This window comes from Mustela lutreola, chromosome 10 (assembly GCF_030435805.1).
Source record: "Mustela lutreola isolate mMusLut2 chromosome 10, mMusLut2.pri, whole genome shotgun sequence".
NCBI lineage: Eukaryota > Metazoa > Chordata > Mammalia > Carnivora > Mustelidae > Mustela > Mustela lutreola.
The window spans coordinates 109,878,274-110,022,452 of record NC_081299.1 but is presented as its reverse complement, the minus strand read 5'-3'; the positions used below and the strand labels follow the sequence as shown (position 1 = coordinate 110,022,452).

The 144,179-nt window shown below is 40.5% G+C and overlaps 2 protein-coding genes, 1 long non-coding RNA gene and 2 pseudogenes across 5 annotated transcripts; 3 read left to right on the top strand and 2 right to left on the bottom strand.

Annotated features, from left to right (window-relative positions):
* Window positions 1–50,160: 50,160 nt before the first annotated feature.
* Window positions 50,161–119,267, top strand: VPS45 (vacuolar protein sorting 45 homolog). 2 transcript variants are annotated; one of them, XM_059138134.1, is made up of 15 exons: window positions 50,161–50,372; window positions 51,021–51,155; window positions 54,280–54,340; window positions 58,112–58,191; window positions 59,289–59,357; window positions 59,479–59,616; window positions 60,914–61,024; window positions 64,320–64,454; window positions 64,901–65,014; window positions 65,418–65,585; window positions 74,341–74,499; window positions 74,887–74,994; window positions 75,787–75,908; window positions 89,039–89,170; window positions 118,626–119,267. In XM_059138134.1, the coding sequence occupies exons 1-15, from the start codon at window positions 50,280–50,282 to the stop codon at window positions 118,711–118,713; spliced, it is 1,713 nt and encodes a 570-aa protein (XP_058994117.1). In that variant the 5' UTR covers window positions 50,161–50,279; the 3' UTR covers window positions 118,714–119,267. The 2 variants fall into 2 exon arrangements, with proteins under 2 accessions (XP_058994117.1, XP_058994118.1); XM_059138135.1 differs by lacking the exon at window positions 74,887–74,994.
* Window positions 61,607–61,995, bottom strand: LOC131809850 (large ribosomal subunit protein eL33-like; annotated as a pseudogene).
* On the bottom strand, window positions 108,502–125,945 carry LOC131810336 (uncharacterized). Of its 2 annotated transcripts, XR_009345544.1 has the most exons (3): window positions 125,294–125,945; window positions 122,471–122,607; window positions 108,502–116,653 (listed from the first exon to the last, which is right to left on the bottom strand). It is a non-coding gene; the product is annotated as an uncharacterized LOC131810336 (long non-coding RNA). The 2 variants fall into 2 exon arrangements; XR_009345543.1 differs by lacking the exon at window positions 108,502–116,653 and having other exon boundaries at window positions 121,731–122,607.
* A 162-nt stretch (window positions 125,946–126,107) lies between these two features.
* PLEKHO1 (pleckstrin homology domain containing O1) lies at window positions 126,108–134,634 on the top strand. Its single transcript, XM_059138136.1, has 6 exons — window positions 126,108–126,238; window positions 126,812–126,958; window positions 131,333–131,473; window positions 132,136–132,240; window positions 132,613–132,714; window positions 133,813–134,634. Exons 1-6 carry the CDS (start codon window positions 126,209–126,211, stop codon window positions 134,512–134,514), a joined length of 1,227 nt encoding a protein of 408 aa, XP_058994119.1. The 5' UTR covers window positions 126,108–126,208; the 3' UTR covers window positions 134,515–134,634.
* Window positions 134,635–134,783: 149 nt separating this feature from the next.
* On the top strand, window positions 134,784–143,361 carry LOC131810335 (translocon-associated protein subunit gamma-like; annotated as a pseudogene).
* The last annotated feature ends 818 nt before the right edge of the window (window positions 143,362–144,179 follow it).

Here is a 144,179-nt window from a genome sequence, read left to right as displayed (position 1 = left end):
AAAAAAAAAAAAAAAAAAAAAAAAAAAAATAAGGGACGCCTGGTGACTCAGTTGGTTGGGTGTCTGCCTTCGGGTCAGGTTTGATCCCAGGGTTCTGGGATCCAGCTCCCTGCTCAGTGGGGAGTCTGCTACTCCCTCTCCTTCTCCTGCTTCCTGTGTTTGTGCTCTCTCTCTCTTGCTAATAGATAAATGAAAATCTTAAAAATAATAAATAAATAAATAAAACCAAGGTCTAGTCAATCATTCCCCTGCTCAAAAGCCTTCAATTGTCCTTGAAGAGAAATTGATCTACTGCCAATAGTAATAATTATTGTAATAATGATTCCTATTTTAAGTATCTGATCATATAAAAAATATTGCAATTAAAATTACACTTATTATAATACACTTATAATAGTATTGTTATTATTTTAAATGTAGTTGGTACTAAACATAACTGAGGAACTAAAAGAATTTAGAGAGATTATAGATTTCTTTGGGACCACTGTGTAAACTGAGAAAGAAAACATTGTCATTTAAAACCAAAACTGACTATAGATGCTGCCTTTTAAAGGAGATGATATAATTCATAGGACAAAGAAAACATTTCTCTCACTGCCTCCTTTCCCTCACAGAACTGGAAAAAGGGAGTGGTGGCCATTGCAAGCCTCTGTCATTTCTTCTGAGTCTCAGGATGGGAACTGAAACAGATAATCCATAATTCAGAAGGACACATTAATGCACTCTGGGCTGTAATAAAATAAGGAAAATCAAATTATAAAAGGGAAGCACCATGGTCAGGAAAATGAGGGGTCTAACGGAAAACAAAGGACCAAGCAATACGAAATTATAAAACTTCCCCATTGCCTCCAAGTCTTCAGCAAGCCGAACACATAAGCTAATAACCTATGTGAAGAGTATTTTCTGGGGAAAATGAAAAGAAGTTGTTCTGCATCTTGGAGCCATGTGATGCAAAACAGCAATCGCACGGTAGGGACCATGAAACGATAGACCCATTGAACCAATCAGGAACAAGGAAAAGCACAAGGCCCGCCCCCCAGCCCCAGAATCCCTGGTGGGGGATGGGGTGGGGGGTAGGGGTGGGGGGTGGTGGAGCTTAACCCTGCAGAAGGACGGGCTTTGGGCAGTTTCCTTTTAATCTCTCCGGAACCTTCACACCGTCATGGGTTACAGTTTACTGAGAGGTGTGTATTCCCTTTTTAGTCTCTCTCCCTCTGAGTTTGACAGGGGCCCTCTGTGGTGCTCTGTGCCCACCAAATACATACTCATGTGACGATGGTCTTTTTCCTTTTATTTAAAATGGTTTGCTCAGAGGCCCGGTCCATCGTCCATTTTCTGGTTCCCCAGCTGTGGCCAGCAAGCAGTGGGAATGCTGCTGGGGCCACAGCCTTCCCTCCCCCAACCCGCGACCCAAGGGGTGGAACCTGCCACAAATCCTGGGAACAGTTCCAAAGGCCTTCACCTCAGTTAAAGGAAAACACAGTCTCTTCCCAAATACTTACTGCCACCCACGTTCTTTCTTCCGTGACAGGCCTCCCATGGGTAAACTTTGCTCATAAAAAAGGTCCCAGATAATTAGTAGAGGGAATTGGAATCAAAGACAGAACTAATGGAAGACACCATCTTTGTGTCCTATTTAGTAAAACTAGTATCTGAGCAGAACAATAGGAAGCTTCTGTGTGTTCTGAGGGGAGACAATAGACCAGAAAAGACAAGGACAGGGAATTAGTAGTAGAAATTATAAACAGTGATTCCCAGGTGACAAATCATACCACCCTGAGGCTAGTACAAGGGGCTGCTCTACTCTGAGACCTGAACTTGAAAAGGCACCATTCTGACCTTCTTCTGGCCATATCTCTCTAGAATGAAAAGTCTATAGAATCTGGAGACAGGCGTATCCAGAAGCCAGGTACTTTTTTCTAGAGCACCCTCTGGGTACCTGGAAGTCTGGAATTCCCGGTCCAAATATTCTGAGCCAGCTTCCAGAGCCTGCATAGGACTCTTCCCTGGGTCTGGACTCCCTAGGGTGAACACTATCAACAATAGGCCAGCTCACCAGGCTCTGCCATATTCCAGGAAACAACCCCAGGAGTCCAGTTATTCTAAATTTGAACCTGGCCTTCCAAGTTATTATGAAAATGAATTTGTCAAGGTGGGAATAAAACGTTTTTATCTAACAACTTGCTAGCTTTTATTTTTAAAGATTTTAAGGATTTTATTTTTAAAGATTTTATTTATTTATTTGAGAGAGAGAGAGCATAAGAAGGGGGAGGGTCAGAGGGAGAAGCAGACTTCCTGCCAAGCAGGGAGCCCAATGTGGGATTCGATCCCGAGACTCCAGGATCACGACCTGAGCCAAAGGCAGTTGCTTAACCAACTGAGCTACCCAAGCACCTCTAACTTGCTAGCTTTTAAATATTTAGACATACAGTATATAGGGTCTCTATTTGTACTCTTGCTCAGGCCCCACAAATGTCAGCGGTGGGCCTCTTTAAAATAAAAAGTGCTTGGAATGAGACAACTATATATATATTATTTTATTTTATTTTATTAATTTAATTTATATATATATATATAATTTATTTATTTGTTAGAGTGAGAGAGAGAGAGCAGTCAGGCAGAGTGGCAGGCAGAGGCAGAGGGAGAAGCAGGCTCCCTGTGGAGCAAGGAGCCTGGTGCGGGACTCGATCTGAGGATACTGGGATCATGACCTGAGCCAAAGTCAGCCGCTCAACTGACTAAGCCAACCAGACATCCGGAGACAACTATATATTTAAGAGAAAATATGTGGGAGCTCCCCTCTACTTGCTCTATGGGATGCTGTCTGACTTGTGAATCACTTAATAAAATCAATTCAACCATCAAATTAAAAAAAAAAAAGAAAAATATTCTTCTCTGCTATTGATTAAAAGCCTTGACTACAAACCTAGATTTTTATTGCAGCTACTGATTTACCTGGAAATTTTTCTCTAAAACCAAGTAGACCCCTATCCAATAATTATCTGTATCTAAAGATTACACTTTTCCTAAAAATGCTTAGTGTAACAAAATAATTATTGGCACTTGGTTTCCTAGATTCCAAGCAACGGTGTGGATCCAGGCCTCTAGGTGCCTTATCTCCCAAGGCTTTGGGGTCTGCTGGGGCTGCTCCTCCCACCTCTTCTCCCCAGCTTGGCCTCAGTCTCCCTCATCCCACTTCCATTAGCCAGCCTTCTAATAAATCAAAATTAATATAGTTTTTAAGTACATAATTCATTTTTTTAAAGATTGATTTACTTGAGAGAGAGAAAACATTTGCCCAGGCGCACAATGGGAGGAGCAGAAGGAAAGAGACTCTCAAGCAGACTCTTAGCTGCTGATAGGCTCTGTCAAGCCTATCTGGGTCTCAATCCCAGGGCCCAGAGATCATGACTAGAGCTGCAATCAAGAGTCGGATGCTTCACCTGGCATCAGGGGAAATGCAAATCAAAACCACAATGAGATACCACCTCATACCAGTCAGAATGGCTAAAATTAACAAGTCAGGAAATGACAGATGCTGGTGAGGATGCAGAGAAAGGGGCACCTTCCTACACTGTTGTACGTATGCAAGCTAGTACAACCACTCTGGAAAACAGCATGGAGCTTCCTCAAAAAGTTGAAAATAGAGCTACCCTACGACCCAGCAATTGCACTACTGGGTATTTATCCTAAAGATACAAACGTAGTGACCCGTAGGGGCACGTGCACCCGAATGTTTATAGCAGCAATGTCCACAATAGCCAAACTATGGAAAGAACCTAGATGTCGGAGCGCCTGAGTGGCTCAGTGGGTTAAAGCCTCTGCCTTCAGCTCAGGTCATGATTCCAGGGTCCTGGGATCGAGCCCCACGTCAGGCTCTCTGCTCAGCAGGGAGCCTGCTTCCTTCCTCTCTCTCTGCCTCTCTGCCTACTGTGATCTCTGTTTGGCAAATAAATAAATAAATAAAATCTTAAAAAAAAACAAAAAAAAGAACCTAGATATCCATCAACAGATGAATGGATAAAGAAGAGGTGGTATATATATACTATGGAATACTATGCAGCCATCAAAAGAAATGAAATCTTGCCATTTATGATGACATGGATGAAACTAGAGGGTATTATGCTTAGCGTAATAAGTTAATCAGAGAAAGATAACTATCATATGATCTCCCTGATAAGAGGAAGTGGAGATGCAACGTGGGGGGTTTGGGGGGTAGGAAAAGAATAAATGAAACAAGATGGGATGGGGAGGGAGACAAACCATAAGAGACTCTTAATGTCACAAAACAAACTGAGGGTGGCCAGGGGGAGGGGAGTAGGGAGAGGGTTGTGGGGTTATGACATTGGGAGGGTATGTGATATGGTGAGTGCTGTGAAGTGTGTAAACCTGGCGATTCACAGACCTATACCCCTGGGGCTAATAATACATTATGTGTTTATTAAAAAAAAAAAAAAAAAAAGTCGGATGCTTAACCGACTGAGCTACCCAGGCACCCCAAGTACATAGTTCAAAAGATTTTTTATTCAGTGGCAAAAGAAATGACTCTTATGTTCCTTTCTCTCAAAAGAAAAAAAAAAAAAGAAGAAAAAAACCCTAACAATTTTTTTTTTAAGATTTTATTTATTTATTTGACAGACAGAGATCACAAACAGGCAGAGAGGCAGGCAGAGAGAGAGGAGGAAGCAGGTTCCCCGCCGAGCAGAGAGCCCGATGCAGGGCTCGATCCCAGGACCCTGCGATCATGACCTGAGCCGAAGGCAGAGGCTTTAACCCACTGAGCCACCCAGGAGCCCCCTAACAATTTTTTTTTTAAGTGACTCAGATTCTTTTCCCCCCTTCGGGTCATATACTTTAATAGGAAACATGTTCCATTTTGCTATATTAAATAGTGTATTGTGGGAGCACCTGGGTGGCTCAGTGGGTTAAAGCCTCTGCCTTCAGCTCAGGTCATGATCCCAGGGTCCTGGGATCGAGCCCCACATCGGGCTCTCTGCTTAGCAGGGAGCCTGCTTCCTCCTCTCTCTCTCTCTCTGCCTGCCTCTCTGCCTACTTGTGTTCTCTGTCAAATAAATAAATAAAATTTAAAAAAAAAAAATAAATAGTGTATTGTGAAGGCTTTCAGTGTCTGATTTTTCTTTTCCCAGGGGGTTAAGGAGGAAGGCAGGCCAGGCTCGGGCAGGAGTCTAGGGGCAGGGACCCGAGTATTTACTCACAGGCAGCTGGCAGGGAATGAAGCCAGAGGGTGAGTGTAAAACTATATTGGGAGGTGTGGCAGGGGTTAAGTATTAATCTAGAGAAGTAAACTCTTGTCATCAAGTCCCAGGGTCAAATTCAGAGTCAAAAATAGAAGATGATATCAGAGGTCCGGAACTCAGTCTACTTCATTCTGTAGCACTGGACCCTTTCACCTCATACCTGCTTTAATCGTTGTACTGAGTTTACTGAGTTCCAGGGCTCCCTTTTATGGGATGAGCAAACATGGGCTGAGCCCAGGTCAGGTTTAGTGAAAGAGCACATGACGGCACCAGCCCGATGGAATTCAGACTCTGGTGCTCAATGAATACTTTTCAGATGATGAACTCAATCTATTAATTTGTCGACAATATTTATGAAAAATACGCAAGATTTATTAATATGGGCATATTGCCAGCAACCTCAGCTTCTCTCATGAGAAGGAGAAGGGAGAGAAAGGTGTGAATGTAGACATTTAAAATTCACCAACATTACAGACACAGTCATTTCTCTAGACCTTTCTCTTGCCACCAAATACACCATCTAACCCAGTCATTTAGCAGCAACAACAGTTTCTTATTCAGGAATAAAGAAAAATCTAGTCTCTCTCTCTGTCTCCCCTACTTCCACCCCACTCCCCGGCCTTTTTATTACTCTTTCTGCCTCCCAGCCTGAGTGGAACTCAGAATGGAAGTAATGAGTCAGGGTTAGTCCACAGTCTTCACCTGGGACAAATGCTATAAAATTGTATGCCTGAGTCTGAAAAGCAACTGACTGATCTAGCTGAGGGTACAACTCCAGCCCTTGGTAACTAGGACTGTCTAGAAGAGCTGCATCCTCATGGGCTCCCGTGAGCAGACCATGTACATCACATGGTTCTCAGACGAGCAACAGTCCATCACCTTGAAGCTCACTGGAAATGCAGACAGTAGACTTATGGGCATAAAGAGATACCACAGGCCATATAATGACGTCTTATCACCCAGGGTTCTAAAACAGACGCTGCAAACCACTAAGGACAGATGGGGGAGTCCATCCTCTGGGCAGGTCAGTCAGAAGTCACTCTCCATTTACCCTCACTTTTATTCAGCTCTCTGAAATCTCACTAGACTCATCTTATGTCCAGTAGTATATATTTTTAGGAACCCAGAAGGAAAAAGAGACACCTCAAGGAGCCTATTACTAAAAAGTCTGAGGAGTCTCTTCGCTGAAAGACCAGAACCTTCTCATCAGTAGCAATAGCTGTGGGAACTGCAGCCACAGCTTAGAACATTAACACCTAAAAAGTTTTTGTCGTTCACCATTGTTGTGGCACTAGTTTTATCACAAATGATAGCTGGCAGTGGGGAACTAGAAAAGACAGAGAAACTCCTCTTTCCTGGTCTCTGTTCTGAAAACAGAATCAGGAAGTGTTGTCTTTAAACAGGAAAGGGTATAGTAACCTGACTGAGTGACATCAACATTTTCTGTTTTTTCTTACACGTGTTAGTAATTGAAGACAGAATTTAACTTCTTTAGCTGAGAGCAATACTATTCCTTCCTAATTTTTTTAAATTGAGGTATAGTTGACACACAGTGTTTTATTAGTTTCTATTCCTTCCTAGTTTTGACATATCAGGGTTCAGTGCCAGAGATTTGAAAGGCAATTATTTCTCAATGGAACACCATTAGGTAGCATATTAACAAAAGCACTTTTAGAGCAATGGAATAAATATTCCATTCTACAAGTTAAATGTAGTCCCTGGTTAACTTTTCTAAGCACCCGAGCCCCTTCAGATAGAGTAATTTTCACTTTTGTTGTTAAGGATGAGAGCGGGGCAAATTATAATGCCTGAGGTAACAGTCTTTCTGGCAGGAGTTTGTCCCTGATTATTGCCTCTGCACTTCGGGGAATAAGGGATCTCATAGGCTTATGAGGGGACATTAGCTTAAATAGGAAGAGAACAATAAAGAGGATAAGGGATTTGAGTACAAGGTGATAAAGCCTAAGAACAGATGGCTTGATGAAGAACACTAAAGAAATTTAAGACATTGATCTATAGGCTATTTTCCACGCTCTTCACAAAAGCTAGAAAAATTATTCGTGACTTTTTAGGAGTTAGCCTGAATGACATTATATGACAAGAATTGTAAAAACATAAATATAGTTATTTGAGAACAAATTTCTGTAATTGTGGGAAATCTCTACATATGAGTGACCTCAGGAAGAAGCAACTGACTGAAACCAAGGACTGAAATATTTCCAGAATTCTCTCCAGGCTTCATCATGACTTCTTCCTACATTTAAGCTTTATTCTCACCCAATACAAACTGGCTTCTTTCACACAAGAAGTAGTAACAACTCCGGAGCCTCACATCTCACAGTGCTCTTCACCAGAGAGCACCTGAGACCAGCTTTCCAGGTCCAAGTTAAAAATCTGGAGGAAGGGCTCTGATTGGACCATACTGGGTCAATGACCATTGCCAGACCAATGAATTATGTCTAGTATGGGGAACAGAGAATTATTATGTTTAGGTCAGGGGTCTAGCCCTAGACCAACAACTGTGGTCAGAGAAATAAAGTTATACAAGAACATGGAAGCCTCTGTAAAAATTATGTGGTTGGACAGGGCGCCTGGGTATCAGTCAGTTAAGTGTTCAACTCTTAATTTCGGCTCAGGTCATGGTCTCAGTGTCCTGAGATCGAGCCCCAAGTTGGGCTCTATACCAGTTTAAGATCTTCTCTCCTTCTCTCCTTCTGTCCCTCCCCCACCACTTGTGCCCTTGCCCTTGAGCATTCATGCTCTTTCTCTCTCTCTCTCTCTCTCTCTCAAAAAAAAAAAAAAAAAAAAATTATATGGTTGGAGAAGGAGATGTGGTCAAGAGCTTGTGTTCATATTTGGGGCAAAACAGTATAGGGGATGCAAAGCTGGGAGAGTCTATTTATAGGGTTGCAAAGGGATCTGGAGAACCCTCTGAGGCAAGAGTGGCTTTGAATGAGAACAGCTACTGCTTCCAGTGTTCTTCAAAGGGAGGTGGAGGGAATGAAGAAGTACATGTTCCCTCCTTTTAGAACATCTCCTTGAAGTTGCACACAACATTTCTGTTTTGTTTTGTTTTTGTTTTGTTTTAAAGATTTTATTTATTTATTTGACAGACAGAGATCACAAGTAGGCAGAGAGGCAGGCAGAGAGAGAGAGAGAGAGAGAGAGAGAGGGAAGCAGGCTTCCTGCGGAGCAGGGAGCCTGATGCGGGGCTCGATCCCAGGACCCTGAGATCATGACCCGAGCCGAAGGCAGCAGCCCAAACCACTGAGCCACCCAGGCGCCCCAACATTTCTGTTTTTCATCATTGGTCAGAATTTGGTAGCATGACCACATCCAGCTGCAAAGAAAGCTTATAAATGTATGATTTATTCTGGGTGACCATTTGACAAATTAAAATGAGAGATTATTTTACTAAGGAAGAGGGCAGAAGGAATAGTAGAAAGAAACGAGTGATATGGATTATTGGCCATGCAATGAATATTTATCATTTTGTCTGACTACCACAGTACTTGTTTTCTTTGGAGACATTTCTCTTTCCTACTGCAACCCTGTGATTTTGGAGGGACATGCCACTAACAGTATTCCACTTCCCTGGTCACAGAGATGAGCTCCTGACCCAGATGGTTTCAAACATAACATCTCATCCACCTTGACCTCAGTGATTAGTGCAAAGATGACACATAACCCAAATTTGACCCATCAGAGCTCCTCCCTGGGATTTTTTAACTGGATTTTTCTCAGGTTATGAGGTCCTAAGGGCATAAGCTCAGGGCTACTGAAGACTATGGTTGAAATATGTTGACAGCAACTTAAAAGATTAAAGCCAACACAGAGAGAGAAGCAGAGGTGAGATGTGACAAGAAAGAAACGAGGAGATTCCAGATGATACCAAAGCTCTTGGAACAGGTCATCTATGAGAACACTCTACTCCCACCCTTTCTGGAGTTTGACACTAAGAGCCAATACCTCCCCCTTTTTTGCTTAAGTTCATTCCATTGGGATTTATGTAATTTGTAATCAAAAGTATATTAATATTTGAAATTTAAAGTTAAGATATTAATTTTTTAAAATTTCTAGACAAAGCTACTCTAGGTGCATAACCAGTTTATGTCATTTAATCATGTGATGTTCTCCTGCTTTAAATAATCTTTAACTTCCAGGCTTCAGATAAGCAAACCAAATATACTGTGTTGTAAATTGAATGTATTGTATCGTATCGAGTGCCTTTGTATTGAGTGCCTATCGTATTGCATGCACCCCATTAGCTAGATTCTGGGGGAACAAGATTAGGTCATTATCTCTAACTTTAAGGTGCTCATCCTTTGAAGGGTAGGTAGAGTGGAAATAAATAATTACAATAGATACATGTAATAGGTAAGCTATGACACGAAAGTAAAGTGATCAGCTCAACTACCACAGAAGATTCCTTATAATATTTAATTGGCTACTCTACTATATCCTTTAGTGTTAAAATGATAAGTGCCAAGAAAATGTGCATTCTCTTAAAATTCCAAATTGGAGGAGCACCTGGGTGGCTTAGATGGTTAAGTGTCTGCCTTCGGCTCAGGTCATGATCTCCAGGTCCTGCGATCGAGCCCCACATCAGGCTCTCAGCTCAGTGGGGAGTCTGTTTTTCCCTTTTCTTCTACCTCTCCCCCTGCTTGTGTGCTCACTCTCTCTCTCTAAAAAGAATAAATAAAATATTTTTTTTTAAATTCCTAATTGGAAATACTTCCCTTCTTTATTACTTCCTTATGAAATATGTTGGTTCTATGCTATTCTATTCTATCATAGGAAGTTTCAAGTGTAAAAGTAAAAAAACTTCTTCAACTATTTTGATGAGTTCAAACTAAAATGTTTAATTAACTAAAACCAAAAGAATTTCTCAGACATGTTTCCATACAATTTCCTGTATGGAAAGAAAAAGGCAGGGTGTCTGGGTGGCTCAGTTGGTTAAGCGTCTGCCTTCAGTTCAGGTCATGATCCCAGGGTCCTGGGATGGAGACCCACACTGAGCTTCCAGCTCAGTGGGGAACCTGCTTCTCCCTCTGCCCGCTGCTCCTTCTGTTTGTGCTCTCTCTCTCTGACAAATAAATAAAATCTTTAAAAAAAAAAAAGAAAGAAAGAAACGCTTTCTGAAGTAGCCAAAATGATAGTCAATACCCAAATCACAAAACCATAGCTTGATATTGAATTCCTTAAGATAGGAAAATCTATTAATTTACTAGATAGCAGGTAATATTCAATAATATTCATGTTTTCACTAAATCAGCTATATATAACCATTTTGCCCCAACGAGTTTTTTTTTTAAGATTTTATTTAGGGGTGCCTGGGTGGCTCAGCAGGTTAAAGCCTTTGTCTTCAGCTCAGGTCATGATCCCAGGGTCCTGGGATCGAGCTCCGCATCAGGCTCTCTGCTCAGCAGGGAGTCTGCTTCCCCCCCCACCCTGCCTGCCTGCCTCTCTGCCTACTTGTGATCTCTGTCAAATAAATAAATAATAAATAAATAAATAAATATTTTACTTATTCATCCAGCAGAAAAAGAGCACCCAAGCAGGGGCAAGGGCAGGCAGAGGGAGAAGCAGACTCCCTGCTGAGCAGGAAGCCCTATGTGGGACTTGACCTAGGACCCTGGGATCATGACCTGAGCCGAAGGCAAATGTTTAACCAACTGAGCTACCCAGGTGCCCTGAGTTAATTGTTTTAAGTCAAACAGATTTGGGAAGGCTCTAGGATGCTGTTGTCAATGGTATCCTTAATACAACAGACACCATAAAGCAAAGCACGTGGAACCAAGCAGGCATACAGCAGGAACCAAGCTGTATAGAGCTCTGCTTGGACTGTAGTAACCACCAGATTAAATTCCATCAAGATCATTTAGTCTAATATAAGATCTTGTGATTCCCAGGAGAACCTGGGCAAAACCAAATCAGGAGAAAAGACCAGGTAAAAGAAAAATTAAGGACTGTACTGTTTTGTGAATTAAAATTATATATTAATAATCTTTAGTATCAGTTTTATTCAATGAATAAATAAGGATGAGTAAGGAAACTCAACTTGCTTCCCCAGGCTCGTAAAGATATGAAGGACTGTGTCCGTTCACGCATATCATTAAATCATTCATTTTTATCAAAATTGTAACAAGAAGTTTTCCTTGATAAAACAAATTCTAGGGCATACTGAGTGGGTGACCATCCACTCACAAAATGTTGACTGATTAAACCCATTGCCCAGAGTTGACACTGGCAGGCTCTGGAGTGCTAACGATTATATCTATATTTGCATTGTGACTCAAGTGAGATTATTCTCAATATTCTCAAGACTTATTTCCAGCAGATAAGTAACAAATGACTATATGTCATGCAACAAATGACTACAGATACAATCCTATAACTCAAGGTTGCTTTATTTAAAAAAATTTTTTTTAAATTCTTCAACTATTTTGATGAGTTCAAACTAAAATGTTTTAGTTATATAAAAAATAAAAAAAATTTTAAATAAAGCAACAATAAAGATTTATTTATTTGAGAAAGAGAATGTGCATGCACATTCGGGGGGGTGGGGCAGAGGGCAAGGGAGAAACAGACTTCCCGCTGAGCAGGGAGCCCAACATGGGCCTCATCCCGGGACCCCGGGATCATGACCTGAGCCACAGGCAAACGCTTAACTGACTGAGCCACCCAGGCACCCCCTCAAGGTTACTTTAGATTTGTACTACCAATAGCTTAAAAATGAACTTACTGGGGGCGCCTGGGTGGCTCAGTGGGTTAAGCATCTGCCTTCGGCTCAGGTCATGATCTCAGGTTCCTGGGATCAAGTCCCACATGGGGCTCTCTGCGCAACAGAGAGCCTCTGTCCCCCCATCTCTCTGCCTGCCTCTCTGCCTACTTGTGATTTCTCTCTGTGTGTCAAATAAGTAAATAAAATACTTTTAAAAAAAAATGAACTTATTGAAGATTCCAGAAGCTTCGGTAGTTGAACCCACAGCAAATCTAGGAACGTATTTATTTGTAGCTGCCTGAAACAGAACCTTTTCATTCTTTCAGGCTCCATAGTCTCTGGGGATAAACAGTTTGGTGGTAGCATTCTCCTGACTTCCCATTTTTCATATAATGAAACAGAGGATCAGAGAGATTTAAGTAACTTAACCTCAATCATATAGGACACCACAATGGGTTCTCCAAAGCCAATGCTCCTTTTACATGGTCATCTCTGAAGTCTTAAAGTCTAGTAATCCACACCCTGTAGCATTCTCCTACCCCTCCAGCTGTCTCACCCCTGTACTCTCCATACATGTCCTTGGCCATCAGAACCATCTCATGTTCTACACGTCTTTGTTTCCTCTGAGTCCATCTGACCTTTCTTGGCAACACTTTCTTTCCAGGGAGCCTGGGTCCCATAATGAAACTATTGGTGCACTGTCTCCTTCTTACCCTTACTTTGTACATAATCCCTAAAAGTTAGTTTCCCTGCTACTACATTCTAAGCACAGTGGGTAAAAATTACACCTGTGGATCAACACCAACATAAAAATTTAATAATCAGCTTAAAGTTATAAAGCTTCTCTGATTCCTTCAGTCACTATGCCCAACACTCATCACCATCTTCCCTTTAAAACCATCACCTTGTTCCTTCTCAGATGACCGAAGAGCCCACTTCACAGAGAGAGCTGAGGCCTTGGTGGGAGTGGAAGCCCTAACCCCCAGGCTCTGCACTTACAAACCTACAAAACTACAAACCTACGTACAGCTGAATGCATCCATCTTCATCCTCCATAAGTTTCTGGTTAAAAGCCTTTCCCTCTGGGTTTAGGGGAAATGCACCTTCTATTCAAGCTTAATCCCCCTAATCCCTGGCCCTGTTTTGTACAAATTTCCATCCCCTGCTGACTCCTCAGGGAACTTTCACTATTAGTATTCCGTTTCACTTCTGTCTTCTATACTTTTCATTTCTCTGTCTTTCCCGGATCCTTCCATGCAGCCCATCTCACCCTCATCTAAAAGCAAACACCACCAAAACCAGCCTCACAAAATATTCATTGGACCCTGCCTGTCCTTCACAGCCAAGACTCTCAAAGTGCACACCCCATCTCTTGTCTCCACTTCCTCAACTTCCATTCATCCTGCAACCCACTTAAATTTGGCTTCTGTTCCCACCCAGTCATGGGAACTGCTCTAGCAAAAGGCCACCAATATTTGCAGCATCTGTAACCATCACCCTTGTAATTCTTGCTATTGTTAGTTTATGTAACTTTTTTTTTTTTTTTTACTGAACATCATCGTTACTGCTATTTAATTATTAGATTATATAGATTTAGACTACTAGGTTAGATTATTCTATTATGCTTTTTTATGTCTGGTGGGAAAGGAATTTTTTTTACTATTCTGTTTTCAAAGTGATTATTACTGGTGTAGAGAAACATTATTTTTGTACATTGATCTTGTCAGTCTGCTGTGATGGGTTTCAATAGTTTGCCTGCTTGTTTTCTTTTCTGCGTCGATCATCATGTTATCTTCAGATAAAGACAATTCTCTTTTTCTAGTCAATATATCTCTTATAGTTCTCACATTACTGCATCGGTTTAACTTCTAATAAATGTTAAATAGTGGTGATGAACTCCCCTGTCTGGAAATTCTTCTAAAGATGTACCATTAAGTATAATGTCTGCTTCTACATTAAGAACTCTTTATCGAGTTAAGAAATTTTCTCTCTGTTCCTTTTTTTGCTAAGGATTTTTATTATTTATTCAAGAACAACATTGTGTTTTATCAAATCCTTTTTATCCATCTCTTAAAATGATCTTACCCTCTTTAATATGTTAATCTATTGAATTCTAAGTATAGACTTTCTAATATCGAACCATTTTATAAACCTAGAATAAATCTCATTGGTCATGATGGATTAGCCTTTGAAAACTACTGATTTTATTTGCTAATATTTCCGATTTTACACATATGTTCATAAGTTAAGAATGACCTATAATGTTCTTTTATGGGGCTAATTAGTATGGGTGTTTTTAAGATTTTATTTATTTATTTGTCAGAATGAGAGAGGGAGAGCGCATACAAGCAGAGGTAGAAGGAGAAGGAGAAGCAGGCTCCCTGCTGAACAGTCCCTGATGTGGGACTTGATCTGGGGGACCCTGCAATCATGACCTAAGGTGAAGGCAGACACTCAATTGACTGAGCCACCCAGGAGTCCCTAATAGGTTTTTTGTATCCTGGCTTTGCCAGGGTATAATGTGAACTGGGGCATTTTCTTTCTTTTTCTGTGCCTTTACTCGAGGCTACATTATAATTACTTCTCTATCTTCAGTGTTGGATTGTAAATGCTCTGAGGGCAGGGACCATGTTTATCTCACCATTTCCTCTCTTCCCAGTACCTAGAATAGTGGCAAAAGGTCAAAGACTTTTGGGATAAATGAAGCTCCCCCTGGGAATCTAAGGTGTAGCATGGTGACTCTAGTCAATAATACTGTATTATATTGGGACACCTGGCTGGCTCAGTAAGTTAAGCATCTACCTTTGACTCAGGTCATGCTCCTGGAGTCCCAGGATGGAGCCCCACAATTGGGCTTCCCTGCTCAGCAGGGAGTCTGCTTCTCCCTCTGACCACTGCTCCACTCCCCCAATCCCTGCTCTGTGTGTGTGTCTCTCTTTCTCAAATAAATAAATAAATAAAATCTTAAAAAAAAAATACTGTATCATATAGTTGAAAGTCATCAGGATTCAATGTTCTTAACATATGCACAAATGTTGATTGTGTGAGATGAGGGAACTGTTAACTAACCTTATTGTGGTAAACATTTTGCAACATAAATATATACCAAATCATCACCTCATACACTTAAACTTGCACAATGTTATATATCAATTATAGCCCAATAAAGCTGGAAAAAATGATTAAGTTCTCCCCACTTTGACTTCTCAAGGTACACAGAATCTTTTTAGTGGTAATGATCATATTCTAGTAGTCCCATATCTCCGTTACTAAGTTACAGGTTCCTTTTTTTTCTTTTAAGATTTAATTAATTAATTAATTAATTAATTTGACAGAGATCACATGCAGGCAGAGAGGCAGGCAGAGAGAGACGGGGAAGCAGGCTATCCACTGAGCAGAGTCCTATGCGGGGCTCGATCCCAGGACCCTGAGGCCATGACCCGAACCGAAGGCAGAGGCTTAACCCACTGAGCCACCCAGGTGCCCCAAGTTACAGGTTCCTTATATGACTTTTCATTGCACATTTGTGCCTAGCAAGGAGGAATCTAATGAATATTTGTTAATAAATTTTTAAAAAATCTACATGACATGAAAGTGATATATTAAATAATATTATCATATTTTAAATGAGGTATAGGGTCAGTTCCAAATAATACTTGTCGGTGGTAACAGCCACCCGCATTGCACTCATTAACCTAGTCTTACCGTTTCTGGCTCAATGCTCTTGGCTGTCCCACAGAGCCTGTTATTGACATACTCTTCCTTCCACCTTCATAAAATGTATCTGTCCTATTTTTTATTTCCTCAGGGCCTAAGGATTCAGGTAACAAATCAGACAAACTAATTTTCATTAATTGGGAACAGTAATTGGAGAAGCCAAAGGGAGCACAAGCCTAGGCAATAAATGTGCACTTTTCATAAAACATGGTACTTTTTCTGATTATAAAATACATGCACCTTATAGAAAAATTTTAACCACGAAAAAATAAAGAAAATAAAAATTACACCACAAAAACCTCATACAAGTCAAATCTTTTTGGTTTTAATATACTATGACTCGACTGCCTCAGTTTGAATCCCACTTCGGCTACATTTGAGCTGTGCAACCTTGGACAGATTACTTCACTCTCTGTGCCTCAGTTTTAGCATCTGCAAAATGGGGGTAGTGATAGTATCGATTATTGCTCTGAGGATTAAATGAGTCAACATGTGGGGGCACCTGGGTGGCTCAGATGGTTAAGTGTCTGCCTTTGGCTTGATCCCAGGGTCCTGGGATGGAGCTCCAATCAGGCTCCGCACTCAGCAGGAGGCCTGCTTCTCCCTCTCCCACTCTCCTGCTTGTGTTCCTTCTCTCATTCTGTCTCTCTCTGTCAGATAAATAAAATCTTTTTAAAAAATAAAAATTTAAAATTTAAAAATAAATGAGTCAACATGTGTAAGTGCTTAAAACAATCACTGGCACATAGTAAAGTCTATGTAAGCAAACACTTACATAGTGTTTACATAGTAAACACTTACTACTATTGTTTTGACAAATATACTCCCAGACAGATCAGACAGACCAACCAACAGACAGGAAAGGGGTATTTGTATAAACACACATATGTTAAAAAAAAAAAATACTGAAATCATCTTTTACCTGTACTTTTCTTATTTGTTTTTGTCACTTAAAAGGATAGCATGTATGGGCACCTGGGTGGCTCAGTTGGTTAAGTGTCCTACTTTTGATCTCAGCTCAGGTCTTGATCTCAGGGTTGTGAGTTCAAGCACTGCTGAGCATGGAGACTACTTAATAAAAAATAGATAGATAGATTAAAGGTAAAAAGGATGCCATGTATATTTTCCTACATTTTTTTTTTAAGATTTTATTTATTTATTTGACAGAGAGAGATCACAAGTAGGCAGAGAGGCAGGCAGAGAGAGAGAGGAGGAAGCAGGCTCCCCGCTGTGCAGAGAGCCGATGCGGGACTCGATCCCAGGACCCCGAGATCATGACCTGAGCCAAAGGCAGCGGCTTAACCCACTGAGCCACCCAGGCGCCCCTATTTTCCTACATTTTAATATTCTCCGTCAGTAGCTGTTTCAAGCTTTTAAACCTGTGGGCAGAATTCAGACTTTGCCTTTTGTCAACCAGAATAGCATTATTTTATAATTTGAATGTTAGTGCCTTCAAGCGGAACACGAACACTCCAGTTTAACACAGACCATTCACTAGCGTTTTACGATCAGGTACATCGCATATTTGGTCTGCTGGCTAAGCACTTGAAGAAGACATTTGAGATTTTACCCCCCAAGATGACTTTCATTCTATGACTAGGCTACACTTTACTTAAGCAATCTCTATTATTACACATTTGACTTGTTGTTGTTTTTTAAGATTTTATTTATTTATTTATTTATTTGTCTGAGAGAGAGAGAGAGACAGAGAGAGAGAGCGCACGCACAAGCAGAGGGAGCAACAGGCAGGGGGAGAAGCAGGTTCCCCACTGAGCTGGGAGCTCAGTGTGGGATTCAGTCCCAGGACCTTGGGATCATGACCTGAGTTGGAGGCAGCCACTAATGAATGAGCCACCCAGGTGCCCCTGACTTCTTGTTTCTCTCTCACTATCATAAATAATGCTGTGAAGAACATCCCCAAATACAAATCTTTCTTATACATCTTGGTCTTTTTTTCTTAGAAAAATTTCCCAAAGATAGACATGCTGGGTCAAAGTTTGAATCTGTTTAAGAGATTCAATACATATTATTGAGTTGTCTGACAAAATATTGTACTACTTTACATTTCCACCAGCTCATTTCCTTGTCCAGTTATGGATACCTTTTGCCCAGAAAAGGTCTACTAATCAATAATATGCATCTTTCAAATATGGCCTTTTTGAGGACGAAATATTTTTTCCTCTGGCCATCAAACTTCATTCTTTTCCCTGCTGTCTGGCCAAGTAAGCGAAATAGTTGGGGGAAGATAGGAATCTGAGCTATGTCCTCAAATGATATCCAATATTACCCAAGTGACTCTATGCCTCAAAGAACTTGCTCGTTGTAAATAACAGGCTAAGATACGAGACAGCTTCAGCCTCTGCTAACCGCTATGACTAAGGCATAACACTAACATTAGTGTAATTATTATTGTAGGTGATGATAACTGCAGGAGCTATCATCGCTGCACACTTTATTACAGTTAGGCACGATTACTATGTAATAAACACTTCATTAATCCTCACAGTAACGGATGAAATAAATAGTATTACAAGTATTATAATGGACAAAACTGAGGGTCACATAGGTTAAAGAAACTTGTTTCAAGTTGCACGATCAGCAGCAGCAAAGCCAGAATTTAAGGTTTGACTAGTCTTAAGTCCAAAAACCATAATACTAAAATGTCTTTAAGCATATTATTATCATTAATAATAAATCCTTCATTTAACACTTTTCTTTTCTCAAAAGGCTTTCATATACATAATTTGGTGCTGACGATGATGTGTCTGTGGAATTTGATGAAAAGGAATCATGATAAATTCATTGATTAAGTAACTGAAACAGTGCATTGAAGTATAATAATAAACACAAAATCTTCCAGGTCCCTTGCTGTCCATTAAAGTCATAACGCATACCATACCTGCAGTTAGAACTTAAAAAGTACTCACGTAAGCACTTCTAGTTTGATGTAGATGACAGCACTATAGATCTCCCACACACTTAGGCTTCTCCTAGCTGCAGCCGGAATGCCACTTACAGAATTAAGATGGGAGTTCTGGTCTACTCCAACCCATCCTTGTTCAGCGAGTTTGTTCTTTTTGTGTTCTCCAGCTGACAGAGCTACTTTAAAAAAAGAAATCATTTCTGCAAACATTTGAAGTGGCTCATCCCTCTAGCTTTTAGCATAATTGGCCTCTGTCAGAATCTTCTAGAAATCTGTTTTCTTTTTTTTTTTTTTTTAAGATTTTATTTATTTGTTTGACAGAGATTACAAGTAGGCAGAGAGGCAGTCAGAGTGAGGAGGAAGCAGGCTCCCTGCTGAGCAGAGAGCCGAATGTGGGGCTCAATCCCAGGACTCTGGGATCATGACCTGAGCTGAAGGCAGAGGCTTTAACCCACTGAGCCACCCAGGCACCCCTAGAAATCTGTTTTCTAATGCTTGAATGCAAGTTCTTGAGTCAGTATGTAAGTTTTATGGGGTTGTTATGGCATTAGATCAGGCCAAAAATATAAGCATGAATGTAGGCTTTGACCTATCAGAAATAATATATATTAAATATTGCAGTTTTAGTGTTTTATATTTACTTAACTACCTTTTAAAAATGTCAACCTGATTTAAAGTACATGTAAGATTCGTAGCATAATTTATTTTAGCAACTTTCACCATAAGATCAACTGCAGTAAAAGCCTCTGTTCTAGGATGCCTGAGTGGCTCAGTCAGTTAAATGTCTGCCCTCAACTCAGGTAATGACCACAGGATCCTGGGATCGAGTCCCGCATGGGGCTCCCTGCTCAGCCTGCTGCTCCCTCAGCCTCTGCCTGCTGTTACCCCTGCTTGTGCGCTCGCTCGCTCTCTCTCTCTGACAAATAGTCTTCTAAAAAAATAAAATAAAATTTTTTTCAAAAAAAGCCTCTGTTCTGGTAGCTCTCAATCTTTTTGGTCTCAGGACCCCTTTACATTGAAAACCCCAAGGAGTTTTTTATTATGGGGGTTATACCTATTGATATTTACCATGTTAAAAATTAAAACTGGGACTTTTTTTTAAAGATTAATTTATTTACTCGAGAGAGAGCACAAGTGTGAGCGGGCAGAGCGGCAAATGGAGAGAAAGAGAATTCTTAAGCAAACTCCCCACTGAGCACCCCAAAACTGAGATATTTTAAAAACTATATATTAATTCATTTAAAAATAAATTCATTATATGTTAACATAGATAACATTTTAAGAAAAATAATTATATTTACAAAATAAAAAGTTTATAAGAGGATGGTATTATTTTATATATTTTTAATTATTTTACATTTTTGCAAATCTCTTTAATATATGGCTTAACAGAAGATATCTGGATTCTCTCTCCTATCTGCTTCTACAATCAATTTGTTATGATACGATATGTTGTTTGAAAAGACTGAAATATTTGAAGAAGATCTAGCCTCACAAAGATATGTAGTCAGAAAGAGGAGGAATATTTTAATGGCCTTTTCAAATAATTGTGAATATTCTTCTTTGATACTACCCCAAAACTTAACAAGTAGTAGGGGTTTTTTTGTTTTTGTTTTTAATATTTTGTTTGTTTACTTGAGAGAGAAAGCTTAAGGGGGATTATGGAGAAGCAGGCTCTCCACTGAGTAGGGAGCCTGATCCCAGGACTCTGGGATAATTAGCTGATTTGAAGGCAGACACTTAACCAACTGAGCCACCCAGGTGTCCCAACAAGTGGTAGTGGACTCCGGCAAACAAACTGAGGTTTACAGAAGGGCGGGGCGGTGGGAATATGGGGTGACCAGTTGATGGACATTAAGGAGGGTGTGTGTTGTGATGAGCACTGGGTGTTATATGCAACTAATGAATCGCTGAACACTACATCAAAAACTAATTATGTACTATATGTTGGCTAATTGAACATAATAATAAAAGAGAGAAAAAAAATAAAGTTATGGTATAAAAAAATAAATAAAAAGTAAAATGTTAGTTGCAATGTGGAATCTGAAAGCATATCCGTGAACTTTTCATACTGTTACATTAAAACCTGTTAGTCCAGGGGCACCTGGACGCTCAGTTAGTTAAGCGTACAACTCTTGATTTCAGCTCCAGTGATGATCTCAGGGTCCTGGGATCAAGCCCTGTCTTGGGCTTCCTGCTTATCAGAAAGTCAGATCAAGGATTCTCCCCCTTTCCCTCTGTTCCTCCCCCTGATTTCTCTCTCTTTCAAATAAACAAATCTTAAAAAAAAAAAAAATTAGCCCACTTTGTTCTTTGTATAGATCTTTTACTCATGCTTATTTTGTAACATCATGCATTGATCTTTTCAAAAATATTGGGTCACTGAATTATGCAGCTCTTCCAAATAAATGTTAACACATTTCATTGTACAACATCAAGATATTGTGTTTGTGAAAATGATCTGATTAGAAAATCTGTAAGTATTAGGAACCTATTAAGTTCACAATGACAGCATAATTTTTCTAAAATTGCTACATTTGTTCGAAAGCCCAGATTTTATCATTGACAACAGATTTGGTCAGTTGTTTACCTTGAAGTGGCAGGCTCAGTTTGTTAATTTTCAAGAAACTGTCCACCATATACTTGTCTCAACCATAGACTCATCAGTCATTCTTTCAAGTAAAAATGGCATCCATGGCCAAAAAAGTAGCTAGTTCAGCCCACAATTCAAGCAACTGCACAAGTGTTTTTCCACAAGACAACCATCGCACTTTGGTATACAGCAGAAATGTTTATGTGTTCTTATTTCATCCCCCAAAATATCAAAAATAAACCTACTCAGGGATCAACATTTAATAAAATAATTTCTTCTGCTTCATCAAGATCAGTCTCAAGTGAAACTTGTCTTTCGGTTTTTTATTCTTCTTCCTTTCTTCCCTTCCTTCCTTCCTTCCTTCTTCCCTTCTTTCTTTCTCTCCTCCTTTCTCCTCTTTTCTTCTTTCTTTCCCTCCTTCCTCCTTTCTTTCTCCTTCCCTTTCTTTCTACAAGTGACTAGCACTAAAGAGTACAATGACCACTGAGTCGTATAGTTTGGGGCCACTGTTAATATGTGTTAAGGGACTAGCAGTTTTACCTACCATTGCTATTGCATCATCAAGTAATATCAACAGGAGTTGCCGGGGAGACCTAGCATGTCTAAAAATTTTTTGAAAATAATTTTTCACCTTGTAACTCCCCTTTAAGGGTCTCAGGGACCATCACTCTATTTATTGCTTAGTTCAAAAGTGTTTTGCTTAAGAAATTACACACTAACTCAGCACATACTAACTATTTGGTTATTTCATCAGAAATATTCCATCAGAATCATTCCTACAATCTTTTCCAATTACTGAAAACTTTTCTTTAAAAAGCCACTTTTTAAAAAATACCAGAATATTGTTTTCGGCAACTCTCTGATGCTACTTACATTGTCCTATCATTCTCTGATCCTCTCTTCTACTTCCTTCATCTACCTTTAAGGACCCTTGTAATTACATTGGGCCCACCTAGATAGATAGTATTCCTTTTTTTTTTAAGATTTATTTATTTATTTATTTATTTGACAGACAGAGATCACAAGTAGGCAGAGAGGCAGGCAGAGACAGAGAGAGGAGGAAGCAGGCTCCCTGATGAGCAGAGAGCCCTATGCGGGGCTTGATCCCAGGACCCTGAAATCATGACCTGAGTCGAAGGCAGAGGCTTAACCCACTGAGCCACCCAGGTGCCCCCTAGATAGCATTCTTGCTATCTCTTTTTAACTATAAAAATTTTATTTTTACTTTTTCCTATTTTATTGAGATATGGTTGACATATAACAATGTATTAGTTTTAAGGTGTAAAAAACAATGATTAGATATACATATACATTGTAAAATGATTACACAATATAAGTCAACTAATAAGTTTAGTTAACATTCATCACCTCACATAGTTACATTTTTCTTTCTTGTAATAAGAACGTTAAAGATCTACTCTCTTAGGAACTTTCAAATATATAATACGGTATTATTAACTACAGCCTCACGTACTCTTTTATATTGAGAGTCAGCTGATTAACAGCCTTAATTTCACCTGCAAACTTCATCTCGAACACGACATATTCACAGGTTCTAAGGATTCAAATCCTAATGCGACCTCTTTTGGGAGGGGCACACTCACTTGCAAAATACAGTGACATTTAGAATATCTATTATCCTCTAACACAGATCACTCAGCTGCCAGGGTTGCAGTTCCCAGAAAAGTGAAAAAAAACCAGCATGCCAACTATACCCTTAGCACTGGGGCTGTTGTATATATATGTATATTTTTACTGTCTTCCTTTAAGGCTTAAGTCTGGTTTGTGGTAGGTACTCTATTAATATTACCACTGTGTGCCAAGGGGTTCAAGTCACATCTTCACAACAAACTTGCAGAGCAACTAACAATATACCCATTGGACAGATGGGGTCACTGAAGTCTTGGGGGTCAAGAGACACAATTGGTGTAGTTGTAAACCCAAGATTGAGACCTCAGCTGCTTTGGATTCAACGTTGGTGTCTTTCTGTGACATCACACTGCCTCCCTCATGAAATATCTTTGCCTGATATTGCTCATCCATTGTTCTCTTTCGAGACTTCACCATTTAACTATGTTCATCACTATAACTTTTGTGACTGTTCAATATTCAGAGGGATAAAGCCATCATTATGTAATCAATCACTTTTGTGTTGATCATAAATAAAGCTGTGGTGAATATGAGAAAAATTGTTTTAATGGAATGATTCACAAGGGAATGAATCCAGAAAGAAAAAGTAATGAAATTAAGATAAGCTTTGGCGATTTTCATATGGATTAAAGTCATTAACTCATCTAACTTAACAAACATTTGTCCCACAACAATTTAACAATACCCACAAAACTGAAGAATTTGAGCTCAGATGTCTTTAATTCCTTCCTAGAGTTGAATTATTCATCAGGTTTTAATGGAAGAAACATAAACACTGCTGTCTGGGCCTTTAAAAATAAGAGCAAACCACTTTTCTATTGTTCATAGACATCCTATAGACACAAAATACAGTAATTTTTTTTTAAGATTTTTTATTTGTTTATTTGACAGACAGAGATTACAAGTAGCCAGAAAGGCAGGCAGAGAGAGAGAGAGGGAAGCAGGCTCCCTGCTGAGCAGAGAGCCCGATTCGGGACTCAATCCCAGGACCCTGGGATCATGACCTGAGCCAAAGGCATCGGCTTAACCCACTGAGCCACCCAGGCGCCCTACAGTAATTTTTAAATAAAAGATTTTCTTTACTTATGGCTATTTTCAAGCATATATGAGAAAATAAGGGCTAGCAAAAATTACATCAGATACGGCCCATTCAGCTCAACATTTTGTTTATTTATTTATTTATTTATTTATAGATTTTATTTATTTATTTGACAGAGAGAGAGCGCAAGTAGGCAGAGCAGCAGGCAGAGGGAGAGGGAGAAACAGGCTCTCCATTGAGCAGGGAGCCCGATATGGACTAGATCCCAGGACCCTGGGATCATGACCTGAGCCTAAGGCAGCCACTTAACTGACTGAGCCACCCAGGCACCCTCAGCTCAACATTTTATGTAATGAAAATAATACTGCCGATCAGTTCCCAAGAAAGCAGGCTAGCTGTCCCTGATTGATCTCAAAATATTCAAGAAGTAGCGCAAAATGTCATTCCCTTGGTTTTTTTTTTTTTTTTTTTAATAAAAGTTGTTTATCTTATTGCTCATTTCTTAATCTGAAGAAAAGGACCGTTTATGGATTGTGGATTGAACACAAGAGTTAACCTTGTGTAAATGCCACTAAAGGAACAATAAAGATATATACCTACAAGAACAAATAGAATGGGAGAAAAGATAATAGCAACTAAAACTTGAAGGTTGGATAATAAATATCTATTTTAGCAGACTTGACACCTTAATACATCAGTTTCAAACCTCATCAAATATTTTCATTTTTTTTAGTTAAAAAATTACATGACTATTCCCTAATTATGAAAAACTCAGTATGCTGGGTATAATCAGGACAGAATAGAGTTCTAGACCATGTTCTTCTCACACTATGATTGAAGTTGGCATCTGCTTCTCTTTTATAAACCAGATCAAATTATTGCCTCGTAGTTAAGCCCACGGTCTTTACCTAAGTATTGCTCTAAATCGGATATTTCCCCATCCTGAACCAAATAAACAAAACAGGATTCTACACATTCATCCATTTTCAATTTTACCTGTTTTACAAGGTGTTTTAGGTATCCTGGATACTAACCCTTTCAGATGTAAACTCATACACACAACCCCCAAACACACCCTTTGCAAGTGTCTTCTAGTATGTGGCCGTTTTTCCTCTGTTTATGAGGCTTTTGTTGGAGATGGGGTTTTACCTTAATGTAGTAAAATTAATCTTTCTTTTTCTTTAAAGTTTGTGCTTTTGGTGTTTGGCTTAAGAACACATCTTTGGTTTAAGAACAGAGCTTCCTCGTCTTGAACTCAAAATTTTACGTTTTACTTCTTATTTTTCACATTGATGTCTTAATTCTTTTTGCCTCAACATGTGTTGTATAGCTTTTAATTTGGTTAGTGTTTGCCTGCTCTAGCTTTTCCTATAGTTTTAGTTTGAAACATTCTTTGTTATTTTTTAAAATAAAATCTTTATATTTTACATGTATTGTAAATATCATATAGCTCTTTTAAAAAATCTAATGTTATTATTTTTAAACATTTTTTATAATATAAATATAATATGAAAATAATATGTTCTTAGGTATGCCTGTTAAGTGTCTGCCCTTGGTTCAGTTCACAATCCCAGGGTCCTGGGATCGAGTCCTGCATGGGGCTCCTTGCTTGGCGAGGAAGCTGCTTCTCCCTCTGCTTCTGTCCCTCTCCCTTCTTGTGTTTTCTTTCTCTCTAACAAATAAATAAATTAAATCTTTTTTTTAAAAGAAGATAATATGTTTTTAAACATAGGAGCTTAATTTATTTATTTTGATTTTTGTGATCATTGATATATTTTGGTTATTTTCCACCACCTTATATTTTTGCTCTTTAGACTTTTTTCCATATCATTTTCCCCTCACTTCCTATTCTCTATTGTATTGAATGGGTTTTCCTTATTTCTTCTTTCTCCTGGCTTAGTTTCTAAACTATACATTCTATTTCCATTTTTGAAAGTTGTTATACTTAATTTTTCATGCATACTTTTAAAAATGATTTTATTTATTTATTAGACAGAAATCATAAGTAGATAGAGAGGCAGGCAGGGTGTGGGGGGGGGGGAGGCAGGCTCCCTGCTAAGCAGAGAGCCCCATATGGGGCTGGATGTGGGGCTGGATTTGGGGCTCCATGCTGGGCTTGATCCCAGGACCCTGGGATCATGACCTGAGCCAAAGGCAGAGGCTTTAACCCACTGAACCACCCAGGGCCCCCTCCTCATGCTTACTTAACTGACAAAGTCTAAAATCATGATGCTTTATGGGTTTTGATTTTTAAGTTTTGCTTAGGGAGGTTATTACCAGTACAAGAATAAAAATATTCTTTATTTCCTTGTAGTACCTTAATGATTTTTATACATTTTGATTGTTAATTCATCTATAGTTCTTTCTATATAGGGTTTCAAGTAGGGACTCTACCTTTATTTTCCAAATGGATAGCTAATGGTCTCAACACCTCTTATACTGTCCGTTTTCCCCCATTGATTTAAAGATTTTTTTTTTTTTTTTTTTTGACAGAACACAAGTAGGCAGAGAGGCAGGCAGAGAGAGAGGAGGAAGCAGGCTCCCTGCTGAGCAGAGAGCCCGATGTGGGACTCGATCCCAGGACCCTGAGATCATGACCTGAGCCGAAGGCAGCGGCTTAACCCACTGAGCCACCCAGGCGCCCTCCCCCATTGATTTAAAATATAACTTTTATCATAGAGCACATTTCCATTTATACATGGGTCTCTTTCTGTACCTTCTACTCTGTTCCAATCTATTTGTCTTTCTTTGTCATCACGAAAGTATCTTAATTACCCTTCAAAGTCTAATATTTGAGACAGCAAGTCCTTGCAGCTTTATCTGCTACCCACTGTTCTCTTAAACAACAACAAAAACCCGTTCTTTATTGTCTCTTCTTGTCTACATTCTCTCTTCATATGTCAAGTCCTTACCCTCCCAAAAGGTCCCATCAAGTTTGATTGTGATCACATCAAATTTAGAGATTAATAGGAGAGATTGACATCGTTATAATATTGAATTTTCCCATCCAAGATTATATCATCCCTTCATTTATTCAAAATGTCTTAAATTGTCTTTCATGAAATATTTACAGTATTTTTAATGTAAGTCATGTATTTCTTGTTGGGTTTATACTCTTGTTATTCTTATCAATGGAATTTTTCCCCACTACATTTTTTCATTAGTTATTGCTGGAAAGATGTTGATTTGTTTACCTTATATAGAGCCATTTTGTTGCACTCTCTTGTTAATTCTAGTTAATGTTTCATTTGTTGCCTTACATTATCTAAATAGACAATCATGTTGCCTGCATATAATGATTTTTGTCTCCTCTGTTCTAGTACTTATTTATTTTTGTTTACATTGGCTGGGGGGAGCAGGAGAGAGAGAAGCAGACTCTCCAAGGAGTAAGGAGAGCCCGATGCGGGACTCGATCCCAGGACTCTGCGATCATGACCTAAGCCAAAGGAAGCCACTTAACCGAATGAGCCACCAAGGTGGCCCTTAACTAAATTTTTTAACAGATGGCTCTCAGTTGAGGCAAGTTGAAATTTATCAAAAAAATTTTGAGCATCTTAGAAAATCATCTTTTTATTCTTTATTCTTCCAACATAATGAACATATTCCCTAATGTCAACCACACATTCTACATTGCCTCCCTGGAATTAAACCTATTTGGTTAATTCGACTCATTCAATTCGACAAAAATGTTATGTACCTAATATATGCCCAAGCACTTGGCATGTTTTAGGGAACCGGCAATGATTTCTCATTGAGCTTATGGTCTAGCAGATGTCTATGATCTATTTTCCTTTTAATCCACTGCTGAATTTAAATTGCTAATATTTGATTTAATGTTTTTATATTTATATTCATAAATGAGACTGATGTGAGTTTTTCTTTTTTGTGCTGTGCTTTTTCCTTTCCTTGTCTTGGTTAAGTTAACCTTATAGAAATATACTGCAAGTGTTTCCTTATTTTCTATGCTATAGGGATGTATAAGTAACAAATGAATTACTCTCTCTTTTTTTAAAGATTTTATTTATTTATTTGACACAGAGAGAGCGAGTACAAGTAGGCAGAGAGGCAGGCAGAGAGTGGGGGCGGGGGGAGCAGGCTCCCTGCTGAGCACAGAGCCAGAAGTAGGGCTGGAAGTAGGATGGATCCCAGGACCCTGACACCATGACCATGACCATGATCATGACCTGAGCTGAAGGCAGAGGCTTAACCTCTGAGCCACCCAGGCCCCCCTGAATTACCCTCTTTCTTAAAGCTTTTCTATAACTTGCCCATAAAATCACTGAGACATGGGGTCTTTTCTTCTCCCTTAAAATTTTTTTTTCATTTGTGGTAAAAAATACATAAATAAAATTTACTATCTTAAACCATCTTTAAGCATACAGTTCGATAAAGTATATTCACATCAATTGTGTAAGTCTTTACTATTTCCATGACTATGTCCCCTTTTCATCACCAATGCTATTTTTTTTTTAATTTTTCTCTCCTTCTTCATCTGTTTTTCTCTTTTCATCAGACTTGCCCAAGGTTTGTCTATTCTCTTGGTCTTTCCAAGAATCAGTTTGGATACTCAAATCAAGTATACGCTTAATTGCTTTCGACTTCACTATCTCTTTTCATTCCATCACTCTGCTTTTTTAGGTTTGTTGTTGATGTTCTTTGCTTATTGAGTTCAATATTTGGTTCATTGATTAACATTGATATTTCATGTTTTCTAAGTGCATTTCTAAAACTGTATGTTTTCTTTTTAATACTACTTTCTGTATGCTGTAGGCTTTGCTATGTAATATTCTGCGTGTTGTCTTTAATTTCAATTTTTATTTACTCCAAAAGTTAACCCAAAAGTTATTTATCATAAGAGTTCTGTTTATCTTACAAGCAGATAATATTGTGAGGTTTTTTTTAGCTACTTCTTTTTGGAGATATATATCTAGATATATATCTACATATATAGATATATATATCTACATATATATCTCCTTCCACCCCTCATACTCATTTCCACCCAGAGAACCATCCCGCAACTTTGGGGCAAACTACTCCTAAGACCTGCCCCATCTGTTGGCCTAAAGATCAGCATGTCCTCTCCAGCCCGTGGACTTCACATTCATTTTCACCCTGCTCTGTCTTCTAAGAGTCAATTTACACATTTGTCTTTCTCACCAGCTAAGGTCTGTGGGGAAGGAATCCAGAGATCTGTTAGTACTACATTTTGAAACAATATTTCTCAACGGGAGGTCCAGAGACCTTTTGCATCAAAATTACCTTGAGATACTAATTAAAAGTATAGTTTCCAAAGCCCATCTCAGATCTATGAAGTCAGAATCTCCATTTTTAACAAGCATCTCAAGTACATCTATTCTAGCACAGTAAAGCTGAACAACGATTGGTCTACATGATACCCTGGTAAGCTTTAGTAAGTTCAGAGCATGTCGCTCAACGTTCAGTAAGTTCAGAACCATGTCATACAAAGAATATCGAACAAACCTAGGATGTTTAAAGCTAGAAAAAAGACCTGGTGGGAAGAACACAAGAGATGCCACTCCTATGAAAGATACTTTAAATGTATTTCATATAGCTTTTATTTTTTTTTTAAAGATTTATTTATTTTAGAGAGAGAGTAGGGGGAAGAGGCAGAGAGGGTGGGAGAGACAGAATCCTCAAGAAGGCTCCCCCACACTGAGCATAGAGCCCGTCGAGGGGCTCTATCCCCTGAGATCATGACCCAAGCTGAAATCAAGAATCCACCAGTGGCCACTTAACTGACTGAGGCACCCCTCCATATAGCTTTCAAAGGGTAAGTCCAACGGTAAAAATTAGATGGAAACAGTTCTTGGCTCTAAAATAAAGAACAGGGGACACCTGGGTGGCTAAGCTGGTTAAGCGGCTGCCTTCGGCTCCGATCATGATCCCAGCGTCCTGGGATCTAGTCCCGCATCGGGCTCCTTGCTCAGCTGGGAGCCTGCTTCTCCCTCTGCCTCTGCCTACCACTCTGTCGGCTTGTGCTCACTCTCGCTCCTCTCTCTGACAAATAAATAAATAAAATCTTAAAATAAAATAAAATAAAGAATAGATTTTTAACAATTTGAACTCCTCAAAAATGGCATAGCCTTCTTATGGATTAGTGAGTTCACTCCTATTTGATTATCTAAGATAATAAATGACTTTGTGCCAGAGATTAAGAGAGACTCTTACATCAGACCAGAGTCTGATTTCTACATTCTCTTCCACCTCTTAGGATTCATCAAATTCTCTAATTTTAGGTTCATGAGCTCAGTAATAGTTACAATCATTATAACATTTCCAGATAATACAGGAGGTCTGTTTCTTCATAGGGAAGGATCCAGATGTACTTGGTGATTTAATACAACATATACAAAAATTGGTCTAAAAACATTAGTTTCCCACAATTATATTTTATCAAATTTGAGAGTTGTTAAAGGTTTAATTTGGATCATATTTCTGCACCTATATGCAATGGCTAATTCTAAGAGTTAAAAACACAAAACTTATCAAAATCAGGTGTGCAGTGACCAAATAAAACTCATTCATTGCTTACCTGAAAGTCAAGGATATGTGGCAAAGAAAACTACTTATAACAACCCAATATTACAATCTGTCTACAAGATAACTCATCTACTCCATCCATCATCATAAAGGTGAAAAAATGCGATTTTTAAAAATCTGAAGCAGACCAGGCACCTGACTGACTCAGTCAGAAGAACTTTCTACTCTTAATAACGGAGTGGCAAGTTTGAGCCCCATGTTGGGTGTAGAGGTTACATAAATAAAAGTTTATGTATATCTATTTTTAAAATATTTTATTTACTTATTTATTTGACACATAGAGAGACAGTTAGAGAGGGAACACAAGCAGGGGGAATGGGAGGGAGAGAAGCAGGCTCCCCACTGAGCAGGAAACCCAGTGTGGGGCTTGGTCCTAGGACCCTGGGATCATGACCTGAGCAGAAGGCAGACACTTAATGACTGAGCCACTCACATGTCCCACATAAATAAAATTTTAAATAAGTAAATAAATAAATTCTGAAGCAGAGACAAGATGTTTTAACCTGTGAAAATGGTTCTTCTATTGGGTGCCTTTAACCTGATTTAAAGAAAGAAAGAAACTCAGTATCAACATAGATAAATTATATATCACTATATATATGTAGTGGTTGTAGTCAAGATTCCTAAACTGAAAATTATCCAGCATTGCCAAGAGGGATCAGTAATAACATCAAGGATTTTTAGATTCAGATTTTAAATTCTCATTGAAAAAAAAAGTTATTACTTGTTTTTTAAACTAACTTCTCAAAATTAGAAATATTATTCAACAGACACATACCAAAGTTGAGAGAAATTTTTGGGAAAAGGAGACAGAAAAGCATTGTAATTTTCTAAAGAATTCTGCTAATATTAGAATTAAAACTTTTTATTCAATTAACTAACATATAATGTATTACTGATTTCAGAAGTAGAAGTAAGTCCTCTTTACATCATGTGCCCTCCTTAATGCTCATCACCCAGTTACCCCATTCCCCATCCCCCTCCCCTCCAGCAACCCTGTTTGTTTCCTATGATTAAGAATCTCTTATGGTTTCCCTCCCTCTCTGATTTTGTCTTTATTTTTTTCCTCTCTTCCCCTATGATCCTGTTTTGTTTCTTAAATTCCATTTATGAGTGAGATCATATAACTGTCTTTCTGATTGACTTATTTCACATAGCATAATACTCTCTAGTTCCATCCACGTCATTGCAAGTGGCAAGATTTCTTTCTTTCTTTCTTTCTTTCTTTCTTTCTTTCTTTCTTTTTTTTTTTTTTTTTTTGATGGCTGAATAGTATGCCATTGTGTATATATACCACATCTTCTTTATCCATTCATCTGTTGATGAACATCTGGGTCATAGGGTAGCTCTATTTTCAACTTTTTGAGGAATCTCCATACTGCTTTTCAGAATGACTGCACCAGCTTGCATCCCCATCAACAGTGTAGGATGGTTCCCTTTTCTCCACATCTTCGCCAACATCTGTCATTTCCCGACTTGTTCATTTTAGCCATTCTGACTGGTGTAAGGTGGTATCTCACAGTGATTTTGATTTGTATTTCCTGATGCCAAGTGATTTTGAACATTTTTTCATGTGTCTGTTGGCCATTTGTATGTCTTCTTTGCAGAAATGTCTGTTCATGTCTTCTGCCCTTTTCTTGATTGGAATATCTGTTCTTTAGGGGTTGAGTTGATTATGTTCTTTATCGATTTTTGGATCCTAGCCCTCTATCTAATAAGACATTTGCAAATATCTTCTCCCATTCTGTCAGTTGTCTTTTGGTTTTGTGGACTGTTTCCTTTCCTGTGCAAAAGCTCTTTCTCTTGATAAAGTCCCAATAGTTCATTTTTGCCTTTGTTTCCTTTACCTTTGAAGACATAGAATTAAATGTTTTAATCAGATAGTAATTTAAGTACTTTCTTCTTGTATCTTATATCATCTCCAGTTTGTGTTGTTACAGCCCTCCATATGTTCAATAACAAAAGCAAACTAATTATATATCTTGCATAATCAGTATGTTGCAACATTAAGATCAGACTAATAATATAAATCCACTCCAGTGCCAATTTTTAAACTTCCTGCAATCCTACAGCAAGTCCTTAAGAATATAAAAATGTGAACAAAAAGGCTTTATAGTTATCTTACAGAAGGTATAAAAATCAATTACAAAGAGATATAAGGTAGTATAATTGACATGATTACAAAAGCATTTCTAATAAAGCAGAGGCAATAATTATATTGCTTGTAGTTCTACTCTGAGTTCATTGAACCATTAAAAACAACTTCAAAAACAATCCAATACAAAGGCAAATCCCTATTATGGAAAAACAATAAATGTAAAGTATGTTTACCTTTTGAATATTGATCTGGCCTTCACTTTTCCCCAGCCTGAACAGCCTGGTCTTAATTCCTATAGCACACAGGATGCATTGGAAAAGAAAGAAGCTAAAAGAAGCTATTGCAGTGTTTTAGGTTAGCGGCTCATGTGTGATGTGGTAGCAGAGGAAGTGAAGGGGCAAAGGCTGCTTTTCCTCAGTTCATGGCAGCTTCGTCCTTCTATTCAGGCTAAAAACCTGGCATCTTGCTGGGACTCCTCTCTCACATATCCTTTATCTAAACCATCAGCTAAAAAACAGTCCCAGTCCCCGGGATCCATCCTCCCTCACTACCTCCATCTCCCTGGCTAAGACCTCCCATGGCTCACCTGGATTATTGTAAATGCTCCTAACTAGTCTCCCTGCTTTATACCTTTGCCCTCTGCACTTTAGTCTCAACCCAATGGCCAAATTGATCCTGTCCTCAAAGCTCTTGCATCTCATTCAAAATTTTTAAGTCAATGCACTGACAACAGGGTCTACACACAGTTCCCCATTATCTATCTTTGCCCCTCACGCTCGCAAGTCCAGCTATACTGACCACTTTCTGCTTCCAGGAACAGGCCACTCCCACCTCGGGTTTTGCAATTGTTCTTCCTTTTAATTGGGAGGTTCTTTACTTAGAGAGCACTGAGGTTATTCCTTTCATCTCCTTCAGGTTTTTGCTCAATGACTACTGTTCAGTGAATAATTCCCTAGACATCCTATTTATAACTGCAAATCTTATTCATCCCTATCCCACCATGTCCCTTTTTAAAACCTGTTTTGTTTTTCTCTGTAGAATGTATCATCATCTAACCACCATAAATTTTAGTTATTTTCTTTGTCTGATTATCCTAAATTGTAAACTTCATGAGCTTTTTTGTCCGTTTTGTTCACTGCTCTATTTCCACAGCTAGCACATAGTAGGTGTTCAGTATATGCTGGTTGAAAGAACAAATATCCTCCACAAATCCTCTAGTAATGAGTGTTGAGAACTAGGTGCTTCCACTGATGCACCTATGGCAGGTGGGGTGGGGGGACTTCATACCAGTGCTAAAGTAGATGTATGACATTATTAGATTTATATGAATATACTGCTCCCAGAAATTGAACAAGACATGTACAGTATGCAGATACAAAATGAAGAGAATGATTTCCATATGCAAAATCTAAAACTCACAGATTTACCAACTAAGTTTTCTAGTCCATTCCCTTCATTTGAAAGACAGAGGTCTCGTGAGCTTAAATCATTTCTGAAGCTCACTCAGATAGTAGTAAAATATACTATAAATCAGATTATCTGGCTCTCAATTCAGTGTTCTTTTCACTCTATCATGGCAAATTTGAGTGCTCCTCTGACTGGGAGTTGAAGCAGTCTATAGCATCTGAATTTAAATTACTACATTACCAGGAAATAAAGAGCTTAATTTCCCAAAATTACTCCTAAATTAAGCCATGGTGAGTCTGAATGTTGCTGTATTCCTTCAATGATAATTGGAAATTTAAGAGGGGAAAAAATCAATTTCACCGTTAATTGTATATTTTGTGCCATAAATAGAGGAAACTCTCATTTGTAGTCTAGTATTCCTGCTAGAAGTATGGATTCTGGTGTTCACACCTCCAGATTCAAATCCCAGTTTTAACACTTATTAGTAGAAATCTTCTTAATCTCCCTAGACTTCAATCTTCTCCTTTTTTAAAAAGAGGGTAACAGCACTACTTACATCATTGAGTTGTTTGTAGGAATAAGGCACAGAAAGTACTCAGTACATAGCCTAACACATATATATTCACATTGACAGACCTATTGTCAATGGCAATCAGACATGAATAGAAGTTATAATCATATTCCACCCTTTGAATTTTCAATGTGATATATTTATCAAACAAATCTCCCAAACTGAGTGCTTTTTGATTTGAAACTTACAGCTTTTGTCTTGCCTTAAGAAATGAAAAAACTGGAAAGCAGTCAGTTTATGCAACAATTTAATAAGATTTAAAGCCAAAACCAGATTAAACTCAACATTACAGCATCTTCTAATCTATTCTGACCAAAACAATACATTTTTCCTCAATCAGGTAACCATTACTCAGTGGGCCAGCATCAAATGTTGAAAAGCCTCTGTGGTTATTGATACCTTCATTGTGGTCCAAGGGCGTCCTCTGTCGGATACTGAAGACATTCAAAACTAAATTACATGCTTTTTGAAAGCTAATGCTTTCCTCCAGTAAATAATTAACCAACAATTTTACGACTCTAATTCTCTCTAATCACAGCTAGCGCGTAAAAAAAAAACAAAAGTCATGTCATTTGTTACGAAAGCACCAGATCAGTAAAGTCGACGTCCCTGTAATTTACTTAGGAATTTGGAAAGAAAACCCATTATACTTTTCTCAGAATTTATCCCGTATCATTCAATAAAAATTATTGGCGTACATTATCTGGATCTGTATTTTGATCTCTTTGTACTGTTCATGTAAAACTTTCTACACTTTACTTAACATGCCACTGTAGAAGTTAACCCAGTAATGAGTATCACCAACATTAAATATTCAGTGGGTATCTTCTGTGTACAGAACTGTACTGGATAAAAAAGGATAGAAAAAAATCTATCCTCAAAGAAATGACAATCCATTTTCTAAAGCAGGGTGTACAGAAAGGATATGTACAAAGAAACGTGGTAAAATGCCCTCTGAAAAAGATATGCTTCTGTAGAGGTTTCAGACTGGCTCAGTCAGAATAGCATGTGACGCTTAATCTCAGGGTCTTGCATTCGAGCCCCACATGGGATGTAGAGATTACCGGAATTAAAAAACTTAAAAGAAAAAAGGGGGGGGAGCACCTGGGTGGTTCAGTGGGTTAAGCCTCTGCCTTCAGCTCAGGCATGATCTCAGGGTCTTGGATCAAGCCCTGCACTGGGCTGAGTTATCTGCCTACTTGTGATTTCTCTCTCTGTCAAATAAATAAATAAATCTTTAAAAAAGAGAGAGAGAGAGAAGAAGAAAGAAAGAAAAAAGAAAAAAAAAAGGTAAGCTTCTTTCAACTTGCTCCTATGTCACCTTAGAGAAGTTACTCAACTCAACTTCTCTGAACCTGTTTCTCTGCAACATGGAGACAATACCTCAAAGGAAAGTTGCAAGAGCTGAGATATTTGTAAAGGCCTCAGCACATAGTAAAAGCTCAGTAAAAGATGAATGCTTTTATTTATTAATATTATTATGAGATAGGGTGCCTGGGTGGCTCAGTTGAGCACTGGGCTCTTGATTTTGGCTCAGGTCATGATCTCAGGGTGCTAGGACAGGGCCCCGATTTGGGCTCTGGGCTTAGCATGAAGTCAGATTGTCCCTCTGTCTCTCTCAGTCTCTCACTGTCAAATAAATAAACAAAATTTTTAAAAATATATTAAGGGAAATCCTGAATAACCTCTACATTAAATTTGTTTCAAACAGATTTTTGTTTTTAAGATTTTATTTATTTATTTGACAGAGATTACAAGTAGGCAGAGAGGCAGGCAGAGAGAGAGAGGAGGAAGCAGGCTCCCTGCTGAGCAGAGAGCCCTATGCTGAGCTCGATCCCACGACCCTGGGATCATGACTTGAGCCGAAGGCAGAGGCTTTAACCCACTGAGCCACCGAGGCAGCCTCAAACAGATTTTTAAACAAAGTATTTTGTGTCTTATTTTTCAACACTAAATATTCTTTCTAGTGCAGAAAAACAAGTAATCCTGATCAAATGCTTGATCAAGTCAATAATGAACCATTGCTGAAGGAATTATTTCAATATAAAAATATAATTAAAATTCCTTTACCACTAATGAAATTTAATGATTTATAAGAACATGTATTTTCTGGTACTTACTTCACATGGCTTGAAACATCTAAAATCTTAAAAAATAATTTCATCACATTTCACAGTCATTTATGTTTCTAACACAGAGAGAAACTCAAGAACACAATTATGATCATAAAGGAGATCTTAGCAAAATTCTAGTTCAATCTTTTTTTTTTTTTTTGAAATAAGACTTTACTATGCATCTCAGTAACACTACACTTCTAAGCTCACTTTGTGAATTTTAATAATTTCTCAGGGAGGCAAGCTCCTGAAAATGTGTCTGTTTATTGCTATTTTACCTTCATTACCTCCCTCTCTAATGTTCTTCCTTTTAAAATTTTTTTTATTTTTTTAAGATTTTATTTATTTATTTGACAGAGAGAGAGCACAAGCAGGGGGAGTGGCAGAGAGAGGGTAAGGGAGAGGGTGGCTCCCAGTTGAGCAAGGAGCCTGATGTGGGGCTTGATGTCAGGCCCCTGAGGTCATGACCTGAGCCAAAGGCAGATGCTTAACCAACTGAGCCACCCAGGCACCCCCCCTTTTTTTTCTTTTTTTAATTGAAGTATCGCTGACACATGTTCCATTGGTTTCAGGTGTGTAACATAGTGACTTAACATGTCTATACCTTATGCTATGATCACCACAAGCACAGCTCTCATGTGTCAAGTATTTTTATATTCAGTTTGTAGGTGGGGAAGTTGTAAACAGTAAAACTTAACACCATTCAAAATACTTGTGAAGAGGGGTGTGGGTGGCTCGGTGGGTTAAATCCTCTGCTTTCAGCTCAGGTCACATAGTTCCAGGGTCCTGGGATCAAGCCCCGCATCGCATCGGGCTTTCTGCTCAGCGGGGAGCCTGCTTCTCTTCCTCTCTCTCTGCCTGCCTCTCTGCCTACTTGTGATCTGTCTGTCAAATAAATAAATAAAATCTTAAAAAAAAAAATACTTGCGAAGAAAAAGTAACTAAATCTAGGCTAACAACTGCATGTATTATCTCACTTAATGCTCCTCCTCAGCCTGAGGTAGGTGTTATTTTCTCCTTCTACAAATGAGAAAACTGAGGCAAGGAGTGGTTATGTAACTTGCCAAAGTCCCATAGCTGGGATTCAGTAGAATCCAGTCCAGTCTGCCTGATTCCAGAGCCTGCACTCTTAACCTCTACATATCTTTCTGATTAGTTAAAAGTCGTTTTCTTAAATATCCCTGAATCTAACAAATAAATCATTGAATAAATTTTTAAAAATGGGGGGGAGAGTATAGCTCTTTTTTACAGAGGAATTCCAAACAATAACTGCAGAAGAAATGAAGAAAATAATTACCATCAGGTAAATATCAATGGTTGCAGGCAAGAACCATTAATGAATTCCAGTTAAAATTATGATGAATAGGATATCCACAACACGTCAAGGAATCTCTCCGTACATTTTTTTTTTTTTTGAAATTTGAAGTATTTAGTAGCAAATTTAATAGCAAATCTTCAAAGAGTCCCCCTTTGTGTAATAAATGTTTGACTCAGGTGGGAAGCCTGGCAGTGCCTTTCAGCATGCTAGATTTTCCAGCGTCTCTGCAGCCAGGTAAGAGGAGAACTGTGTGGTCCATGTATAGGACAGTGGCATCCTCCTAGGTTGCAGGCTGGGTGAGCTCGGAGCTTGGCCGGAGGCCAGGGAGACGGGAGTGATTGGGCGCTATTCTCTGAGGGCACACTGAGGAGCGGGGCCCCGAGCCCTCGGCTCCTCGGGCCGGAGACTGGGAGGCCACCATTTTCATTCCTGTCCTCTGGAACCTCTCCGTACATTTTTATTGATTTTTTCTTTAGGTATATATTTTTTAATTGAAGTATAATTAACATACCACATTACATTAGTTCCAGATGTACAACATATTGATTCAAGTCTATACATTCCTCAGCGCTCATAATGGCAGGAGTCACCATCTGTCACCATACAACATTATTACAATATAGTTGACTATATTCTTTATGCTGTACTTTTCATCTCCATGACTTGTTTATTTTATAACTGGAAGTTTTTACCTCTTAATCCCCTTTATCTATTTTCATATATTAATTACAAGGAGAAAGATAGTTTTAGTGGAGAAACCCAGCAGACACCACCTAACGAAGTGATTGAAGTTGATATCATCATCAGAAAGATGAAATCACCCAAACTAGTGAATGTGCAGACCGAGCCCTTCATGCAAATAAATTTTTATTTTTTTAAAAGATTTTATTTATTTATTTGACAGGCAGAGATCACAATTAGGCAGAGAGGCAGGCAGAGAGAGAGGAAGGGAACCAGGCTCCCTGCTGAGCAGAGAGCCTGATGTGGGCTCTATGCGGGGCTTGATGCGGGGCTCGATCCCAGGACCCTGGGATCATGCCCTGAGCCGAAGGCAGAAGCTTAACCCACTGAGCCACCCAGGCCCCCTTACTTAATGATTTAAAGTGATTCATTGTTTTTGCTACTATAAAGTTCAGTACTAGACCACCATCTGTGACGAAAGCTTAACAAATTGTTTGATTTGAGGATGGGCAATCACTAAGCCTCTGAAGGAACTTGAAGTATATTTTTCCCCAGTTTTATCTCCATGTAAATTGTATGCTTTACAAATTATGAAGCAGTCCAATTCTTCCCATTGACACTTCTGTTATTGTATAGTAATGCAAGATAAAATGATTATGGAAATTATATTCAGAAACCATAGTTTACAGATTCTGAAATTGATTATATTTTAACATTTTCTTGTCAAAGGGGAATAAAATATGTCTTGTGTAAAAAATATGCCAAAGGTATATCTTGTGATTTTTTTAAAAAAAGACTTTATTTATTTATCTGCCAGAGAGAGAAAGCAAGCACAAGCAGGGGGAGCAGCAGGCAGAGGGAGAAGCAGGTTCCCTGCTGAGCAAGCTGGACATGGGACTCGATCCCATGACTCCAGGATCATGATCTAAACCAAAGGTGGACTCTTACCTGACTGAGCCACCGAGGCTTCCGTACCTTTTTAATTTTAAATAATCAAAGCTGGGGATACTGGGTGGCTCAGTTGGTTAAGATCTGCCTTTGGCTAAGGTCATGATCCCAGGATCCTGGGGCAGAGCCCTACATCCTGGGCTCCCTGCTCAGCTGGGAGCCTGCTTCTTCCTCTCCCTCTGCTCCTCTTCCCATTTGTGCTCTCTCTCAAATAAATAAAATCTCTAAAAATAAATAAAGTTGCTATTTTTAAAAAAATATTTTACTTATTTATTTGTCAGAGAGAGAGAGAAAGCACAAGCTGGGGGAGCGGCAGGCAGAGCAGGCAGAGGGAGAAGCAGGCTCCCCACTGAGCAAGGAACCCCACCCAGAATTCTGGGATCATGACTTTAGACAAAGGCAGCAGCTTAACAAACTGAGCAACCCAGGCGTCCCTAAAGTTGCTATTTACTGAGCATTTAGCATGTTCCAGGCACAATTTTTCTGCATATTATTTCATTTAATTCTCATAATAGGCTCACAAACTTTAGGACTATCACAACTTTTTTTTTTTTTAAGATTTTATTTATTTATTTCACACACAGAGCAAGATCACAAGTAGGCAGAGAGGCAGGTGCGGGGTGCAGGGGGGCAAGCTCCCTGCTGAGCAGAGAGCCCCATGTGGGGCTCGATCCCAGGACCCTGAGATCATGACCTGAGCCGAAGACAGAGGCTTCACCCACTGAGCCACCCAGGTGCCCCTATCACAGCATTCTATAAATATATAACTATTTTAGGGGCGCCTGGGTGGCTCAGTGGGTTAAGCCGCTGCCTTCGGCTCAGGTCATGATCTCAGGGTCCTGGGATCGAGTCCCGCATCGGGCTCTCTGCTCAGCAGGGAGCCTGCTTCCTTCTCTCTCTCTCTGCCTGCCTCTCAGTGTACTTGTGATTTCTCTCTGTCAAATAAATAAATAAAATCTTAATATATATATATATATATATATATATATATAACTATTTTATACAGAATGTTTACATTCTGCATCTTAACAATGTACAAAATATCACTACCACTGACTTCAATGGAACTTCAAGGGCAATGGAATGAATTACTAACCTGAAGTAGGCACCTTCCTTCTCATCTAAAATGTTATAATTGTCCAACTATAGATATAGAAGAATGCAGTTTCTTGCCACATATTATTTAGATTGATTACTGTCTAAAAAAGCACAAATTTCATGGGCAAGATTTTCTCTCGTCTTTTCTAAAAAAATGCACAAAATGGAAAACAATCTTATACAGAAGTCTAAATTATAGGTAAAGAAAACAACCAAGTGTCACAGGAGAGTGACAGTGAATTTTCAAATATTAATAACTTACAGGATTTTCAGGTGTTTCACCGGTTCACTGTTTTCTGTATTCTAAATTGTAATGTATTTTAAATATATTTAATATACTTAAATTAACATTTTAAGTTAATAGAATCTTACATAGATTTTTCTCATATGTATCCATTTAACGTTCACATTTTAATATAATGTAACTGTCCCTCACAACAACATATTATTTAAAATATAACTTCTAAGAAATTGTACCAGTCACACAAGCATGCTTAAATACAGCCTTAAGAAAAACATGCATTAGCAACAGGCCTCTGAGGGAGATGATTTATGCACTGGAAGCCGAGCAGCTGGGAACTCTGGCCAGCTCAGAATGGAACGCCGCCTGCTTCATGTTTTCCTTGTCTCCCTCGCCTCAGAAGCAGCCTGCAGTTAATCAAGATAATCCCTTTAAATGTGCTTGCCTCAACTCTAAATTCTATACTGCTTGACCGGGCATATCCTACTTTTCTTGCTTATCTATAAGACTTATAATTGGCATATAACTCATATTCCTTCTTGTTTATCTATAAGACATATGGTTAATATCTAACCTACTTCTTCTTTGTCGGTTGTTATCTTGTATCTAATAAGTAGGGGACTGAGGAGTTGTTCTAGGTGGCAGTGCTTTTAGTGGTCGTTACCTGCTTGCTTTCTCTGGCAGCCGAGTTGTCTGTGCCTCATTCTCCTCTGTGCTGTGAGGAAGCAGCAAGCGGCACCTGACCAGGGACCAGAAACCGAACAGGAGAAGCAGCCCCAACGTGATGTCTGCACGGGCGGTGCCTTTTTCCCTGCTGGTGAGTAGGGGTACTCACCAGTGGGTGAGTACTTGGTGGTAGGGAATGGGTAATCTAGAGAGCACAGACCAATATCACCCTGAAGTACGCTTGCTGAGACAGCTCCTAAAGGCGGGAGGAGCAAAAGTCAGCAAGGGCCAACTTTTGGAGCTTTTAAAAGTAATCAAAGAACATTGCTCCTGGTTCCTGACATTAGGGACTTTAGGCTTATAGACTTGGGAGAAAGTAGGTCATGAGTTAAAACTTCTGCATGCTAAAAGGAAAGCCAGTTCTGATTACTGTATGGCCTATTTGGACCCTCATTCGCTCCGTTCTGGATCCTTTACAATCCTCTGATTCGGAGAGCAACAATGAATGTTCAGGAGAAACTAAGAAAAAGGAACCTGAACATGCCATCCTGGAGGGAAAAGAAATTACTAACATCATCATGAAGGAGGAATTTCTTCCCCCTCCTCTTCCAATAACAGAAAAAAAGGAGGGACCAGTTGTTGCTGTGCTACCACCATGGGCTCTGCCATCCTGCCAGAAGGTGCCATTTAGTAAAAAGAATGAAAAAAATCCATGCTATCAGCCATTCAGAAAGGCCTCCTTGAAGTAAAGCGAGCAGGAGACCTGGATGCCTTACATATTAATGTCCCAGTTGCTATTAGAGAACATGTCGCTCCAGAACATGATCCTAACAACCCTAAAGGTATCTTATGAGGCCGTACATGAGTCATTTCCCTTCAAATTACTGAAAGAACTAAAACAGGTTATGCAAAACTATGGAATTAATTCCTCATTTAAAACGGGAATCATCCAAGACATCACAGAAGGCAATCAGTTTATTCCGATTGATTGGTCATTACTAGTAAAAACAGTCTTATCCTCAAGTGAGTTTTTAAAATTTAAAACATGAGCACCTGGGTGGCTCAGTGGGTTAAGCCTCTGCCTTCAGCTCAGGTCATGATCCCAGGGTCCTGGGATCGAGCCCCGCATCAAGCCCCGCATAGAGCCCACATCAGGCTCTCTGCTCAGCAGGGAGCCTGGTTCCCTTCCTCTCTCTCTGCTTGCCTCTCTGCCTACTTGTGATCTCTGTCAGATAAAAAAAATAAAAATAAAAAATAAAATAAAATTTAAAACATGGTGGCAAGACCATGCAGAAACAGTGGCTGCCCCTAACAGCTAATAATGTTCCCATTTCCATTGAATAGCTCATGGGTGTTGGGCCATGGGCCCAGGTGCAAGATCAGGTACAAATGAATGATCAACTTGTTGAGCAGCTCCAGCATTGTTGTTTGAGAGCCTGTGAGAGAACAGAAGCCCGGGGAGAGCACTGCTCTTCTTTTCAAAAAGTGGTACCGGGGGGCGCCTGGGTGGCTCAGTGGGTTAAGCTGCTGCCTTCGGCTCGGGTCGTGATCTCAGGGTCCTGGGATCGAGTCCCACATCGGGCTCTCTGCTCCGCGGGGAGCCTGCTTCCCTCTCTCTCTCTCTCTGCAGCCTCTCTGCCTACCTGTGATCTTTCTCTGTCAAATAAATAAATAAAATATTAAAAAAAAAAAAGTGGTACCGGGTCCAAAAGAACCCTATACTGATTTTATTGTGAGATTACAAGAAGCTGTTAAAAGACAAGTAAATAATTTCAAAGCTGCTGATACTATTCTTCAGCTGCTGTCATAGGAAAATGCCAACGCTGATTGTAAGAAATTGATAGCACCCTTTAAAGGCAAGGGAACATTGACAGATTATATTAAGCTGTGCCAGTTGGGAACAGAGACCTATAAAGCTGATTGGTTAGCTCAGCCAATGGCTGCTCTGACCACAGGAAAATTTAAAGGACAATGTTTCAATTGTAGGCAGACAAGGCATACTAAAGCTCAGTGTAGACAAAAAGGAAAATTCCCTCCACAAAATGTAAGAAACAAACCACCAGGTCTCTGTCCTAAATGTAAAAAAGAAAACCACTGGACAAATCAGTGTCATTCCAAATTTCATAAAAGGATGGCTCCCCTCTTTCGGGAAACTTCCTTTGGGGCAACCCCTCAGCCTCAAAAGAAAAGGGGGCCAATTCTCCCTTAACACCCAGCTTCCAGATAAATGTACCATTTTAAATTTATTACATGCTATGCCTGGTAGTGCTGGATTAGGTATTCCTATTCCCAAAGATCATCTCTTAATGCCTGCCAAGCTTCCCACTAAAATTCCAACCAATATTTTTGGCCCTTTACCAAAGGGAACCACTGGGTTACTTTTGGGGAAATCTAGCCTTACTTCAAAGGGAGTACTAGTTCACACTGGCGTTACTGATTCAGATTATACAGGTGAAATTTCAGTGATGTTAACTACTGTGGCTCCACACAGTTTTCAAAAAAAGGAGATTGCACTGCCCAGTTGCTACTTTACCCTATTTCCAGGGTCAATTTTAAAAAACAAGCAAAGCAGGGCGCCTGGTGGCTCTGCCCCACATCGAGCCCCCACATCCGGTTCTCTGCTCAGCAGGGAGTCTGCTTCCACCTCTCTCTCTCTCTCTCTCTCTCTGCCTGCCTTTCTGCCTACTTGTGATCTCTGCCTGTCAAAAAAAAAAAAATCTTTAAAAAAGCAAAGAAACTCCAACAGGTTTGGGAGCACTAGAAAAACTGGGGCATATTTAACTGAGAAAATCTATCTAGATACACTGATTTGTCTTTTTAAATACAATTTGTCTTTTAAAATACAAGGAAATGAACTTTCAGGTCTAATTGATACCAGAGCTGATGTCTCTATTACAAGCTTGTTACATTGGCCTAACATTGGCCTAAAAAATGGCCATCTAACACAACTCGTCTGCTGTAAATATCATGGGATTAGGACAGGCTAGCAATGTATGTCACAGCTTCAATATTCTTTTCTGTGAAGGACCAGAGGGTCAAAAGGGCTATGTGCAGCCATATATTGCAGACTTGCCCATTAACCTTTGGGGGTGAGATTTACTAAGTCATTGTGGAGTCTCTCTGGTTTGACCTTCCCCTAAGGAGGATTCCCAGATTTTTCACGAAGGGCCACTGATGCTGAACCCATTAAGTTAAGAGTGACAAACCTATTTAGGTGGAGCAGTGGCCCTTAACACAAGAGAAATTACCTGCTTTACAAGCCCTAGTTGAGGAAGTGATATGAAAGGGGCATACTGAAGTATCTCATAGTCCTTGGAATTCGCCTGTCTTTGTTATTTAAAACAAAACAAAACAAACAAACAAAAGAACCCAGGAAAATGGAGACTTCTAACAGACAAGCATATGGTTAATGTTGTTATAAACCCATGGGGTCTCTCCAAACCTGTATTGCCTTTGCCTAATACAGTTCCACTCAAATAGACAGTGATTCTCATAGATTTACAGGGTTGCGTTTATACTATACCACTTGCTAGGGAAGATTGTACCCATTTTGCTTTCACAATTCCCAGTGTAAATTTAAAAGAACCAGCCAAATGATACCAATGGAAAATTTTACCACAGAGAATGTTAAATAGCAGGAATCTGTGGCCAAAGTTACACCGCTGGTCAGAGGTCAGTTTCCACAAATTTTATCTTACCCATTACATGGATGATATATTATGTGAAGCCTCTGATAACGTACAATTGCAGGACACATTTAATATGCTTCAATTACAACTGGAAAAATAAAAACTAATTATAGCTCCAGAAAGAAATACAAACCACCTCACCTTTCTCATATTTGGGGTTCATTATGAACAGGACCTCAATTAACCACAAAAAGTTCAAATGTGTAGAGATAAAATTACAACCTGAAATGATCTGCAAAAATTATTGGGAGATTGGATAAGACCTAAAATTGGAATTCCCACTTAACGCTTTGCAGCATCTGTTTGCCTCTCTGAAGGGAGATCCTAATTTAAACAGCCTTAGGACCCTATGAAAAGAGGCCTTAAAAGAATTACGGTTTGTCGAAACCCAAATTCAGTCAATGCAGACGGATAAAGTCCAACCTAAAATACCCTTATATCTTACTTTTCATACCCCACATACACCCACCAGATTAATTATACAGGAAGAACTAATCATAGAATGGATTTTTCTTCTAAATAATACTGTTAACACATTCACTATTTACATAGACCATATTGGTAGCATTATTCAATTAGGAAGAAAAAGAACTTGCCAAATACAGGGATATACGATCCAAAGGTTATTGTTCCACCTTTAAATAAGACACAAATTGAAACAGAATTCCAGAATAATTTAAATTGGCAAATTGCCCTCAGTGGCTTTACTGGAAACACTTCTTCTCATTATCGCTCTTTACTTATTGTTTCTTTTTTAAAACGTAATGCTTTTCTCCTTCCTAAAACTGCTTCTAAAAATCCAATAACTGATGCCCCTACTTATTTTTCTGATGGCTCTGTCAAAGGCAAAGCCTGTTAACTATGATCCTACCTCAAAAATCATATTTACTACAAGTCTTTCAGCACAGAAGTCAGAATTAATGACAGTTACTGCATTATTTCATGTTTCTTCTGCATTTAATCTGTTACCTGATGCTTTATACACAGTGTATGTTTTATAGCATATAGAAACTGCTACTGTTTCTACATCTGATGTACTATGATGGCTCATCACAGTAGCTGTAAGTCTTCGGGGATGTTACACACAAATAACTTCACTTACTGGGCTCATATCCCTAATCCTCTCCTGCTCTGTCCAGTAAAATGGGGAGACGATATAATACCAATTTATTTGAATGCCTCAAAATGGGTACCTGGAATTTTGGATCCTAGATTGCCATTATTGCCCCAAGAGGAGAGCACAAACATTAAACTTACCTTGGGATACTGAAGCAGACCAATATGTATGGCAATCATTCCAGTTGCCTTATCCTTGATGATCAAAGATGGTTGTGACCTCTCCTACTAACAGTGGTCCAATTACATTTACTCTTCATTAAAGGATTCTAAGGTCCTAGCTATAGCATAGCAGCAACCACCCCCTCCCCTGGACCCAATGCAGACTGACACAGATGTGGTCTGATGAGGGAATCTTTACCAGAGGATTGTCGAGCTTCTTACCCCAGGGTCCTTATTAATAACCTGCGGAATTGTATGGGACTGGTCCCCTTAAGGGATGGCAGTCACCAAATGCAGACCCTATTTCTCTCAACAGAATTTAAAATGACAAGTTTTTGAACACCTCATCTTACCACAAACCTTAACTTGGGGGGATGCACCTCTGGTCTGGCATGGGCAAGGACTTTTGGCGCCATCCCGTTTTGCTGATTATCATAAAAGACAATAATTTATGGAAGGTCATCACCACTTTAAGTCACCTTAGAGTCTGGAACGGCTCTTATATTTATCAGTCCAGTAGCTACGCATTCATCTTTTTTCTGGTGAGAAGAATGGGTAAGAGCATGTGTTAGAGATCCCTATGTTTTTTGTCATTGAAAAATTACTTTCGAGCATAACAAAAGAGAAATAAACTGTCCCAAATGTAAAATGTTCACCTGTGTGAATAAGAATGTTTACACAGACAATTCCATTATTCTCTAAGGTAGAAGAATAAGCATCCAGTTACCAGTGAAACCCCTGTGTTTGGGAAAGCTCTCCAGGTAGGCATGTACTTTTAACAGTTTTGAAGGCCTGGGTGTGTAGAACAAAAACGTATCTCGGGCTGTTTATAGCAGCTATTTTAGGAATTAGAGACATTACTGCTATGGCTACCACTGCAGGAATGGCCTTGCATCAGACTGTACAAACCACACAGTTTGTACAAAAGTGGCATGAGAATGCTAGCAAAGCTTGGAATCAACAATCATTGATCAAGGATTAGATGTAAGAATCTCTGATTTAGAATCAGCCATAATGTATATGGGGGGATGGTTTTCAAAATACAAAGCTTAAGGGCACCTGGGTGGCTCAGTGGGTTAAAGCCTCTGCTTTCGGCTCAGGTCATGATCCCAGAGTCCTGGGATCCAGCCCAGCATCAGGCTCTCTGCTCAATAGGGAGCCTGCTTCCCTTCCTCTCTCTCTGCTTGCTTCTCATCTCCGTCTGTCAAATAAATAAATAAAATCTTAAAAAAAAAAAAAACAACACTTAGGCTCCACCTTTCCTGTGACTGGAGTATTTATTTCTTCCTTCTGTGTTACTCCCTATGCCTAAAACGAATCAGAAATATCAGGGAACAAGATCTGCTGTCATATTACCCATCATTATGCCAGTAATTTAACTTTAGATTTAAAACAGCTTCAAGATACTATTCAAGGCATTACTCACTCATCTTTACAATCAGTTCCAGGCATGAGTTTTGCACAAAGTATTGATGATAATCTGTCTCATCTAAACCCTTTGGATCAGACCAACTGTGGTCTTGGCCTTATAGGTGGAATGATTATTCTGTTTATTGCTTTAATCTTTTTATGTTTAGTCCTCAGAAGTGCACAAAAATCCTTCCAACGACCAATGGATCGGGAGGTTGAAAAACCGACTCTTCAGCTTCTGCACAAGCTAAAAGGGAGAAATGTAACTATCCCTCAGGACAGTGTATAACTTAAAATATAAGAAATTGTGCCAGTCACGCAAGCATGCTTAAGTATAACCTTAAGAAAAACACGCACTAGCAACAGGCCTCTGGGGGAGAGGATGATTTATGGCTTGGAAGCCAAGCAGCCCTGGGGAACCCTGGCCCCCTCAGGGTGGAAGGCCGCCTGCTGCTTCCTGTGCTCGTCGTCTCCTCTGCCTCAGAAGTAGCCTGCAGTTAATCAAGATAATCCCTTTAAATGTGCTTGCTCAACTCTCTTCTATACTGTTTGACCAGGCATAGCTTGCTTTTCTTGCTTATCTATAAGACAAATCAACATAACACATTCCTTGTTTATCTACAAGACAAGGTTAATGTATAACCTTCAGCTCCTTTGCTGTTTATCTTCTATAGAATAAATACAGGACTGCAGAGGAGTTCAGGTGGTGGACCCCTGCTCCCTTTCTCTTGTAGCTGACTTGTTCGTGCCTCATTCTTTTGTGTGGTTGGGAAGCCAAAATAAGACTTCTTTTTCAAAATATAATTCAAAAATTGATAAAAAAGACCAGTGCATCCCTTTCTCACTGTCTCTTCAAAAATCTTTTTAAAAGCCCAATGGGAAGTTTTATTTACACGGTAGAAAAATTGAAAACATTTTTCACAATTTCAGAGGTGATGAAATGACAATATTTTATTTGGCTTCTGAGCTCCCTTAAAGGATTTGATACCTGCATAAAACATTTTATAATCTTGATAGCCAGACTAATGTTAACGTGCTCTCGGTTTAGTTTTAACTGTATACTTCTTAAAACATAATAGAACGACTGATTGGTAATGTTGAATCTATTGATATAAGTGACCCCAACAAACACTGGTCATTATTTAGTGGAAACATTTACAAGCAATTAACAGTTGCTAATGCCCTGCAGTTGTCTCTTTCTCTGATTTTTCAATTCCCTAATATTTTCCCCCCTTTTCGAGAAATGGCATAATGGAGAGAAGACGCTCGGGGTACGAAACACAAATGCAGACATTTAAACATTGATGGCTTTAAGATTCATTTTGTGGTCAGGTTTTTGTTTCTTAAAATTTGTGAGTTTTCCCTTAAAATCCTCACGCTACATTGCTTTAGCCCCACCGGATACGTGCCCCCTACCCATTTCCGACTTAACTGGGCTCCTGCCCCCAGTTTCAGGGCCCCGGGTCCCTCGCACCAGCTCAGCAGGACCCCGCAGAGTCCAGTAGCCCAGAGCGCCAAACCCGGGGTCCCTCGCGCGCCCCGCGAGTACCCGCAGCGGACTCTGCTCCCGGCCCTCGGGGTGGGAGGTAGGGGTGGATCAGAGGCCGCTCCCAAAACATCCTTAAGGGCATTCCCTTTGTTCGTTCATTCAACAAATACTCGGATTCGCCTGCCCCTCAGTCTTCAAAAAACCAATTCGGGCCTCGGTTTGCAGGAGTACCGTCTTCGCCTTGTTAACGACACGATGAAGCCGGGGAGGACGAATCTCGGCCATTACTTAGCAAATACCTTCCCAAGCGGCCGGGAGCATTGCGCCAGCTCTTCTCCCTTAATCCTTCACTTAATAGCAAACAGTGACCACCGCTGCACTCTGCGGTTTTTGCCTCCAAGTCGGCCTTACGCCAAATTCCTCCACGACGCGAGCGGTTACCCTCTCTCCAAGCCAGCAGGAGAGACTTCCGGGGGCAGCCGGGGCACCCCGGACTCACGGCCCGCCGTGGTCTGGATCCAGGCCTCAAACAGCTCCAGGCTGGAGGTGGGGAGAGAATCACTTCCGAGAGCGGCGACCCAGGGGTTCTCAGCGGGATTTTTCCATTCAGGCGGGAGGCTCCGTCTACCGCCTAGCGCAGCGGAACTACAACTCCCAGCATCGTAGTAGCTGCCCGGACTTCCGGAAGCCAAGGCCCGGCGGGGAGGAAGCAGCCGAGACCCGGCCAAAGGGGCCGGGTGTTAATTTAGCACGAAAAAAGGGGGCGGGAAGGGCTGTAGGGGTTAGCCTGTCAGTTCGCGGCCATGAACGTGGTTTTTGCTGTGAAGCAGTACGTTTCCAAAATGATAGAGGACAGCGGACCGGGTATGAAAGTACTTCTCATGGATAAAGAAACGGTGAGTTTGCTTTTGCTCAGTATTTGTGAGGGAGCTCGCTCGCTCTCTTGTAACAGCTACTCCCACTCCGCTGTAGGATTTAGTGTTTAAAGGTTTTGAAGCGAGGGTCAGTTCTGTGTGGAACTAAAAGGTGGTAATAAAGCTTGTCTGGTGGTTTGAAGTGTAAATAGCTGTAACTACCACCAGAGATTTCTTCATCTACCCGAAACAATTTATTGGAATCAGAAGTCCTTTCCTAAATGTCTCTGCCAAGGAATAATATGTGAGACAGGACACTTGGAAGAATTTTATTTCCAAGTGTCTGTTTTATTTCCGTTCTGTTTTTAAAATAAAGCTGTTAATGCTCAAGCCGAGATGACAGGTTATTATTTGTTGGTCACAGAATTATTATTATTATTTTTTAAATCACACTCTAAGGTGATGGGAAAAAATTTTTTTTAATTTATGGATTGTCTGTGTTGAGAGAGAACATGTTTTTCATTCTGGTACATTACCTACATGTTTTGGGTGTTCAGTAAATGTTCCTACATGTTAGTATTTGCCTTATCCAGCCAATTATTAATGGGAAAAAAATTAAGTCTTAGGTGTTGCTGCTTGTTTATATTATTTTGACTAGCATAATGATTAGTTAATTCTTCTTCTTTACAGACTGGCATAGTGAGTATGGTATACACACAATCAGAGATTCTTCAGAAGGAAGTGTACCTTTTTGAACGCATTGATTCTCAAAATCGAGAGGTCATGAAACACCTGAAAGCAATTTGTTTTCTTCGCCCTACGAAGGTACTGAGCTGTCATTTGCCCAGGCAAACACAGAGCACCCTGATATGATAGCATTAAGAAAGCAAAATAAATTTGTATTATCGTTTGTGGCATCGTAATTAACCTGGTTCATCAGAGTTATAATCTTGACTCTCCTGCTTTCCACATCTCCGTTTACTCCTTAAAATCAGTTTTTCCTCCAAGATGCCTTTTGGGTTCCCAGCTACTTCCTAGACCACTAACTAGCCTAGCAGAGACCCACTTCACTTATTTCTGGATTAACCTCCATACCCATCACACAGAACACCATTGCCACTTAATCTTATATACTTATGTACCTACACCAATATCTCGAGTCTGTATCATTTTATTCATGTCTATGCACAGGAAGATATATATAATGGCTCAATTTTACTTCCATGATTAAATCAATATTTAGTAGCCCAGCCCTCAGATCCCTCCTTTAGCTGGTTTGGCCTGCTCTTATGTATCCAGCCTCCTGTGTCCAATCTCTGCTCCTCCACTCTTGCCAACTAGGCCTTTTTATCATCCTTCTATATGCTCATTCCTCTTCTCTATTTGTTCTCTTCCCCTAATTAAAGGTTCTTTAGCCTTCTGTCCATTTTCATCCATCATCTTCTAAATCTAGATTGAGTCCTCCTATAAAACTCCTATAGTATTTCAACCTTATTTTGTATATTACCTTTATATACATGATCTTTAACTCCAGTGCACTCTTTTACCATGCTTGTATATTATGTACTTTCTGAAATATAAATGCCATGTCCTGTCATGTCAACCCCACTTGAAATCCTTGAATGACTTGTATTTATGCTAAAGGCAAAACTCTTTAATTATGGTTCTGTGTGGTCTGGTTCCTGTCATTCCTACAGCCTCATTTCAAACCACTGCCCCTTTTGCTCTTGGACACATTAATCTTTCAGTTCACTTGATTCCATCATGCCACAGGACCTTTGCACAGGCTTTTCCCTCTGCTTGGAACTTCTTTACTTCCTCTAGCAGATCTTCCCTGGTTTTGCTGACCAAGTCAAACCCTCCTATTGGTAGCACTTTACAGCACCATCTTCTTCTCCCTTTTGCTTGTCGTAGTTGAAATTGTATATGGTTTGATCAATATTGGTCTCACTTACCAGCAGTAAGCTCCATGAGAATAGAAATGGTATCTGGTTGGTTTGGGGTTTTTTTCCACACTATTATGTCTCCAGTGCCTGCTACATGGTGGACCTTGATAAATAGTTCCTAAATTAATGAATATGTTAATACTGTGTTATAGTCATTTCCAGTTGTTTCATATTTGTAGCTCATGAAATTTTGGTGCTGAGAGGGATCTTAGAGATCATCTGGTCCATCATTTCCTAAGATTTTTAATTAGAGAACCTCTTTATACATATATAGATAGATAACACTCTCTGAAAATAAAAATGTCAGGTTTGTTTTTAAAGATTTTATTTGTTTATTTGAGAGAGAACACAAGCAGAAGCAGGGTAAGGCGCAGAGAGAGAGGGAGAAGGCTCCCTGCTGAGCAGGGAGTCCAATGCAGGGCTTGATCCCAGGCCGCTGGCCCCTGGGATCCTAACCTGAGCCAAAGGTAGACACTTAACCAGCTGAGCCACCCAGGTGCCCTACTAAAACTGTGTTCTTAAAAATGACTTTTCTTTGGGGTGCCTGAGTGGCTCAGTTGGTTAAGCAACTGCCTTTAGCTCAGGTCCTGATCCCAGGGTCCTGGGATCACGTCCTGCATTAGGCTCCCTGCTCAGCAAGGAGCAGGCCCCCCTGTTTGTGTTCTCTTTCTCTGTGTCAAATAAATAAATACTAAAGAAATAAAAATGACTTTTCTTTAATATTATGTTGTAAAGTTCATTTTAATGTATTTTTAAATGTGAATGAGTTTTCAAAACCTTTTCCCATTTAATAGGCATTAATAGGCAATGTGCATTTCTTATATTACTTTTAGTTCTTTAAGTAAATGTATGATTTTTTAAATATTCAAAACTGTATTGCATATCATGTTTAGACTAGGGACCAAATTCATGTTGAAGTTTAACTGTGTTAATAGTATCAAAAATAGATAAAACCTGCATTATGATCTTGTGTAATTGGAATTCTTATGTTTTGGCCATATAAAAATCAACTTTTTACTTCTAAATTTCATATTTTACCTTTTTTTTAAGATATATTCATTTTATTTGCAAGAGAGAGAGAAAAACTCTTTCTGGGGGGAAGGGGCAAAGGGAGAGGGAGAAAAAGAATCCCAGGCAGACTCCTCGCTGAGTGTAGAGCCTGACACCAGGCTTGATCTCATGACCCATGAGATTGACCTGAGCCAAAATCACAAGTCAGTTGTTTAACTGAATGAGCCACCCAGGTGCCCCCACATTTTGTTTTTAAATCTTAGCCTACTGTTGAAAATACTTCACAAACATTACAGTTGTGCAGTCTTAGGTCCCAGTAAGTTAAAAGTCAAAGTGAATGCAATTAAGTGTATTTTCTCTCTCTCTTTTTTTTAATATATTTTTTAATTTATTTGACAGACAGAGATCACAAGTAGGCAGAGAGGCAGGCAGAAAGAGAGAGGAGGAGGAAGGCTCCCTGCTGAGCAGAGAGCCCAACGTGGGGCTCAATCCCAGGACCCTGAGATCATAACCTGAGCTGAAGGCAGAGGCTTTAACCCACTGAGCCACCCAGGCGCCCCAAGTGTATTTTCTCTTGAATGCTGGTTTTTAAAGAACTAGATACGTTTTGATATTCTATCTAAGAACTTTGATTAGATGAATAATTTATAGACATAATTTATAATTTATAATTTATTATAAGCAGCCTGAGGCAAATATACAGAATTATTATTAGTTTTATGTTATACTTCAACATTTGTATTTTTAATACTTTGAAATCTTAATTTGGCCACGATGATGCAGTTCATTAATATTACAGATGATTACAGATCATTATTTAACATAACTCTGTTTCACTTCCAGCCCTTATCCCTGCAACATACACTGAAATCTAGACTTCACACTCAGTAGATTCTCAGTAAATACTTAAATTAATCAATGAACAATATTTATTATTTTTTCAGTTAAACAGTTCTCACATATTATTTGTTTATTTGTTGTTTCCTTTCTAGGAGAATGTGGGTTATCTGATTCAAGAGCTCCGGAGACCAAAATACAGTATATATTTTATTTGTAAGTATATTATTTCACTTATTCCATCATGTAACTGTATCCTAGCTAATTTGTTCTGTTGGACACTTCATATCGTTAATAAAGTAACTGAATCAGTCACTATATGAGTCTGATTTTTTTATATCCTTTCCAAGTACTAAAAGTCCTGTAACCAACCAATATGCTGTTTTAGAGAGCTAAGTGGGATTTTTTTCATCATTGACTGATTAGGTAAAAATTACTTCTTAAGTTTTACTTTGCCTATCAGTATTCTTTATGAGTCAAAATTACAAGTAGCCAAATTTCACATCCCACCTCTGCAAATACAAAACAAAGCAAAAAGTGTATACTTATTCCTGTTTTATACTTTTATGAACTGAGGCATAGAAGCTGATTTCTTTATGTGGAGGAGGATATGCTTGAGTTTGTTGGAAAAGCAGAGATTTACTTTACATTATACCAGATGAAAACATACCACTTCTCTTTGCTACTTTATGTAATACTTAAAAGTACAAGTCATCCAGTAGGTATCTCTTATGTACATAACTTTTGGTTGGGGGGGGGGAGACAGAGTCCTGGAAATAAATTAGGTTTGTGGTTACTGTACATTTTATATGATTTTTTTTTCGATGTAACACATTCTGCTTTGGAAGTTACATCCATTCTCCTCTAGATGTCATTATTGATCTTCATGGATGAGTAAGTCTAGTTTATTTGGTGCCATTTCCAAAACCAAGGATAAACCTTAACTCTCAGTATGTAGGACATTGTAAAATTTTAAAGCTTACTTGAAGGCTTTGGAGTTTTAGGGTTTAGATTATACTCTAAAATGTACTTACTTTCTACACTATATGCTACAATTAAATAATAGTTCCAAAAATTAACCTTTGTGATAAGACAGTATTTTATAAAGAACTTTCTCATATAATTATTTCATTCAGCCCTTACAACAACCTCAAGAGGTAAAAATTGGCAATTTAATTATTTTCTGCCACCCTGGTGGTGGTGTTATTGTTTTTCTTTTGGCTAATAGTCACAGGCTTAGTTTTATAATTTAACTTTTTATTTTGAGGCAATTTGTAGATTCATATATAGTTGCAAGAAATAATACAGAGATCCCATTTATTCTTAAACCCATTTCCCCCACTGTAGCATCTCACATAACTATAGTACAATACCACATCCAGGATATTGACATTGATACAGTTAGGATACAAAACATTTCCATCTCCATAAAGATCTCTCACATTGCCCTTTTATACCAGATGCACTTCCCTCCCTCCCAACCTCATTATGAGCCCCTAGCAACCACTACTCTGTTCTCTATTTCTATAATTTTGTCATTTCAAGAATATTACATAAATGGAATTATATAGTATATAACCTGTTGGGATTGGCTTTTTTCACTTAGCATTCTTGAGTTTCATCGAGGTTGTGACATATATCAATAGTTCATTACTTTTTATAACAGAGCGGTATTCCGTGGTTATATGTGGTTATACCAAAATTTGTTTAGCTACCCATTGGAGGATATCTGAGTTGTTTTCAGGTTTGGTTACTACAGATAAAGCTTCTATAAACATTTGTGTATAGGTTTTTGTGTGAACATGAGTCTTCATTTCTTTGTAGTACATAATGTCCAGGAGAGCAAGAGAGCAGTTGCTGGGTCATATGGTAGTTCCGTGTTTTAAGAAGCTGCTAAATGTTTTCCAGAGTGACCATACCATTTTACTTTCCACTAGCAATGTACAGGTGATCCAGTTTCTTTGTATCCTTATGATCACTTGGTGTTGCACTTATTTTTTATTTTAGCCTTTCTATTAAGTGTGTAGTCATTACAGTATTTTTAGTTGGTCACAAGCTAGATACTTAGGAAAGTGTAGAAACTTCTACTTAGAGATGTGTGTGTATGTGTATGTACACACACATATGAATATATGAGAGATTCCCTGTACTGTCAAATTTAAGTAGACATACAATGGAATCACTTCTTGTACTGAGTCTCTCAGTTTAAAATTGAGTAGGTCATGAAATGAAAGTCTCCTTCTTTGAGGCAGCAGTTAAAATTAGTAACCAATAACATGATGTCTTTTCTTCTGGTTCTAAAGGTTGTTTGATTTGCACTGTGAATCTGTGAAGTAGAAGAAATAAAGTAGCACTAAAGCCTAGGAAAAACAGGCTCTTGGGACTTGGGTAAAGCAATCAATTTCACAATTTTATTTGATTAAAATAAACTAAATGAGTTTTTATGTAGTGATTACATTCATTACAAACTTTCAACACAATTTATATCAACACTGAATTGGCCTTCTCACCTAACTTTTTTATAATTTCATTTTTATATTTCTGTGTCTACTAAATATGTTGTTTAATCGGTTCCTCCCTTCCTTTATTTAAAAAACAAAAACAAAAACAAAAAACCTCTCTTATGGAAGTCTTCAAATATATACAAATGGTGTAATAAATCCCAGTGTACCCACCACCCAGTTTGAAAAGTTGCTTTGCCCATGGTCTGTCTTGTTATACTACTGCCTATTCCCCTACCAGTGTTATTTTGAAGGACATCTAAGGCATCATATGAGTTCATCCCTAAATATTTCAGTATGCATCTCTAAAAGATAAGGACTTATTTTACAAAATACCATTATTAATAAAAAATAAAATCCATTATTATACTTATCAAAATAATGAAAAATAATTCCTATTTTCAAATACTCAGTGTTCAAATTTCAGATTCTCTTACAGTTTTTTTTCCCACTGTTTTTGTATTCGAATTATGATCATAAGATCCACACATTGCTGTTAATTGATACGTTGTTTAAGTTTCTTTAATCGTCTATAGGTGTTTTCTCTCTCTCTTTCTCTCTCTCTCTCTCCAGTGCTACATTGTACTGTTATAGTATCTCACAGTCTGGGTTTTGCTAATTGCATCCTGATAGGGTACTTAAACGTATTCTTTGCATTTTAAAATATTCCTGGGTCACCTGGTTGGTGCAATTAGTTAAGCATTGACTCTTGGTTTCAGCTTAGGTCACAGTCTCAGGGTCATGGGACCAGGCCCCATATCGGGCTTTGTGCTCAGTGTGAAGTCTGCTTCAGATTCTCTATCCTTCTCCCTCTGTCCCTCCCACCTGTGCATCCTCCCTCTCTCCCTAAATAAATAAATCTTATAAATAAATACACAAATAAATAAATAAAATATTCCTCTGCACTTTAGTTCTGTAGATTGGTACTTGGATATAGAAGCTTAATTAGATTTAGATTTTAGTTCTTGGCAAGAATATTTCATAGTCAGTGCTGTGTGCTTTCACTGATTGTCTCTTATTGTGATATTAGTATCAGTTGATGCTCAATACCTAGGTCCATCCATTGATCCATTAGTGGTTGATAAAAATGAAGATGTTTTAATTCTGTCATGATCATTCCTTCTTTGTTTTTTAGCTGGAATATTTCCATAAGGAGAAATTTCTCCTCATCTACTATTTGGTTACCTGTGGTATAGTTTGTATTTAAAAGAATAAAAACTCACTTCTTTTCCCTTTATTTGCTATTTTCAGTAAAATTACTTGGTTTCCTGGCATCCTCCAATGCCTCCATGGTGGTCTTCTTTTGAAGTATTATGAATTTATGGATTTGAATATATTTGTGCTACTCATTTCAGTTCAAAGGTGTTCGACTGTGACATATACCACAATGTATACCAAACTTCACTTAATCATTAGGCTCTTTTATGTCTAATTGGAGCAAAAGTGATCTCCTTTGAGTCAGACATAACTCATATGTCTGCTTCAGATTTCAGTAATGTGATCAGCAAGAGTGATGTGAAGTCATTAGCTGAAGCTGATGAACAGGAAGTTGTGGCTGAGGTTCAGGTAAATGTATTGATCCTCTAACACATCTCTTATATTGGCCCTTTTTAAAGATTTGACTCTAACATAAGAAAGGTGCTGTCTCAAAAGAAGGGAGATTATTGATCAGACATTATAAATGTGCATTGCACCGAACTATACTCAGAAAGTTTGTAAGAGGTATCAAATTAAGGGGGAACAAAATTAAAGGAGTCAGTGGGAGTAAGGTGATTGGACTGGTACTGGATCCTACTGAATGGGTAGAGAGAGTTTCACAGGGTTGGAAACAGAGTCAGATATATTCTGTGCTAGCTTTTTTTTTTTCCCCCCATGCGAGTTTTTGAACCACATTATAAGAATGTTCATCTTCAGGGCTATGTCTGATTGGAAAAGAACAGGAAGTAAAGGATGTGAATGAGGTTTGTTAAAGTTCTGTTTGTGATTATCTTGCTCTGGGAAGTAAAAAGTAGACTTTTGTTGTTAGGTTAAAACTTGGTAACTCCTAAATATTCTGCATGCTATATAATATATCACATCAGAACATGTCATGTTACCTTTTACTTTAATGCTTTAATGTTCTTGAATACATTTATCACCTCATAAATGATAGAAGAATAGAATAGGACAGCAAATAAACAAGATTTGGATTTTCAAAAGGATGTACTAAGTCATAAATGAATAATAATAATAATAAAAGGAATGACCTATTTTAAAACATATTTTCCCTCATGTTAATACACTGTACAAAAAAAAGAATAGACTGAACAATGAAGTTCTTTTTCATCTATGTGTAACATTGTATATCCTATAGCAGTGTCTTATTTTTACTAATTGGTAAGTGTACACAGAGGTCTCCAGAAATGTAGTGTACACACTTCTACAACTTTTTTTTTAGAAGATTTATTATTATTATTATTGCTGCCCTTTTATAATTATTTTATTCCCCCACATTGACTATTACTAGACAGTTACTAATTGATCAGTTTTTTTTATCTCTTTTATACCTGCATTTCCTCAAATTTGATTATACGACATAGTATCATATCACATATGAAAATATTGCTGTATGATACAGTTGGAATATATGAAATAACTGACTAATCTTGGTGCTTTGTTTGCAGGAATTTTATGGTGATTATATTGCTGTGAATCCACATTTGTTTTCCCTCAATATCTTGGGTTGCTGCCAGGTATGGAAGAAAAGGATAAAAAAATAAGTTTATTTATCAGGTGGGAGTTAATTCAGCAAGTAATTGGACTTGTAAGAAAAAATTCAAATATTTTCTCTGAATATGCATTTTTAACAAAAAGGGTCGAAATTGGGATCCAGCCCAGCTATCCAGAACAACTCAAGGACTGACAGCTCTCCTTTTATCTCTGAAGAAATGTCCCATGATTCGTTACCAACTTTCATCAGAGGCAGCAAAGAGACTTGCAGAATGTGTTAAGGTATGGCTTTCCCTATCCCCAGTTCCAAAGCATCAAGACCATTCACTTCCTTATATTTCAGAAACTACAGCAATATTTTTTCTACAACCAAGGAGGTGATGTGTTAAGTTTACTGGCAAAGAGGTAGATCTTTGTAATAAAAAAAGCAACAGACTAGGGCTAAAATTTTTGGACTTAACTCAAGAAACATTTGCAAGCTAAATAAGCTAAATAGTTACTTTGATCCAGTTAAGCCATTTGTAAAGTAGAGTTTTAAATCCTAACCTCTTAAACAACATGATGCCAAACTTTTTTAAGCCTTTGAATCCTTTTTGGAAGGTGTAAAGAACTATTGTTAAATGTGTTTTTTATGTATTAATTTTCTGTCTATCAGTATGGAGTTTTCTCAAAAAGTTGAAAATAGAGCTACTCTATGATCCAGCAATTGCACTACTGGGTATTTACCCCAAAGGTACAAATGTAGTGATCTAAAGGGGCACATGCACCCCAATGTTTATAACAGCAATGCCCACAAAAGCCAAACTATGGAAAGAGCCCAGTTGCCCACAAACAGATGAATGGATAAAGAAGATGTGGTATATGTATATTATTTGTATATTTTTTATATATATATATATATATAAAATACATACAGGGGCGCCTAGGTGGCTCAGTGGGTTAAAGCCTCTGCCTTCGGCTTGGGTCATGACCCCAGGTTCTGGGATCGAGCCCCACATCAGGCTCTCTGCTCAGCGGGGAGCCTGCTTCCTTCCTTCCTCTCTGCCTGCCTCTCTGCCTATTTGTGATCTCTTGTCTGTCAAATAAATAAATAAAATCTTAAAAAAGAAAAAGATACATACATACACATAATGGAGTATTATGCAGCCATCAAAATGAAATCTTGCCATTTGCAATAACATGGATGGCACCAGAAGGTATTATGTTAAGTGAAATTAGAGAAAGACAGTTATCATATGATCTCACTGATATGTAGAATTTGAGAAATAAGGCAGAGGATCATAGGGGAAGAGTTAAAAATGAAACAAAATGAAACCAGAGAGGGAGGTAAACCATAAAAGACTCTTAATCTCAGGCACACTGAGGGTTGCTGGAGTGGAGGGGGGTGGGAGGGGGTGGCTGGGTGATGGACATTGGGGAGAGTATGTGCTATGATGAGTGTTGTGAATTGTGTAAGACTGATGAATCACAGACCTGTACCTCTGGGGCAAATAATACATTATATGTTAATTTTAAAAAAAGATTTCTGTTTATATTACCAACTAATTGGTTGACAAAACCGTCTTTCTCTCATCCACAGCAAGTGATAACTAAAGAATATGAACTGTTTGAATTCCGGCGGACAGAGGTTCCTCCATTGCTGCTTATTTTAGATCGTTGTGATGATGCCATCACCCCGTTGCTAAACCAGGTGCAGAACCCTTTATTAGCATAATAGAAGCATGATTTCAAGTGGTATTCATCAAAATGCAGATGTGGAAGTAAACAGAATGGTCCATGTACTTGCCTCTTTATTTTCAGTTTTGTGGGGTTTTTTTGCCTTGTGTTTCCTGGTCGTTTGGTATCCCTATTCTTCCAGCCACAGTCATCTTTGGTTCTTTCTTCTGCCTCATCTTTCCCGTCTCCTTCTGCCACCACCTTCACCCCAATCAAGACAACTTCTAGATTCTGTAGCTTCTCCTTTTACAGTGTTTATCTGTAGTTTTCCATTCTTACTGCCAGTACCTTTGTATAGACCCTAATCTCTTAAAAGAATACTGAAATAGTCATTTACCCATTCCTCACTTTTAATTTTTATTTTATTTTATTTTTAAAGTTTTGTTTGTTTGTTTGTTTGACAGAGCACAAGCAGGGGGAGCAGCAAGCAGAGGGAGAGGGAGAAGCAGGCTCCCCACCGAGCAAAAAGCCTGATGCAGGGTTTGATTCCAGTACCCTGGGATAATGACCCGAGCCGAAAGCAGACACTTAACCAACTGAGCCACCCAGGCACCCCTTATTTTATTTTTTTATACAAGATCAAATCTACACTTTTATTTATTGACTTTTCAATAAGTTTAAATCCTTGAGAGTATAGCATTGTATGGATTCTATGTCCAGTGGCCTTAGCATGAAGGTTGCTTAAGAATTTGACGTGAGTCATGCCACTGTTCCCATGATTATGAGTCACCTTCTCCATATTACTCTGGTTTTGCTCAGTTTGCCACCAGGAGTCACTGTGTTATTCTTTGCTTTGTACACATAAGCACATCTCTTGCCTAGATAGAACTTAGTTTCATCTTGAGCATGAACACCTTCAATTTTAAAAGTTGTATGCTCCCTGTGGTTCTGGAGATCCTGCTTATACCCAGCAAAAATGGCCTTATACCATAGCCGTCCAGGCATATTTATTATTTTAGGAGTCCTGTTCCCAGCAGACCTCTACAGGCTCCAAGATGGCTGAAACAGGCCTTGATTCCCCTCTTTTAATTTCTTTCTATTCTAATAGATTTCATAGACACAATGCTGTTAAATCATTTTTCCTAAAGAACAGTTCTGATCTTACTACTCCTGGCTTAAAAATCTTCATTGGTTCCCATTTGCCTACTAGCTTAAATACAGATTCCTGAACTTGGCATCCAGGAGCCTTTACAATATGAGCCCAGCCTTAACCTACAGCTCACTACTGTGCAGATATGTTGTGTGGTTTCTGGTCATCATTTTATTCATGTTGTGACTTATGCCTATTAGCTAGAATGTTTCAAATATCTTCTCTCCCTATCTTCACCTATCAGTATTCTTCTTTAAAACCACTCAAAACATCTCCTTAAAGCCTTTTATTCTTTTAGTCAGACATGTTCTTTTTCCATAAAATTACTGCAGAACTTTATCTTTCTTTTGTCCTTTGCTTTATTTACCATGTTGTACCTTTGGTTGTTTTCACACAGTCCTTCACAGCAGACTCTGTCTTACTGTGTTTGTTCTTCTGCAAGTATAAGAATAGTACTTCATACAAAGTAGAGGCTTTATTAATAGTGACTTTGAATTTGTAGGGAAAGACATAGTTAATATTTCAGTTTCTTCCCAGCTTATCTTCATTTTAATGCTAGGAGAACTCTGTAGCTGTGGAGTGCAGCTTCTCTATAATAGGACAGCCTTATAGTCCTAAAATACAAAGTAATAAATGTTCACTCAAGAAGTTTTGAAAATATAAAAAAGTGGAAAGTTAAACAAATGCCTATAAATCTATTTTCTAAAGAAAAACAACCATTTATTCAACCAATTTCACTGAAGACCTATTATGTGCCAGATATTGTGTTAAGTATTGGAGGTAATGGGGTACCTGGAGGCTCAGTCAATTCAATGATTCATGATCTCTGCTCAGATCTTGACCTCAGGGTCATGAGCTCAAGCCCTGTGCTGGGCTTCATGCTGGGTGTGCAGCCTACTTAAAAAAAAAAAAAAAAAAAAGTATTGGAGGTAAAAGATTAAAAGATGCAGTCTCTATTCTCAAAGAGCTCATGATGGGGAGAGAAGTAACTGATCATTTTAATAATAGAATAAGTACTAATGGTAGAAGCATGAACAGGATGCTGTGTGGAAGCATATTTTGTTATACATACATTTTGTGTGCTCCCACAAAATTGCTTTTTTCTGAAGATATTATTTACTATTTGAGAGAAAAAGAGAGAGTGCATGTGCACACGTGCACAGCAGGGAGATTGGTCAAGACAGAGAATCTCAAGCAGACACATCGCTGAGCACCAGGGCCCTACTCTGGGCTTGATCTCACAACCCATGAGATCATGAACTGAGCGAAAACCAAGAGTCAGACACTTAACTAATGAGCCACCCAGGCGCCCCTGAAACTTGCCTTTTAAAGGATTCATTTGGCAAGTATTTTAGGAAATGAAGCACCTTCTCTTATAAGCTTAAGTTCTTTCTTAATAAATCTAGTTTGCTTAAGATGAAGTAAAAGTATATAAATATTTCTAGCATTTAGATTCTAGATTTAGAAGCTAATTTGCTGGAGAATACTTAGTTTTGTATAATGGACCTATGACTAAAAAGAACCCATTCTCCATAAATGATGAGAAGGCAAAATTTGGGGTTTCCCCATTCCATTTTCACCAAATATGTTCACATTTTGTAAAAAGGAAACCAATCTTTCTTCACAATTCATATTAAGTAAAAATATGAAATAAAATGGATTCAGAGGCGAAGCTTCCGAATATGTGTGTTTTGATCAACTCACAAGGTTGGTTTCTGATAATATTAGTGTTCCCAGGATAAATATAGCACCACTCAGATCTGCAAGAACACACTTCTCATGCTGCAGAAAACCACAGAAGCGTACAGGAAATGGTACAGCTTGTAACTGCAGTACCAATATAGCCCTATCTGTGAAGCCAAAAATATACTCTTAATTCACAGGCAAAAACTGAAGCTAATGATAGATCTAATTTGTTTTCTTTCTATGGGGAATATTAATCTTGTTGCCCTTCTTCCGAAAGTGTAAAATCTACAAGTATTTTGACTTTTAGTTTAACTAAATTATGAGTCTTAATGCTTAGTAGAACACAAAATATTAATAAAAGTTGAACTAAATAAAGAAACTCTGTGTAAGGAAGACTAGTTGCTAAGAATGTTATCCATTTTTGTTTTCCTGAACATTTACTATTTGCATGTTTTGTCAGTTACCAATTTTTTTGTCATAATTCTTCATTTAGTGGACATATCAGGCCATGGTCCATGAACTACTGGGCATAAACAACAATCGGATTGATCTTTCCAGAGTGCCGGGGATCAGTAAAGACTTAAGAGAGGTGGTCCTATCTGCTGAAAACGATGAATTCTATGCTAACGTAGGTGGTTAAAAATTTTTTAAATTGTTTTTAGTTGTTTTTATGTAAGAAGGCCAGTATTGACTTGTTCGAATGAGAACAGATAAGGGATTTTATGTGGAAGGATGATAGGCGCATCCTGTAGATAAACTATCTCAAGAGAAGCCGGAAGACTTGGATTCCGACCCTTTAACAGTGTTTTTTTTCTTCATAGAAATCACATATTTAGCTTTGTTTTTTTAAAAATTAGAACCCAATTTATTTAATTCCTTCCCTTCTATAGCCCTTTGTGAGAATAGTAATGGTATTCATCACCAGTGTCCTGGCCAATATCCAGATTTGGTCATTATAATGGAATTTTCTTGCCCTTTGATTCTGCCTTCGGGATTCTTTTTCTCTTCTTCTTTTAAATGGCCTGAAAATCAGACTCATTGATAGAATTGTGTTTCCAACTTCTTTTTTCACAGAATATGTACCTGAACTTTGCTGAGATTGGTAGCAATATAAAGAATCTCATGGAAGACTTTCAGAAGAAGAAACCAAAAGAACAGCAAAAACTAGAATCAATAGCAGACATGAAGGTAAATTGAACATGTTCATGGATGACTAACATGCAAGACTTTGGAACTATTCATGTAAGCAACATTTCTGGAATATTCTCAGTCTGATTTCTGACTTGATTCATTTTGTTTGGTTTGAGACAATTTTCTATACTATTTCTCTTTAGGAAACAGTATAATGGAAACTTCATCACAAGCCATGTACTTCTTTCCATTCTTCATTAGCATTTGGACTACTTAAAGGGTCAGTCTACTGACATGTACCAGTTCTTCTCTCTTAAAGCAGAAACAAAATGCCATGGGATTGAAAGTCGTAGATGCCTTAGTCTCGGCAGAACAATTCCTGCTTATTTTTTCCCTTCATGTAAGTCTGTCCTCAGTCAAGAAATAACAGAACCCCCAATTGCTCTTTTTCCCATGGCAGGCCTTTGTTGAAAATTACCCACAGTTTAAGAAGATGTCTGGGACTGTGTCAAAGCATGTGACAGTGGTTGGAGAGCTGTCCCGGTTGGTCAGTGAGCGGAATCTGCTGGAGGTTTCAGAAGTTGAGCAAGAACTGGCCTGTCAAAATGACCATTCTAGTGCTCTCCAGGTATCTATTCAGTCCAATTTGATGAGCACCTACTATGTGTAAGGCACTGTGCCAGGCAGAGCAAGAGATACAAAGGCAAGTAATCCTTCTTCACCAACATGGAATTTATAATCTAACAAGGAGTTGAGCCAAGAACACAGATTAGTTTTATTTAAGATAGATACAGGAACCACAGGAGAAGAATAATGTGCAATAGCAAAGGTTTCAGGCGGTTAACTGGGTATTTAGGAGGGCATCCTAATCTATTAGGAAGAATACTAGACTAAAATCAGAAGATCTGGATTTTAGCCACTTGCCACCTTCTGGCTTTGTGACCTGGAGCTGTTGGCTTAATTTCTGAGCCAGTTTCTTCATCTGTAAAGTAGGTGTAATGATACTTATCTCACAGTGTTTTAAGGAGGATTTTAAAGATACAATATATGTTAAAATGCACTAAGTCTTTTATTATTGTGCACCTGCTCTTCATTCCATGAACATGTAAATGCCTGCTACATGTACATTGTGCTATAAGGATCCAGAAGTATGAAGAAGAAAAAGATACCATCCTTTTCCTCAAAGAGCTCACACTATATAGTAGGGAAGAAAGAAATTTAAACCAGGAATTACCATGCTGTAAGTGCTATGATACTAGAGGTATTTACAAAGGGATATGGAAATACAGAGGAAGGAAAACTGTTTCCCCTAAGGATGATGCTTCTTGAAGAAAATGACAGTAGATTTGGGTCTGGACAAATAAGGAGGAGGGTACCAAACAGAGTAAAAGTGCACCAGCCAGAGAGAAGAGGGGAAATTCTTGGCAGAGAGAATGCAAGCATGGATATGTGAGGGGAGAAAAGTAAGGGAACAGAGAACAGTGCAGTGTAGCTAGTGCAGGGTACAAGATGAGGAATGGTCTTAGATAAGCCAGAAAGATAGCCTGGGGCCTGATTATGGCCATTGAAAGGACTTTGGGCTTTAATCTTAAAATGTTGAGAGCTATCAGAGCATTTTAGAAGAAAAGGAACATAATCAGAACCTTGCCGCAAGAAATTTACAGCATTGTTGAAGGAAAAAAACAAACACGAGAAACATTTATGAGGTGTTTCAAGGTAATAGTTAATTAAGTCAAAATTGTGATGCTGACTATAATTAGATTTGAGGTTATCAGGGACAATTCCGTAGAGAGGTAATATATTAAGATGGACCATCAAGAATGAATAGAATCTGGGGGAGGATTTCATTCAGGGATAAGAGCAAAAGCAAAGAGGCTGAAGTATGCAGAAAATAATAAACTGTGACCTGTTGGAGAGTGGGTGTGGAAGAGAAATAGGAGATAAATTGAATCGGTAAACAGGAACCAGTTTATGAAGAGGCTTGTAAAAGGAATTTGCACTTGCTGAGATAAGCAGAGAGATCCATTGTAGGGCCATATGTAGAAAGTCGATATGATGAAAGCAGTATGTAAGGAAATTTAATAAGGATGCTTTGGAGGTGAAAAAACTGAAGTTAGGGTAGTAGACTCACAGTGATAGTACTAAAAATGTTCCATAAGGGCAAATCTGAGAGACAGTTCAAAGGGAGAAAACAATTTAGCAACAGATTGGATACAAGGGTAACTAGACAGAACAAATCTAATAATTCCAAGGTTCCTGAGAAATGACATTGTGGTATCACTCGCAATAAGTCACTTGGGAATGAGATTCCCTTGGGAGGTAGCCATTTCTAAAGCACTCACCGTTAAGACCATAAGAAGTGCATTTTCTTATTAATAGGACCCAGTATTCTACAACTTAGTCTTTTTCTTTCCCTCCTGCAATTCGATTTGACTTTATAAAATAAAACCAGCCTGATATAATGGAAACAACACAGGCTTTGGAGCCAAACTGTCCTGGCTTTTATCCTGTCTCTACATACCAAAGTTTTTGGGGAAAAAAAAAAAAAAAAAAATTTACTTATTTTGCCCAAGCCTCAAAGATAAAGATTTCAAACTAATAGACTCTTACCAGGATTCAGTGAGATCTGTAAAATGCTTCACATGCTGTAGGTGCTTGGTAAATGTTGATTCCCTTCCTCTAAGCATAATGCTTTAAATATATCATGTAGCTAAAATAAAGAAATCTACCCACCTGTGGTTGCTTTAGTTATAGTGAGGTCTTTACTGGGATTTAGAATTCGTTACTTTTTTATGTTTATTAAGATTTCCTCTGAAAACACCATCAGTTTGAAAATTTTAAAGATTCTACTTGCTTATCTTTATGAAAAGTACTTTTGTCAACACTTTGAATATTATCCCTGTGTTCTTAAATCCTTTCAAAGAACTTTTAGGCCGATTTTATTATTTTTTAAATTGTATTGAGTTCTAATTCTTAGATAGATGATATAAGTACTTGGTGAAAGAGTATGTAGTAAAAACTCAGTCTGTAAAAAAAAAAACAAAAAACCTCAGTCTGTTAGTGGTCTCACCTGCATCCTTACAGTTATTCTGTATATGCGCAAATCTGGGGGAGTGGATCTTCCTCTCTTTTAAATTCAAATAACAGCATACTTTACACATAGTTCTGTATTTTGCTTTTTCACTTAACCATGTATCTCAGAGACTGTTCCAGATCAGAACGCAAACATTCATTCTTTTTAATCACTAAAGTAGTATTCCTTTATAAAGATGGCAGTCTGTTTAACTTGACCAACTTACTTGAAACAGTACTTACTAATAACAGTTTGCAGTTTTGTGGGCCTCATAGAAGTATTCCTATGAAAACTTTTTTTTTATTTTTAAGATTTTATTTATTTATTTGACAGAGAGAGAGTTCACAAGTAGGCAGAGAGGCAGGTAGAGAGAGAGGGGAAGCAGGCTCCCTGCCAAGCAGAGAGCCTGATGTGGGGCTGAACCCCAGGATGCTGGGATCATGACCTGAGCCGAATGCAGAGGCTTTAACCCACTGAGCCACCCAGGTGCCCCCTATGAAAACTTATTTATTTTTTCCAAGAAAAAAAATTTTTTTTCTAATTTATTAAATAAAGCAAAATGTTGTCCTATAATTATATATAATATATATTATACATATTAAATATAATTACAATTAAATATAAATTTCCTTCTGTTTCATCATCTTTTATTTTTCCCTTTCAAACAATAGAACCAAACTTAACCACCTGCCAGTTTTAGTATCTTTATTTGTGTCTCTCTACCATACAAAAAGCAGTTAGACAAGGTTACTATAATTCCTTGCCTGGGTACTTGAACTCTAACTCATAAGAAATATGAATATTTCTTATTCACTTTAAAAGAAAAAAAATACTTTTAAAATATGAATTCCATTTGTAATCCACTTTATATTTTAAAAAGTTATCCTTTGAAGGTTTTCTTGCCCATGTTACTAGGGTTTTACAGTGAGCAGTTGATTTGGACTCCCCCACCATAAAGGATTTCTTTGGCAACATGACTTAAATAGTCTATAAAGGGAGCTTTTGTTTGATAATGAGTACATGCCAGGGTCCTGACCCTAGATGGGTTATAGCATTCCTTGGCTTGACCTTAGATGATAATACGTCATGAAGTAATGAATTGAGGTTTTTGAGGAGAGATGACGTTTGCTTTACTGAATAATAACTATATCATGATGAAGGGAAAAAATACACATATTGCTAAAAAGTAACTTATAAATTGCTGCCACTTCTAACCAGTTATCCTGCAGGGTAACTAAATTTTGATTTAGAACTTTCACTAACACCAAACTGCAACATTCTATCATTAAAACATATCTATAGCCTTGGAAAAGACTCATTTGATCAGTGAGGAAGATTTTTTTTTCATGCCCTGAAGAGATACATCTTAAGAAACTAAGCAGTTTTCCCCCATTGTGCGTCATATCATGGCTTTTCATTTAGAAGGAAGAACTATTTTTATATCCTTCTTTCCTGACCTTGGGTAAAAGACCTCAAATCATCTTATTAAAGATACATAGTAAAGACTCAATAAATACTTGTTAGAAAAATGAAGAGGAAGAGTTAATATTTGAAACAGTATAGAGCAGTGGCTAAGAGCTTGGGACTTTGATGGCTTGGGTTTGAAAATTTTATTAGTCTTTTTGTCTGTAAAATGGGGAAAAATTACAGTACTTAAAGATTTCTGTGAGGGTGCAGTGAGCTAGTATGTGTAAAGCACTTAATATGGCACCTGATTCTTACAACATTCAATAAGTAATAACTGTCACATTATCTGTATTATTATTTGATGATACATTCTGTTTTCTTTATGACATCCAGGACATTGTTTTCTAATCTGCGCATCACCTCAGATCTCTTTCTCCCTGATTTCAGAAGGGTTTTCTGCTTCTCATTAAAATCATGAGAGGGGCGCCTGGGTGGCTCATTGGGTTAAGCCTCTGCCTTCGGCTCACGTCATGATCTTGGGATCCTGGGATCGAGCCCCACATTGGGCTCTCTGCTCAGCAGCGAGCCTGCTTGCCCTCTCTGCCTGTCTCTCTGCTTGCTTGTGTTCTCTCTGTCAAATAAATAAATAAAATCTTAAAATAAATAAATAAATTTTAAAAAATAAAATCATGAGAAAATTATTTGGGACATATTGAGATGACAATTTTACTTTGACCAGTTAAGGATAAAAATGATCATTTTCTCTCTAAACTAACATTTTGCAGTGTTTCAGACAGTGTTGACCAGCAGAAGACCTACAATAAAGCTAAATTTTATGTTGACTAGTCATTAAGGAAAAGAATACTGACTCAGGTGTATTTACCAGGCAGTAGAATTGGGTCTTGCCTACTTTCTGTCATTTCTATCATTTTTCCTAGATAAGCTCTCCATTAACACTGTTCTCTCAAACTGTTAGACTCATTTTTTTATCATATCAGCATGTTAAAGGCTTCTGCCAGTTTTGTCTTGCTATTCTAATCTGCTGGCTTATAATGTTATTCATTGATGATTTTACTACATTTATGTGCTATTAGATAACAACAAGATAGAGTTCCTGTTCTGGAGGTCAAATTAAAACAAAAAATAATAAAGACTATTTTTTCTTGTGACTTCATCTGTAATTTATAAAAATTTGTTCTTGTGCTGCTTCATCATAGTTTTGGCAGAAGAAAACAGAAGAGTAGCCCAAAACAATGGAAAGATCTTTAAATAACAGAAAAGAATTGTTTTTTAATTGATATTTTTTGAGTGAGCATTAGCTCCTTTTTGAAACTTGACCTTCAGAGAATGAGTTCTTGCTTTTATTTTTCTCTTCATTGTTTAGGCATATATGAATGTTAGAACTCCGTGAATTCTGTGTTTGAATCCTATCTTCTTAAGAGGACAATAGTTTTCTTTCACTCTTTACTCGGCCACTGTATTGTGAAATGAACTTTTCTCTCTTGAAAGTTTCAAGGCTTATGGAAAATTTAATAAGAAAAGAGAAACCAATAGTTCATTATGTAATTCACTCATATTTCCAACATATAAATACCTGCTGTGTAATTAGAAGTCTCGGATTGTTTTCTCCTCTTGTCCGGTTAGTACCCTGGAATGTCAATATAACGTATGCCACTGGCAGTCAAGTTGATGAGTCAAGTAGCCATGAGTGAAATGTTTAAAATTAAGTCAGGGATCCAGTCAAACAAAAATGCCCTTCTTCAAGGACGTATATAACCGAACGAGAAGAAAGAACTTAGCTTGTACCTACATGTTTCCTTTCATGAGTAAATAGATAAACCTAGCTGGAACACTGACCTGAGTCATGGATTGGGTCCTATGGGATCAAAAGTAAGCAAAGTAATCTACTCAAAATAATCTTGGATCATACCCCGCAACGTCCTCTAGAAAGAGTGAAGAGTCAAGCCAGGGACTCTAAATACAAGCACCAGATCTCAAGGAAGACAAATGTATTCTTTACTGGGAAACACCAAGAGTCAAGATGCGAGTGAAAGTAGTTAGAAAGCGAACAAGAAGGGTGCAGGCTGATTGGGGCAGTCTTTGTCCCTATACCAGTTGTGTGGTTTCAGCAAATCTGAGAAACTGAGTAGATATAAGGTAAAAAGAGAGTGATCCCAAGGGCAGGAATTGAAACATTGTGCTATTTAAAAAGTGGCGAAAGAGATCCCAGTTTAAAGATGTTTAAAACTGGGTGCCTGTGGCTCAGTGGGTTAAGCCTCTGCCTTCAGTTCAGGTCATGATCTCAGGGTCCTGGGATCGAGTCCCGCATCAGGCTCTCTGCTCCTCAGGGAGCCTGCTTCCTCCTCTCTCTCTGCCTGCCGTTCTGCCTGCCACTCTGCCTGCTGTTCTGCCTACTTGTGATCTGTCAAATAAGTTAAAATCTGTTTAATTAAAAAAAAAAAAAAAGATGTTTTAAACTTAGGCTAAGTTTATTGAGAGACATAAGAAATAGGGTATTCTTACTTGATAATAATTTGTATTCTGAAATTTCTTCATATTATGATAGAAACACAAAGTGGCAAATTTGAGCAGATATTCTAAATAGTCTGTATTCTGTGATTGCTCTGGAAAGGGTACTGCAAAAGAAAAAAGAAGTAAGGAAATTCTTTTGACTGTAGGGTTTAAATCTAAAAAAGAGAAATGTCTTCCCTTTTGATTCCTTAAAGACAATGCTAGGGAAATAGTCACTCAGAAAAGCAACAATAGAAATCCTACCCAGAGACCTTCCTACTTGAGAGCCACCTGGGAGGTTCCCTCATGTCATCATAGTCCTCTTTAGTGTGAACAGAAGAGTTCTTAAACACTAGGCCTGGTTGTTGTGGAGTATTAAAAAGATCAGGTATGTGAAAGCTCATAAGTTGTAAAGTTCCATTTGGATGTATGTCCTCAGACTCTAGTGCCCTCCAAGGCTCTTGCCAGTCTTTCAACCCAACCCATTCCTTTCTCTGATTTCCATATTCCTGTTAAGAGCATCTCCTCTTTTAGTCTCCCAGACTAATTCTAACACTTAACTGATTCTTTAGGGTCTTTTGCAAATGTCACCTTCTTCATGAAGTCTTTCTTGGCTCCTTAGGAACCAGATGTACTTTTCTTCACTCTGTGTCCCCTTCCCCTCATTGTGCTGATTCTTTCTGTTTCTTGGGTTTTTTTCCCCCTGCATATATATATTTCTGTTAAAATACCACATATGTTTTCCTGTAAAACCTCCTCCCATTCTGTAAAATTATGTACTAAAAATAAACAAGTGTTATGGGAAAATAGGTTTATAAGCAGGTTACTTAAAATCTATGTAACTAGGGACGCCTGGGTGGCTCAGTTGGTTAAGCGGCTGCCTTCGGCTCAGGTCAAGATTCCAGCGTCCTGGGATCGAGTCCCACATCGGGCTCCTTGCTTGGCGGGGAGCCTGCTTCTCCCTCTGCCTCTGCCTGCCACTCTGTCTGCCTGTGTTTGCTCTCGCTTCTCTCTCTATGACAAATAAATAAATAAAATTTAAAAAAAAAAAATCTATGTAACTAAAAAAAATAAATCTATATAACTTTGTAATCAAAGCCCTAATAAAAGTAGTGACAATCCTAACAAAAATTTAGTGCAGTTAAATCTCCACAGGCATTGCACCTAGAAATATACTCTGTCCATCCTTTGTAGCCTTCCTTATTCCTGGGATTTACATTTTATTCTTCAAGATGTAAGGACAGAAAAACTTCTGCTTCTCATACAAACTAGTTTCACCAAAATTTAAAATACAGTATGGGAATATCAGTCAGTTTTTCACTGTCATTTTGTTGCTTTTTAACTCAGAGAAATACCTTTGCGTCCATTTTATTTGCACTTGCCCTTTCCCAAGATAGCTTAATACAGTGGAAAATACAACAGTACTTCAAGCTACAAAACCAGCTACTTCTTGCAGAAAACTCTTGTGTAGGATTTACGTCCTTTTTTCTTAACATAGAGTTAAAGCTTCCTCTTAAAGAGGAAGCAGAATAGCTTCCTAGTAGCAGAATAGGCTGTAATTGTTTCATTCATCTTGTTTCATACCTCCTTGTCTGTGAACTCACTAAGGACAGAAACTGTCTTAACACCTCTCTATCCCCTCCAGTGCCTGGCATAGTGCCTTATCCTTGGAAGGGAATAACAAAGTAGTTCTTGGCTTGAATTAATTTGTTCTGCTGCATAATAAACATAAATATTATACTATGGGGAAGTTCCTTAATGTGAGGATTGGCAAAACCTAAATGATTTTGTCTGGCTTCCTTTGCTGTCAATACCTGCCCTGTTAGGATCACAGGTGTTCAGTTTAGAGATTACATGCTACATACTCATATCTCTGAAGGCCATAAGGAGACATATTGTTACATCTGATGGTTCTTGGAGATTAAGCCCCATCAAAACTCTACCAACTTGTCTCCCATTTCATTGGTCAGTCACTAATGCTAAGCAGTAGTTTTGCAAGGCAGTGGGTCAGTTCTTTTATGTGCTTTGTTGATTGAAATGGTGGAAATGGTATATGTTCCTTGTTTCAGCAAGGAAGCTGCAGACTTTCCCACCTGAGACCATAGACTGTCTCATCAAAGGAAAGAAAGAAAGAACTATCCACAGTTAAGTTCATTTTTGTCCTAAAGCAATTGCAATGGGAATTTTTTTCCTTGTTTAATTCTTACCTTAGGCAAAGGCATTCAATTTTTTGTAGTTGAAACTAACGCTAAACCTATAACCTGTACATTGCCGTAGTAGTTATCTCAGTCATGAACTCCAGTGCATCACTGCCATTCAATAATTATTAGACCTAAGATCTTATACATCACTTAGGTGAAGGGGGATAAATATCAGCTCTTTCTTTTTTCAGAATGTAAAGAGGCTCCTGCAGAACCCCAAAGTGACAGAGTTTGATGCTGCCCGTCTGGTGATGCTTTATGCTCTACATTATGAGCGACACAGCAGCAATAGCCTACCAGGACTAATGATGGACCTCAGGAATAAAGGTGTTTCTGAGAAGTATCGAAAGGTAACCATTTCTATATTAATCCCTACCAAATAGCTAGCAACTTGAATATTATATTCTTAGCTCTGACAAATGAGAACTCATACTAGGTTTTTTTTTTTTTTAAGACTTTATCTATTTACTTGACAGAGATCACAAGTAGGCAGAGAGGCAGACAGAGAGAAAGGAAGGGAAGCAGGCTCCCTGATGACCCTGGGATCATGACCTGTGCCAAAGGCAGAGGCTTTAATGCACTGAGCGACCCAGGCGCCCCCCCATAATGCTTTTACTTCCAGAAATATATAACTTTGTCCTCTCATATCTTCATTTCCTTAATAAAGGCATTTTCTTATCAAGTGAGTTTCCTGATCCCCAAGCAGTAAGAGGTGATTTCCCTTTTTTTCCTAATAGCTTGTGTCTGCAGTAGTTGAATATGGTGGTAAACGGATCAGAGGAAGTGACCTCTTCAGCCCCAAAGATGCTGTGGCTATTACCAAGCAGTTCCTCAAAGGATTGAAGGTACGGCATGTTCTCTGTACTCCTAAATGTGAATCAGTGGAGGCCCCTGCATCTGAGGGTGAATAAATAAGATCTTCAGAGTAACTTCAGGATTGCTGCTGATTTAGTACTATGTCAGTTAAATGAAATTAAAGCAGACGTCCTCCCAAATGCTTTCTATATTGGAACAGTATCAGCATTGGACCAAACAGCTGAACAGGGAATAATAGAATATTTCCAGGAAATATCCCAGAGTAGAAAACAGTTCTGTTAGTTATAGCTGTTTTACTCCATTTGTTTATCATTTAAGATTTGTTTGGTAGTCGTCTTGGAAGGATATTAAAGATGAAGCAAACAACTGTAGATCTTTTAAAATTACTATTTTCTTAAAATGGCAAAAAAAAAAAATAGTTTTAATCTGCAAGCCTTTCCTTCATTTCCAGAAATGTTTCCATTTTCTTGAGTGTTTCCAGATTCCTTTTCTATGTGGTCTTTTCCTCCTACTTGCTCTACCTATCAGATAACATTTTCACAAAAGGGTAAGAATCACTGAAAAAATGATAAAGAATTTAAGCAATTCCGTTTTTGAGATTCTTTTATAATAGCTAGGCTTAAATTACAAAGTATTTTTATGAGATTAGAACATTTCTAATTGATGAAAAGAAAATTTTAAATTATTTAACCATAAAATTCCCATTTGAATCCATCCTGTGAAATCCCTATTGAGTGCCTGTCCTTCTCTCATGAGTATCACTAACTGTTATATTCCAAGTTTCCTGAAAATGATATAAGAATCATCTTCCCCTGTCTTAGGGAGTAGAAAATGTGTATACTCAACATCAGCCGTTCCTACATGAGACTCTGGACCATCTCATCAAAGGCAAGCTTAAGGAAAACGTGTACCCTTATCTAGGCCCCAGCACACTCAGAGACAGGTAAGATAACCAAGATATCAATAATGAAAGCCAGAAATACTAATAATATAGGAAATGTGGAGTATGGTAAGAAACAACTAAGATGTTGCTGCTCTACTCCTCCTTCCACTGTTGTTTCAGTTTTGAGAATCTTCTGGTTTTACGTGTGTCAGGGTTAGATATAAATTCACCTGCTAAGCCCGCAGGATTTTCTTTTGGAATAAAGAAACAGGTGTTTTGAAGTATCCCAAATACTTGTATTCTGTCCTTTGGTATCAGATGAGTTTATTTATGCCATTTAAGGTTGAGTTCCATGGCATTCAATATTTGGAGTTTCAAACATAACAGCCAAATATAGATCTGCTGCTTGGTTGCCTTCCAGAGCAGGTTGTTACTATTTTTGGTGAGGACTGGACTTTGCCAAATGTGGCCAGCATACAACTGAGACCTAATTAACAGAAGCCATTTGTTACACAGAATCAAAGGATGGCTTGCTTTGGGGGTATTAACTGAAGGAAGCAATTAATTGTCATTTTAATTCAGTGGTCTGCCAGGTTTTGTTTTGTTTTGTTTTGTTTTGTTTTAAAGATAGTATTTATTTATTTGACAGAGAGAGACACAGTGAGAGAGGGAACACAAGCAGGGGGAGTGGGAGAGGGAGAAGCAGGCTTCTCGCGAAGCAGGGATCCTGATGTGGGGCTCGGTCTCAGGACCCTGGGATCATAACCTGAGCTGAAGAGAGACACTTGAGCCACCCAGGCCCCCCTGTCTGTCAATTTTAATAAAAGAAAACTCCAGATCAACTTACTTAGACCAACCTGAAATTTTAAATATGCACAAAGTCTACTTTTTTTTTTCAAAGTCTACTTTGTTACAAATTATATTATGTATTTTTTTTTAAACTAGGACCACATATTACAAAAAGCCTAATATATGTAATAGAATCCTATTGGATAGATTGATGTGTGAATTATTACTATTGGTAGAATTCTTCTACTATTTCAGCTAATCATAACCTAAGAGTCTTGGAAGAATAGTGTTTTATATATATAATAAACTTCTGAAAGGAAAGGATGACTCTTTCATACGATAAAATTTTTTTTTTCCAATTTGTTCTTTTACAAAAAACAAAACAAATTTGGTAGCAGAACAGAAAAGAAAGATCTTTTAAAAAATCCAAGGTTGAGGGGCGCCTGGGTGGCTCAGTGGGTTAAAGCCTCTGCCTTCAGCTTAGGTCTTGATCCCAGGGTCCTGGGATCGAGCCCCACATCAGGCTCTCTGCTCAGCAGGGAGCCTGCTTCCTCCTCTCTCTCTGCCTGCTTGTGATCTCTGTCTGTCAAATAAATGAATAAAATCTTAAAAACATTTTTAAAAATCCAAGGTTGAGAGGCAGAATATCTGGAGTTAAATTCAGACAGTACATTCATTCAGATAAAATGTTTAAGGACCTTGATGTCAAGATTCAGAAATACCAGCTAAGTGAAAAGTACACAAACTATCCTAAAGCTATTTACTTATCATAGAGGCTTTTCAAAAAACAGTATCATTCTTTTAACTGACCTTCTAATTAATGTATGACAAAAGTAAAAATAGTACTTTTTTATGAATTTCATTTAGGAATTATCAAACAGGAAATTAGTTATGTATTGCTAAAGAGACACCATAGCCCACCAAAAAAGTATATTGTGTATGTTAGTTCATAACAGCAAACCTTTCTAATTTGGGTGATTCGTTTCCAAATAAAGCTCAAAATGATGCTTTTCCAACAAAATGCACATTTATCAGTTGTCAGCATCTGTTAGCATTTGTCACTATTACCTAAATAAAATATAGTTAATAATTTAATTGCTCCGTCCTTTTTTTTTTTTTTTCCTCCATCCTTTTATGTAACAAATATTTATTGAGTGTCTTCAGTATGTCAACAACTGTTGTAGATGCTGGGGAAATAGAACAGGAGAGACAGGTTACCTGCCCTTAAAGGGACTTACATGAAGGAGACAATAAACTAGTAAACAAACAAAGAATATAATTTGAATGAAATAAGTACTATTGAAGAAATAAGCTACAAAGTAACTTTATAGAGGTCAGGGGGCTGCTTTTAATGGAGAGAAGCTCTCTGAGGAAATGCTATTTAAGATGAGCTTTGAGGGGCGCCTGGGTGACTTAGTTATTGGGCATCTGCCTTTAGCTCAGATCATGATCCCAGGGAGGGTCCTGGAATTGAGGCCCCCATCAGGCTTCCTACTCAGCAGGAAGCCTGCTTCTCCCTCTCCCACTCCCCCTGCTTGTGTTCCCTCTCTCACTGTGTCTCTCTCTGTCAAATAATAAATAAGATCTTGGGGGGAAAAAAAAAAAGATGAGTTTTGAATTAAAAGACAGAGCCAATCACAGAACAATTAAGAGAAAAAGCATCCGAAGCAGAGGGAACATCTGAGCAAAGGCCTTGAAGATAGAACTTGGCAAGTTCATGGAATAGAAAGAAACCCAGTGTGGTTGGGGCATAGTGAGTAAGGAGGAAATAAGTTGAAAAAATAAGTAGGGGCTGGATTACATAGGGTCTTAAAAAGGGTTTTAAATTTTAAATGTCAGAGTAAACCACTGAAGAGCTTAGCATATAGGTGACATGAACTGAATTACTTATTAAAGATCACCTTCTAGAGAGAGTTGGGTTTTTTGGGGGGTTTTGGTTTTTGGTTTTTGGTTTTAGAATGGATTTTTTTTTAAAGATTTTATTTATTTATTTGACAGAGAAAGATCACAAGTAGGCAGAGAGAGAGAGAGAGGGAAGCAGGCTCCCCGCCGAGCGGAGAGCCCTATGTGGGACTCGATCCCAGGACCCTGAGATCACGACCTGAGCCAAAGGCAGCGGCCCAACCCACTGAGCCACCCAGGTGCCCCTAGAATGGATTTTTGAAGGCAAAAATAGAAGTAGGGAGACTACTTAGGAAGCAGTTGTAATAGTCCAGGTAAGGAATGAAAGAGGTTTGGATAAGGAGGCTAGGAGAGAAAGAATCAATAGACTTATTTAATAGAGTCATCTACTCCACTAAAGAAACTATATACTTTTACCCTCTTACCATAGAGTAAGAGAAAAGTCAAGAATAACTCTTAGATTTGGGAGGAGTAGGGCAGGAATCAAGTTGTTAAGTTGTAGATGTAGATATACAACTTGTAGGTAACAAGTAGAAATGTTAGATAATAAATTGGGAGTCAACAAGATTTTGGTGATATTTAAAGCTATGGGATATAAGATATATAAAATCACTGAGGGAGAGAGCATAGAAAGAGAAAAGAAAGCCCAGGACTGAGCATTGAGTGGAAGACATGGAGCCAGAAATGGAGACTGAGGAGGAGACAGAAAGGTAAACGGAAAACCAGGAGAGCATAGTGTCATAAAGACCAAGAAGCAAGTGGTAACCTGAGTCTGGTCTTCTGAGGTAAAGCTGCAAACAGTGAGGAATCCATCAGATATGGCAACATGAAGGTCTCTGGTGACCTATTCCCTAGTTTCCACGAGACTGGAAATAATTATAATACAGATTACAGTTACAGGATATAAGATAAAATAGAGATAACAGGGCCACCTGGGAGGCTCAGTGGGTTAAAGCCCCTGCTTTCGGCTCAGGTCATGATCCCAGGGTCCTGTGATCGAGCCCCACATCGGGCTCTCTGCTCAGTAGGGAGCCTGCTTCCTCCTCTCTCTGCCTGCCCCTCTTAAAAAAAAATAGAGATAACAAATGTAGGTAACACTTTTAAAGAATTTTGCATGAAGGTGTCAGAGAGATGGGTGGTAGCTAGGAGAGAGTGTGTGCTCAAGGGAAAGAGATTCTAGAGCATATCTGATGAGACTGTAATAAGAATTACCCTAAAGAAAGCAAAATTGAAAATGCAGAAGAGAAATAGGAACTGCACAAGTGAAGTCTGTAGGGGATCCAGAGCATAAGCAGAGGAGCCTTTGATAGAAACAGAAGTACTTTCTTCTTTTTAACAATTTTGATGGTGAGAATATGGGACCATCTAAGCTGATTGCTTCTATTTTCTCAGTAAAATACGCTGTCTACTTACCGGCAAGGTAGTGGGTAAAAAGAGAGGAAACATTGCGAAACTGTCATCTTGCAGACCAGGAATTCAATTTACTAAGGAAATGTAGTTAGGACTTCTAGCCAAATTGAGTGCCCATTTGAGTTTTATGGTCATAAATTTAAAATAGTGGGGTGCCTGGATGGCTTAGTCAGTTAAGTGAGAGACTGTTTATTTCAGCTCAAGGCATGATCTCAGGGTCTTGAGATCTAGTCCAAAGTGGGCTCCGCGCTTGGTACAGAGTCTGCTTGTCCCTCTCCCTCAGCCCCTCCCTCCCCAAATCAATAAAAAAGTAAACAAAAATCTTTAAAATAGAGCCCATGAACCTAGTTGTGTGGTTTTCTCCAGTAACTTTTGGCTATACTGGATTAAATGAGGATAAGGCTTGTAGCTAGGCTCAACCTGGATTTGGGGAATTGAAAACAGAAGGAGGGGAGGGTATTGGATGGTAGATAAAGTATTGTTGAGTGAATTAGTGGTCTTGATGAGGTCAAGGAATATTATAGTAGAAGTATTAGTTTAGGTGAATTAGAAGTTGAGGAGGTGGTTATTGAAGAAAGAGATCTTGAATTCAAGATGTCACAGTGCAAATGCTTATAGTAAAAGAGTTTATGTTATAATCACGGGTGTTGGTTATGTGGGATGGAAGAACAGATCATCTTGGGTGAGAAGACCAGGCTGTGAGATGAGTAATCCACATCAATGTGAAAGTCACTGAAAATTCTGAAAGGAACAGCAGTGACAAGGAGGACAGTAAACCAGAGCTAAAGTCTTCAGGGAATAAGAGAGTGACCAGGAAAGGAGGTCAGGAGAAAAGAGTGCAACTGCATCATGAGCTGCTAACATAACGGAGACATTGAAGAAGGCAGCAAAGTTGGTTGCGAAACAACAGGAGGGAACACAGAAGGTACCTGTGCCACCTTCTGGCCCTGCTTAACAGCAGGTAGACCGCAGAGGCCTGGAAGAGACCTACTGAACGATTCTGCTTCTATAAGTTTGCTGTTTAGATATATTGTGCAAGTACACAAAGACATATAAATAAGGATAGTTACCAAAACATTATTTGTAACAGTTAAAAAAAAAAAAAGCCCAAAACGAGCTAAATATCCATCAATAGAGGACTGGTAACTTAAATTATAGTACAGTGCTATGCATTCTTAAAAAATGCAGAACTCTTCATGGGGTGATCTAAAAACTTTCTAAGATACATTGGATAGAAAAGCAGAATGCTATAATATCCCTTCTGTGTAAAAAAAAAAAAAACCCAGTCTAAGCATAAAAGCTATTAAATACACATGTGTATATAAGCAAGTCTGCTCAACTGTACATATATACATTGTATGTTATATATATATATATATATATATATATATATATATATATATGCAAGCACACACATGTTCATGTATACTGTGAATATTTTGGAAAGAACAAAGAAGTGTTAATAGTGGCTACCTCTGGATATTAAGGCAGTCGTTAGTGGTATACATACCTATTTTGCCCATTAGATACTGATAATTATATTAAGTATCATAATCTTGAAGTAAGAACTAGGTTTTATAGTATTTGGGTTTTTCACAATATTTAACACAGGTGTTTGATAGGTGTCAAGTTTCTCATGTGGCATCTGTAACCATTGCTATGACAAGGTTTACAGTTGGAAAATTTAAACAAGAGAATAAATTTGGCTGATGTTACCAGAAAATTTGGATTTTTACAGTTTGCCAGTGATGCTCCATAGTATTTTGGCTCTACATCCCCTTGGCCTCACTCTCAGTTCTAGCCATTGTCTTGGATCATCACTTTGAGGATAGTCATTGATTTTAGTCATCTTTGTAATAAATTAAGTCTCATCACGATAGAATTCCTTGTTTATGTTGTTATGAGGAAGTATCAAAGGACATGTGGCAAGAATACAACTTTGAAAATAGGAACGCCTATAGAATTGTTTTAGCCCTTAGCTAGTAAATATGTGGTTAACCTGTTTGGCAGTATAACCATATGTACAAATTGAGTTTTGATCTTTATTCTGCAGATGGGACTCCCACCTATCCTATTTATTAGCAGGCTCATTTTTCTTTCTTACTCCAGAATTGTTCCTTGTCCGTCATAAAAACAAGCAACTCAAACATTTGGCGAGAAAACGGAAGCTCTCTGGTCAGGCATTCCACAGTCAATTCAAAAAGGAAGTACTTTTTTACATTTACACAAATGTAGTGGAATCTTGTTGCAGCAGTTCATTTTGTTTCTATAAAGACAACAGTCCTTTTCCATCAGCCTGTTCTCCTACAGTAAATGCTCATTAGATCTTTATTATCTCTAAGAACTCAAAAATTTTAATTTTAGCCATAAGTGTAATGGTCCACAAAGTAGATAAAATATTGCCTCTTAAAAGTGTAATATTTTCTACTTAGTTTATTCATTTATAGAAGTAATGATTTCCAAAACTTTTATATGTGAAAAAAAATTATTTAATAAAACAAGATATAAATTGGTTGAGTTCTCAAGGTGTCCTTGTATATCTATATGCAGCATGAATTGGCTGCTGTTTTCTATCTAATGTATGCTGCCTGTGTTAATTAATGCTTTCGGTTGCAATAATGAATTGCAGAGCACAGGAACATGTGTACAAAGAATTGAACTTGTGTATTCCACGTAGTTTCAGTCATTGTGTAAAAATGATTTGTGTATTTTGCCATTGGCCTCATCAGAACATCTACTTTTAAAATTCACCAGGGAAAGGAAAGAAAAGGAAAAACGTTAGGGTTGGTTGTCTTTGTTTTTTTTTTTAATTTCCCCATCAATGTTCCTCCTTAAGCGAGCTTGAATAAGTAGTAGGAGGTTAAGGAAAACATTTATTAATGTTTTCATGACCAAACGTGACACAGTCATCTTTGTTAGGTACACAATTAAGCCAAGCTGTAAGTCTATCCCAGTGTCTAAGTTTTGTCCTTACATTAATATAACCTACACCCACAGTTACCATCTGCAACATTTTTCTTCCCTCTCCAGTAATATGAAAACACTCTGGCACCCTGAATTATCAGACTAAAAGATAGAGTTCTCGCGGTCTTCCAGGAGCCTGCTTGAGTTTCTTCCTTCCCAGTGCTTGCCTTTCTTTTCCACAAGAGACAGACGTACTCTTCCAACAGACTGTGGGGAGAGGGCAGCTGTAGAGAAGGCCCATCTCTTTTCCAGGATGATCCTTGTTCGTGTGACTTCCCAAGTTCATTGACTTCCCAGATCAGGAGCCCAAAAATGTTATTGTCTGCTTCCTCTCATCCGTGCCTGCAAGGGAGAAACTTCCTTCCCTTCTTCTTAAATGAAATAATCTATGCAATTCATGAGTATGTACTCAAGGTAAACTGCATAATGAGTGTCAGCCTAGGGTTGCCCCTCAACATAAAGAGTATTGCATATGGAATCTCACAGTAAAAAAATACTCACTTTCTGAGAATAGAATTTCATTTCAGCTTTGAGGATTTTATTACTCCTGAATGCCACTGCCTTTTTTTTTTTCTGTCTCCACCTAGGCTGACACCCAGATAGTTACAACACAGACCAAACAATTGATAGAATGTCTTCGGTCTTTTTGGTAGCACATTCTTGCAACATTGGATTTTTTTCTCCATTCTCCACATCTTTAATGAATATTAAACCAATTATGTCTATATTTGAGATGTCAATATTTTCTCAGCTCATTGGTACCTCTAGAACCAATATAATGGGAAGAATTAAAAATTGACATTCTTTGAAATTTGGTGTTGAGAAGAAATTGTATCTATCCATGAGGGTAATACTATGATAAAGGTTGCAGAGACTCTTGTCAATATTTAAAATTATAGCCAAATGTGGCTTCGTTGATCCCCTTACAAAGTCTATCCCTGAAGAGTCTGACAAGAGCTGAATTTGGGTTTTAGCTGTTACTCCCTTTCCCCTTCCATAGAAAGATTAGTCAGAACTGAAAGAACACCATCAGTTGGAGAAAAAAAAGAGAACCTGTATTTTGCCTGAGCATTCAGTACCTGAGTAATTTAGAGTTCATCATACTCAGTGGAAAAATATTACTATCATAATCATGCAACATTTCCTAAGCAAATGACCTTTCTCAGCAAGAGAAAGCTGGCCAGTGACTGGAGGCAAGGACTTGAAGGAAAAAAAACCTTGATGGTGTAGAGTATATTTCAGTGATTCAGGTAATGCTTTCCTGTAAGCTACAAAGAGCCTCTCTCCCTGCAGCCTAAAGCACTAGATTACTATTGGATTAATAATTTAGCTTTAAGGTTGGTACCTACTTCTCTATGATACTAGAGGAAATCACACAATTACAGAATAGTGCCACTACAAATTCATTGTTTCTAAACTCACTTGGGCCTTCCCAGATACCAAACTTCTATGCATCCTTAATTCTTTCTCTTTGTCTCTTTCTCCACATCAGTTTTGAATGTTTGCCATTTTCTCCAAATCACCTAACCCACCCCAGCCCATAGCAGTGTTTCCTAGAGAAAAAAAATGAATCTGCCAGACATTAACTCCCTCAGTGTCTAGCCCCCATATTTATAAACTTACTTACATATATCTTCCTTTATGTTCTTCCTCCATTCTAAAGAAAATACATCCTTTTTTTCCTATTTAGACCTAATCATTCTGTCAGTGCTCTAGTTTTAGACTCCTACCATCTCTTCTGAAGCCTTCCTATATTGATTATTTGCTTGCTCCCTCTCTCTCCCTGCCTCCTATATTTTCAACTTCTCATCTAACTACTTTCCCACAGACTACAAGCGTACTTGGGTTTCTCTTACTGTTAAACAAACAGTAAGTATAAGACCCTTGAACCTGGATATTCCTCTAACCTTTCTCCTTTCTTTCATAGTCAGGCTTCCTGGACAAAGTCACTGTCTTCGTCAATCCACGCATCCTGGCTTCTTACTCCACTATAATACATCAAGACTTCTCTTAAAAATTCATATACAACAGCATGTGCAGTGTCTCTTTCAGTCCTCACCTTATTTATTACCCCAGCCTAAAGCACTAGATTACTATTGGATTAATAATTTAGCTTTAAGGTTGGTACCTACTTCTCTGTGATACTAGAGGAAATCACACAATTACAGAATAGTGCCACTACAAATTCATTGTTTCTAAACTCACTTGGGCCTTCCCAGATACCAAACACAGTTAACCATTCAGTTCTTCTTGAAAGTCACTTGTCCCTTGGCCTCTCCCTTCTGGTTCTCCTCCTATCTTTCTGACAATTTCCTTCTCAGTTACCTTTGCTGGCTCTTCATTGTGTTTGTCCTATAGCTGTTAAACACTCTCCAAAGCTCTGTCTTTTGATTCTCTTCTCACTGTACGTGATCTCCCTAGGTCAAACTCATCTATTTCCATGGCTTCAGCTGTCACCTATATTCAGGGAAATCATTGGGCCTCAATGTCCAGATACATGTTTAGTGGACATCTCTGCTGAGATGTTCCACAGTTATCTCCAACACATGTTTTTTCTTACTTTCAGGAAATCAATCTTGCTTTTTTTCCCTCCAAACCTTAACCACTACACCTAGCCACCAAAACCAGAAAACTTAAAGTTATCATAGACTGTTCCTTTATTCTCATCTTCCACATTTATTCACTGACCAAATATTGAAGAGTCCCCTGCCCCCCCCCCTTTTTTTGGTCTCCTATATCCAGTCCCTCCTCTCCACTCCTGGTATTTCTTTCTGGAAGTATTATAGTGGCCTTTTGTTCTCTAGCTTTTCCCACCTGTTTCCCCCAATTCATTTTCACACAGTTGCCAAAATTGTCCTTCAAAAAAGCAAATTTGAGGCAACCCTCTTGGATCCCCTTCCCTCTTCAGGAGCTTTGTACTGTCACTCACTAAACTTTGCTTTGTGGATCTCCAAAAAAAAAAAAAATTTGATCACAGTAACCTGTTAAAACCCTTCAGTGACTCCCCATGACATATAAGACTCAAGGCCTTCCACGGTCTGGCCACTGCTTATTTCTCCCTCTCTTTCTCTCACTATGTCTCTGATTTATCTGCTTCATTCCACAGGAGTTAAGAGACTTCAAAGTTTTTATCCTAAGCAACTGAAAAGATAGATTGGCCATCAACTAAAATGGGAAAAGCTATAGGTGAAACAAGCTTGGGGGAGATAAGGAATTTGAACATTTGAACTGAGAAATTTCTTAAACATCCAAGTAGAAATGTCTAGTAGGTAGATATTTAAGCCTGGCATTTAGGAGGCAGTGCTCTAGCCAAGAGAGACAGAGATAGAGATTTGGGTGTCACCAGCAGAGAAATGTATGTAAAACCATACAACTTGGGTGTGATCATCTAGGAATAATCAGTTAAGTTTAATAGAACTTTCTACAGTGATGGAAATGTGCTCTATCTGTGCTATATTATAAGGTAGTCATTAGCCACATGTGACTGTTGAGTACTTGAAATGTGGCTAGTTCTACTGAGGAACTGATTATTTTATTTTATTTTAATTAATTTAAATTTTAAATAGCCATATGTGGCTAATGGTAACTACATTGGGCAAAGTAGATCTAGAGAGTAAGTGTAGATGAAGAAGAAAGGAAGACCAGTGACTCCACCATTAAGATATCAGGGAGATAAGATGAAGCCATCAAGGGACACTGAAAAAGAGCAACTAATGAAGTGAGAAATCCAAGAATGTGACATCTTGGAAACCAAGTGAAGAAGGAATATTGAGGAAGAAAAAGTGATCAACTTAATCAGCTTAGAAGGACCAAAAGCCTTGATAATACATGGTGCTGAAAGGATGTGGAGAAACAGGCATTTTCCTGAGTTGCTGATGGAATGATAACTGTGGAGCAATTTGGTGATATCCACCAAAATTTAAAATGCATACTAGATCCAAGATAAGGGCAAGGAGCAGAACAATGCACATAAAATGCTTTTATCTGTGTGTGTGCGTGCACACTATATGTACATGTACATATGTGTGGTGTGTATATGTGTTTGTGAATATGTATTTATACATATATTTACTTACATATACACATATATAATATCTCTGAAAGGACACATAAGAGGCAAGTGGTAGTGTTTGCCTCTACATTGAAATTGAAGTGTAGGAGCACCATGGTGGGAGGGAAACTCACTTTTTTTTTATAGTATATACCCTTTTGTATTTTATATTATATGCAAACATTTATCTAGTCAAAAATAGTATATTTTAAAATAATTAGGGTGCCTGGGTGTTTTAGTCCGTTAAGCTTCCGCCTTTCAGCTCCAGACATGATCCTGGGGTCCTGGGATCAAACCCCACATCAGACTCCCTACTCAGTGGGGAGCCTGCTTCTCCCTCTGTCTCTTCCACTACCACTGCTTGTGTTCTCTCTCTCACTCACTCACTCTTAAATAAATAAAATATTTTTCAAAAAATAAAATAGTAAAAATGATTATAGAATATATAACAGTAGGTAATTCCTAAGCATTGTAGTACTAAATACATTGTTTCAAGTAAGTAGTCTTAAATGTTTGTTTTTTCTTAAAAAGTAAATTTGTGGGGTGCCTGGTGGCTTGGTCAGTTGGGCATCCAACTTTTGATTTCAGCTCAGGTCATGATCTCAGTGTTGTGGGATTGTGCTCAATGTTGGATGGAGCCTGCTTGGGATTCTCTCTCTCCCTTCCGCCCCCACTCCCCTGGCCCTGCTCATGCGCTCACACTCTCTCTCTTTTTCTCTCTCTCAAAAAAAAGTAAATTTAGTGTTTAAAGGCATGATTTTAAGTTCCAGGCATTTCACACAGAAATGTCATGGTTGATTCTCTACCTAATTACTTGCAAAATAACCACCTCTTCATCATTGGGAGACTTTTATTGGGTATCTCTAATTTCACATTTTTAATTTCGGCCATAATATCTGATTCTGTTTCTGTGAAGTGCCATAAGAATAAAATACTCTCAGTTAATCCCTTCACGGTGTTTTAAAAAGAGACAAACAGAAAGGAAATGTAGAGGGATTTTCCATGATTTATACATAAACCTGTACGATTAAAGAGGTTTCTGTTTAACTTTGTGCTATGACCTCCAAAATGAATGCTTCTACTTGTAGTTTTAAATAACGTCCGGTAAGTCATTTAACAAAATTACTGGCTTGCTAAGATTAAGTAATTTTATCTTCTTTTGATGGCATGAGAAAAGAAAAACAAGGCAAACTGCAACAGTTTTGAAATGATATGGTCTCCTTCTGGTTGATATCTACAGAAGGGCCAATAGGAGGCCCTTACTTTTGTTGTTATGAAGCTATTTTGATAAAGATTAGAACACAGTAAAACTACACAGTGCTACCCAAATGAAGCAAGTGGCTGAGCTGATGTATCAGTATGTCCAGTATCAAAACTCAAGAGTTTTTTGTTTGTTTGTTTCACAGGGTTGTTTTTGTTTGTTTGTTTTGGGGTTTGTTTTTTTTTTTTTTTTTTTTGGTTTATCGAAGGATTTGAGAACAAAGATTTTAAGAAGAGGTGAAGTCCCCAGAAGTGCTATTCAGTTATGTGTCCCATTCTCTTTTTACACTCAAAATACTAAACATTTCTAGTTTGCATCTTGTGGGAACATCCTAATATAGTGGTACTTTCCAAAATACTTTGAAGTCCTTGGACAGAGGCCATTGTGATGACACTGTACTAAGTATTTGACAGAGGCTTATATACGAAAGGAGCTGTGTAGTACAAGTACAATTTACTGCTATATTGATATCATAGCACAGTGAAGTACTCTGCAGCCTCTTGAATATAAAAGAATATTTCTACATTTGGTTCTAGCAAACACTATTGTGCTATTCTGAAATCCACAGCACAGAAATTATAAGACATCCGTTCATAAACAGAAAGCAAATCACTATTCAGCATTTCCTGCTCTGTTTCCTGCCAATTTCAGATCATTAAAACTTTTTTAAGCCTTTTATTCTATTCTGCTTTAATTCTGCTTCCTCCACCAAAAATGAAAGATTTAGAAATTAAAATTGTGCATATAATAGTAACACCAAATCTGCCTTTTTCCCCTCTTATCCTGTGATGTTAACTTTCTTTATTATTGCAGACCTCAGGATATCATTGTGTTTATAATTGGAGGAGCCACCTATGAAGAGGCTCTAACAGTTTATAACCTGAACCGTACCACTCCTGGAGTAAGGATTGTTCTGGGAGGAACCACAGTGCATAACACGAAAAGGTAAGGGAAAACATTCAGTCCTACAGCTCTGTTCCCTTTCCTAGAGAGTAAAGCTTAAATTTATAAAACTGAATAAATTGCTGGTAGACCAAAATGCATCAGTTCATAGTATAATAGAGATGAAAGATCTAACTCCATTAGCTTCATAAATCACCCAGTTAGGTCAAGGACCTAAAGAGTAAGGACCAGCCTGTACCATTAACAATTTATATTTCCTGTATTCAAAGGAGAAATCTTTTTTTTTTTTTTTTTAAGATTTTATTTATTTATTTAACAGACAGAGATCACAAGTAGGCAGAGAGGCAGGCAGAGAGAGAGAGGGGGCAAGCTGGCTCCCTGCCGAGCAGAGAGCCTGATGTGGGGATTGATGCGGGGCTTGATCCCAGGACCCTAGGATCATGACCTGAGCCGAAGGCAGAGGCTTAACCCACTGAGCCACCCAGGCACCCCTCAAAGGAGAAATCTTATAACCACGGACTGGCACTTTGAAAATACTGAAACATAATGGTATTGAATTCTGTGAGTGTTTTTCTTTTTGTTGGTTAATTACACTCACCCAATATTTAGTAAGAAGAATACAAAGATGAATAAGATAAAGATCCTCAAGGAAATCATTGTCTATTAGGAAAGATAGAACATAAAACATAACAAAATAAGTGTCTAGAGAGACAGACCAAAGAGCCATGCATTATCAGAATGACTAAGAAAAATTAGCAACTGTTTCATGGAGAAGGTAGTGCATAAACTGAACCTTGGGTAGAAAATGGACATAAGGAAGAGAAGATACTAGGCAGAGTTCACCACATGAACAAGTTACGGAAGCTGTAGGCAACAAGCATAGAAAAGGAACAGCAAATAGTCAACCAACTGGAATGTGCATAGTAAGTGAGAAGGTTGGCTGAATGCTGTAATTGTGAAAGGCCTTGAATTCCAGGCTGAGGAATTTTTACTTTCTTGTGTAGAAAATGAAGAATCATTGAAAGTTATTTAAGGAGTAAAATTACAAGTGGGTCACAGTATTTTAAGAAGATTAATTTGGAAATTAAGGGCAGGAAAGACAGGAGGAAGTGACTAGAGAAGCGTGGCATGACAGTTGAATTTAAATGATTAGAGACCTTGAGAGATCCATGCTGAGCCATGCACATACACATGGATATATTGGGAGTCATTAGAGGTTTTGTGTACTTTTTCCTTTTTGTGTTATTATTTGGCTTTTTAACATAACTGTTCCTCTTTATTATGGAAGTAATATACACTTATTCTGAAATTCTCTTAGTTCAGAAAATGTAAAGAGAAAGAAAACAGCTCCCATAATCTCTCTACTGTTACACTTTGATCTTTTCAGACCTTTTTTTTCTGAGCCTGTTTAAACATTTATGTGAGTGTATCAGCAGAAAAGGGATCTCTTCCATTCTGTTTTATGACCTGAATTTTGTAGTGTGTGATGTAAATACAAACATCTTCTGGTGTTAAATATATAATCATTCATTCATTAAACAAATTATTAATTGAAAAGTAAGACAACCTGAGTTTGAATCTTGACTTTCCCTCTTACTGTTTGTGAATTTAGGCAAATTACCTAAACTGTTCGTCAGTTTCCAAAGCTTACTCGTCATTTATGTGTTTCTTTTTTGAATTGCCAGTTCATATTCTTTGCCCATTTTGCAATTGGGGTATTCTTTTTTCCCCAGTAATTCTTATTAGTTATATTATATATATACATATGTGTGTGTGTGTGTGCATTACATGTAATTATATATAATATAATTTATTAATTATATAATTACACATATTGACCATTTGTTACATTATTTTACCTATCATTTTCCTTGTTTGATTTTTTTATATTATTCACAGTATTTTGTTTTATAAAAGTTTTATTTTATTATGTTTTATTTTTTACTTTATGTAGTCAGAACTACCAGTGATTTCTGCCTTTGGTTTCATACATAGTTCTTTCCCAGTGAAAATTATATAAACACTAACCTCTATTTTTTACATCATTTTTAGGACTTGCATTTAAAGTTATAGCTTTGTAATCTGTCAAAATTTTATTTTGTAATAAACTATGTAGTAGTTTCCTTTTTTAATTTATAGAAATATTACATATACTTACATACTTCATTACATACAGAGAAGCATACAAATGATAAGTAGACCACTCAATAAAATATGACAAAGTGAGTATAACTATGTAACCACCACCCAAACCAAGTAGTAGAATGTTACCTGCACTTCCAGAAGTCTCCCTTATGCCTCACGTCCCCTCCTTGTCACAACTCCCACAAAATGGTCCCTGTTATGATTTCTATCACCGTAGATTAGTTTTACTTGCCCTTAAAGAATGCTTGTTGGATGAATGAAGAAACAGAGTAAAAGTAATCTATTTTTGCCTTTCTCACAAAAAATACAAGGATCTTGGCAGGATCCTATGAAGGATCTCTAATCACCTTCCTCCCAACTGACAAGATTTCATTGTCCAGCATTTTGGTTCCATCTTGTTTTTATAATCCCCAAATTAATCATCATCATTATTTTCACCTGTTATTTGTCTAGATTTACCCATGTGTTTGCCCATTTCCCCTTCCCCCACTTTTTCACCCTGGTCCTTTCTAATCCAGTCTTCTCACTAAAAACATCCTTTAGTAGCTCTTTCAGCTCCTGGTCAACTTGATTTTTTTTCCCTAAAAATACCTTAGTGTTTTAAGTTTATAAATCCAGAGTGATAATTTAGTCTCAGCACTTAAAAGTTAGAAGACAATGGAATATTATTTTTAATTGTTGCTGTTAAGAAGTCTACTTTCAGGGGCGCCTGGGTGGCTCAGTCAGTTAAGCCTCTGCCTTTAGCTCGGTCATGATCTCAGGAGTCCTGGGATTGAGCCCCACATTGGTCTCCCTGCTCGGCAGGGATTCTGCTTCTCCCTCTGCTCTCTCTCTCTCTCTCTCTCACAAATAAAATCTTAAAAAAAAAAGTCTACTCTCAATAAAATTGTTTTTGCGTTATAGGAAATGTATTCTACTCGGATTCTCTTTAAGATTATCTTTTTGTCTTTGGTGTTCTTGTTCCAGTATTATGTACCTAAATGTGGATTTTTTTCTTATTTATGCTACTTGGTATGAAAATCCATGTTTACCATGATTACTGGAAATTTTCTAGTCATTATTTCTTTGAACATTGCTGCTTTTCTGTTTCCTCTGTTCTCTTTTGGAACTCCTGTGAGATATATGTTAGGCCTTCATCTATTCTTCATGTCTCTTAACCTCTCGTGTATACATCCATATCTTTTGTGCTGCCTTCTGTGTAATTTTTTAGATCAGTATTCCAGTTCAATAATTATGTCTTCATTTGGGTTTAATTTGTCCATTTGTGTTTTTTTTAACTTCAAAGATTATATTTCTATGCCTGTAAATTCGTTTTGCCTCTTTTTCAAGTTTGCCTGATGTTTTTGTTAATTTCTTCTTTCCTCATGTTTTCAAATCCTTCATTTTTCTTTAATCACATTAATTCTATAAACCCAAATACTTTCCAGTTCTTGAACAATTAAATAATCTTTTATGTAAAGGTAAGAAAGTGAGACAGCTTTGCAAAAGCTTTAGACTAGATTCTTCCAACTAGCCAGCTTTGGTATTTCTTTGTCTGACATAACAGTATGCTGAATTATGTTTGAGCCTTAGCAATAGAAGGCTTGATAAAATCTTGAACGGGATTGTTCACTGGCTCTATCCAATAAAACTTTCTTTTTTTTTAAGATTTTATTATTTATCTGACAGAGAGAGATCACAAGTAGGCAGAGAGAGAGAGAGAGAGGAGGAAGCAGGCTCCCTGCTGAGCAGAGGGACTCGATCCCAGGACCCTGAGATCATGACCTGAGCTGAAGGCAGCAGCTTAACCCACTGAGCCACCCAGGCGCCCTCCAATAAAACTTTTTAAGAAGGAGGGAGTTACTGTGGTAATTGCCAACCTGGAAAAAATTTAGTTAATGTTTGCAGTACATAAATGATCCAAAATCATGTGTTTACCATTTATATTTATAAAGATACAACCTATAGCTAACAGGTTAACAATGAAATTTATCACTATCAGTAAAAGAAAAAAATAGGGTCACTTGGATGACTCAGTGTGTTAAGCATTTGCCTTCGGCTCAGAACATGCTCTCAGGGTCCTGGGATAGAGCCCTGTGTCAGGCTCCTTGCTCACAGGGAGCCTGCTTCTCCTTCTCCCTGTGCTGCTCCCACTGCTTGCACTCTCTCGCTCTTTCTCTCTTAAAAATTAAAATTAAAAAAAATAATAATGGGATTTGTATTTTGGAGATCATTTATTGTAAAGGCTTAAGTAATCAAAAGCAACTTAGCTTCAGCTTTTAAGGGGAAGGCTCCATTTTCATGACGAATATCGTCTGTCTTGGGTATTACTAGCATATTGAGTAAGATCACAATTCTTAATATATTTAGAAATCTTGGACTCTTGGTAAGCGGAAAGGTTAGTATTTTTTTTAATCAGTTTTATAACTGGATATAATGGGGCTAGTGTGAGCTAACAAAGATCCTTGATTTGGGGAAGAAAAAGTTTAATAATTTGTTTCTGTGAATTGTTAGGGTTTCATTTTTGTGCAGGGGGCTCATTGTAATATTGTTATTAGATTATTGGGTTATTAGGTAATATTAGGTTATTTTTTAAGGAAAAGTCTACAAAGGAGTAAGTGACATACAGTATTGACGCCAAGAGCTCTACAGCACAGAAGTATTATTTTAAGAGACTGATGGTCTGGGGCGCCTGGGTGGCTCAGTGGGTTGGAGCCTTTGCCTTCGGCTCAGGTCATGATCCCAGGGTTCTGGGATCGAGCCCTGCTCTGCTCAGCAGGGAGCCTGCTTCATCCTCTCTCTCTGCCTGCTGCTCTGCCTACTTCTGATCTCTGTCTGTCAAGTAAATAAAATCTTTAAAAAAAAAAAAAAGGTTTAAAAAAGAGAGAGAGACTAGACTGGTGATCAGGAAACAGTATACTTTTAGATGTGAGTGATGAGTGTCCTCCTTGGGATCATGTTAAATGTGATATAGGCTGTCCCACAAGGGTATGGATTAGTGGGGATATTGGATTTCCCACTAAACGGGGTAAAAATCATGTCTTATAGCTGGGAATGTGATGTGCTGATATAGAAACTGTCCTTCTGGAGTGGGAAATGCCTGTTGCAGGATATTTCTGGGATACTTGATTTCCCTGATTTTTTCTTAAGTAAAAGTTGAGATCACTGCAGGTCTATTCTGCATATCTTGATTCTGCATATCAGATCCTAGCACCACCACTTACTAGTTTATGATTTGGAACAAGGTACTTAATGTAATGGCAGATAGGTCAAAATTGGTCTCTTGCATCCTAGAAACTTACATGTACCCTAACCTCTCATGTTGCAATTTAAGTAACCTTCATCCTATGATACCTTTTGTTTCTAAAATACCTCAAGATCGGTTGGCTTAATTGGTAAAGCATGCAATTCTTGATCTTGGGGTCATATATTTGAGCCCCTCATTAGACAAAGAGTTTATTTAAAAAAAATTTTTTTTACTAAATAAAATACATTAAGATTACTGTGTATTGAAACAAAATCTCAGTTGTAGACAAAAAATAAAGACCAGAAAGCAATTCTTTCTTCTCTCCCTTGTATATTTCCAGAAATTAATGTAATTTTTGGTGAGATAGGGGTCTTTATATAAGTCGGCTTCATCTTAAGCCATAAGGTATCTGAAGGTATCACTTCAGTTTCAAAAGAAGATATACATTAGTTGAATCTGAAATTCAACTTGCCATTGAAAGTTATTTGAATTCAAGCTGCTCTTTCCTAAGTACCTTCTTTTTTTTTAACTGAGGTATATTAGTTTCAGGTGTGCAGCATAATAATTTGATATTTATATATATTGCAAAATGATCCCCATACTAAGTCTGGTTAACATCCATCACCACATAGTTAAAAAAAATTATTTTCTTGGGACGCCTGGTGGCTCAGTTGGTTAAGCCGCTGCCTTTGGCTCAGGTCATGATCCCAGGATGCTGGGATTGAGTCCACATTGAGCTCCTTGTTTAGTGGGGAGCCTGCTTCTCTCTCTGCCTCTGCCTGCCACTCTGCCTGCTCGTGCTCGCTCTCGCTCTTTCACTCTCTCTTTCTCTCTGGCAAATAAATAAATAAATACAGTCTTTTTTTTAAAAAAGAATTTTGGTGAGCACCTGGGTGGCTTGGTGGGTTAAACCTCTGCCTTCAGCTCGGTCATGATCTCAGGGGTCCTGGGATTGAGCCCCACATGGGGCTCTCTGCTCAGCAGGGAGCCTGCTTCCTTCTTTCTCTCTGCCTGCCTCTCTGCCTACTTGTGATCTCTCTCTCTGTCAAATAAATAAATAAATATATATATATTTTTTTTTGCTTCTAGTGAGAACATTTAACGTTTACTCTCTTAGCAACTTTCGAATTATACAATGCAGTATTATTAACTATAGTTGCCAGGCTTGTCTCCATGACTTATTTTATAAGTGAAAGTTTGCACCTTTTGACTCCCTTCACCCATTTCACCCACCCCTTCATCAGCTGCCTCAGCTGCATCAATCTGTTCTCTGTATCTGTAAGTTTGGTTTTGTTTTATTTTGTTGTGCTGTGTTTGAAAGTCCACTTATAAGTTGGATCATACAATGTTTGTCTTTCTCTGTCTGATTTATTTCACTTAACATAATGCCCTCAAGGTCCATCTGTGTTTTTACAAATGGCAAGATTCCATCCTTTTTCATGACTGGATATTATTTCATTTCGTGTGTGTGTGTGTGTGTGTGTGTGTGTGTGTGTGTGTTTATCCACATTTTCTTTATCCATCCATCTGTTGATGGACCCTTAGGTTGTTTCCCTATCTTGGCTGTTGAAAATAATTCTTCAGGACACCTGGGTGGCTCAGTCAGTTAAACATCTGCCTTTGGGTCAGGTCATGATCCCAGGGTCCTGGGATGGAGCCCCACATCTGCTGCTCCCTCTGCCTGCTGCTCCCCCTACTTGTGCTCTCTCTGTCTCTCACTGACAAATAAATAAATAAAACCTAAAAAAAAAAAAAATTCTTCAATGAACATGGGAGTCCCTGTATCTTTTTGAACTAGTTTTTTGCTTTCTTTGGATAAATACCCAGAAGTCAAGTTGCTGGATCATATGGTAGTTCTATTTTGAATTTTTTTGAGGAGCCTCCATACTCTTTTTTATAGTGGCTATACCAATTTACCTTCCCTCAACAGTATACAAAATTCCCTTTTCTCCACATCCTTAACAACACTTATTTTTTGTCTTTTTGGTAATAGCCATTCTAATAGGTATGAGGTGATAGTTCATCCTGGTCTTGATTTGCATTTCCCTGATGACTACTGATGTTGAACATCTTTTCATCTACCTGTTGGCTTCCTGTATGTCTTCTTTAGAAACATGTCTATCCAAATCCTCTGCCCATTTTTTAATCAAATTGTTTGGGTTTGTTTTGTTTTGTTTTGTTTGTTTGTTTGTTTTTTGCTATTGAGTTGTGTGAGTTTTTTTTTTTTTTTTAAGATTTTATTTATTTATTTGTCAGAGAGAGAGCATAGGCAGACAGAGTACCAGGCAAAAGGAGAAGCAGGCACCCTGCCGAGCAAGGAGCCCGATATGGAACTCGATTCCAGGATGCTGGGATCATGACCTGAGCCGAAGGCAGCGGCTTAACCAACTGAGCCACCCAGGCGTCCCAAGTTGTATGAGTTCCTTAGGTATTTTGGATATTAACTCCTTATTGGGTACATAATTTGCAAGTATTTTCTCCCATTTAGTAGGTTTTTCATTTTGTTGATTATTTCCTTTGCTTTGCAGAAGCTTTTTTAGCTTGATGTAGTCCTACTTGTTTATTCTTGCTTTTGTTGCCTTTCCTTTTGGTATTAAATCCAAAAATGATCACTAAGACCAGTGTCAGGAAGCTTACTGCTTATGTTTTCTTCTAGGAGTTGTATGGCTTCCGATGTTACATTCAAGTCCTTAATCCATTTTGAGTTTATTTCTGTGTATAAGATAATGGTCTAGTTTTATCCTTTCACCTGTGGCTGTCCAGTTTTCTTAATACTGTTTACTGAAGAGACTGGCCTTTCCCATTGTATATTATTGCCTCCTTTGTCATAAATTAATTGGCCTTACATGCACGAGTTTATCTCCAGGATCTCTATTCTGTTCCACTGATCTGTCTTTGTGCTAATACTGTACTGTTTCAGTTACTATAGCTTTGTAATATAGTTTGAAATCAGGAAGCATGATGTCTCCTTTCTTTTCTTTCTTAAGGTTGCTTTGGTTATTAGGGTCTTTTGCAATTCCATTTACAAATTTTAGGATTGTTTGTTCTATTTCTATGAAAAAATCCATTGGAGGTTTTTTGGTTTGGGTTTTGGTTTTGTTTTTTTGAGAAAGAGCATGAGCATGACTGGGGGAAGGGGCAGAAGGAGAGGGAGAAGCAAGACTCCCTGCTGAGCAGGGACCCCCCCCCCCCCCCGCACACACACAATGCAGGGCTCAATCCCAGGACTCTGAGATCGTGACCTGAGCCAAAGACAGACGCTTAACCATTGAGCCGCACAGACATCCCGCCATTGGAGTTTTGATAGGGATTGCATTGAATCTATAGATTGCTTTGGGTAGTAGAGATATTTTAACAATACTAATTCTCCTAATCCATGAGCATGAAATATCTTTCCATCTATTTGTGTCTTCATTTTCTCTCATCCTTGTCTTACAGTTTTCAGTGTATAGGTCTTTTCACCTCCTTCATTAAATTGATTCCAAGGTATTTTATTCTTTTTGATGCAATGGTAACTGGGACTGTTTCTCAATTTCTCTCTCTGATAGTTCATTGTTGGTGTATAGATATGCAGTGGATATCTGTATATTGATTTTGTATCCTGCAGCTTTACTAAATTCTAATTTTTTTGGTGGAGACTTTATGGTTTTCTCTATATAATATCATGTCATCTGCAAATAGTTTTCCTTTTGACTTTCCTACTTGACTGCTTTTTCTTTTTTCTTGTGTAATTGTTCTGAATGGGACTTCCAATACTATGCTGAATAAAAGTGGTGGAAATGGACATACTTGTCTTGTTCCTGCGCTTAGAGGAAAAGCTTTTAGGGCTTTGAACACATGCAGCGGGTGCCTGCCCTAAGTGGGTCCATGCAGGTTTGCAGTGTGCACACCATGGTCTCCTGTCTCTGTGCTTGCCCTTCTTATGGAATTACCCACCCCCAGCTTCCTTCTTCATTTGTCTTGTTAGTCATACTGCCCCTCAATTGCAGGGGAAGGGGGAGGAATACATCAAATTTCAACTAGGAATAATATATATGACATGAGTTGTTCTGTAGCACAACAGATATTTTCACCAGTATCTATGAGGAACAGTCAGAAGTCATTTTGCCTGAGTTACAAGTTCTAGAATACATAAAGAAGAATATATTGAACACACAAGAACAGCATAAAGATAACAGTTCAGCAGATATTTACTGAGCATGGAATACCTCCATGAATAAAGCAAAGATCCTAACCCTCGTGAAGCTTACATTTTAATGCAGAGAGGACAAAAATAAACAATAAACTTAATAAGTAAACTTTATAGTAATTCAGAAGGTGATAAATACTGTGGAAGAAAATATCAGAGCAAGGTAGAGGGAAATTAGTATTGCATGAGGGCTGTGGGGATAAGTTACACTAGTCCATATGGTGTCAGGAAAGACCTCGTTAAGAGATTTGAGGAAAGACTTGAAGGAGGTGAGGAAGCAAACTGAACAGATGGAGGGAAGAACATCCCAGGCTCAGTAGAGCTATGTCCTAAGGCACAATCATGCAGTGTGTCTAAAGAGACTGGAGAGGCTAGGAAAAGGAGAGGGAAATGCAGTCAGAGAGGTATCTGGGGCCTCACAATAGAGGGCCCTGTCGACTGTTGCGAGGGCTGGGTTACACTATGAGTTAGAGAGCATTGGCGGGTGTGGGGTTTTTAAGTTTTATCAAAATGTAATTTCTGTTACATTATATACAATTCATCCCTTTAAAATGTACTAGTCATTGGTTTGGGTATGTTCACAGATGTGTGCAACCATTACCACGGTCCATTTTAGAATCTTTTCAACACCTCAGAAAGAATTTCCCTCATGCCAGCCCTAAGCAACCTCTAATCTTTCTGTTTCTATAGATTTCCCTGTTCTGAACTTTTCATTTAAGTGGAACCATATAATAACACAGTCTTTTGTGAGTGGTTTCTTTTACTTAGTATAATGTTCTCCAGGTTCATCCATGCTGTAACCTGTATACTTCATTCCTTTTTAATGCTGAATACATTTCATTGTATGCATTTATCGTATTTTGTTTATCCATTTGTCAGTGATGGACATTTGAGCTGTTTCCACCTCTTGGCTGTCATAATAATAGTACTATAAACATTTATGTATAAGTTTTTGTGTGTATTGTAGATTTTTTAGCAGAATCTTGAAATCTGACCTATTTTAATCAGGATCACACTGGCTATCAAACCTAATATGCTTAAGAGAAGTATTATTTCTCTTAAAGTTCAAAATAAACATGTGTTACTATAAAAATGAACATTCTAATTTGTATTTAAATGAACAGTACCAATTATTTATTCATCTACAATAGACTGGTCTGTTATTCTAGTTGTGTTTGTGATGCACATGATCCTACCTTGCAAATAAAAGAGCATCTCGGTTAGGGATTTGAGCTGGCTTGCCTTATCACTTCACAAGTCAATCAATATTAAAGAGTTCTAGTCCCTGCTGGCTGCAGTTGACACTTTAAGTTAGCTCTGTGATCTGAGAGGCCAAGAACCAGATCCATATGGATGGAATTGTTCTCCCAGAAGAAAATCCCTCTGTCTTCTCAGAATTCAGGATAGAAGTTGTGTGTGTGGGGGGGGGGGAGCTTGGTAAATGTATTAGCCAACAGTGCTGCCATTGCCTAAACCCTGCCTAAGCTTGGGTGAAGAGAGCACTTCAGTCTCCAGTGCTACCAGTTTAATTAAGAATTTTGACAGGGAGGAAGGTCACCTACTAGAAGGTGACCCTAGATTAACAATCCTCTTACTGCCAGATTCTCTTTGGAAACAGTAATAATAATTATACATAGTAGGTTCTCTGTAATACTCCTGGGTTCAGTTAAACTCTCTATATGCCTGCAGAATACTTAATGGTCCTATTTGTCAGTTATTTTTTTTTCCTTTTAATATTTTATTTACTTATTTGACACAGAGAGATCACAAGTAAGCAGAGAGGTAGGCAGAGAGAGAGGGGGGAAGCAGGCTCCCTGCTGAGCAGAGAGCCCGACGAGGGACTTGATCCCAGGACCCTGAGATCACGACCTGAGCGAAGGCAGAGGCTCAACCCACTGAGCCACCCAGGTGCCCCTCAGTTATTTTCTGAAAGCAAATACAGATGAAGGAAAATGAACTTTCTTCCCCTCCCACGTAATTCATTGTCATTATAATAAAAAATTTTAAATATTAAAGTAAGAATCTTTCAAAACAGTACAACTAAAGTTAGCCACTATCAATATTTTGGCATGTTCCTTCCTGTTTTTTCTTTACCTAAAGTTTTTTGAATTTTTTCTTCTGTGTTTGGTTTGGTTTGGTTTGGTTTTTATGTTTTTTTGCTGAGTGTGGAGCCCAGCACAGGGCTTAAACTCATGACCGTGAGATCAAGATCTGAACTGAGATCAAGAGTTGGACGCTTAATCAGCTGAGCCACCTAGGTGCTCCAAGTTCTGTTTGGTTTGTGACATAATTAGGATCATATTGCCTATATCATTTTCTCCTTGTTTTCTTACTTGTAATTATATTGAGAACACTTTATATTGTAATTATATTGAGAACACTTTTCAATGTTATTAAAAATTATTTAAAATAATCTTAATAGCTTATATAGCTATTTCACTTTTAAGAATGTATCTTTAGGGGCACCTGGGTGGCTCAGTTATTATGCATCTGCCTTCAGCTCAGGTCATGATCCCAGGGTCCTGGGTTCGAGCCCCGCATCGGGCTGCCCGCTTGGCGGGCGGCCTGCTTCTCCTTCTCCCATTCCCTCTTCTTGTGTTCCCTCTCTCACTGTGTTTCTCTCTTTCAAATAAATAAAATCTTTAAAAAAAAAAAAAAAAAAAAAGAATGTAGCTTTAGGGTCACCTAGGGGGGCTCAGTAGGTTAAGCATTCAACTCTTAATTTCAGCTCAGGTCACGATCTCAGGATCATGAGATTGAGCCCCAGATCGGGCTCCACTCTGGGCATGGACCCTGCTTTGGATTCTCTCTCTCTCTCTCCTGCCTCCCCCAACACTTGCTCACACTCTTGTGTGGGCTCTCTCTCTCTCTCTCTCTCAAAAAAAAAAAAAAAAGAAGAAGAAAAAAAATGTCTATAGCCATTATTGTTAGACATTTAGATTGTTTATAATTTTTGTTTGATCTAATGTTGACAAATATGTTGTATATTGATAAACCCTTGTCCCATCTCTGATTATTTCCATAAGACAAAAGTACAGTGAGGCCATCTCAAATATTACTACTAGAAGTATAAATTGGTATAACTTTTCTGGAAAGCAATTTGACTTTATATATTCAAAGATAAGGTTAACTGCAAGGCTCTTCTTGTTGAGGCAGTGCTAGTTTCCTGATTTTTTAGAATCTCCGGGTCAGGCGGTGGAAATGTTCTATATCTTGATTAAGGAAATGGTTACACAACTGTATAAATTTGTCAAAGTCATTAAACAATGCCCTAAAATTGGTAAATTTTATATCAACAAGAAATTAAAATTTTAAAAAACAAAGTACTGTAGTATCAAACTGACACTTTTTTCTTGATATAATCAGAAAGATTTTAAAAAAATTAAAAAGGAATAGTTTTCTTACTATGTAATTCAGTGTTTTTTAATGCCATTGCTCTAGAACTAATATCTAGAAGATATTAGCTAGTATTATGAGTCATGTACTTGGAGAAACACTGATCATAGCAATTCCTAAAAAGGCAGTCATGATGATACCAAGAACTAAAATTTATTTAGTACATACTATGTGCTAGACAATGTTATACCTGTGCTCTCCAATATGCTCTCCACAAGTCATGTGTAGCTGTTGAGCACCTGAAATGTGGCTAGTCTAATTTGAGGTGTGCTACAGGTATAAAATATATATCAAATTGCAAAGACTTAGTACCAAAAAAAGAAGTGTAAAATAGCTCATTAATAAATTTTAGAAGTTAATAATGTTTGGGATTTTTGGGTTAAGTCAAATATGCTATTAAAATTAATTTTACCTTTGTTTTTTACCTTTCTAATACAGTTAGAACATTTAGAATTACACAGAAGCTCACATTTGTAACTTGCTTTACATTTCTATTGGATTGTATTGCCTTACCCATTCAGTTTTGTTTCAGTCTCCTGATGACCTAACAAAGTAAAAATTTTTATTACTGTCACCAACTTCATTTTTCAGATGAGATTGAGGTTTTAAGGAAGTGAAAACCTTGTCCAAAGCCATGGAGCTAAATAAGTGACAAAGCTGAACTTGAACTGTTTGTTTCCAGGATAGGCACCTAAGCACTCAGTTGAAATTATATTTTAAGAAGATTTATCTAGCTATGATTATTTTAATCTCTTACTTATAAATGTCACTTATTAAGGTAGGCAAAGTTTGTTTTTACCAAATGGACAATATGTGAAGCTTTCTGCCTGCTAAGAAATACTGTAAACCAAAGGTGGGAAAATAGTAAAGTGAAGAATCATCTAGTGTTTTTTAAGATTTTTGTCATCCACATGTAATTAAGAATGAGATTTAAGACAGCCTTGCTCTTTGAATAAAAATGGTTAACTTGATGATTAACCAGCTACAGCTGTTAGTTCACCACTACCTAAGATGATGCCTGAGGGTTGGTAATAAGATACCCCTAACAGAGTAAGTCAGTAACAATATAGAGAGTACAGGGTTTTTTTGTAGAGAGTATAGTTTAGGGCTTAGAAAACAGCTGGCATTTTGAATTTCTGTAAATAAATTACAAGGTAGGAGGAAGCTGCTTCATATCATCAACAGGTACTTTATAGATTTCTACCTAAACAAGTAACACTAGAAACTTGGACCTTCTCCTGTAACCAGGAGTTGGTTCGATCTCTGAATTATTTACAGAAAAATTAGGATCCTGTAACAGAATTTGCATTTCAAAGGAAGAGGAATCCAGAGGACATTTCTTGTTCACTTACGGACATTTCAGGATCAGTTTTGAAACTGTTGGAATCCTCACTGTCTCTGTAGAGATGCTGGGGGAGGGGGGATACTTTCCTTCGGGGACTAGAGTGTTAGCCACCATTGCAAGAGTCATGATGGAGTGTATCACAGGTCACTGACAAGCATTTATTGAGTGCCAGTTATATGCAAAGTTTTGTGCAAGATGCTAGAAAGATGAAGGCATGTTCTATATTTCTAAGTATTTCAGTGTCTAATGGGAAAATAGATATATAAATGAATAACTCTAATAAGACACTTTTTTTTAAAAAAAGCTGGATTTGGGACACCTGGGTGGCTCAGTCATTAAGTGTCTGCCTTCAGCTCAGGTCACGATCCCAGGGTCCTGGGATCAAGCCCCCAAGTCAGTCTCTCTGCTCCTCGAAGAGCCTACTTCCTCTGCCTGTCACTCCCGTTGCTTGTGCTATCTCTCTCTCTCTCTCTATCTCTGTTGCTCTCTCTGTCTCTGTCAAATAAATAAAATCTTTAAAAAAAAAATGGATTTAACCCAAGAGTCAAATCTAGGCCTTTCTCAAATCCAGTTTATTTGTGCATAATTGTGTAAAATTAAAAATCACTTTTCATTGCAAAATCAATACATAATACTTGTAGGAAAAAAATTTTAATACAGCTGAGCAAAAAGCAGGTAATAGAGATATCCACACTGCCACCATCCCACCATGGGCAGTGTCAACATTTTGAAGTACATATATAGCCTTTGAAATCTTCTTTATCAATGTGTACACATATATTTTTAAAAGGGAATATGCTATACATATACTTTCAATAAAAATACTCAAATATATCATTTTTTATAGTGACTGCATAACATTCTGTTGTCAGATTGTGCCCCAGTTTATTCAACTAGTTCTGTTTTTTGTTCATTCAACACTTATTGAGCACCTACTATATTCCAGGAGCTATTGTAAAACTGGATTTACAGAGGTGAACAAAATTATTTAGTATTAATTGTTTATAATTTTTCATGCTTATAAATAATGCTGTAATAAGCATTATTTTATGTACATCCTTACATACCTGCCCAGTTGTTCACTTGGGATAGTAATAGTTGAATATATACTATATATGCCGGACACTCTGGTGACTTCATTACATATATTTTCTCTTTTAATCATGATCCAAGAATTAATATTGTGATTCTGTTTTTCAAATGAAGAAACCAGAACATGGAGAAATGAAGTAATTGATCTTAGGTCACACAGCAAGGAAGTGCAAAGCTGGAATTCAAGTTCAAGCTTGTGTGATCCTAGATTCGTGCACCGCTAGCAATGTTAAGATGAAATTACTGCCTCAGAGAGCATAAACATTTTTTTAAGTAGGCTTTTCACCCAACATGGAGCTTGAACTCACCACCCCAAGATCAAGAGTCGCAGAGCATAAACATTTTAAGATACTAAATTACTAATTTGCCAGCCAGAAAGGTTTTACCAGTTTGAACCTTTACTCCATACCCTTGCAACACTGAGGTCAGCTGCTCCTGATTCTTAAAAATTAAGTTAAACTTAAAAATCAACAATGTGGGGGTGCCTGGGTGGCTCAGTCCGTGAAGGGGCTGCCTTCTGCTCAGGTCATGATGCATGGGGCTCCCTGCTCAGCAGGGAGTCTGCTTCTCCCTCTCCCTCTGCCTCATGCTCGCTCTCTCTTTCTCTCAAATAAATACAGTCTTTTTAAAAAAATCATTAATGTGTATGGAGAAGGTTGGGTTAAAAAAAAAAAAAAGAAAAGGAAAGGAAAGAGTTTATTTCAACTCAAATACAGGGAAAGAAGAAAGAAGCAGATAAACAGCGTGAAGCTGAGAGACCAGTAAATGAGAAAGACACAGAGGCAAGAGAATCAGAGGTAGATACTGTCTGGTCACAGAGCACCCCTCATCCCCTTCCCACATCCCTCCATCTCACCCCTAGCCCCTTGCCATCTGGTACACCTTTCTCCTTTGCGTAAACTTGGTTGAACAGTTTGTCTCTTGTAGCCAGAATGTTGCATCTTAGGAAGATGTTCTTATCTCTTACAAGTTTATAGGATATGCCTTTTTGTGTAGTATGTAAGACCCAGTACATACTTGCTTATTTGTTTCGGGCTTTGTTGGGTGAAACAATAAAAAGTTGGAAATGGAAGGAAAGTTCAACATTGCTAACTCTATGGAGTGACACAGAAGTGAGTTGTTTTCTTCCTATATTATCTACATTTCTACGTTTTTTATAATAAAAAATACGAAATTGTTCAGCAGATTTTTTAAAGTCAACAATTCGATGTCATTGGGATTATTACGTACTAAAGTAGTTGGTTATCCTCGGCACAGCCCCAAGTTGTCATTCCCCCACCAAAGCCGTATTACCTTCTACAGCAGAAAGACACATCTGTCAGGATATCTGTTCTTTCACTGGGATTATTGTTAGAGTCTCTGGGCTGAATAGCACCTGTGATTTACAGATCACCTTTTGGTACCGTTTAGTCTTTCATTTATTTAATATCTTTTTTAAATTTAAATTTAATTAACATATATTATTAATTTCAGAGGTAGAGTTCAGTGATTCATCAGTTGCATGTAACACCCAGTGCTCATTATATCACGTGCCTCCTTCATGTCCATCACCCAGTTACCCCACCCACCGCCCCTCCAGCAATCCTGTGTGTTTCTTATGATTAAGAGTCTCATAGTTTCTCTTCCTCTCCTATTTCCTCTTGTTTTATTCTTTCCTTTCTTCCCCTATGATCCTCTGTCTTGTTTCTTAACTTCCATATATGAGTGAAATCATAGATAATTGCCTTTCTCTGACTGACTGAATTCACTTAGCATAATACCCTCTAGTTCCATCCACATTGTTGTAAATGGCAAGATTTCATTTTTGATGGCTGAGTGATATTCCATCATGCATCTATACTACATCTTCTTTATCCATTCATCTGTCAAAGGACAGCTGGGCTCTTTCTGTATTTTGGCTGTTGTGGACATTGCTGCTGTATTGGCAAAGAAGTCAAACTTTCACACTTGCCGATGACATGATACCCTTTGGTCTTGTTTTGTTTTGTTTTTTAAAGATTTCATTTACTTGTTTGACAGAGAGAGAAAGCATGCACAACTAGGGGCAGCAGCAGGCAGAGGGAGAGGGAGAAGCAGCTCCCCACTCAGAGAGGAGCCCCCCCAATGTGGGGCTCGATCCCAGGACCCTGGGACTATGACCTGAGCTGAAAGTAGGTGCTTAAGGACTGCGCCACCCAGGCATTGCCCAATTTGGTCTTTTATTTTTTTATTATTATTTTTTAAAGATTTTATTTATTTATTTGACAGACAGATATCACAAGTAGGCAGAGAAGCAGGCAGAGAGAGGAAGCAGGAAGGAAGCAGAGAGGAAGCAGGTTCCCTGCTGAGCAGAGAGCTCAGATGCGGGGCTCGATCCCAAGACCCTGGGATCATGACCTGAGCCAAAGGCAGAGGCTTTAACCCACTGAGCCACCCAGGCACCCCCACTTTGGTCTTTTAAAAGGCAGTATAGCATAGAAGTCAAGAGCATGAGTTCCAGTACCAGATTACCTTTTTTAAATCTCACTTTTGCCATGTGTCCACTTACACGATTTTACCCAAACTACTTCACCTTTTTCACGCCTCAGTTACTCACTTATAAAAGAGAGGTCATAATAGCTCTCTCATATCATTGTTGTGACAACTGTATAATAGAATATATAGAAAATGCTTGGAAGTGGGGCGCCTGGGTGGCTCAGTGGGTTAAAGCCTCTGCCTTCGGCTCAGGTCATGATCCCAGGATCCTGGGATCGAGCACCACATTGGGCTCTCTGCTCAAGAGGGAGCCTGCTTCCCCCCCTCTCTCTGCCTGCCTCTCTGCCTGCTTGTCATCTCTGTCAAATAAATAAATAAAATCTTTTTAAAAAGGAAATGCTTGGAAGAGAATCTGGCACAGGGTAAGCACTCTGTTACTGGTTGACGCTGCTACTGTTACAATTCTTCTATTTGGGGGACACAAAGCAAAAGGGACTTCAGATATGATTCATCATCACCCCCTCTGTCATGACCTTTATCTCCAAATCACTTGTTTTGAAAACCTTGACTTCAACATTATTCAAAGGCAGAATTACATTATTATCCCAAGTAGGAATATACTGGGGTGGTGATGACATTTACTAGGAAGGTAGCCCCATTGCCGGATGACCTTTGTGGTCGATGAGGACAAATATTTTTTAGTAGCTCAAGTTCCATTTGTGCTCACTTCCAGTGTTACCTTTGAGGCTGTCGGAGTCAGCACCTCTGTAATTCATAGGCGCGCAGAGTCTTTGGCAGCCATGCTTGCTACCAGTAGGTTCTATGGGGCTTCATTTCTTGTGTTTTTTTATGGTGGCCACCATTCTACTATCGCTGTGGTGGCTCTGATGGATTGATGTGGTCTTGAGTGTTCCACATGGTGGGAAAATACATCTCTCGCTCTTTTTGTTTTCAGATGATAACCCCCTTTCAAGACCTCTCTGTAAGTAATATTACAGGCAGTCCTGTCCTTGAGGAGTCCATCTTTTCCCTGTGGACTAAGAGGGTAATCCTTTCTCCTCACACAACACCCCAGTGAGTGATACACATACCAAGCCAGATACATCAGCAGAATCCCATTGGTTGCTTTTTTGTCCTATTTCTTCTCAGTGGAAGAATTCTTTTGTTTTGCGTTTTGTTGTGTTTTGTTTTTATAAGTCAGGTGTCCAGTACTAAGGTGGGAACTGGGAAGGAGTAGCTACACTGTTTAACAGGCAGTTAATATTGTTTGTAAGACAGTGTCATCGAATAAAGTAACCTCCATGGAATTGGTTATAATCAAGGAAATATTTTCTGTCTTAATTCAGGGTTTCCTAGGGTCTCTCCTAGAGAAACTGTTCAATATTTATTGGGTATTCATAGGTATTACCTTAAAAAAATGTTCTATAGCCAACTAAATTTAGAAAATACTGCATACTTTTCTTGGAAAGTCACAGTTCACATTAGTATGTTAAAGATTCTGAGACACTCCAGAGTAAAGAAACCCATTCAGCGTTTTTTTCCCTTTATTGTATTTTAATAATAGTTTTTTTATATTTATAAATAAATATATGTAACATACAAGTTAGAAAGCATAATAATATAATGAACACCCTGGAATCCTTCACCAAACCCAAGAACTAGGAAATTGCCAATAACATGGATCTGCTTGTATTCCTCTCCAATGATACCCCTTACCTCCCTACAGCAGGCAAGCACCATGCTACATTTTGTATTTAGTTCCCTTGCTTTGGTGGGAGATTTTTATCACTTATAGAAATAAGTGATAAAATTTTTTTCTATAGAAAAAATATAGAAATAAAATATTATTTCTATATGTTTCTAAACAATGCGTTATTTAGCTTTGCTTATTTTTGAACTTAAAAAAATGGTTTCATATTTCTTTTTACTCAACATTGCTTCTAAGATTCATCTGTATTGTACCATGTAACCTTTGTTCACTCATTTTTCAGTGCTCTGGAACATTTTACTGTGCAAACATACCACCATTTACTTCTCTGTTCACCTGTCCATCTACATTTGAGTTGTTGGCTTTTTGTTTAGTTTAGCCTTGTCTTATTTACTATTACTGTTTCTATCAAAGAGCAGCAAGAAGAAATGTGAGCCAAGGATATTGACAGATTAGGTATGATTATATTGTTTAGGAGCAAGAGGAGAATTATTTATTGAATAACTGCTTTATACAAGACATTATTCAAGTCAGGGTCTAAAATACAAAGAAAATAAGATGTCCTTATCTTTGATTGTGTGGTCCAGTGGAGGGCAATCAAAAATTTTTTATTTCTCAAATCAGGACATAATTAATCTCAAGGACACAAAAAGGCACAAAATAAACATGACGCATCTTTTGGAGAGTCCATTTTCTTATAATCTGGGGAGATGGTCAGAGGTAGAATTAAATAATTAAACTGATTAGTACCTTAAAATATGCTTACATCAAAATTTAAAAGGTCCTTTTATGAAAAATAACAAAATTTGAATGGAGTTTTAACAGAATACCAGACCTCAAAGAAAGGGTTAAGGTCATAAACCAATTTGGACTGAACCCCCCATTTTTTTTTTTTTAAGATTATTTATTTATTTATTTATTTATTTATTTGACAGACAGAGATCACAAGCAGGCAGAGAGAGAGAAGCAGGCTCCCCGCTGAGTGAAGAGCCCGATGCCGGGCTCGATCCCAGGACCCTGAGATCATGACCCGAGCTGATCATGACCCACTGAGCCACCCAGGCGCCCCTGGACTGTACCCTTGAGGCTAATAAATTCAGGGGCACCTGGCTGGCTCAGCTGGCAGAACATGTGGCTCTTGATCTCAGGATCATGAGTTCAAGCCTCACATTGGGCGTGGAGCCTAATTAAAAAATAATAGGGATGCCTGGGTGGCTCAGTTGGTTAAGCAGCTGCCTTCAGCTTGGGTCATGATCCCAGCGTCCTGGGATCGAGTCCCGCATCAGGCTCCTTGCTCAGCAGGGAGCCTGCTTCTTTCTCCCTCTGCCTCTGCCTGCCATTCTGTCTGCCTGTGCTCGCTCTCTTTCCCTCTGTCTGACAAATAAATAAAATCTTTAAAATAATAATAATAATAATAAATGCATTCTCTTCTGTTGTTAGGGGTTTTCAGGCACAAAAATTTGAGAAGTGCTACTGGGTATTTACCCCAAAGATAGAAATGCAGTGATCCGAAGGGGCACCTGCACCCCAGTGTTTATAGCAGCAATGTCCACAATAGCCAAACTATGAAAAGAGTCTAGATGTCCATCAACAGATGAATGGATAAAGAAGATGTGGTATTGGATGCCTGGGAGGCTCAGTGGGTTAAGCCTCTGCCTTCAACCCAGGTCATGATCTCAGGGTCTAGGGATCGAGCCCCACATCGGGCTCTCTGCTCAGCAGGAAGCCTGCTTCCCCCTCTCTCTCTGCGTGCTGCTCTGCCTACTTGTGATCTCTCTCCCTCTGTCAAATAAATTAATAAAATCTTTAAAAAAAAAAAAAGAAAAAAGAAGATGTGGTATACACACGGTGGAATATTGCTCAGCCATCAAAAAAAGGAAATCTTGCCATTTACAATGATGTGGTTAGAACTAGAGGGTGCTAAGGGTGCTTATGCTAAGGAAAGTAAGTCAGAGAAAGACAATTAAGATCTCACTCATATGTGGAATTTAAAAAACAAAGCAGATATCATAGGGGAAGAGAGGGAAGAATAAAGCAAGATGAAATCAGAGACAGACCATAAGAGACTCTCAACTCTAGGAAACCAACAGGGTTGCTGGAGGGGAGGGAGGATGGAGAGCTAGGGTAACTGGGTGGTAGGCATTAAGTAAGACACGTGATGTAATGAGCCCTGGGTGTTATATACAACTGATGAATCACTGACCTCTACCTCTGAAACTAATAATATATTATGTGTTAATTAATTGAATTTAAATAATTTTTTTTATTTTGAGAAGTGTTAATGCATGTAGCTTAAATAAAATATGTCCTAAATAAGATAATTCAGGCAAATTAATTAGGAGATACTTCACAGAGGAGACAGCATTTGAGCTGGAGCTTAAAGAATAAGTTGGATTTTCATAGAAAGAGAAGTCAGGGCTAAGGAACAGCAAAATTGAGGACAGGAACTTAAAAGATAATAATAATAAAGAGGAGCAGCACATTTGCAGAATAAGGAGGATTTCTTTGTGGGTAAATCATATATACAGTGAAGAGCTGTGTATAAGATTCCTGCTTTCAGACATCAGTGCTGAATGCCAATGGTTTTCCTTGCTCCTGATAAAATTGCTGTTGGATATTTAGGAAATATTTAGCATGACAGGTGACATTTAAGAAGAGGTCTTAACTTTTTTTAAAAAATAGGAACCTGGGGGTACCTGGGTGGCTCAGTCATTTAAGCATTTAGCTCAGGTCATGATCCTGAAGTCCCAGGATCATGTCCCGCCTCCGGCTCCCTGCTCAGTGAGAAGCCTGCTTCTCCCTCTCCCTCTGCTGCTCCCCCTGCTTGTGTTCTCTCATTCATGTGCTCTCTCTCTCAAATATATAAAATAAAATAAAATGGAAATATGAATCTGATTCAGGTGTTCACTCAGCAAACTCTAAATTTAGCTTCTATTTTTTATTACGGAATCACAGATCAGAAAGATATTACTCAAGATGTACATTAACTTGGGGCACCTGGGTGGCTCAGTGGATTAAAGCCTCTGCCTTCGGCTCGGGTCATGATCCCAGGGTCCTGGGATCGAGCCCCATATTGGGCTCTCTGATCACTGGGGAACCTGCTTCATTGTCTCTCTCTCTCTCTCTCTGCCTGCCTCTCCGCCTACTTGTGATCTCTCTCTCTGTCAAATAAATAAATAAAATCTTAAAAAAAAAAAAAAAAGTACATTAACTGGTAAGTGAAGACATTAGAAAAGAACTCCCCAGGCTCTCACTTCCACCACCCCCTCTGCCATCTGTCCCATCCACTGGGCCCAGTGTTCCTAGCCTAGCTCAGCCCCCCCACATAGGCACCAGGTCTCATCCCTCACCTACTCTAAGATAATCACTCTACACTGACTCCTCTTTCCTCAGTTTTTCCCACGCTAGTGGATCATTCATAGAAGCATAGAAACATACTGACTTCCCCCCACTCCCCGCCCCCGCCTCCGCCTTTAAAAACCCTCTACTAGCCTCCTTTCTCTTTCCAGGTTCTGTATCATTTCCGTGTTCTCTTTTGTAGCCAAAAGTCTTGAAGAACAGTTTCTAATCATTGTCTCTAATTCCTCTCCTTACATATTCTCTTGAATCCACATATTCTTTTAAGCCTCAATCTGCTCAGGCTCTCACCCCCATCACTCTCCAGAATATTCTTACTGTGGCCCCCAGGGACCTCCGCATGGCTAAACTGAGAGTCAACTTTTAGCTCCCATTTTACTTGACCTGTCAATAACATTTGATCAATCTCTTCCCTTGGAAACACCTTTATCTCTTAGTTTCCAGAAACAGTAGTCTCCTGGTCTTCCTGCCTCACTGGCTCTTCCTTCTCTGTCACTTTGGTTCATTTCGCCTATCTTTGGAATCCCTGGAACTCTGTCCTTAGACCACCTCTCTTCTCTATCTATACCCACTTCCTTGGCAATCTCTTCCAGGCTCATGGCTTTCAAATCTGTCCGCTACTGACTCCTAAATTTATCTCTCTCATCCAGAGCTTTTCAGCCTCAGCACTGTTCGTGTTCGGGACCAGATATGTCTTTGTTGTAATGAACTGTGCTGTGCTTTGTGGGACGTTCAGCAACGTCCCTGGTGTCTAGGCAGTGGTGCCAGTGGCATTCCACCAGTTACAGCTACAGAAATATATCCAGGCCTTGCCAGATGTCCCCTGGGGATAAAATCACATCTCTCTCGCACCTCTCCCCATTAAGAACCACGGTTTCTAGTCTGAACTTCTCCCCCAAACTCCAGATTTGTATATTCAGCTGTCTACTTGACACTTCTGTTTGAATGTCTAATTATCCATATTTAACATGATCAAGACCAGGCTTCTGATACATCTTTCTAAATACGATCCTTCCTCAGACTTTGCATCTTAGTTCATTGCGTATCCATCCTTCTAGCTGCTTAGGCCAAAAACCTTGGTGTTTTCTTGACTCCCCTCTTTCTCTCACACCTACATCATGATTCATCAGAAAATCTTTAGATCCTTTCCTTCAAAATATGTCTAGAAGCTGAAACCCTCTCACCACTGCTGTCCTGGTCCAGGACACTACCATTTCCCACCTGGATTGTTACAACTGCCTCACCCTTGACTCTACAGTCTTATCTCTGCACCGAAGCCTCCAGGGGTTACCCGTCTTACTCAGAAGTAAAAATCAGAATCCTTACAGTAAGCTGCCAGGCCTCATGTGATCTCATCTTCATGCTCCCCCCGTCCCCCATCCCCTTCCTTAACATCCCGGTCTTATCTCTTACTACCCAATACCTTCACTCCAGCCACACTAGCCTCCTCTCTGTTCCCTGAACACACCAGGCCTCAGTCCCTTTGCACTTGACCTTCCCCCAGATAGCTTCCCTTGCCCCATTCAGGTCTTGGCTCAAATGTCAGTTTCTCAGTGAGGCCTTCCTTGACCCCAGGATTTAAAATCTCACACCACCAACACCACCTCCAACTCTCTTTCAACCAGCTGTATTTTTCTGCATAGCACTTTCTTCATCTCATGTGCTATAGAGAGGCAGTGCCACGTCATGCTTAGAAAAACAAACTCTGAAGCCAGATAACCTCGGTTTGTATCTTGACTCTGTCACTTCCAAGATACAAGACCTTGGCTTCTCTGAGCCTCACTTCCTTTATAAAGTGGGATAGTTTTTATCTCATGAGAACCTCACGTACAGTGATATGAGCTCACCATTATTATTGCTGGTGTGATATTATTGCATTTTACTTATTAATTTCATTTATCTTCTCCCTTCTTCCATTGGAATATAAATCCCGTGAGGGAAGAATTTTTTTTTTTTTTTTTATGCTTTGCTTATTGCTGTATTCACAGCTTCTAGAACAGGGCCTGATACATAGTAGGCAGTTAATAAATATGTGTTAATCAAATTGTTACCTCTGGAAAGAGCAATGGGGAGAAGAAAGATCCAGGAGACTTGAGCTTTATGTGTACTATTTAACACTTTTGCCAGAACAATGTATTCCTGTATTACTTGCATCCTCAAAAAGCTTGTAGGCTTATGTGAAAAAAAGACATGTAGACAAAGGAATTCCTAAAGGATTGCTAATATGAGAGTTGAGTTGTAACAGATGTACAGTTCAGATAAAGTACCAAGGGGTGGGGCCGCCTTCCCGGGGAGGGAATAGTATGTGCAAAAGCAAAGAGGTATGAGACACCAGTAGTAGCTCTGACGGCTGGAAGCAGTGGAAATTGAGAGGATTTGTCAGTGTTCTGGGCTATTAAAGGTTCCATTGTATCCTTCTCTCTCACCCACTCCTATCTTCCAGCATCTCCAGCTAAGTGTTTGGCTGTAATTAGAAAATTATTACTCCATTATGGCAAATATTTGGGGGTGTTTTTTTTTTCTCATGCTTTTCCAGAAGGTCTTTTTCTGGGTTCCTGCTTCCTATAAATTCCATTAATTTTGTTTCATTATACCACTTAACATTTGACTCTAGCTTCCTTTGGTGTCCTTGGTTTTTTATTATTAAGAAACTCACATATAGGGCGCCTGGGTGGCTCATTTGGGTAAGCGACTGCCTTCAGCTCAGGTCATGATCCTCGGGTCCTGGGATTGAGTCCTATATCGGGCTCCCTGCTCAGCAGGGAGTCTGTTTCTCCCTCTGACCCTCTCCCTTCTCATGCTCTCTCTCTCTCTCTCTCTCATTCACTCTCTCAAATAAATAAAATCTTAAAAAAAGAAAAAAGAAAAGAAACCCAGATATAACTTCTATCTGTGGAATATAGTGAAAAAAGAGGAAGATATAGATGATAGATCGATTGTCTTGTTATATAGCTTTGTTTAGGAGCACAGTTGTTCAACTCAATTACTTTAATAATTAAAATCTAAAGTCCTTTAAGTGTTAATCCCTAGTTCCTTACCGAAGACTGAAAAGTGAAAAACCTCTTTTTCCAATACATGATGCAAGAGTTTTTGAGATTGACTTTTTTTTTTTTTAAGATTTTTTTATATATTTGAGAGAGTGTATAGGGACATGGGTGCAAGTTGGGGGTCGGGGCTAGGGAAGGAGAGAGAGTCTCAAACAGACTACCCCACTGAGGGCAGGGCAGACCGAGATCAGTCTTGTGACCCATGAGAGCATGACCTGAGCCAAAATCATAAGTCAGTCGCTTCACCTACTGAGCCACCCAGACGCCCCTTAATGTTGACTTTTTAAAATCAGGGCTTTGGGGGCACCTGGGTGGCTCAGTTGGTGAAGTGACAGACTCTTGATTTTGGCTCTGGTCGTGATCTCAGGGTTGTGAGATCGAGTCCCACCTCAGGCTCCAGGGTGGGCACCTACTTAAGATTCTCTCCCCATCCTTCTGCTTCTCCCCACCTCTAAATAAATAAAATAAAATAAAATCAGGGCTTTTTTCTGCCCACCTTGCTTCTCTCCATAAAGTTGGAAACAATGACACCACAACCAAGACAAGCAGAAGCTTAACCCCCTCTGTTAGCGCCTGGTACCATCTTCGTTTATATGCTGTCTCACATTGAGTTGTGATTGTGCATCTATCTCAAAGAGTCCTTTAAAGGTAGGAATCAGGGAAGGGAGGGAAAACTGAGTGGGAAGAAATCAGAGAGGGAGACAAACTGTGAGAGACTCTAGACTCTGGGAAACAAACTGAGGGTTGTGGAAGGCAAGGAGGAAGGGGGGAATGGATAACTGAATAATGGGCGTGAAGGGGCATGCAATGTGATGAGCACTGGGTGTTACATGCAATTAATGAATCAGTGAGCACTGCATCAAAAACTAGTGATGTACTATATGTTGGCTAATTGAATTTAAATTAAATAAATAAATCTCAATGTGCCCCCCCAAAAAAAGCTAAAAAACAAAAATCATTCTTCTGTTGTTATGTTTTTAAACATAGTCTAAATTTGGGGTATAGATACCAATATGTTCCTCGCCCATAATTTTTAAAGCATTCTGCAGTGACTCATCAAAGTCCTCAAATAGATACTTTTTAAAAAGTCACAATGGCCCTCGGAAACAAAATTAGACTTGGCAAATATAAATAGTATTTTCTCTTTGCCGTCAAGAATGTGGGGTCTTGTTGATACACAGAGGAGGATCTTGAAGTATAATTTCAGTGAAGTTACTTCTTTTCTTTGCAATGGTTGCAGAGTCTGAAGTGAAGCAGAAATCACCTGGTAAATTCCCATAGGGCTTCCCAGCCCATTTGTTCCGTTCTTACTGTAAGTCACCAGTCAGAGACTTCTTGTGTTCTCTCTCAAGAAAGCAATGCTCCCTCATTCCCTGATACTTGTTTTCTGCCCTTGAAGTGTCTCCAGTCCAACTGGCCAAAAACCAGGCCACACAGAAGTACCTGGATTTCATTAGTGAAATAAATAAATTTCACTTCTACTCCTTTCCCTCTACTTTATCATCTTTTTTTTCTTTTGCAAAGGAGTTTGGAATTTAAGTCCTCCAAGTCCAGAATCTGCCAGATCTAAAAGTGGGAAACAATGGTAATGATTAGGTACCTACCTGGTCATCCCTCCAGCCCTCTGCTACAGACCTGTCTCCCCAGAGTGACACTTACTACACTGCCCCCAGACTCCAGTATCAAAGCGAAGGCTCTCTGGCCAACACGTAGCTATTTAAGATTTTATTTATTTATTTGAGAGAGAGAGAGAGAGAGTGTGAGTGAGCAGGAGGGAGAGAGAATCTGAAGCAGACTCCAAGCTGAGCACAGAGCCCAACTCGGCTCAGTCCCACGACCACGAGGTCACAACCTGAGCTGAAACCAAGAGTTGGATGCTTAATGGTAGCTATTTTAATGAGTTCATTTATTTAGGATGCCACTATTGGGGCCCTACTAGATATCAGCCTATGTGCTAAGCCCTGGAGATCCAAGCTGAAGCCCTAGACCCACCATAAGCAGCTCAAAGTCTAGTGCAGTAGACAGGAACAGGGAGAGGACCTGAGGAGCAAGAACACAGAGCTAAAATACCGGGACAACAAAGAGAGTTGCAGGGATGAGAAGGATCCGACCAGCCTGACGGAGTCTGGGAACTTTCAGTCCTCGCCTTAAAAGATAAAAAGGATTTCGTCAGACAGAAAAGGGCCATCTGTCGTTTCAGACACAGGACTTAAGAGCACAACATACAGCGGGGAAAGCTCAGGAGGTGTTTGGGGGAGAGCAAGTGGCTGGGCGCTGCTGGGTGGCCTGGTGGGAAGTGGAGCCAGACAAGCGAGCAGCAGTGTGCGTGGTACCCGGGGTACAGGTTCCAGAGCCTGAGCTTGAAGCCCAGCTGAGCCACTTCCTGGCTACATTGAGCTTGGCAAGTCCCTTCACCCCTATAGCTTGGTTCCATCATCTTTCAAATGAGGATAATAGCATCTTGTTCACACATACATATACACATACACATGTGGCTTAATACAGTTATCAGGAACAAAATAAATACAAGTCTTAGTTAATTATGAGGATACATTATGAAGGGCCTTGAATTTTAATCTGTACAGTATTCCGTAAGCAAAATTAAGGTTTTCAAGCTGACGAGGTGAAAGTACACAATAGGATACCATCTGTGTTTTAGAAAATCAACTCTGGTGCCACTTTGCAGAGTCCTCCAGCTGAGGAGGAGACTAGAGGCACAGTCCACGTTCTGAGGCCATTTTAAGAGTCAAACAAGAGGTGTTGATGTAACACAGTTCTCAGTTAATACGGCAACCTTGCCCTTAAAAATTCTGGGTCCTGGGTGCCTGGGGGGCTCAGTTGGTGAAGCATCTGACTTTTATTTTTTTCTTCAAGATTTTATTTATTTGACAGAGACAATGAAAGAGGGAATACAAGCAGGGGGAGTGGGAGAGGGAGAAGCAGGCTTCCCACGGAGCAGTGAGCCTGATGCGGGACTTGATCCCAAGACCCTGGGATCATGACCTGAGCCGAAAGCAGACGATTAACGACTGAGCCACCCAGGCGTCCAAAGCATCCGACTTTCGATTTCAGCTCAGGCCATGGTCTCAGGGTTGTGAGATTCAGCCCTGCATCAGGCTCTGTGTTTAGCGTGGAGTCTGCTTGAGATTTTTCCCCCTCCCTCTTCTTCCCTTCTATTCTTCTCCCCACTTGTGCTCTCTCTCTCTCTCTCTAAAATAGATAGATAGATGGATAGATTTAGATTTTTCAAAAATTGGGGTCCTAACTAGAAATTTCAAACTGGAAATCTCAGTCTTAACAGATCTTACAGGTTTAGTGCTAAAAAACAGGGAGAATCTTGGGGAAGAGCACTGAGGGGCATTCCTTCTAGTCCACAAGTTTGAGTGTTCAACTGATGCTTCTGCACGCACAGATCAGACCAGTACCTCTTGAATACTAATTGTGATATCCTTCATTCACCTCTATGTCATGCGCGAGATAATCTATTTTTGGAGATGCTTTTTTTCCTTCTCTGAGTAACCTCCAATCTTCTGCTCAGTTTCCTAGAGGAAGTTCTGGCTTCTGGACTGCACAGCCGAAGCAGGGAGAGCTCTCAAGTGACATCGAGGTCAGCAAGCAGAAGATAAGATGGTGACAGCGAGGTGAAGAGAATGGCGTGACTCCCCCCCTGGCGTCGCCGCAGGTTTTCCCCGCTGACCACAGGTGTTGAAGAAGAGCCTTGGGTTTTGTGCTTGTCGTTCTAACCCAACTCCAAGTAGTCTGCTAATTCGTGGACAGTTGACACAGACACCAAGACTCCCAGTGATGAGCTGAGAATAAGTCTGTGCCCCAGCCCACTTTTCTTGTGGTTTTCTTATCAGATAAACAAAGGTATTCCTTGTATTTGACAGTACAATCACTTCAGTTTCTGATGAATTTTGTTGGGATCTTACTTGAGAAATGGGTTATCAGAGCTCAGAGGGGTTTAAAAAATAATCATTTGATGTTCATGCTATGCATCCTGTCTTCTCTTGACCCCTTTTACTTTTCATTAACCACATTCCTACACACTTCATTTTTTTGAAAACTCATCATGTTTCTGTAAAGAACCATCCAAAAATTGTTCCTACATTGCAGTTTTCTGTGGCACTGAGAAACCATGTATGACTACAATAAAAATCCATTTTGTGGAAAGATACAAGTTTTTATTTCTTTGGGGTTAATATCTATTTATGGGAATTCATGAGATGAGGGATGCGTTGGCTTTACACCAGAGATAGAGAAGGCACTGCTTCCATCCAAAGGATATTTAAAGTATGTCAAAGCAAATGATAAATTCTGGTGTCAATTTCGATTCTCTTGAAAGCAGTGGTTGTGGGGATGTCACTAATGCCAGGAAGTTATGGCATCCTCAAATCATAGCAAAAACAGCATAGCACAATCCCTCACTGGTCTTCTGTAAGCCCTGTATATATTTTGTTACTTTCTTTTGATGTTGAACATAAAATATTCGGTAGCCACAGACAGCCTGAGTTCAAATCTGTCAAAGTTGTCAGGCTTTGAGAATGCTGTTTAGTCTCCCTGTGGCTCAGTGTCCTCATCTGTAAGATAAGGGTAATAGACCTGGAAGGGGCTGTCAGTTAAGCACCCGACTCTTGATTTCAGCACAGGTCATGATCTCAGGGTCTTGAAACTGAACCCCATGTTGGGCTCCGTGCTCACTGGGGAGTCTGTTTCTCTCTCTCCCTCTCCCTTTGCCTCTCCCTGCTTGTCCACTCTCTCTCTCTCTCAAAAAATCTTTTTAAAAAATGAGAGTAATAGGGGTGCCTGGGTGGCTAAGGGGGTTAAGGCCTCTGCCTTCAGCTTGGGTCATGGTCCCAGCGTCCTGGGATCAAGCCCTGCATCGGGCTCTCCCCTCAGCAGGGAGCCTGCTTCCTCCTTTCTCTCTGCCTGCCTCTCTGCCTGCTTGTGATCTCTGTCTGTCAAATAAATAAATAAATCTTTTTAAAAATGAGGGTAATAAAGTACCTTCCTCATAGGACTATAAGGATTAGATAATATATATAAAGCACTAAGAACATTGCAAACACTAATAATAGACAATAAGATTGATTCCTGTCTCCAGCCTGGGGCTACAAAATCAGTATACAGAAAGATCAGATTCCCGTCAACTCTCCCACTGCACTAATCAGCAGCTCAAGAAATAAGGGAAAAAATAAAGGCCTTTCTAGCCATCTCCCTTTTCCCCATTCCCTCTCCCTTTTCTCCATGGTTTAACTCACACTCATGTTAAGCCCTAAGACTTTGTCATATTATAGCTAAGAGCTAAGATCTAAATTCCTTTGCTTTTTTTTTTCCTTTGTGGGTCACTTTAGGTACCTTTAAAAAATTTTTTTCCCTTTTTTATATTAAAATGAAACTGCCTTCATTTGGGGTTATTATTTTAATTGCAGCATTTTATGAGTTACATAGTTTTTTCAAATAAACAGAAACTTCCTTCCAAGCAGGATTATGTGTGCCTCCCTTCCTCTTGGCAAGATAACTCTTTGGAATAAGAAGAACAAGAACAGACACTTCTCTGGGAGGACACCTGGGTGGCTCAGTTGGTTAGGTGGCTGCCTTGGGCTCAGGTCATGATCCCGGGGTCCTGGGATCGAGTCCCACATTAGGCTCCTTGCTCAGCAAGGAGCCTGCTCCTCCCTCTGCCTGCTCTGCCTGCTGCTCTCTCTGCTTATCCTCTCTCTCTGACAAATAAATAAAATCTTAAAAAAAAAAGAGAGAGAAAAAGAATGGACTTCTCGGGGTGCCTGGGTGGCTCAGTGGGTTAAAGCCTCTGTCTTCAGCGCAGGTCATGATCTTTAAAAAAAAAAAAAAAAAAAAAAAACAGACTTCTGGGGTGCCCGGGTCGCTCAGTCAGTTAAGCAACCAACTCTTTTTTTTTTTTTTAGATTTTATTTATTTATTTGACAGAGATCACAAGTAGGCAGAGAGGCAGGCAGAGAGAAAGGAGGAAGCAGGCTCCCTGCTGAGCAGAGAGCCCAATTCGGGGCTCGATCCCAGGACCCTGGGATCATGACCTGAGCAGAAGGGAGAGGCCTTAACCCACTGAGCCACCCAGGGGCCCCTAAGCAACCAACTCTTGATTTCAGCTCAGGTCATGATCTCAGGGTCAAGGCATCAAGCCCCGCCTTGTGCTCCCCAGGCGGGGAGTCTGCTTAAGGTTCTCTGCCTCTCAATCTGCCCCTGCCCCCACACACGCCCTCTCTCACTCACTCTCTCTAAAATAAATCTTAACCAAAAAAAAAAAGAAGAACAGAGAGTTTTCTTAAACCATTCCTCCTATTATTTGCCTGCTTCCATTGTGCCTACCCAACTAAGGATACCAAGAAGTGTAAAAAGTGAGCCTTACCCTCAGGATGTCTGATGCCAGAAGGTGGCATTTCTGGGACACATGGGTGACTCAGTCAGTTAAGCAGCTGCCTTTAGCTCAGGTCATGATCCCACGGTCCTGGGATCAAGCCCCACGTTGGGCCCCCTGCTTGGTGGAGAACCTGATTCTCCCTCTGCCTGCTGATCCCCTACTTGTGCTCTCTCTCTGTCAAATAAATAAATACCCCCCCTTTTTTTAAGTTGGCATTTCTTTATTAAGGATCAAAGACTTACATACATTTTTTAAAATATTTTATTTATTTATTTGACAGAGACACAGCAGGAGAGAGAGGACAAGCAGGGAGAGTGGGAGAGGGAGAAGCCCGCTTCCCGCTGAGCAGGGAGCCCAATACAGGACTTGAATCCAGGACCCTAGGATCATGACCTGAGCCAAAGGCAGACACCTAACGACTGAGCTACCTAGGCACCCCTTACATACATTTTTAAAATATTTTTTAAATATTCTTTTTAGAGACAACCTGGCATGCTCACATGTGAGTTGTGGGGGTTGGGGAGAGCATCCCAGGCAGACTCCATACCCAGTGCACAGAGCCCAACTCAGGGCACGATTCCTTGACCCTGAGATCATCACCTGAGCCACAGTCAAGAGTCCAGTGCTTAGCCAACTGAGTCACCCAGATGCCCCAAAGACTTCGTTTTCAAGATTTACAGAGCCGATTACATTACTAGTGGCGCTTTATTTTTACCCTTTAAAAATAGCATTTTCCTTGACGTCTCATGTGCTTCTAATGACTCTCTTCCGTAGATTGAAAGGCCCTCGTCAAATGTCCCATTTACTCTACAAAGCCAAGGCACTGTTTTTAGCTAACCCTTTGGACAGCAAGTTTTTGCCCAGTAAACTTGCAAGCAGCAACTCAACAGTCCTATCGCTGATAGCTCCTTTCTTCCTCCCTTACGGGGAGTGGCTTATAAAACAGTCAAGTGAAGAATAAAGTTGCTGGACTTGCGTCTTACCCACGATGATACCGTTAGGGAGGTCACCCCATCACGAATCCTCCTGGTATCTTCGCTCCACCAAAAGACAGAAATAGGCTTGAGTCGTCTTTGTGGCTTGTGTGTATCAGGGTATCCAGCTCACTGAGGAGACAGTGCTGTGACAATGTGTTAAAAAAAAAAAAAAAAAAAAAAAAAAAGCACCGGTAAATTCTCACTCTGAGATTTCTCACTTAAGAATTGATCCTTGGGGGCGCCTGGGTGGCTCAGTGGGTTAAGCCGCTGCCTTCGGCTCGGGTCATGATCTCAGGGTCCTGGGATGGAGTCCCGCATCGGGCTCTCTGCTCAGCGGGGAGCCTGCTTCCTTCTCTCTCTCTCTGCCTGCCTCTCAGTGTACTTGTAATTTCTCTCTGTCAAATAAATAAATAAAATCTTTAAAAAAAAAAAAAAAAAAAAAAGAATTGATCCTTGGAGGGGCGCCTGGGTGGCTCAGTGGGTTAAGCCGCTGCCTTCAGCTCAGGTCATGATCTCAGGGTCCTGGGATCGAGTCCCACATCAGGCTCTCTGCTCAGCGGGGAGCCTGCTTCCTCCTCTCTCTCTCTGCCTGCCTCTCTGCCTACTTGTGATCTCTCTCTGTCAAATAAATAAATAAAATCTTTAAAAAAAAAAAAAAAAAAAAAAGAATTGATCCTTGGAGGGGCGCCTGGGTGGCTCAGTGGGTTAAGCCGCTGCCTTCAGCTCAGGTCATGATCTCAGGGTCCTGGGATCGAGTCCCACATCAGGCTCTCTGCTCAGCGGGGAGCCTGCTTCCTCCTCTCTCTCTCTGCCTGCCTCTCTGCCTACTTGTGATCTCTCTCTGTCAAATAAATAAATAAAATCTTTAAAAAAAAAAAAAAAAAAAAAAAGAATTGATCCTTGGAAACAGCCCCAAGTCAAAGATCCCAATTCAGGTGCCACGAGGTTCACCTGATGAGAGAGAAGTCAGCTGAAGAACAGGCCTGGGATGAGTGTGGCCCAGGGAGAGGGTATGAGTAACAGGACCACGGGAGGCAAAGCGAAGGGAGGTAGGGGCAGGACAGTAAGAGGAGACAGAGAAGCAGTACAGGTTAGTGAGAGAAAAATCCAGAGATTTATGTAACATCATCAGGAGCAAATAGGCAGGAAAGGTTCTCCACCCCCATGCATCTGTTCTGATCTGAAAATTACTTGGGAGGGTTCTGATATTTTACCAGTCCCTCTGCCTAATGTTCCACAAAACTCTAGCACAAGGACCCCAGTACCTTGCATACAGCAGACACTCAAATATTCGTTGACTTTTCAAAGGAGGAGAAAGGAGGAAGATGGGGCAAATCATGAATCACTTGTCTCCCATAAGCCAGAATCTATTTAACTTATAAATCCAAACCGCTCTCATCCGCCTGGCCAGCAAGCCCTCAAAAGAGCATGCCTCCTCCTTTTTCCTCCCCAGTACACTGGGACATTTTGCTTCCTCATTTATGAAGATACCCTGGATTTTCTGATTCCCTTTAAAGCACTTTTTCAACAGGGAGCGAGAAACAGAGATGGTGAAAGGGGAGAGGAGTGTGTGTGTGTGTGTGTGTGTGTGTATACAAAGCCTAAACAGTGGACTGGAGTCAGAACACCTGGATTCTAATCCATTTAGCTAGTAACTTGCTGCATAAACTTGGGCAAGTGGATTGATCTGCCATGCCAATTCCTCATTTTCCAAGTGGGAATAATATTTATTCTGTATACCTCACAAGGTGGCACTAAAGATTTAAAGAAATGATATATAAGAGCATTTTGAAAGGCTAAATGTCTGTATCAGTCTAAAATAGAGGAATTAATTACTCTGGTAAATGAAAAGAGGTTAAGAGGAATATCATTGGGATTAGGAGGAAAGGGGGTGCCGGGAAAGAGAAAAGCCCCTCCTTCATTTGACAGATGCCAGAAAAAGGCAAGACCGCCCCATTCCTGAAACCACAAAATTGGTCAATATTTTCTTTTATCTTGAGACGCCTCCAGAAGAAAAAGTTCTTCATTTTCCCTGCTCTTGTGTGCCAGGGATTTGTATTCATTTTGTGGTTATTGCATGTCTACCATATGCCAGGCAATGTTTCTGTTAGCTTATTATCATTCAATAATTAGCCCTAGAGGGCAATACTTGCAGATTTTCATAGGACTTCCACAGGTCATCTCCTATATTCCACTAACTTTCCTTGTTGATAGAATTGGCAGTTCATCCCTCACCATTTAATATGTTGAGGAAGAGAGTCCTGATGAAATTCAGTGACTTGGGGTGCCTGGGTGGCTCAGTGGGTTAAATGCCCGACTCTGGGTTTCGGCTCGGGTCATGATCTCGGGGTGCATGATGGCGCCCCGCATGGGGCCCTGCGTTCAGTGTGTAGTCTGCTTGTCCCTCTCCTCTGCTCCTCTCTCTCTTTCTCAAATAAATAAAATTTAAAATTTAAATTAAAAAAAATATTCAGTGACTTGACCAAAGGCCACAAAGTAGTGAAGATGAAACTGGTACCCAAACCTGGGTTTCCTGACTCCCCACCTGCCCTTAAATATGTACTGGAAAAAAATGAAGCTAAGATGTTGGTCTGTCAGCTCCGAGGCAGATCTGGTGTAGGAGGCATCAGCAGAGGTCTCTCCAGTCAGGGCATCCTCTGGGCACAGAGCCCTTTCCTCCACTGGACTAGGATGGGGTGCTTCCAGGTGAGGGCAGCAGGAAGAGATAGCGAGGAAGTTTTAGCCTCACCTGGAGCTTATATTTAAAGCCACATGGTACTCTAGACAATGGCTTTGGAGACGGAGAAATGTACTCCCGCCAGTACTTACCGTGTGTGTCTGCGTATCCCTGGGCCATCCCGAGTCTCACTCTTCTCCATGTGCAATGGAGATCACACGTATGTCCACTTCGTACTTAGGAGGCTCAAAGAAGGCCTGAGGCTTTGCAAACTGGTAGCAATGTGGATTAATACGAACTCCACTCCCCCCGCGCGCCCCTACCCATCCATACCCCCCTCCTCGGGGCACAGAAAACTTTTCCCCAACACCTGACCTACCCAGGCCACTATCTCCACCACCCAGGGAGTGTGAATTCCAGATGCCAGTTCTCCCTCAGTCGAGCGCCCTCCCACCTCCCGCTCTTGTTTTTGTTTGGGAGGGAGACCTTCTCGATCTAGGTTCTCTCGGTTTTGCTAGATCTCTCTCCATTATCCGTTCCCGCCGCCTCCGCGGGCCGTCCGGGCAGGTCGGGCGGGTAGCTGTCTCGGGCTCCACCCCGGGCTCCGGCCGCAGGTGCGAGCGTGGGTCCCGCGCCCTTCCCACCCCCCATCCCCGCCCCGGGAGCCGCTCTCTTCGGCTGGGTTTAGGTCTGTCTTCTTCACCCTGGGCGAGTCAGAAACAAAGGAGGGGGGTGGGGGAGCGCACCATCTCCGGCTCCGCGATTCGCCCTTTATTCTGAACTCGCAACGTCAGCGGGCCCGCGGATGGAACCGCGGGGCGCGGGCCGGGGAGCTGGCGGCGGGGGCGCGCGGGGGCCCGGGCCGCGTGGGCGCCGGGATGGAGGGCGCCGAGGGGCGGGGAGCGGGCGTGCGTGTGTGCGAGTGCGAGGGAGGCCGGCCTTTAGTGTAACCGGAGCTACAAAGAAGGGGAGAGTCCGGGAGAGGGAGGGAGGAGCGGCGGCGGCGGCGGCGGCGGGGGGCAGCTCCGCCAGCCGGCCCCTTCCCCCGGCGCCCGCGCCCACCCGGAATGATGAAGAAGAACAATTCCGCCAAGAGGGTGAGTGCGCCCGCCGACCGCCGCTCCCAGGACCCCGGCCCCGCGGCTCCGGCGCCGCGCCGGGGGGCTTTTGTGTGCGGACTTGGGTCGGGGGCTTGGACTTGGCTCACTTTGCGCCCGCCCCCCGCACCCCCTTCCCTGGGCCCGGCCGCTGCCTGCGTACGCGCGGCTGCGGCCCCGAGACAATGAGAAATAAAATAAAATGCCGTTCTTCCCGGCGCCGCGGGGACCGAGGCTGCGGGAGGGGGCGGGGGACCTGGCGGCCAGCCGGAGGCCACCCTCCGCCCAGGCCGGGCCCCGGCGCCCCCTCCTCTCGCACTTGGAGTTGTTTATGTGGGGGAAGCGGGAGGGCGGCGGGGCGTGTTGGGGGGGAGGGAGAGTTGCCCAGAGTGAAAACCTTCCGAGAAGTGGGGAGCGAACGCGGGGCGCCCTGAGTCCAGCCTCAGGGGGCTTGGGGGGACGGTCACGGGAAAGCCGGGGACAGGGGAGCGAGGGGTGTCGTGAGGGCCAGAGTGAGACGGGGAGAAGGCGACAGCCACCTAACCGGAAGGTTCTGCTCTTGCCCTGGGCCAGGGGCTTCAGGATGGCAACCATCCGTCCGCACCGCCTGAGAAGGTCGGCTGGGTCCGGAAATTCTGCGGGAAAGGGATTTTCAGGGAGATCTGGAAAAACCGTTATGTGGTGCTGAAGGGGGACCAGCTGTACGTCTCTGACAAGGAGGTAGGTGCCCTTTGCCTCCTCTGTCCCCGTTTCCTCATATTCCCCCGTTTTGTCCCCCGACAGGGGACTCCCCTACCTCTGTCTCCTCCTTGCGTCGCCCCCTATTTTGTTCCAGAAACAAGTTCAGCAGTTCGGTTGGTCTCTACCCCTGACAGATCTGCATAAAAAGGTTACCCCTTCTCCAGAAGCCCTGAGTAAGAATTTGAAAGTTGAGCGTGCATCTTAACTTAATGATTTTGCTTTGCAAACACCTTTCGGACAAGGACGATAACCTCCCTCCCAAGGTGTCCCAAAAGTTCTAAGTGTCCCCTGCTGCCCCCTACTCTTTCCTAGCAGCTAGCTGAAGGTGGGATTTTTTTTTTTTTTTCCTTTGCCCTGTCTGCTGAAAAGGCATATGCAGGTCGCATCACAAGGGCAGCTGCCCCAGTCACAGAGAACACGTGCGCAATCCTGGGTCAGTCTCATATGACCTCAGGCAGAGTATCTGTGAGGGGTAGTTATTTCTGTTGAAGCCAACATTCCTAACCAGTGTGCTTCCCACTCCATTAAAAAAAAAAAAAAAAAGCATCAGGAAACTCATTCTCCATGCTCTTCCTAAGTTCCTCCCATTTGTATCAGAAAGCAGACAAATGGAGTCAGGAACCCCTGTCTGTCCCTGGGTAGTTAAAATGAAAACCATAGTCCACATTCAGAACCTGAGCCCAGATCACTGAATCCACACTCTTGTCCCTTTTATCTCTATTTCTTGAGATCAGTAACACCTGAGAAACTGACATTGCCCTCCAGGAGTTGGAAGTCATTCCCATCCCTACTTCTGAGACTGCCTGCATTAGACTAGGAGACTGTGCTGTGCTCCCCTGGTTGGGTGGCCCTTCCTCCCCCAATCCTGTGTCCCACCCAACCCACTCCACCCGGCCCTGGGCCTTACTGGGAAGTCCACCCTGATTTCTAACCTCTTCTGCTTTCTGCAGTAGACTATATTTAGGTAAATAAGTCCTTTTATGGTATTGAAACAGACACATGCGCACTCCTAGAGAAAAAGTATTCATCTGAACACAACGTGTACCTAGCCGAGTAGGGGAAAGCCGAGCTGTGCCCAGGCCCAAGCGATCCCTCTTCTGGGTGTTCCGACCTGACAGTTTAGGCTAGGCTGGGAACTTGCTGATGGAGGGCGGTGAGAGAAGGCTTTGATAGTAGGATTTCTTTTTAATGGCCACTTCCACCCCATCCCAAATCCTATAGAAGGTCTTTCCACAATTTGCTGGCTTTCCAGTTTAAAAAATAATAACGAGCAAGTGTCAACGCGTATCTCCTGTCTTCCCCGAACTTCATAATGGCAGGAAACTCTGGTGAGCAATCAGGGAGAACTTCCCACACGTCAAAGGGGAACCATGAGAACAGTGAAAGGGGAGAAGGAACAAGACCTCTTTTCTTGTTTGTGTTTGTCTGAAGAACAGAGTCTAGAAGCAAAAGAGCATGCTTGCTCCCTGTTTGTGGAGGAAGGAGTGCAGAGACGGGGGAAGGAGGGAATGACCTCAGCCTCCGAGGCTTGGTGTCCTGTGAGTCAGGAACATCTGATCCATCATGGGGCCCATTGCCCCCTGCCGAGGAAGAAGAAGAAGTGGGAACACACCTACCATTACTCCTCTTCTTGGGAGCCCATTTCCATACCACGGTGGGCCTGAACTTAGGGTGAAGCAGACAGAGGACTCTAGGCTCTATTCTGTCCACTTCCCACAAGCTCCAGAGCAGAATCTATTAAGATTCAAGATTTCTTTTTAAATGCGAAGTGTAATGATTGCAATTTAGGTGTTAACACAAGAATATTCCTAACTCTGTCCCCTCGAAATTTCAACAGTCTTATTTGTTACTTCTCATAAAGGCAGGGTCTCCCACTACCACCCCCATCAAAGAAATCCTTCTGTATGGTTGTTATAAATCACTTTCCTCAGTCAAAGGGCATCTTATGATCATGGGGTTGATGTTTAGGAACAGAAACTAGATCTTGGGGAGATCTCCTGCTAGAGGAAACTGGGTTCAGGGTATCTTTTTTGGCAAGGGAAAATCCCTTTCTGTGGGCCCAGGGGAAAGGAAGGGTTAACTTTGGAAGATCAGTAAATGAGACTTAGGGAGTTTGGTAGAGGAAAGGATAAGGGTCTCAGAGTTGTCCATCTTCGGTGGGAGCAGTAATCTCCTTGTCCTGCTGTTTGTCTTGTCCCTTCTCCTACTGCTGCCCTATCAGGGCCTAACTCTGTCACTGTCTCCTTCCTGGGGTTCCTCGTCAGCTGTGTCCAGGGCAGAATATTTCCCTTCCCTTCTCCCTTCCCTTCCTGTAAGGAAAACAAAACAAGTAACTCTGTCCCGTGGCTCCATACACACACCCAGCACTTTCCTCTCTAAGAGTTCCGGCTGCTGCTCTGAGGCATCATCCTCCCTCCCTGCCCCGCGTTTCTGGGAATTGTTCTCCGGCACCCCTTGTTGACATCTTCTCCACTGCCATCCACAATCCTCCTGGGCCTCTGGGTCATTTACCAGCCCAAAGCTGGGGAGCCCTGGAAAGGGGAAAGCCGTGGAGGAAGCTCGCCAGGCCGAGGTATAGCTGTCATTGACCCCAGAGAGGCTATAGGATGAGCCCTCCTCCTCTGTGTCAGCCCCCTGGCCCCAATGGCAAGTCCAAGTCCCAAGGACAGGCAGGGGCAAGACCAGAGACTGGCTGGGGAGTGGAAGAGAGAATCACTCCCCCCCCCTTCAAGGCTGCTGAGAACTAGGAGAGTAGATGAAATTCCTCTGCCTGCGCGCAGCTGGTGGGGGGCGGTAGGTCTCTTCCAGGAGAGGTATGAAACTGCTTTTATCTGTTTGTTTAGTCTTATTTTTTTTTTTAAGGATTTAGTTTATTTATTTGACAGAGATGGCAAGTAGGCAGAGAGGCAGGCAGAGAGAGAGGGGGGAGCAGGCTCCCTGCTGAGCAGAGAGCCCTATGCAGGCCTCGATCCCAGGACCTTAACCCAGTGAGCCACCCAGGCGCCCCAGTTTGCTTAGCGGGACAAGCACTGGTGCTTTTCATCTCTCATCCCAGGAAATCAAAAACAGCTCATTCCCAGGCTCAAAAGGCAGAGGGTGAAAGCACTTTCCAATCCCAGTCTGCTGGTCTGAGACGGTGACTAAGTCCCTCTCCTCTTGCAAGCCAGAATAGTCCATAAGCCACAGCTTCAGAGACACAGGACTTCGGGGAACACCTTAGCAGAGAGGAGAAACGACAGAGAGATTTCAGACAGACGTTGGCATTTGCTTTGTGGTTCTCCGCAGAGGCTGGTGGGGTCAGAGGATGTAGAGAGAAGTGTGGTCTCTGTTGAAGACATTGGGCGAGAGAGTAAAGGGCAAATGCTGGCTAAAGGTGGGAGGGGTGCCAGAGAGGCGCCATAAGCAGGGAGGGCTCCGTGTAGACATAGAGAACTTCCTGGCAGGAAGATGCTTAGGCTCTCAAACTGGAACCATGGAAAGAAGGAGCAGAATACAAGTCTGAAATTTCCTCCTCCGGGGACAACCTGAGTGCATCTTTGTCCAGAGAGAGGTGGATGACTTAAACGGCTCTTGATGCCTGCAAGTTTTCTCAGTAGCTCGGAGGGCAAACTGCAGGTGTATTTTTTGGCTTGTGTGAACAAATAACACAGGGGTCTGTTGTTTCTATGGCTCTGAAGCTTCTGAAATGAAGGAGGTTGATGACTCTTTAGAATAGTATGTATTTGAGGAAGGAGTCAGGTCAGGGAAGAAAACCTGGCTGACTTAGTCAGGGGAGTGTGCGCCTTATGATCTTGGGGTTCTGAGTTTGAGCCCCAGGTTGGGTATAGAGATTACTTTAAAAAATAATAAAATCTTAAAAAAAAAAAAAAAAAAGCGACAATGTAAACGTTTAATAAGATGGGGGAGACCAGATGTAGCCTTTGCCTCGAGACACCCCGTGATGCTGACCCTGCTTTTATCTTCTCCCTTGGAGCGATCAACAGCCATCCCGGTCTTGGTTTCTTCAGGATGGTAGGATTAACCTGTTAGCCTCTACGTAAGCCATGTCTTTTGAAGGACATAATGGGAGACAGAGTGAAGAGAGACATCCTGGGGCTCTGGAAACAGCTTAGCTGAAGAAAGTGGAGCTAAGGGGTTTGCATGGAAACCCACCTGAAGAGTCAGGGCTTGAGGGCTCCGCCAGGACCGTGACCACTGTTGGACCTGTGTGGGCCTTGGGTCAGACAGCTCTCCTACCCTGCCCCGCCCCCCCAATTAGGTTATCCTGCTTCCCAGGACTGGTCTAAATGAACAGTCCGAGGAAAGGCATGAGGTCGTTGTATCCTCAACACCTCCCCTCTGACTCTCCCCCAGGTAAAAGATGAGAAAAATATTCAAGAGGTGTTTGATCTGAGCGACTACGAGAAGTGTGAAGAGCTCCGGAAATCCAAGAGCAGGAGCAAGAAAAACCATAGCAAGTTTACTCTTGCCCACTCCAAACAGCCCGGCAATACGGTATGTCGCACCTGCCTCCTGGGCCCTGAGGGAACGCAGAACACCTCAGCCCTTCAGGTTCTCTCCTGCCACTCTCGGCTCAGAGGCCCTGGGATTGCCCTCCTGCCAGATTTTGTTACTTAACCCGAGAATATCATGGCCGTTTCACATTCTCCAGGCAAGCCAGCCTTTGAATTGTCCAACCAAAGAAATCATCTCTCTCTCTCTCTTTGTCTCTCTGTCTCTCTCTCACACACAACACGCACATGAACATCAGACATCCCTTGGAAGAAAATCAGTTTTCCCTGTACCCTGATAGATGAAGTTCTGAATTGACTTTCTCTGTCTGAGGGGACTCACGGAAGTTCCTGTAACTTTCTATTTACTCAAGCATTTAAAGATCTACTAAACTAAAGATCTGTCCTTTATTATTTATCAAACGTCTTATAATTATCTCTAATGACATGTTAATATCCATTATCCTTCCTAGCTCTTGGTCATTTCTAAAACCACCTCTAAGCTGTGGCTTATTTTAGGAATAGAGGCTGGTTTCCTTAGGTTAGGGATGACAACGGAAGCAGAATCTCTCTCCTAGGAACTGGGTCTATTTCCTGATTTCTTCACTGTCATAGTGAGGCACCAACCCTAAAACGCGGGCTGAACCAAGAATCTTCTCCTCACAGGCTCCCAACCTGATCTTCCTGGCCGTGAGTCCAGAAGAGAAAGAATCCTGGATCAGTGCCCTCAACTCAGCCATCACGCGAGCCAAGAACCGCATCTTGGATGAGGTCAGGGGGCCTCATCTGGAGGGGAGGAACACCAGGGCAGAGGCAATGACCGTGACTCACTTAAAGGGTCTGCTTTTGGGGTGGACCACTCTTAACTTGCTAGCCCCCAGGGCTAGACTTCTTTAGCTCCCTCTGCAAACCCCATTCTCCCACCTTCTGAGTCTCTCTGCCAACTCCTCTTGCCGTGCTTTTTGAGGCCAGGGGCCAGCCCTGGAGCCCCCACACATACAGTAGAGACCTTGCCCTTGGATTTTCTCAGAAGCAGTTAATGGGATGGGTTCACTTCCTGGTCCAGGCATGTTCAGGCCACAGGGGCTGCAGGGGTAGGACAGTCTCTGAAGAGCACCCATGACTCACAATGCATTTCCTCAGGTCACCGTTGAGGAGGACAGCTATCTCGCCCACCCCACTCGAGACAGGGCAAAAATCCAACACTCCCGCCGCCCCCCGACTCGGGGACACCTGATGGCCGTGGTACGTAAGACTGTAAGAAAATAAAAACTCGTTGAAGGGCCGACTCCGTGTCGGTCCGTCTCAGACAAGACTGTCCAGCCCACCGGAGGCATCCATGGTACCAAGGTCAAAGACCAGGGGAGTCCCTTCACCCCGTCCCCCTGCCTGATTCCTCCAAATCAAAAATACTTAGTTAGCATCTACTATGAGTTCTAAAGCCCTTGCCCTCAATAAACTGATCGTTCTTTGTGGAAAATGGGATCTACCTCAAGGAAAGTGAACACAGAAGAGGTGAACGCTGTACCATGGAGGAGAAGCTATGAGACCGTGGCAGCCTGCCTGACAGGGAGCGGCACTGGGTCATGTAGTCACCTCGAGGCTCACCGTGAATGCCTGGAACTTGCAGAGTGCTGCTTCCTGTCACTATCCTAGCTCTCAGTCTCTAGGGAGAGAGGCAGTCGGGGGTACTAGAAAGAACCAGGTGGGAACCTAGGTTTGTGATTTACTCTCTCTGTGTGACTCCCTGAAGCCACCAGTCTTCAGCAGGATAGGGGGGCAGTCACTGTGCCTACCCCGAGGGGCTGCTAGGAGGAATGAATGATTAAAACAACACATATATCAGTATACATGAGGTGCTGAATAATGCCTGCATTATTTTTTACTATAGTATTCTGGAACTAGAACAAGTTGGACTTGAAGGCAGGGGGTGCTGAGCTTTAAAGGGCAGAGGCGGTTCGAGGACACAGATGGAAAAGGACAGTGTATGTGTGCGGACCCTCCCTTGTGTGTCTAACCCAGTTTGATGTGTAGAGTCCGCAAGACAGAGGGGAAATGGTGCTCTCTGGGAAGTTTATAGTAAAACGAAGAATATGGGAAACGGGCAGAAGTTCCTGTAAATCACAGGAAAATGAGAAGTTCCGATCACTATCAAAGGAATAAGAAACAGTAAGAAAGTCCAAGGGCTCCATCAGGATGGGGTGCTTCTCATTTAGGGAAGGCACCTTGAGGAGGAAAAGGACCAGTTTGCCTCTGTCTTTCAGACAGTCCCTCCTGAACTGCCTCCTGATGGCTGTCCCCCCCCCCCCCCCCTTCATGCCTCCCTTCTCCCTCTCTCTCTAGGCTTCCACCTCTACCTCAGACGGGATGCTGACCTTGGACCTGATCCAGGAGGAAGACCCCTCCCCTGAGGAGCCAAACTCTTGTGCCGAGAGCTTCCGGGTGGACCTGGACAAGTCCGTGGCCCAGCTGGCAGGCGGCCGGCGGAGAGCAGACTCAGACCGTATCCAGCCTTCCTCGGACCGAGCCAGCGGCCTTCCCCGATCTTGGGAAAAGCCAGACAAAGGGGCCACATACACCCCACAGGCCCCAAAGAAGTTGACCACCACAGAGAAAGGCCGCTGTGCCTCCCTGGAGGAGATCCTGTCCCAGCGGGACCCTGCCCCAGCCCGCACTCTCCAGTTGCGGCCCGAAGACCCCCCATCTCTCCTTCCCCCACACCCGGGCCAGCTGTCCCGGATCCAGGACCTGGTAGCGAGGAAACTGGAGAAGACTCAGGAGCTGCTGGCAGAGGTTCAGGGACTGGGCGACGGGAAGCGAAAGGCCAAGGACCCCCCTCGGTCTCCGGATTCCGAGTCGGAGCAGCTGCTGCTGGAGACAGAGCGGCTGCTGGGAGAGGCATCGTCGAACTGGAGCCAGGCGAAGCGGGTGCTACAGGAAGTCAGGGAGCTGAGGGACCTGTACAGACAGATGGACCTGCAGACCCCCGACTCCCACCTCAGACCCGCCCCTCAGCACAGTCAGTACCGGAAGAGCCTGATGTGAAGGAAGGGGTCAGCGGCTGGGACTTGGGGGCGTGGGGTACACAGACTCTTATCTCCAAGTGTTGCAGGATAAAACTTTTTTATTTACCTCAGTCAAAAAAAGGGAAAAAAACACACAAAACTCGTTGCTCTTGCTGCTGCCCAACCTTCCCGCCACCCTCGTTTCCTTCCTTACCCACGGCTGTTTTCTCTGACACCTCAGTTGCCTCAGATTTGAGGAGGTGACCCCTGCATTAGTATTAAGAAGCTTTTACCTGGATGAAGAGGGAGGGGGTGGAATAAAGGCATAGTCTGGCCATTTACACACACCACCCCTCTGAGACACAGCAGGGAACGTTCTGCTGCTCCCAAGGACATGTATAAGCTGAGTTCGGCAGGGGAGGCTTTTTCTCTTGTGTCTCATTCCAGGTTGTCAATCCGAGGGTGAAATTTCAGCTCTCCAGCTCTAGCCCTGGGGATGTGGAAGCCATTGCCAACTGCACACACAGAAGTGACACCTGTCCCAGCCCCTGAGTAGGATTTGTGGGACCCCACCCCCCCACCAGACACACCAGCTTCTTGTTCATATCATCTGAGACCAAGCAGCTTGGATATCTTGTCTGCCTGGTGTCGTCATTTCCCAACACCAACTCAAAGATCCAGTGTTGGACAGTTGGAATGGTGTGGTCCTTCCATGAGGGGGTGCCCAGTGCAGGGGAACTAGGGGCAACTGACCCCACAGAAGAAGGACACTAAGAACGAAACTGATTTGCAATGCAAGCTGGGCAGGATTGAGGGGAAAACCAAACGTGTGCCCAGGTTCCTCTTTTGGCCAAGCTAGGGTTTCCTGTAGCCTCTCCCTCTCCTTCCTCAAACCTCTTTCCCAACACTCATCAGGCCCCGACTTCAGCAAAACAGCTCTGCACTCACGCCACCACCCTCCTGGCCAGGCTCCCTTGCATTCTTGTCAACACGAGAGCTCACACGCTCATTCTGTTTAGTTTGCTGCTTCCCTCTGCAGTTCCTTAGATCAGGTTAACAACAGTGACAGGGGCCAGAGAAGAGTTGTGAAGGCAAGAGCTGAGTGGGGTTTGACAAGAAGGGAACAGGCTCACGAATCAGCAAAAGGGGTTAGAAACCACTTGGAAGTGTACGCAGCCCTTGCTAGCCCCTGGCCCTCTCCCCTAGATCTTCTCTTGCCTCCAAGAGCCAGGACCTAGCTCTTCTCTTGTGGTAAGAGGGGACGTAGGGGACAACTTTGGGACAGACTGCCTGTTGGCACTGGCACTGAGACGGCCCTGATGTGACGTTCAGGAAGACACAGTAGGAGGGAGAAAAGGAAAATCCTCTGGGTGAAGTGCAGACCCTTCAATTCCCATTCTTCTGCTCTAATGTTGCTTCCACATCCCAAGTAAGCAAGATGAGAGAGGTCTCCCAAGTTCAACGGTCTCTATGGAAGAGAGATTCTTGCACCATGCAATCCTGAAGATTTTTCCCTAGATCTAGCTGTGGCTCTTTAAACAAATTTAGACATATTCCTCTTCCCCAATGAATATGTATCCAATTTGAGTGAAAGCCACCTAAATGTCATCCCCAGGGTCTCCTGAGGTTGCAGGAAGTCTGGGTCTGCAGATTTGCCATCCTCCAGACAGGCCTCTCTCTCCTAAAGTCACACGGTCAGGAGACCCACCCGTCGACAAATCATGAAAATCAAGGTTAAAATATTTCCTTGGAGAAGTCCCTATCTTTGTATACATTGTATTTTACCAGCACCCTCCCTCTTCTTTTTCTTCCTGGTTGCTCCCACATAATGAAAAAGACCAAAGTGAGAAGGACATGTGCAGCCCCATGAGTCAATTCCCTGTGGCTGCCAGAGGAGGTAGAGGACACAGGGAGGCGCTGGGAGGAGAATGACAGGTGAGGGGAGCAGAAAAGAAAGATCAGGCCTCCCAGAGACTAAGATCCAGGCACCAGAACCAAGTCACAGGGGACCAAAACGAGCCCAGCTTTGGAACCAAGCAGATTTGGGTTCAGAGTCTGGCTTTTTTTGCCATGAGGTCCCAGGCAAGGCACCAGCTGTCTGAGTGTCAGTTTTCTCATCTGCAAAATGGAGAGTTCTTGACCAGCAAGCAAAGAGGACATAGGAAAGTGCCGGCCATCTGGCCGGTAAGTAACCGCTAGCACTAAACACGGGCCACATGGGCCACATGCCCACCGGCCCCCGTGGTAGCTGTGCTCAGGGAAACGACGCGGTAGGCTGGGGACAGCAAGGACTAGGAGACCTAGGGCCTGGGGTTGATCACTGCCACTTTGTCCTAGTCTGGGAGCCAGCTGAGTCCACCCTCCAGGCAGCGGCCATGCCCCTTCTTCAAGGAGAGACAGGACCAGGCACAGTTCTAAGGTTGGAGATAGAGAGGGCGAGCCCCAACTCTCCTGTCTTCCAGAGCTGGGAGATGAGCACCAAGCCAGCCTTCCCATTGGGACCCTGAAGCTGGGCCGACGGGAGGACCAGGGAGGACAAGAGCACCGGGAGCCCAGCTTCCCCTCTCCCAGACCTCTCTCTCCGCATTCTATCAGCCCCATCCTTCACCTCCTATATTGCCTCCACTCCCTCCCAGTTGCAGGGTTCTGGAGTAAACGGGTAGATCGAGCAGGGTGCTGTGAGCCAACTTGCTCATCACACAGTTACGGGGAGACCTGCTTCGGGATGTGTAGTTTTCCCTCCTCCCCTGCCCTCTTCCATCAATTGTGCTATATTCTTTTCTTACACAAAGGAACTGGAAAAAGGAGAATCTTTTGGGAGGCTCTAGGATGGGGAGATGAGGAAATCCAGGACACAGAGTTGAAGCAGGGTAGGGAGTGGAGACAGGTGAAGAACTCAGTGCCATTTCCTAGTTCAGGGACCTTTTCCTCCACTTGGTCTGTTCTTCCGCACTCACTTGTGAAGTAGGGGTTTGGGGAACAGGATGATAATGTCTCAGGTGCTGACCTGAAGAACTGATGGGTTCCTGTGCATGCTGTCTCACAGAGCTGTAGGCTGTTTAGGGTGAGAAGAAAAGGCAAGAACCCCACAAGTTTCATGAACTCCTGCTCCCACCTTTGGAAAGCATGCGGTGCTGAGCCTGGAACGCTGACCCCTGCTCCCAGCCCTTCTGTCAACAGTATATTCTACCTTATTCTCCCCAAAACCAGTCCCCGCCGAATCTCTCCCTTTTCTACACCTCATAGGCATGCCGACCCAGCCCTATTCCACCTCCCTCGAAGCTCGGCTCCAGCCCCCTCCCCTTCTCACTCCCAGCCCCTGCCCGTTCGTTTCTCTTCCTCCTTTCTTCCAAGCACCCAATCTCCCAGCTACAGCAGCCAATCCCCAGCCTGCTCTGAAGCCACACCATATAAGGAGAGGTTGGAAAGAAACCCGGGTAAAGGCGGGAGCAAACACAACACACACACACACACACACACACACACACACACGCCAGCACACTCACGCACCCAAGAGTTTAAGCGCCTTTCTGCACGTGACCCTGTGTCTGCCTGTCTGTGGGTATGACACTCGTCTCACAGGTCCCTGTCCCTGGCTCACCCCACCCACAGAACCAGGAACCTGTTTGCTATTCCCCGTCTTTATTCACGCCCCCCTGAGACCATCACTCCAACCAGTTGCCTCTGACCTAGATTTTCTGCACTAATTACAAGCCTAACGAAATCTAACAAACACCCAACTTAGCACAGCTGAGACCCTTGAGGTCAATTAGTACAACCCAGCTCAGCTCAGGAAATGAGAGATAGAGCCAGTGCCTCACCCCAGCCCCAGCCCAACCCCGGCCTTGGAAGCAGGCTGGGCGAGAACGCAAAAATAAGCCGAACCAGTTTAAAAATAGGATCTTGGAGAGTTAACAAATGTGCGGAAAACTGCGTTAAGGTTGGAAAGAATACAGATTCCCAGTTCCTCCGAAGTCATCAGTAGGGTAGAGTCATCACTTTTTCTTTTTTTCTTTTTTTTTTTTTTAAGATTTTATTTATTTGACAGAGAGAGAGATCACAAGTAGCCAGAGAGTCAGGCAGAGAGAGAGGGGGAAGTAGGCTCCCTGCTGAGCAGAGAGCCCAATGCAGGGGATACGGGGCTCGATCCCAGGACCCTGAGGTCGTGACCTGAGCCCAAGGCAGCCGCTTAATCCACTGAGCCACACAGGTGCCCCCAGTTTTCTTTTTCTCAAGGACAATTTGGAGAAGAGTAACTCCTAGAAGAGAGGGTAGCACTGGAATCTGCACCCCCATCTCCAACTCTTAATCCCTCTTCCTCTTTGCTTCCCGCTTTGGACAAGTTGGAGTGGTCTCCCCTGTCTTTCCTGCTGGTTTGGAATAACTCTGAAACCACCTCCTTCTTTCAGAAATGCTAGATTCAGCCTCGCCCTTGCTTTTCCTTCTTCCAGATATTAAAACAATGAGAGCGAAGAGCCCTTTCTTCCAGAGACACACAGAAAAGTGTAACATAACGGTGAACAGGCTGGGTTAACGAGGTACTCCAATGACGCCCAATTACTGTCCCTGAGATGAAGGCTGAGAAGGAACAGTCAGTAGTGGTAGAATCAGGTGGCTTGTGCAGTCTTCCCACCTGGCAAGACTGAGAGACACAAGGGCAAGACGATAGAGCAGGGCAGTGTGGTCCTCCATTTGCTGGGTTCCTTTCTGAGGGTGGCAAACCAAGGCAATCGACCAGCTGTCCTAACGTCATCCCTAGCGCTGTGTGGTGGCTGTGTTGGGGTGGGAAAGGAAGGAGAAGGCGAGCGAAGTGCTCTTTGCCCAAGTGGGGAGAGGGACTTAGAGCCACCTACCTCGGGAACAGAAGGTTTCCCTTCCCCCAACCTTCCCCCAGCTCAGGCTGTGGTGGGCGGCACTCTACTCCCACCCTGTCCCAATCTACAGTCCAAATGGACATGGGGACATGGTGACCAAGAACCAGGTGGGCAGGACAATTCCTCATGTCTCTGTAGATGCCTCCCAAATTCACTTTCCAGACCCCACCCCGCCTCTGAGATCAAGGCACTTACAGCCACGTGCCCATCTGAGGTCTCTACTTCAGTGTCTAACAGACGGCTCTAACTTAAATAAATGTGGGAAATCCTTACGCAATGGTCCTTGCTGAATCACCCTCCTTCCGTGCTCTCTTGGAGTGTGAGTTTACTGTTCCTCTGCTGGAGAGGCATTGTTGTTTCTCCAACCACCATTTGAATCTGGGTTTGCCTTGTAACTTGCTTTGGCCAACAGAAGGTGCCATTGTGTAGGTCCCAGAGTTTGGACCCTAAAAGGCTTGCAGCCCCCTCACTGCATGGAAGAAGCCTGGGCTTCTTAAAATTCAGTTGCATATGTGGAGCTTGAGCGAGCATTCTTGAGGATGTGAGGCCACCTGGGGAAAGGGGCCCTGAAACCACATGGAATCATCCCAACCTCCAAGCCTCCACACACACACTGGTTAAATGTAGCACACCAAGCAAGACCCCAAGATCCACTGTCTCGTCAACCCATGGGATTGTGAGAAATGAAAAAATTGTTGTGTTGTGTTAAGCCACTAAGTTTGTCATTCAGCAGTAGATACTGAAACAGAAATTGGTACTCGGAAGTCGGATACTACCATAATTAAACATAACTAAAACACGTGGCATTAGCACTGGGCCCAGGGAGCAGACAGAGGCGAGCAGGGCAGGCAGCAAGAAGACTATTAGTCTTGATAGGCAGGGAGAAAATTGTTATTGGATGCTTAAAGGAAGGGTCATCCGTGCGAGATAGCAGTGGAATCATTTATGAAACTGTCACCTGTGGTACTTGGAAAATAGAAAATGAACCCAATAAACTTGTTGAAGGTGGCTAAGAGGGTTTCCAAGCAGAATGCTAACAATACCAGTATGTTTTTCTTCACTGTAAGTGATAAGGTATTGAAAGAGAAAGGAACTAAAAAAGGAATCAGTTTGCAAGCAAAAATGGAGGGAGAAATAATAAAGAGAACTGTTTCCAACCAGAAGAAACTGGAGAAACTGAAATCTCTGGGCACTGTTGACGAGAATGTAAAATCATGCAACCACTACGGAAAACAATACGGTAGTTCCTCCAAAAAATAAAAAGAGAATGACCACATGATCCAGCAACCCCACTCCTTGCATAGACCCAAAAGAATTGAAAGCAAGACCTTGAAGAGATCACCCATGTCTACAGCAGCATTGTTCACAATAGGCCAGAGATGGAAGTAACTGAAGTGTCCATCAAAGGATGAATGAATAAACCAAATGTGCTATATACATATAATGAAACAGTATTCAGCCTTTAAAAGGAAGGAAATCTGTCATATACTACAACATGAATGAACCTTGAGGATATTTTATTTTATTTTTTATTTTGTTTTTTTTTTTCTAAGTAGGCATCACACCTGGTGTGGAGCCCAACACAGGAAACTTGAAGACATTATGCTAAGTCAACCAAGCCAGACACAAAAAAACAAATACTATATGATTCCACTTATATGAGGTATCTAAAGTAGTCAGACTCACAGAAACAGAAAGTAGAATGGTGGTTCCTGATGAAGTCCCAGAACCTAAGTCAGGTTCGGTGGGGTGAAGGATCTCAGCAAGTTAACTATTTATCATTTTATGGCAGTCAGGGGTGCCTGAGGAATGCTACACATACGGAGGGGAGTGGATGAAGGGGGGGTGCAAGGCACCAGCTTTTGCTTTGTCCTCAGCCAGCCTCCTGCTCCCTCATCAGTTCCCAAGGACTGGGGGAAGAGGGAAATGGAGAGTTGTTGTTTAATGGGTACGAAGTTTCTGTATGGCAAGACGAGAAAGCTCCAGAGCTGGGCTGCACAACATTGTGGATATGCTTAATATTACTGAATTGCACATTTCAAAATGGATGAGATGAGGGGCACCTGGGTGGCACAGAGGGTTAGGCCTCTGCCTTCAGCTCAGGTCATGGTCTCAGGATCCTGGGATAGAGCCCCGCATCAGGCTCTCTGCTCTGCGGGGAGTCTGCTTCCCCCTCTCTCTCTGCCTGGCTCTCTGCCTACTTGTGATCTCTGTCAAATAAATAAATAAAATCTTTAAAAAAAAAAATATCATGATCCCCTGCCCAGTTCCTACACCTAAAATTGTTTGCAGACCTGAAATCTGTTGAATGAAAATGTGGATGAGTCCCTAGGAGGAAGGACCCTACGGCAAGTACATGTTGTAATAATTCCACCAGCCCTTCTCCCAAAGGGCCTTAACAGCCATTTACTCAGGCAACTGGAACTAGGGGAGGGGGAGTATCCAGCAGGACATAAAGTCTGAAATAAGCCTGATATTCAGAGACCTGAAATGTCACTGTGGACATGGACTACTTTGTGGACTGGACTGATGGGCTCCTGGGCCATCAAAATGGAGTCCTGGCTAGAGTCCATCCTAAGAAGCTCCACCGGTCCACGGCCCCACCTGGTGGTCGTGGCCCCATTCCTGAAGGTGTAACTGGAACTGATTTTGGCTATTCGGAAAGCCCCTACACTGGGTCTGTTGTCTTTGTGTGGTAAGAGCTATCACAGTGGGGAAGCTTCGGAAGTTGCGCCTCTCTCCCCACTCTCACACCTCTAAGGCAAGATGGTAAATAAAAAACAATACCGCAGGACAAACTGGTGGATGCCAGAGAGGAGAAGAGTTGGAGGGAGGGCAAGAAGGGTGACGGGCAGGGGATGGTCTAGGCTTCCAATTACAGAATAAGTCATGGGGATGAAAGGGACAGCATAGAGAATACAGTCAGTGGTACTGTAATAGTGGTGGTGTATGGTGACAGACGGTAGCTACGCTTGTGGTGAGCATAGCAGACATCAAGAGTTGTGGAATCACAGTGTGGTATATTGAAACTCATGTAACATTGTGTCAACGCTACTTCAGTTTAAAATATGGGCGCCTGGGTGGCTCAGTTGGTTAGGCGGCTGCCTTTGGCTCAGGTCATAATCCTGGAGTCCTGGGATTGAGTCCCACTAGCTCCTAGCTCTGCAGGGAGTCTGCTTCTCCCTCTGACCCTCTCCCCTCTCATGCTTTCTCTCTCTCTCAAATAAATAAAATCTTTTTAAAATAAATAAATATGGGCTCCACCCTAGCTCCCAAAGGTGGCTCCAAGCAGCAGTCTGAGGAGAATCTGCTCCTCCAGGATTTTGGCTCTCAGCCAAGCCCTCCATGTTTTTCCTCAGGAAAGCCTTCATTGTGTCCACCATCCCCATCTAGTAGCACAGAAGAGGGAGGCTACTGTTTCCAGAGAACTGACTTGAAACATTCTGAAGCTTGTATCAGAAAGATGTCCCGAAAGGAAAAAGATGAAAGAATCTCGTGGAAGAATGAAGGTGCTGATTATGAAGCTACAACATTTTCCATCTTCTGTAACAACACCCTATTCCTACTCTTGGTCATCATTGCTTCCTTCTTTATATTGATGAACCTCAACCCCATGTGAACTCTGTTTTGTCCATAAGAGTTTCATCAGGCCTCATCACTCTCCTGTCTACTGGCTCCAAGTAGACCATGCCGGCTTTGCCCTGGGGCTTTGTGTCCACAGGTGGCGTGTGGCATACAGAAAAGTGGCGGGGCGGTCAGGGTGAGAGTTGCACAAATGTTTGTACATTTGAAAAAACCAACAAAATGTAATTCAATGTTTGTTTATTGATTCTTTTTGACAGACTGTTGAAATTAAAGGAATTGAAAGGGGAAAATAATTGGGATGCCTGGGTGGCTCAGTCAGTTAAGCTCCTGCCTTTGGCTCAGGTCATGATCTCAGGGTTGGGATCAAGCCCCATGTCAGGTTCCCTGCCCCACATGAAACCTGCTTCTCGATCTCCCTCTGCTGCTCCCCCTACTTGTGTTTTCTCTGTCTGACAAATCAATAAATAATCTATTTTTAAAAGGGGGAAAATTAATTTTAAAATATATATTATATATACATATTATATATATAAAATGGGAGATAAATAAATTTTATATATATATTACTTATATATAAGTATGGGAGATAAGTAAATTATATATAAGTAATATATATTATAATTATATATTATATATTATTAATGATTATTATATATTATTATATTATATATTATATAATCATGTGTTATTATTGATTATATATATATATATATATATATATATATATATATATATATAAAATTTACTTATCTCCCATTTTGGAGAGAAGACAGAAATCAGCGCCACCCTTAAGGATTGCAAGGGACAGCAGTCTCTATCATACCTGTTTAATTCGCCAGTCTGGTTCATGCAGAAAACAGATGCGTCCTGGAGAATGACCATGACTACAGCCAGCTCAGCTCAAGCCCTGATTGCAGCTGCCACACTGGACGTGGTCTCCTTGCTAAAGCAGACAAATACGGCTTCAGGTACATGACATGTGGCATGAATGTGACATATGCATTCTTCTGTAACCCAATCAGGAAAAGGACCAGAAACAGCATTCACAGGGACTGAACAACATTCATTTAGCTTTGTCCCCAGGATATACCAACTCTCCCAATCTATGTCATGGTATATTCAGAAAAGCTCTAGACCATGTGGACATCCCAGAGAATGCCACACTGATCCACCACATCAATGATATTGTGCTGATGGGAGAGCATGAGCAAGAGGGGGCTAGCCCCTGGAAGGCTTGGTAAGACAC

Coding starts and splice junctions, on each gene's coding strand:
- VPS45 (XM_059138134.1), top strand. CDS start 50,280: ATGAACGTGGTTTTTGCTGTGAAGCAGTACGTTTCCAAAATGATAGAG. Junction 59,358..59,478: donor ATATCTTGGGTTGCTGCCAG/GTATGGAAGAAA, acceptor TTTAACAAAAAG/GGTCGAAATTGGGATCCAGC. Junction 89,171..118,625: donor ACAGTGCATAACACGAAAAG/GTAAGGGAAAAC, acceptor TCTTCTGCTCAG/TTTCCTAGAGGAAGTTCTGG.
- PLEKHO1 (XM_059138136.1), top strand. CDS start 126,209: ATGATGAAGAAGAACAATTCCGCCAAGAGG. Junction 131,474..132,135: donor CCAAACAGCCCGGCAATACG/GTATGTCGCACC, acceptor TTCTCCTCACAG/GCTCCCAACCTGATCTTCCT. Junction 132,241..132,612: donor AGAACCGCATCTTGGATGAG/GTCAGGGGGCCT, acceptor GCATTTCCTCAG/GTCACCGTTGAGGAGGACAG.